The following is a 121,896-nucleotide window of genomic DNA, read 5'->3' on the forward strand; positions in this document are numbered from 1 at the left end:
GAGACTAGTCATGGACCATACACAGGCTTCCTTGCACCTACGTGTATGCACATCTGGCTCTTGACAGCCTCTTAATGGTTTGGCATGTATAATACATCCTTTTGGCATCTCCATGTGCATAGAGAATGTTTTCGATAAGTTGTCGTTTGCACAGGGAAATGTTTCGTTAGGGATTCAGAAAATGTGTAAATGGGCCCAGACAGACAGAGGGTGTGGCTGTAAAGACTTTCCTTCACATTGTGCATTTGGAAATGCTTTTACTTTAACTAGTAAACACAGTCCTGAGTTTTACTGCTGTTTCTCTACAATTTGATTTAACCAAAAATTTAAATGATCGTGCTCATTTAAGATTTTTTTCTAGCCACATTTCTTTCTCAAATATGATGTTTCCCCACTATTTTTCCAGTTTTTAAGCATGCCTTGGACAGATCTTAACCCAAATTTGTTGTTTCTGCAGTCTCCTTAGATGCTTGACAATATTTTGACCCTTCTCAAAGTCTTTACCACGTCCAGAGGATGTGTCTTTTGACATGGTTGTTTAAGAAATAAGAAGCTATTTCCTGCATCAGTTGGAGTAAAATAACTTTTTTTCCCAGCTGAAAGATAATTGCCCCAGCTGTAATGATCCATAATATTCATAATAGGATAATTACTGCAGATAATTACCTATTTTGCCTAGTTAAATCCAGGTGCCGACTGTTTTTTTTTTGTTGTTAATTTTTTTTTGGCCAGGGAGTATGTATATTGGATTTAACAAAGTTTTAAAATTTTCAATCAAATTTAGCTCTCAAGTACATTGTGCGTCATGTCTATTAGCAGTATCGACTTGTCAAGTCTGTGTAAAGTAATGCAAGATTTAGTGGATAAGTTCCCTCTCTGGCTTGTTTTATCTTTATTACATTTTGCTAACATTGTTCTGTCCTCTTATGTGTTTAGAGTTCTTCATCTTGGTAAGTCTGCCTCTATTTAATTTGAGAATGGTGAGGTTTCCACCCTCCAAAGACAAAGAGACAACAGCTGAATTTAGTCCAGATGGGTGAAGCGGATGTGTTCTGCTTCCTCCCAACCAGATAAACTGGACATTTGGTTAGCCTTGACCAACAGAAGTTGTATTTATGTCATCAACATTGCAGTTGGACAATAGAGCCATTCATAGCTGGAATTTTTTCCCTCATAAATGTCATTCGCACCTTCTGTAAATGTTCTTGATGACTCACATTTGTGGTATGTTACACTGATACAACTTTCTGACAATAATTTAATCTCAGCTGACATTAACGGAAAATTGAAGTAAATATTGCATATATTATTTTATTGTATTAATTTTTGAATTTCTCTTTTTGATGTTTGTGGTGTTTGTGTAGTGACCACACACAGATAGTCACACAAAAGAGGAATAAACAATGAATCGCTAATCATTCTGTCTACAAGGCTAAACATGTAGGGCTGGTGTTGGACTGCAAAGATTTAGAAACTGGAACCACAGTGAGTGTGGATTGGGTCCACTGCCATGGAAACTCAGGAAACATTTGTGGTACAAGGATCTTAAACCGTAATCCCACCTGGAGACACTTTAATCAGCACAGTGATTGATTTTCATGCTCTTCCACTTGTCTGAGCTTGCTCATGGGTTTGAAGCATTTTCCCTTTCTCTTAATCTGTTTATCCACTTGTCTTATTCTTTTGTGTTGTTTTATTACCTCTGGGAGCTTCAGTGTTTTTCCTAACAACATTCAGGCATTATGGATGATTTCTCCCTCACTGACTCTTACTCTTCCTTTACTCCTTTTTTCACACATTATCTTAATCTAGTTGTTTGTTAGTTGTCTGAAATGCTGAGCAGGCCTTGAAACTGGCCATTGAAGTACGGGTAAAAGATGGACAGAGAGGAAGTGAATAAGAGACCTTGAGAGAGAGAGAGAGAAAGAGAGAGAGGGAAGAGTCAGGGGTTGGTCTAAAAGCTTCAAAGAGCCTTGAGCACTGCTGGATTAAGGTCACTGTGGAGTTTCATAATGACAAGTCACAGCACAATGTCAGTTAGTATCACATTCATCTTCCCTCAACAGTTACTTTGGATCTAACCAATCACAGTTCTGGAAAGTCTGATTTAAAGTGGCGGCAGGGGGTTAGTGAGTCTACCCATTCTGATTGGCTGAGTTGTCCACCAGCAGTGCTCCCAAAAAAAGTGAAAAGAAACCCCTGCTAATCCCAGAATCCCTGCCAGTTTCTAGTGAATGATTCAATTTACCGCTCATTGTGTCACACTTGCTCTTGTGTGTGTGTGTGTGTGTGTGTGTGTGTGTGTGTGTGTGTGTGTGTGTGTGTGTGTGTGTGTGTGTGTGTGTGTGTGTGTTTGTTTGCTTTTCTCAGTCCACACTGTCTTCTAATAATAAAAAAAAAATCTGTTAGTGGTGTCACAGACAATAATCTTGTCAGACCATGCTCTGAGCTTTTCAGACTGAAAGACCTGGTGGCTGAGGAGCTCTGCGCTTCTTTGGAAATTGAAGTATATTGTCAAGTACACTCAAAATCCTGAACCCTTTGCTCAGTTTAATTTTAAACTTGTTTAATACTTTTTCCTGCACACTAATGACCATGCAGTCTTAGTCAAAAGTCAAGGTGTCAGTACAATATTCTTACAGCAATCACAGGCTTGTGTTATACAGTCGTGATTTTGCAGATGTGCGTGGATGCATACATACATACATACATACATACACACACACACACACACACACACACACACACACACACACACACACACACACACACACACACACACACACACACACAGTCCTATCCTGGACCAGATCAATGGTTCTTTAGTGACAGATTATGTATCCCGGTCCTACAAGGTGGCAGTGATTAAGCCATTGCTTAAAAAAACATCACTAGATCATGATGTATTATCAAATTATAGGCCAATATCCAACCTTCCTTTTATCTCTAAAGTTCTTGAGAAAGTGGTGGTGACTCAGTTACTGGAGCACCTGCAGAGGAACAGCCTGTTTGAGATGTGTCAGGCTGTTGCTTGTCTGGGGTTAAGCCCTGGGATTCTGGAAAGCGCCTTGAAACAATTTTGATCGTATAAGACGCTATATAAATAAAGATTGATTTCATACATACATACATACATACATACATACATACATACATACATACATACATACTGTACATTATAATAAGTAAAGTAAGGTGTAAGTTGAGTGGGTCAGCAGGGTAGGAGGTCAGTATGCAGCTCTGAAGGCGACGATACCTGTAAATGAATACAGAAGGGGTGGGAGAAGCAGAAAAACTACACAAGAATCAGCATAACTAGTCTACTTGATGAAGAGGAGGAGAGGAGAGGAGAGGAGAGGAGAGGAGAGGAGAGGAGAGGAGAGGAGAGGAGAGGAGAGGAGAGGAGAGGAGAGGAAACCATGACCCAGTGGGGTGACAGAGGCCTGTCAGGTGATCATGTTTCTGGACCCTAGCATAACAGCATAGCTAAGATGTTAACCTAATGATTAGACGACCCTCAAGTATGATAATTTGTCTGTCTAGGATAGTAACTGCAACTGCAGAATTAGTGACAATAAGCTTTTTCAAAGAGGAAGGTTTTAAGTCTGATTTTAAAAGTAGAGATGGAGTCAGCCTCCCGTACCTGGACAGGGAGCTGGTTCCACAGCAGGGTGGCCTAATAGCTAAATGCTCGGCCCCCCATTCTACTCCTAGAGACTCTGGGAACAAGTAGACCGGCATTCTGAGAGCGAAGTGGTCTATTGGGCTGTTAAGGTGTCACCAGCTCCTCCAGGTAGGATGGAGCTAGGCCTCTGAGTACCTTGTAGGTCAAAAGAAGGGTTTGAAAAATTATTCTAAATTTAACGGGCAGCCAATGAAGAGACGCCAGTACAGGAGTTATGTAATTTCTTTTGTCAATACCTGTCAGAACTCTGGCTGCAGCATTTTGGATCAACTGGAGGCTTCTTGAAGAGTTATTTGGACACCCTGATAATAAAGAATTACAATAGTCCAGCCTGGAAGTAACAAATGCATGGACTAACTTTTCAGCATCATGCTGCGTCAGTAGTTTCCTGATCTTTGCAATGTTTCTCAGGTGAAAAAAGACACTTTTAGAGACTATTTTAATGTGTGAGTTGAAGGACAGATTTTGATCAAAAGTTACTCCAAGATTCCTCACAGAGAGACTAGATGCTAATGAGATACCATCTAGAGTGATCATGTGATCTAATCTATCCCTGAGAGATTCAGGACCAAACACCATGACCTCAGTTTTTCCTGAGTTAAGGAGAAGGAAATTTGAAGACATCCAAGACTTTATGTCTTTTAAACAGGTCTGAAGCTTTACTAACTGCTCTGTCTCCTCTGGTTTCATGGATCGATATTGCTGAGTGTCATCAGCATAACAATGAAATTTATTCCATGCTGCCGAAATATGTTTCCTAAGGGAAGCATGTACAAGATGAAAAGGATTGGTCCAAGCACAGAACCATGTGGAACTCCATGGCGAACCCTACTGTATGAAGCGGGAATGCCAGGGACATTAGCAAACTGGTATCTATCAGATAAATACAATCTAAACCAGACTAATGCTGTCCCTTTAATCCCAATCACATGTTCCAGTCTCTGTAACAGGATGCTGTGAATCCAAGGACAGAGCGGCCCAAGAAATACAACAAACTGTCACACCTGAAACAGTCCAGCACATCACAGCAGGGTGCTAGATGCTAGCAGGCAAGGCGTATATGGAGTGTGTTATAAAATATCGCGAATTGCATTTTATGCTATAGCTATTTTAATAAAGGTAGAGTAGTTTCATGGATAATGCGAGAAGGATCAACTGGGGTAAACGGGGTAACTTTATGTGAGCGTGTTTGTGAAGAGAACAGATTAATAAAGTGTGACATCTGTTTGGGTTAGGGCTCTCAAGGCTGTGCACCTGTGCGTAGGCTGAGGGCTGCTTCGATATAGTCAAAATATGTGCAACGTTACTGAGCTGATGCAAACTATGTAACCATGGAAACGCCTTTTGCTGTGTCTTGTGCTGAGTTTAATAAAATAACCCAAAAAAAGAACCAACTACCTGTTGTTCATGGACTACCAGGGACTCCAGACCAAGATCATCAGAGTGATGAAAAAAGAGCAATATCCTGGTCCAAACACGAAAGGGCCCGAGATTCTCCAGGAAGTAGAATGTGCTCTGTCCTCAAAACCTCAGTGTTATTTGGTTGTAATCCAGTTTAGGTGAAGTATAAACATTTTTAATTCTCACGTAGAACTGTTGCCTAACTACTCAGTGATACAGTTTGTCCGCTTACCCAGTCTGAACTTATGAAGGCATGTTTCCCTTCAGGATCATTTTCCAGAGTCTTTCTTCATGTGCTCCTTGCACTGTCTTTATGGGGTTCAATCAATAAAAATCAATTGGGGGGGGGCTTTTAAGTACCTTGACCGGCACCATCAAATAGTGGCTCTTGTCTCAAAAGGCAGACAAAGGACAGGGAGAACATCAAATGTATATGTGTAACTGCAGACAATAAATGCAAATGCTTATTCAGAATGGAATCCTGTGAAATGCTGTGAGCCCAGCAGTAAATCAGTCACTGATGGTTCTTTACTCTCCTCCTTTTTCTTCTCATGAGGCCTCAGTCTCCAATTTATGCCGTCTTTCCTTATTTGACATCAGAAAAATCCTGTATTTCCTCTCCCAGCATGCCAGCCAGATGCTGGCATGAGCCATGGTGATCTCCTGCATTGACTATGTGTGTGGTGAAGCCCAATTAGATGGTTCAGAATGTGGCAATGCGTCTGGTCTTCAACCAAGCAAAGTTGGGAAATGTTACCCCACTGCTGATCAAACTCTGCTTCCTACCTGTAGCTGACCTGTAGTCATTTATGCGGACCGACAGACTTCAAGCTAGATCTGCTGCCCCTTGCATGAACATTCTTGTTCGAGTCTGTGCAAACCTTTGTCTGCATCATCCGGTAAAGCTGTCTGTACAGGCATGACAATTCAGACTTTTGTCATTCCTTGTCCCCCAATGGTGGAACGACCTCCCGAGCTCTGTCAGAGCAGGTGGGTGCAGGTGAGACTGGAAAACGTAGAATTGTTGTGATTGACAGCTCTCTTTCTATCAAGAGTGCTTTGTTTGTGTGTGTGTGTGTGTGTGTGTGTGTGTGTGTGTGTGTGTGTGTGTGTGCGTGTGTGTGTGTGTGTGTGTGTGTGTGTGTGATGAGCTGCAAGTGTCTGTGATTCCTGATAGATGATGTGACCAGGTTGCTCCCTGCTGATTGGTTGACTTTGCAGTTTAAACTCCAGCTGATGCCAGTTTTTTGCCCTCTGTTTCCACCCATCATCAACTGACACCAGTCTGTGTGTGTTTATTTACACCGTTGTATTTATAGTATCTTTTCTTTAATTCCATAGCAGTATCAGACGTGGGGAGAAGCCTTTTTTTGCTGTTTCCTCTTTTTTCCTTGTATATTTCAGTTTGGAGTTAGGGCAGCTTGATTGTCTTTGTTTTCTTCTTTGCTTTCTTAACAGGACAGATGGGGATTTTGGTTTAGTAGTTTTTTCTGTTATTTTGGCAGTGCTCTGCCTCACAGGCAAACTGCGAGGTGAACTCTTGAATTGGATGTTGCTGACCTTGGGAGCGGTAGGATTGAGAAACTTTAACATGCATGAGTCCGGCGCCCCGTGCCTGGCACATAACATAGCACATAACACTCTCTCGTCTCACAAAAAGCTCTTGAAGTCACAACTCTTCCAAGAGCCTTCTTGCAGCTCTTCTTTTTCTCCTCCTGTCTCTTCTCACCTCCTCTCTCCTTCTCTCATGTTTACATCCCTCTTCACTCTCTCCATAGCTCTGCACTCTTGGTTGGTAATTGCTCTTGTACTAGGTAGTTTAGAAATGTAAGGTAGTGTTTTATTCACAAAGGTCTCAATTCAATGGTGGCTTGATTGTGTCTCTTGCTGTAAGTCACTTTGGATGCATCTTGATGCTATCATTAAATGTAGATAAAAGATGCGTTTCCCCTTGCATTTTTAGATGATAGGATTTAAAAATAATTAAAACAGTTATTTTGAACTGTTGCTCATGTTCTTGTATTACTTAAGTTCACAGCAGCTGTGACTGGCTTCAAAATCAGTCCACCACAGGGCACTGGCAATGCCCTACACTCGCAATGCCCTGTGGTGGACCTGTTCTATTCCTACCTGTTGTGCAGTGACGGCTGGGTGCTGGGATAGACTACAGCACATTCCGTCATGTTGATTAGAGATGACTGGTATGGAAACAGGAAAAGAAATTGATGGATGGATGGATGGATGGATGATGGATGGATGGACAGCTGCTCTGTTAAAAAATATATTGCCCCAACTGTAAATCACAAAATGGATTTATTAAGATAATAAAAAGAGCTTGTTTGAAAGTTAAACTTTAATTAAATTTTGTTGTTTTAACCTTATCACACCAAAGCCTCAATATGGACTTACAATATGCTGTATCACTGTCTGAATAATGATGGAGCAGCACACAGCACAGAGAAATTAGTATGGATTTATATTAGCTAATAAACACAGGCTGGGTAATGGAATTGATTTATGGCTGCCTTAATGACACCACAGAACAGGAATCTCTGTTGGCTGCTCTGTTACATTAAATTATTGTATTGTTTCTGCTGTTAGACAGCTCTAGTAACATGCTCGGCTGAAGATGACTGATTATTGGGGTAGAAAGTGATAAACTACCAACAAGACAATGGAAAAAAACCAAAATGGTGACAGATAAGACACCACTTTCACTTTCCTTATTCTTTACCATTTTGACTTAAAAAATGTTTGTGTATCAATACACAGTATTTATATTCCTGCTAAAGTATAAATGATCCCTTGTAGCGGTCACTTGTATATCATAATTCACCATCATTGTTCATATCTGTTCCATTGCCATAGTCCTGTTGAGCATTTTGCTATGTATGAGTTCCTCATTCGCTCGCGCTATTTGCCGACAACTAAGTCGGGTAATTTGGCACGGCCCCTTTAACGGACCGTAGGAGTTGAGGGGCGGGGGTGTGGTTTTTCCCGCTCTGATTTGATTTTTTCTACTACTTGTTGTGGCTTCAATAAAAGGCACACACGATTGTGTGTCAATGGTAATCTAAGTTGTATTGCCTTTACTTTGCAAACGCAACACTGGTGACCCCGACTCTCGCTGGACGTATCATTCAGTGACTTTTATTTTCGACCATGGCGACGAATGCAGTTTCATTGAAGCTGCCGGAGTTTTGGGAGACTTCGGCGACTGCGTGGTTTGCTCAAGCGGAGGCACAGTTCGCGCTGCGAGAAATCACCGCAGATTAGACCAAATATTATTATGTGGTTTCTGCACTTGGGAGTGCTACGGCATCCAGAGTGGTAGGCATTCTTAAACAGCCACCGCCGGAGAACAAGTATGGCATTTTGAAGGCTCACCTCTTACGAACGTTCGAACTTTCCGACGCAGAAAGGGCTAGCCGCCTTTTCTCTTTGCAGGGGCTGGGTGATTCCAAGCCTTCCGAACTGATGGACAAAATGTTAGATCTTTTGGGTGAACACAAGCCCGATTTACTCTTCATCCAGCTTTTCCTGCGACTGCTGCCTCCCCAAGTGCGGGCTGCTTTGGCCAACACAGCAATCTCGGACTGCCGTGCGCTTGCTGCTGAGGCGGATAAATTCTTCCTTGCCTCCCAACCGACCTATGTGGCTGCGTTCCTCCCGGCTGGCGCAGACGGTCCTGTGGTTGACGCTCCCGCTTTCACAGCTGCCGCAGCGGCTCCTCGGCATCAACAGGTTTCTGGGCTGTGCTTTTTCCATGCACGGTTTGGGGTCAAAGCCAGGCGGTGCCGCCCTCCATGCAGTTTCACCGGCCCACCTCCACAGGGAAACGCCAGGGCCGGCGCTCAGCAGTAGCCATGAGCGTCGGCCGAACTGGCAGGCTGCTGTTCATCCAGGACTCTCTCTCTGGACGACGGTTCCTCTGTGACACAGGTGCTCAGAGGAGTGTCCTGCCAGCGTCGAAGTTGGACATGCTGTCAGAGTCCCATGGGCCCCCTATGGAAGCAGCGAACGGCAGCCCCATCCGCACGTATGGGGTGAGGTATGTGGAGTTGTGTTTTGGTGGACAGCGTTTTGGATGGAACTTTGTGACTGCCAAGGTGACTGTGCCACTGATTGGTGCAGACTTCCTCTGCGCTTTTGGACTTCTGGTCGATGTCAAAAATAGACGCCTTGTGGATGCAGTCACTTTCTGTTCGTATGAATGCACTCTTGGTGTTACAGACTCAGTCAGGCTTTCCAGCATGCTCCCCACTGCAGACATTTTCCTTCGCCTCCTCCCCGAGTTTCCTGCTCTGACTCAGCCCACGTTTTCATCTGCCACGGCCAAGCATGGTGTGGAACACCACATCGCCACCACAGGCGCCCCTGTGCACGCTCGGGCCAGGCGTCTGGACCCGGCCAAGCTCTCCATTGCTCGAGCGGAGTTCGAGACAATGGAACGCCTGGGCATCATTCGCCGCTCCAAGAGCCCTTGGGCATCACCTCTGCACATGGTGGAGAAGCCGGGTGGGGGTTGGCGGCCATGTGGCGATTACCGCAGGCTCAACGATGCCACCACCCCGGACCGTTACCCTGTCCCCCACATACAAGATTTTTCCGCGCATCTGGCTGGGAAAACGGTCTTTTCGAAGGTGGACCTTGTCCGCGGCTACCACCAGGTACCAGTCCACCCTGCCGATGTCCCCAAGACGGCGGTAATCACCCCGTTCGGCCTGTTTGAGTTTTTACGGATGCCTTTTGGTCTTAAAAGCGCAGCACAGACTTTTCAGCGCCTGATGGACTCCGTCCTACGCGACCTGCCATTCCTATTTGTGTACTTGGATGACATCCTCGTCGCAAGCACGTCTCAGGCTGAGCACGTGGCACACCTCAGGGCTCTTTTCCAGCGCCTCAGCCAGCATGGGCTCATCATAAACCCGGCGAAGTGCCAGTTTGGACTGTCTACCATCGACTTCCTGGGCCATCACGTGACACGGTACGGAGCAGTTCCCCTGCCGGAAAAGGTGGAGGCCATTGCGAGCTTTCCTCGTCCAGTCACGGTCAAGGCGCTCCAGGAGTTCCTGGGTATGGTGAATTTTTACCACCGTTTCCTCCCCCGGGCAGCGGACCTCATGCGGCCACTGTATGACTGTTTGAAAGGGGCGGTTCCCAAGCACATGGTTGACTGGTCCGACGTGCGACAGCGCGCATTCGAGAATGTTAAGGCTGCTCTGGCCAATGCTACACTGTTGGCACACCCATTGCCTGACGCGCCAATCTCAATCACCACGGATGCCTCGGATTACGCAGTGGGTGCGGTGCATGAACAATGGGTAGAAGGTGCTTGGCAACCCCTGGCCTTTTTTAGTAGGCAGCTACGACCCAATGAGCGGAAGTACAGCACGTTTGACCGTGAGCTCCTTGGCCTCTACCTGGCCATTCGCCATTTCCGTCCTCTGCTTGAGGGCAGGTCTTTCACTGCCTTTGTGGATCACAAGCCCCTCACCTTCGCGATGGCAAAGACGGCAGAACCATGGTCGGCTCGGCAGCAGAGGCACCTTTCCTACATCTCCGAGTTCACCACGGACATTAAACACCTGGCTGGTAAGACCAATGTCGTTGCGGACTGCCTCTCCCGGGCCGTCACGGGCGCTGTCCACGTGGGACTTGACTACGGACAGATGGCAGTGGACCAAACCACAGACAGTGATGTCCAAGCTCTAAAGTCTGCAGCCACAGGGCTACAGCTGCGCGAGGTTCCTTTTGGGAGCACTGGTGTCACGCTTCTCTGTGATGTCAGTACCGGTCAGCTACGCCCTGTTGTGCCCGCGGTTTGGAGGCGGCGTGTGTTTGATTCGGTCCACAACCTCTCCCATCCGGGGAGGAAGGCTTCTCAACGTCTTGTAGCTGCTAAATTTGTTTGGCATGGGCTCAGAAAGGACGTCAGGGATTGGGCTGCCATGTGCGTCACATGCCAGCGCTCAAAGGTACAGTGCCATGCTAGGGCCCCGCTGGCCCCATTTCCGGTGCCAGAGCGACGTTTTGACCATGTCCATGTGGACCTGGTTGGGCCTTTTCCCCCTTCCCGCGGCTGCACTTATCTCCTCACAATGGTGGACAGGACCACCCGCTGGCCGGAGGCGGTGCCCCTGCAGTCGGCCACCTCGGCCGAGGTGGCACGTGCATTTATTGGGACTTGGCTTGCCCGTTTCGGTCCCCCTGCTGACATCTCATCTGACCGTGGCTCGCAATTCACCTCTGAGCTCTGGACTTCTGTAGGGGAGAGCCTAGGGGTGAAACTGCATCACACAACGGCATACCACCCACAGGCCAACGGCATGTGTGAGCGGTTTCACCGCTCCATGAAGGCTGCTCTTCGGGCGTCTCTGAAGGACAGTAGCTGGGTGGACAGACTTCCTTGGGTCTTGTTGGGGCTGCGCACCGCCCCCAAAGATGACCTGCAGTGTTCCTCGGCGGAGATGGTGTATGGAGAGCCACTGCGGGTGCCAGGTGAGTTTGCCCCCAACACTACAGCGCCTTGGTCTGCGAGCGCACAGCGTGCAACACTCCTTGATGCTGCCAAGGTTTTTGCACCCATCCCTATTTCCCAGCATGGTTTGCCACCATCCCATGTCCCACCATCCTTGGAGAGGGCAGACTATGGGCCCGATTCACCAATATGTTCTTACGAATCTTCTTAGATTCTTTCTTAAGTTGTCCTTAAGAAGTTTTTTAAGAAAACCCTACGTCGGATTCATCAACGCGTTCGTAAGCCCCAGAATTGTTCGCAGCTGTGTTCTTAGATTGATGAATGCCATCTGTTCATAAGTTGAAAGCGCGTGCCAGGTGAGTCTAATTAACATACGATTAGCATAAGTCACCGCCCACTAATGCCCATAAAAGGAACTGCAGCAGGACCCTGTAGACAGAGCAAAAAGCAGCCAAATGCCCAAAGCGAAATGCCCAAAGCTTGCCTCTCCACGCCTGATTTCTGACGCCGTGTTGCACAATCAAGAAAGGATGGCTAACACGCTTGATAAAATTGCCTCAACCCTAATGACTATAGCCAACACGCTTAAAGAAATCAACGAGAATGTAAAAAAATAAGAATGTAAAAAAAAAATAAACGTGTAAAAGCTGTGCTCGGATTGTGACAATAATGCATTTTATTCACAAACGGGCAATTAATCGCGCTCGAACGTGAACCGCGTGCCTGCAGTCTGGCCCCATCATTGCGTCAGGACGCACAGCCTCACGGGGTTGTGGCTCTGTGTCCAAACACATCCAGCGCCCCTTTAACATGCCGATGGTGCGTTCAATGGTGGAGCGACTGCGCGCATGCATCTGATTGAATAAAACTCCTGTGGAGTCTGAGGGTTGGTCAGTGGTGTCAACAACCAGGGAGCCAGGGCATATCCTCGATCCCCTAATAAAATAAATCAAGATAAAATCAAATAAAAAGACAGTTTTGGCATGGTTTCCAATTTGGTTGATTAATGTTAAGTCATTGGCACATTTACGTAATTTTAAAATTCTCCGTAAATCACCAAAAATAGGAAATAAACATAAATAAATAAATATGACAGAATTATCATTGTAATATTGAATTTGATTGAACTGCACAAGAGAAGAAAACCCAACCATACCAACATGTCGGCACTGAAATGTGCGCAAGAGTACTCCTGAGTGTTCGTAGGATTTGTTCTTACCTACGAATAAATCCAGGATAAGAAGAAATTGGTGAATGCCACAATCTTCGTCAACTGTTCGTAAGTGGGACTTAAGAACAAATTTGTTCGTAAGAACGCTTCGTGAATCTGGCCCTATGTTTTTATCCGCCATGATGCTCATCGAGGCCCGCTGCAGCCACCTTATGATGGGCCTTTTCGTGTTTTGGAGAGCGGGGACAAGCATTTTCTGCTCGACGTGGGAGGCCGACCTGAACGCGTTACGATAGACCGCCTCAAGGCAGCTCACTTGGACCTTGGTCAGCCAGTTGCCACGGCCGTGCCCCCGCGGCGTGGACGCCCCCCCGCTCGGCCCAGTCCTCTGAGAGGAACACAGATCCCTGAAAGCTCTGTCAGTGCCACTGACCGCCCTGCGCGTCCTGTTTCCCCTGCTCCTCTAGCACCACCAATACCGCTTCGACGCACACGGTCTGGCCGGCCCGTTCGAGCCCCGACTCGTTGACTTTTCTTGCTTTTCGATGGTGAATTCTGGGGGGGCATGTGTAGCGGTCACTTGTATATCATAATTCACCATCATTGTTCATATCTGTTCCATTGCCATAGTCCTGTTGAGCATTTTGCTATGTATGAGTTCCTCATTCGCTCGCGCTATTTGCCGACAACTAAGTCGGGTAATTTGGCACGGCCCCTTTAACGGACCGTAGGAGTTGAGGGGCGGGGGTGTGGTTTTTCCCGCTCTGATTTGATTTTTTCTACTACTTGTTGTGGCTTCAATAAAAGGCACACACGATTGTGTGTCAATGGTAATCTAAGTTGTATTGCCTTTACTTTGCAAACGCAACACCCTCATTATATAAGAATTTTTTGTTTTTTGTTTTAAAAAAAAAAAACAGCAATTATAATGGCAAAGACATTTAGAAAATACATATATTGCAACCAGGAATCATCTAGACCTGATGGGTCTGGCTGTTTTTCTCTGTTTCGGGAGAGGATAACATTGGGCCAGATTCACGAAGCGTTCTTACGAACAAATTTGTTCTTAAGTCCCACTTACGAACGGTTTACGAAGATTGTGGCATTCACCAATTTCTTCTTATCCTGGATTTATTCGTAGGTAAGAACAAATCCTACGAACACTCAGGAGTACTCTTGCGCACATTTCAGTGCCGACATGTTGGCATGGTTGTGTTTTCTTTTGTGCAGTTCAATAAAATTCAATATTACAATGATAATTCTGTCATATTTATTTATTTATTTGTTTATTTCCTATTTTTGGTGATTTACGGAGAATTTTAAAATTACGTAAATGTGCCAATGACTTAACATTAATCAACCAAATTGGAAACCATGCCAAAACTGTCTTTCTATTTGATTGTATCTTGATTTATTTTATTAGGGGATCGAGGATATGCCCTGGCTCCCTGGTTGTTGACACCACTGACCAACCCTCAGACTCCACAGGAGTTTTATTCAATCAGATGCATGCGCGCAGTCGCTCCACCATTGAACGCACCATCGGCATGTTAAAGGGCCCCTGGATGTGTTTGGACACAGAGCCACAACCCCGTGAGGATGTGCGTCCTGACGCAATGATGGGGCCAGACTGCAGGCACGCGGTTCACGTTCGAGCGCGATTAATTGCCGGTTTGTGAATAAAATGCATTATTGTCACAATCCGAGCACAGCTTTTACACGTTTATTTTTTTTTACATTCTTCTTTTTTTACATTCTCGTTGATTTCTTTAAGCGTGTTGGCTATAGTCATCAGGGTTGAGGCAATTTTATCAAGCGTGTTAGCCATCCTTTCTTGATTGTTCAACACGGCGTCAGAAATCAGGCGTGGAGAGGCAAGCTTTGGGCATTTGGCTGCTTTTTGCTCTGTCTACAGGGTCCTGCTGCAGTTCCTTTTATGGGCATTAGTGGGCGGTGACTTATGCTAATCGTATGTTAATTAGATTCACCTGGCACGCGCTTTCAACTTACGAACAGATGGCATTCATCAATCTAAGAACACAGCTGCGAACAATTCTGGGGCTTACGAACGCGTTGATGAATCCGACGTAGGGTTTTCTTAAAAAACTTCTTAATGACAACTTAAGAAAGAATCTAAGAAGATTCTGAAGAACATATTGGTGAATCTGGCCCATTGTTCCTTGTAGCATATCATCTAGCGCAAATATCTCAAAATAGAGGAAAAAAGCCTTCGGTGCACCGAATTTTATGGTGTTGCACACAGATCACAAAAAGTCTGTGGTTAAAGGCAGATTTTTCAGAAGTTAATCCTGCATTCAGGTGGGATGAGCACTATGTGGGGAAAATTAAAAGCTCACTGTGTGACATTACTTTACGCTTGACACCACATAAACCTGTTGTAATTCCATTTTGAGCTTGAATTTAGCCTTTAAAATTGGAGCAGCTTAAAACATCTTCATGCTGAGAGTGCAAAGCTTAATCTGATTAACAAAAAGAGGAAAGAGATCACACATTAGACATTTGCTCTATTCTTATTCTCTTTCACCATTGTCTGTTTAAAGCCCAACACTAATTTTTGTTTCTGCCCTGAAAATAGCAGCCATTTCTATCAGTGTCTAGCTGAAGAAAAGACAGAATCAGTGGGAGATGCAGCCTCAGCATTTACCTCATTTTAACTTCCCCTTATTCAACATAACAACAGTGTGTGTGCACGTGTTTGTGTATGGGGAGGGGGCAGTCAATTTAGGGATAGAAAGAAAGAAAAGCAGAACAGAAAGGTCCAAAGAGAGTGGAGTCTGAAGGGGGACATGGCTAACAAGCTAGACACAAAGCAAAACAAGAGCTGGCAGAATTTGTATGTAAATTAAAGGGATTACTAAGTATCTAGGGTACATTTCAAATTTACTGTATAGACTTGAATACTTATCTATTTATTCTCGTCACTATCTATTATCTATCTCTTTTCAAAAAATATCACAACACTGAAAATTTATATAGGCTACAACCATTCTACTCATGACTCTCCATGCTTTTACTGGTTATTTAGGTGTTTGTTGTTTTGTTTTTGTTTTTAAAAAAGCACATAGTTTTGGAAGAAAAAGACAAAATGAGAAACAAAGGCAGGTTGGCTCACTTTTCTTTTCCACTTCCACAACAATAATTACAGACTGTTTATAAACATATCAAGAGTGCAACCGGAACTGGTATACCCCATCAGCTCCGGCACACCCATAACGAATTTAACTCCTCATTTCCTCACTGTGGGTCACATCAATGTCAAGGTTTAATGTAGTGCAATTTCTTTCTTTCCGCTAAAAGTCTATTTCATTTCTCTGCAAGGGTGATAACTACTGCAAACCCAAACCTTTTGGATGTGTCATGTAATGAAGAAATAAATAAACAAATAGATAAATGAGCTTGTTTGTAAAGGTTTGTCAGAAATGTTTTACAAGAACCTGTCCACCTCTTTCATAGATGTGACTTTTTGACAGCCAGAGGTCAGGTAGTTAATGCTAGTTGTAGTGACACTTAAAAACCTGAAAACTGGTTTTACAGGGCAAGGTCAGCTTCTGGAGACTTCTCCCCACAGTCACATGCACTGGAGCTTTTAAAAAGTGTGGTAAAAAGCTTGTTTTTAGTTGGGGGAGGCTCAAAACAAGGTGAAGCTTAAATTGTGCTGCTATTTTGTGTGACTACAAAAGGATGAAGGAAAACTCAAAGAAATATTCCATGATCACACAAGATTGACTTTTGTATATGTTTCAAAAACACTGTGAAATATAGACTCATAATGCTTTATATCCTTAAGAGGTATCCAAACCTGTGGGTGTAACCTTCAGTCAGGCATGAGCTTGTCTGTATTGTGTAACCAATCTTTAATCTTGGGGAAGGCTTCTGTGTTCTTCTGTCTTCTGGGTGGAAGCAGTAGATCTGAAAATATGTCAGTGTGGTTACCACTGAAACAAGAGCAACATCAAACTGCAAATCTCAAGGAGAAGGTGGAAAGATACTGAGCTCTTCAGCAGGGCCCAAAAGGTGGCGACTGACCTCTGTAGGGGACCAGCGCTCTGCAGAGGATGAAGAGAAACTGACACAAACATAAGGAAGAACACAATGTTACCAGTGTGTATTTCCAGTGTGTTGGCTTCTGTCCACTGTGAATAGAAGAGTCAACCACACGAAATATAATTTGACTGAAAAATATGTTGTTTAAAGGTAATGCAAAAATATACTCTCAAACTGTAGCAGCAACACAGCAACACAGTTAAACACACACACACACACACGCTCGCACACACATAGACACACGCGCCACTGACTTTGGCGCAGAAGGTTACCAGTTCGAATCCAGGCAGGCAGAGGCTGTGAGGAGAAGGCGAGAGGCTAAAATCATGGCGACACAGAGAGAAGTCAGCCTTCTAACAGTGCTAAGTAGAGGCGTGAATCTAAGGACAGAGCTGCCCAAGAAATATAACAAACTGTCCACAACTGAGGCACTGGAGACTGCTAATCAAAGGCTCACAGCCCTGGCTACCCAACTAAAGAGGTACACCAGAGAAGTAGAGGCAATGAGAATAAACAAGGTGTTCTCTACCAATCCAGCTAAGGTCTACTCTCAATGGCAGGGCAACAAGATGACAACAGACCCAGCCAGGGTTGAGACTGAACAATATTGGAAGAGTATCTGGGAGAAAGTGGCAACGCACAACACTAATGCCCAATGGCTGCATGACCTACAGGCAGAGCACAGTGAACTTCCAGAACAGGACCCAATAGTCATCACCTTAGCACTGGCTTAAGAAGCTGACTGCACTCAATGAACGCCTGGCAGCACAAATGAACCAGCTGCTAACATCAGGGAACCACCCAGAGTGGCTAACCCAGGGCCTTACACTTCTCATAATGAAGGACCCCCAGAAGGGCACAATACCATCCAACTACCATAACTTGTCTCAGCACCACATGGAAGCTCCTATCAGGCATCATAGCGGCTAAGATCAGCAGGCACATGGATCAATATATGAGCAGAGTGCAGAAAGGCATAGGCAGCAACACCAGAGGTGCCAAGCACCAGCTACTGGTCAACAGGGCAATCGCCCAGGACTGTAGGACTCGGCACACCAACCTGTGCCTGGATTGATTACAAGAAAGCCTATGACTCAATGCCGCACACAAGGATACTGGAGTGCCTAAAACTGTATAACATTAACAGGATACCAAGAGAGTTCATCCAAAACTCCATGAAGCTGTGGAACACGACTCTGGAGGCCAACTCAAAGCCAATTGCACGGGTGAGCATCAGATGCGGCATATATCAAGGAGATGCCCTGTCCCCCCTTGTGTTCTGGATAGGCCTAAACCCCCTCAGCCAGATCATCACCAAGAGTGTATATGGGTACCAGTTCCAAAGTATCACAACCATCAGCCACCTCCTCTACATGGATGACATCAAGCTGTATGCCAAGAACAAGCATGACATTGACTCCCTGATTCACCTCACTAGGATCTACAGCAAAGACATCGGGATATCATTTGGACTAGATAAATGTGGCCGAATGATATCTAGAAGAGGAAAGGTGATCACAACTGATGGGTTGAACTACCTGAAGGGAACATCACAGATGTGCAGGACAGTTACAAACACCTGGGGATCCCGCAGGCAAATGGTAACCATGAGGAGGCATCTAGGAGGTCAGCCACAGCCAAATACCTACAGAGGTTAAGACAGGTCCTGAAAAGTCAGCTGAGCATAAGGTAAGCATAAGATCCAGGCCATAAACACCTATGCCCTGCCAGTAATCAGATAGCCTACTGGCATAATACCCTGGCCACTGGAAGAGATACAAGCCACTGACATCAAGAAAAGGAAGCTCCTCACCTTGCATGGAGAGTTTCACCCTAAGTCTAGTGTCCTGAGGTTGTACACAAAGCGAAAGGAAGGGGGCCGTGGACTAGTAAGTGTCCGAACTACTGTCCAGGAGGAAACAACAAGCCTCCGAGAGTACATCAAGAAGATGGCCCGCACTGACCAGCTGCTGAATGAATGCTTCAGGCAACAAAAGCCCACTAAGGAGGAGGAAGAGCCTGAGGGGCAATCATGTAAGGATAAGCCCCTGCATAGTATGTACCACCAACAAACTGAGGAAGTGGCTGATATTGAGAAAACCTACCAGTGGCTGGGAAAGGCTGGACTGAAAGATGGCACAGAGACACTACTCCTGGCCGCACAAGAACAGGCCTTGAACACCAGAGCAATAGAGGCCAGGGTCTACCATACCTGACAAGACCCCAGGTGTAGGCTGTGTGGAGACACCCCTGAAGCAGTCCATCATATCAAAGCAGGGTACAAGATGTTGGCAGGCAAGGCATTCATGGAGCGGCATAACCAGGGAGCTGGCATAGTGTAGAGGAACATCTAGACTGAGTATGGACTGGAGGTCCCAGGGTCCAGGTGGGAGACACCCCCGAAAGTGCTGGAGAACAAGAAGGCCAAGATCCTGTGGGACTTCCAGATCCAGACTGACAAGATGGTGGTGGCCAATCAGCCTGACATAGTGATGACAGATAAAGACCAGAAGACAGTGGTGGTGATAGACGTAGCAATCCCAAGTGATAGCAACAGAAAGAAGGAACTCAAGAAGCTGGAGAAATACCAAAGACTGAAAGAGGAGATGAAGAGAATGTGGGGTATGAACGCAACAGTGGTCCCAGTAGTGATTGGGATACTAGGGGCATGAACGCAACAGTGGTCCCAGTAGTGATTGGGATACTAGGGGCAGTAACACCTAAGCTGAGTAGATGGTTCCAACAGATATCAGGAACCTGAAACTCCCGCCTGACTTGAAACTCGACAGCTAACAGAAAACAGAAAGGGAGAAGGAGAGGCCACACACTCGGGAAAACTCCTAACATCGTCATTCGATGACAAGGTTTTATGCTACAACAAATAGCAGGAGAAAAAAATAAACATACTTCAGTGTTGTGCACTGGTATAGTGTCCGCCCTGCTTTGAATAGTAAGTACTACTTAATTAACACAGAGTGTAGTTCAGCACCCCTGGGTTCAAATGCAGATCCTGGGGGTGTATTCATAGAAAGCAACAGATGTAAGAGAAAATTTTAAAAACAATAACTGTCCATATCTCCCAGCCTAGTGGAGTTCACATGAGTGTGTAGTATGGTGGGGAACTCCTCAATAACCCATATTACACCTCTTCATCTTACCTGCATGTCATTGAACACCCACTCACATCTTTTATGTTGCTACATTAATGGGACACATTTGGAAAACTACAGGATCATTAAACATAATCAAACAACATTACCTACAGCACATTTCCAAAGGACAATTTCAGTCCACATGCAGGGCTGAGAGTGCCAATACTGCCAAGACCATGTTACAGGAAAGCTGTAAACATGTTCATGTGTCCACCTCAAATTTCACTGTTGATGGAAGAATGTGGTTCAGTCGCACGCCATCTAGAAGCTTAGGTTAATGAAAAACTAAGCCTTTACAAAACATTTATACACAAGAGTAGATGATTAACAAGTGATTTAATAATTATTCATATAACATATTTTGAAAGTCATTAGTAGACTTGATTAGTAATGCACTGGTCTGCTGCAACTGTTATGTAGACATGATGTATGGATGCTTTATAATCCTCTGTTAATGACTGTTTTTCCTGGACCTATAGTTGAATAGCTTCCTGTTTCATGTGCCAATAACCACCTGCATCACATTTGGTTATAAAAGGAAAAATACATTTCTTTCCAGTGTGCTGATTTATAGCATAATGATGTCACCCATCTCACAAGATACATACCTCACAATTTAAATGTTTGGGTTTTTTTTTTGCTGCACGCCCAAAAACATTTGCTCACTCACTACCACTGACTCTGCAACATTAAACCCAGTGATAAATGAAGTAAAAGTCATCACTAGAAAAGCATATTCTACTTTGCATTTTGGCACCAGCTTGGTAAGCAGTAATTTCGTTTAGGGTGGAAGGAAAAAAAACTCAGTTTGGACCAAATCACCTATAACTATGTGTTTATTCCAGTCAAACGTGCCTGTCGTTGAGTCTGTGTTCGAGAGTAAGCCTCGAGGGAAGAATTTCTAATTGAGGCAGCAGATTATGGACTACGATTCTGTTTATAGAATCAAGGTGCTTGGAGAAAGAGGTCCAGGTTTGTCTTGTTAGTAGGATCTGGGATGGGCTATCAGTCAGGATGCACCAACAAGTCAAAAGGTTTTTATGTTTTTTTCACACCTAAGGTTGGGCAGGAGGCTTAAAGTTAGGATTACATGACAGTAAGGAGTTAATAGTCTTAAGGTTAAGCGATATCATTGTACAGAGCAGGAGTCTTAAGGCTGAGGTTTGTTTGATACAGTAGGTTACATAGATTAATGGGCTGCTTTATGATCAAAGCCACAGAATATCAGCAAGTCTTTTATGATTTTTTTGCTTATTTTTTTAAGTTTGAAATAAGTTTGAACCTACAGAAACCTTAATCCTGCAGGTTGCAACCGTACGCCATCACAATCAATTATGCAATACAAGCTGACGACTATTGGAACCATTTTGATGAATTGTTTGATTTTAAAGATCATTGTCTGATCAGTGCTGATCTTATATTATCAGATCCTCCAACTGCGGTTAACAAGAGGAAAGTTCAACTACTACTTTTCATTTAAACTTGAAAATTAAGCACTAACACAGATTTGGTCAGATGTTCCTCCTGTAGATCGGTATCAACAGTGGCTCTGTGCAGATAAGACTGCCAATGTGCTAAAAATTGACCCTACCAAGCTGGAGAAGTGATAACATTTGCTATATTTTTTTTTTAACCAATGAATTAACAAGTTCATGCTTTTATCCACTTAGTTAAAACTTTAGAATGCAATTTGGAAACCCTAACCTGCGTTATCTGTCTTTTGAGTGCAGCTGGATAAATGTGTTTGAACACTTGTATTACAGAACTCCAGCTGAGAGCAATTCATCTTTTAAAGAAACATGCAGCGCTCAAATTCATTTCATTCCAAACCACCAGCTGCATGACAAACAGTCTGTCAAACAGTGTCTTTTAGCCTCTGTAATATTTCATCTTTTACTGTTGGTCAAAATAATGTAATTCCAACTGTGTGTGACTTTCAATCTATACGTGATTGTTGTAAAATTAAGGACTGATAAATTAATTTATTTTTATTTTTGTCTATACCGTGAACATTGTAGGTAAGAGAAACTAGTTTCATTTCTAACACATTTTTCTTAATATAATCATAGTTAACGTCTTTCAGTTTTGCAAGCACACGGGGAATCGATTTATACCAACTGTGAAGTAAATTTATTGAAATAGCATATTCACTGTTGATCAATCGCAACAAAAGTTACCTGCGGAAAGAACAGGTAGAATTATTGGTTTCTAAACAGGACAAGCTGCTTTTTGTTGTACAGTTATCAATTCAGTTAGGGTCATTTATTGATTGTACCCCAATTGTTCTGTCCAGCAACAAAACAACAAAATCTGCACACGATCATACAGTAACAACAGCCTCTTGGAAAATGACAAAGTATACTCTCCTTTCCAACATTGTCTCCACCATCTGTTCAATAATAACAGGAGACTTAAGTACCAATAGCCTTCAAAAACGCAGCAGGAGGATTCTTTTAAAAAGTTCAGGTCAGTTTTTTAGATGCTTCCTGTCTTGATCCTTCCATCACTGAAGTGTCCACAGCTACAGTGAACCATGTTGACTGTTTCTCTCTCGGCTCTTAAAACTGTTGATGATCTGTTGATGCCTTTTTAATTAAATCAAGGATACAATTGGACATCATTTCACAGCTATCATTTTTAGCCATCTAGCTTCTGGTATTGTGCAATTTGATTTTTAAAGTTTTAACACAACCAATTAAAGAAATCTGAACACCTTAGTAGTCTGCACTACATATGAGCATGCATCACTATGGGATCCAAACTTCTAGATATTCTTGAGGTGTTCAAGCTGGCACTTTCAAGCATTTTGAGTGGTGTGGGGATTTAAGGAAACATTTTTGTGGTTTAAGCCTTATTCTTCAGAGAGAGGCTTTAGGGGCAGCTTTGGGGCCCTCCCATTTGTCCAGCTTTGCTCTCGGGTGGAGTTCCCGTGGGTTTCATGTTTAGGCCAACACTGTTATCCTTGTATATGTGTTCTCTCACAAACAAACAAACAAATAAACATGGCACCAGTTTCCATTTTTATGCAGTTTAAATTTACCTGAATGCCTTCCAAAGGACCGGTGGTTCTTCATTCAACAATAAAACCAGATTTGCCTGAAACATTTTAAACTTGACTAAAAATAAAACCGAGGTCATGGTACTGAGACCCAGCGCCATCTTTGGTGCCTCCGATTAGGACCTGGGTCATCTTGAACCCCCTGAAGCCACTAGTAACTGAGTTTGTCGTCTCTGTAACAAAAACTGTCAATTCTGGCTTTTTCCCAAGTTAAAAATTGTATTTTAATGAGTGTGTGGGTACATGCTTTTATCACAACTAGCTTGGACTGATGTCATGTGCTGTATCCTCATGATAGCAGCAATGAATTGCTGTCCTCTCTAGGGCACAACAATTTTAAAGATGGGCCTGTTGTTTTCCCCAAGACAACTACGGTAGTTATTTCAGAGCTATTACAGCATTGGCCAGGGCTCCTTTTCTCGCCAGTTGGTTCATATTGCTGCTCCACTTCTCCTCATAGGACAAGTAAGTGTGACCTTATCTCCCATCTTCTGGCCTCCCACCACTATCAATTAAAAGATTTCCTTTTTCTTTTTAATGCTTGAAGGTCCACCATCGATGCTTGTAGGTCCTAAAATAAGGCTAAAGAACAGGAGGGGCCATTCTTTTCACTCCGCAGCCACCAAACAGTGGAACACGTACAGTATGTTGCCAACTAGAATTAGCGAGTGTGTGTTGTTGAATCTCTGATTTTGTTATCTGATTGTATTTTATTTCCTTTTAATTTATTATATTTTTTATCGTACAGCCCTTTCATTGACCTTGGTTGTCTTTATTGGTGCTTTATAAGTAAAGAGGATTGGATATATGAGGTACAAATGAAAACAATAAGTCATATGGGGCAAGAATGAGCATTTTGAATGTGCAGAAGTGAAGAAGTCAATGCCTTTTATTTACACACTCACAAACACACACACACACATACTGTGTATATATATATATATATACACCTTAACAATTTAATACTTTTTTATACTCACTTAAATGTGTTAACAAATGTGTATTGCAGCAAACTGATCCCAGGTCATGTTTCTTTGTGACAGCATTGCACAAGCTGCCGCTGCCATGCACCATTTACCAAATTGAAGCTAGTAGACTGATGTGTTCCTTTTCTCTCTGAAAAACATGTATTCTATTCAGAACAGATCATGGCCACAGCCTGTTTCCATGGTATGACAACAGTAGGAGTCCGCATCCAGGATGAAACACCATAAAGCTGAGACAAAAACCATCCTTCAAAGCAGGTTGAAATATTTGTCATGACTTTTTGCAACAGCTTATAACTCTAACATATATAGATGTTACACTTGAAGAAGCTTTTTGTCTAAACCTATTCTAGCAGTGACCATGAGCCCATAGAAGTGAGTGTTTACCTGGAGTGTGTATATCATTCAGGGTCTGTTAAAGAAAAATAAGAATCGGAATTATTAGCCTTGTGTGGCGACACAAGGCATTTGAATTCGGTCCTACATCACACTCATAACCAAACACACAGGACAGCAATATTTATGGATAACATCTACAAAAAAATCAATGTCTACAAAAATGTAGTAGGAGTAGTGTAGTAGTGGATAAACATTCTCTGTCACTGTCAGTTCTGCCTCCATACAGATCTTCCAATCCTCATGCAGAAGCCCAGTATGCTGGTGTCTGTGGATGAAATCACTGCACTAATCCACTGAGTGTCTAGTTCCATTGCAGTGATCAAAACAATCGTGTGCTGGCCCATTGAAGACTATTGATGCTCTACTTCATCAGGTCTAATGACTGAGATAAGATGCTGATTCTGAAGAAACGAGTCTTGATTTCAGTGTGTTCCAGAGCGTCTTTTTTAAGTCAATGAAATGTGTGCATGACATTTTACCATTTATCTTATGATTATTTCAGCCATGTCAAACTCAGTCCTTGAGGGCCACAATCCTGCCGGGTTTTCTATCCCACTGAATGCATTTTCAGCCTGGTAGGACAGAAAACCCGGCAGGATCGTGGCCCTCGAGGACTGAGTTTGACACATGTGATTTAGTGGAAGCTCTTAAACAGTCTTACAAAAATAATGTCAAAACTAATGAGTTTCTTATTGTTGTTCCTGGGGCAATAATAATGAGGCTGCATTAAACACAAAAAGTGATTTATTTTTACCCATCCAGAGCAACACCATACCTTTAAAGTGTATAAAAATACTTCTGTGCTATTTAGAACCTTCTATATGCTTCAATAAGTTCATTAATAATTGACACAAGTTGTCTATCAGGTTTTTAGTTTTTAACTCTATTACTCCTAAATGTTTCTCTCCGCAAAACCTGCCTCCATTCTTTCTCCTCATTTAGGTATAGAGGGTCCTCTGGCATTAAACAAAGAAAATTGTCTTGTGTCGACAGAAAAGGAACAAGCAATGATCTTGCGTGATAAACAAGATTCCAGGGCAGATCCTTTTGTTGGCTACATTATTTAACATCTGGTCCATCTGGACATCTTGACATCCCCAAGTGAGAAGGGCAAAGTGACTGGACAGGAAGACATCTGGCCTGACATATTTGTGTGTCTTTGTTTTCCTGCCCTTGCAATGCTAACCAAAAAAGTGATGTAAAATGAACAAAACAGGAATTCATTCGCTTTAGATAAGCTCTCTAAAATACCACACATTCCTAAACTTTTTAAACTATTACAGTTTTACCGCAACATCCAAACCTGATTTCCAATATTCAATCAATCTACTTCTTTTGACTTTCAGTGGTCTAAAGTATCAAAAGCACTAAATGTAGATACACATTTCTGATTAAGAAAATCAACACCGAATTAATAGTAATCATTACATACGTACATATCACATTCATTGGGTTTGTGCATTTACGTGTGTGTGTGTGTGTGTTATGTCATGATTGTTTTGTAAATCTGTTATCATCACAGATGTTTCCTGATGAGCAATAGACAATTGAGTTTACCCAATATCGACTAAAATAAATCAAGGACACGCACAGACACGAGGCCAACCTTGAAGTGTCACACACACACACACACACACAAACGCACACTTGTGGTTTCCACATTACCCATGCTGGTGTAAGAACGAGGACTCAAAGCCACATTATCAAGTTCTAACCAAAACTACTGCCAGTCTCATTGATCGGCCCTCACTAACAATTTTTCCTCATTTCTTGTCCTTTATGTTGGAAAAAGATAACCTTTGAAGCAATACGACTTGGTTGTTTATACCTTAAATTGACATTTTATCATTACATTCATAAGTATTGATAAACTCCAAATATTGGGAGCATTTTTGGATCAGGAACAGTCCTGGTATGATCTTCTTTCAAAAGAGAATGATGGAGACAGTTGAGCTCTTAGAGTCAATAAATTAATCAGTTTTACTTTTTTCATTAATTTGTAAAATTTTCCTAAATTCTGGGGTTGGGCTGACCTCATGAAGTACTTAGTGTAGATTGATGAGGAATTTTTTTTTTTTTTTTTTTAATTTTATTTTGAGATGAGTCTTCACCATAAGAAATAGCAAAACGTTTAAGAGGGTCTTTCCTTACAAACTGTACTGTATACATAAATTACCCACAATACCAACATAAAGAAAAGGTTACACAGGCTGTGAGAGCTATGAGCTGCTGGGAATATGTGCAGTGCCAGTTGAGTTCATTTGAGTCTGTCACAGCTGCGGGCAATCATGCCCGTGAGCTGCCTCGCCCCGCACACCTGTTGTGCATCAGGACTCTAATGAGCACTCTTCTTAAACCCCGCTCCCTGCCAGATTGTTATTTGTTCCCGATGACTTTCCAGCGTATTCCTGTTTGCCTGCCTGCCTGCCTGGTTCTGACCTTGCCGGTTCCTGACCATTCTGTTTAGCCTGCTCCCCTGTAAACTCTGTCTGCCTTCTGCCCGATCTCGACCTTGCCTGTCCCCGACTATTCTGTTCTGCTCGCTCCCCGGAGAATCCTGTCTGTTGTCTGTGTCCGACAATAAAGCAGTGTTCAGCCAGACTCGTGTGTCGCATTTGGGTCTGGAACCCCGACCAGATCTGGGGGCGTAATGTCAGGAGCCGAGGTCCCCCTCAGGGCTGGCGCTAGACAGGACCGGCGACAGTCTGCTCCCAACTCCAGGATCTCCCCTGTCTCCAAGTTGAGTTGCGGGTTGTGACAGCGGATCCACGGGTAGCCCAAGACCACGGGGAAGAGCGTCCCCTCCAGGATGTGGACGCGTATCTCCTCCCGGTGATTGCCCTGAAGCAGCATAGTCACCGGGCCCGTCTGGTGATGGATGTTCCCCAGATGATGCCCGTCCAACGCTTGGGTTGGGATGGCGGATGCCAGTGGTTCGCGTCCAAGACCCAGCTGCCGAGCCACCTCTCCGCTGATCAGGCAGGCGTCAGCACCAGAATCAATGAGGGCAGCTAGGTCCTGTGGTCCCCCGGGAAGTAGGAAGCGAACTTGGAGGGAAAGGCGGGGTCGTTGAGGGGAAGCAGAAATAGGACTCACCAGTATTCCCCCATTACCGGTGAGTCTGGGCTTTTGCTGGACAGGTCGCCACGAAATGACCTTGCCCACCGCAGTAGAGGCACAAGTTGAACTGACGCCGCCGACTGCGCTCCTTCCCTGAGAGCGACGTGCGGCCAAGCTGCATGGGTTCCTCCTCTCTGAAAGATGCTGCAGGCTGAGGAGGAACTCCCGTCGAGAGCTCGCCTGCCTCCGCGAAGTGTCGCCGCGGAGCTCTCTACCACCAATGAGCCTGAACCCTCAGATCCACCCGGGTTGCTAAGTCAATGGCCCCATCCAGTGAGCTGGGGAAGTCGTAGGCCACCATTGCATCCTTAATGTGGGCTGCTAATCCGTGTAGAAAAGTATCCACTAGCACGGCAGGGCTCCACTGGCTCCGGCTGGCCAGGGTGCAGAAGTCAATTGAGTAATCTGACACGGACCTCTCTCCCTGGCGGAGCGCTAGCAGTCGACATCCTGCAGAGGACCGGGAGTTCCCCTGCCCGAACACCTTGCAGAGCTCGGCAGCAAACGCAGAGAAGGTGGAGCAAGCCTCCGATTGACGCTCCCACTCGGCCGTTCCCCAGAGCCATGCCCGTCCTGTGAGGTGTGTAATGGTGTATGCTACCTTGGCTGCCTCAGTAGCAAACATGCGGGGCTGCAGGGAAAACAGCAGGGAGCAATTCACCACGAAGGCGTCGCAGGACTCCGGATTACCCTTGTAGTGCTCGGGTTCGCCAACCTGAGGTTCGGGGCCCTGCTGCAGAATTACAGGAGCTGACGCAGGTACGGAAGAAGCGGGAGGCGCCGCTGGTTCCAGGCGCACTGACAATCGGCTGAGCAGATCGGAAAGCTCTGCGAGTGCCCACTCGTTCACCTCCGTGGTGCGTCCCGTCTCCCCTCCTCATGCTGCTGAATGATTTCCTCAATCCGTTCCAGTCGATCCAGCTGGGACAGGTTATGCGCTGGGTTCATTACTGGCCAGATCGTACTGTCAGGAACCAGATAAGAACCCAAATGCGACACACAAGTCTGGCTGAACACTGCTTTATTCTCGGACACAGACAACAGACAGGATTCTCCGGGGAGCGAGCAGAACAGAATAGTCGGGGACAGGCAAGATCGAGATCGGGCAGAAGTGCCAGTTTCATGCCCCATCAGTGTCCTTCCTCGGTTTCATCATTGTGCCGGGGAGCATCCAGATGGACCCCGGGAAGGTCTCGGCGGTTGCGGACTGGCCATGCCCCAAGTCCCGCAAGCAGCTACAGCGGTTCCTGGGGTTCGCTAATTTTTACCGGCGCTTCATTCGGAATTATAGCTCCGCTGCAGGATCACTCACGATGCTTACCAGCACCAAGACAGGGTTTGCGTGGACCCCAGAGGTGGACGCAGCATTCCGGGAGCTCAAGGGGCAGTTCGCCACTGCCCCCATCCTGCAACTGCCAGACCCTAGCCGCCAGTTCGTGGTCAAGGTGGACGCCTCCAACACGGGGGTGGGTGCGGTGCTGTCCCAGAGGGCTCAGGAGGACCAGAAGCTGCACCCATGCGCGTTCTTCTCCCGCCGCTTGACGCCAGCGGAAAGGAATTACGACGTGGGAAATCGGGAGCTGCTCGCCGTCAAGTTGGCCCTGGAGAAATGGCGGCACTGGCAGACCACCGCAACTTGGAATACATTTGAACAGCCAAGAGGCTGAACTCCCGGCAGGCTCGGTGGTCACTGTTTATCACCCAATTTAACTTTACCCTTTCCTGCCACCCAGGGTCCCGCAACAGCAAGGCAGACGCTCTCCCTTGACAGTTTGCGGGGAAGGAGGGACGAAGGCCTGGGGAGGACCCCGGAGAACATTCTTCCTTCCTCGTGCATCGTGGCAGCAGTAACCTGGGGGATCGAGGAGAGAGTCTGGAGGGCGGCTGCCAATCAACCTGGGCCCAGCGCCTGCCCCAACGACCGGCTCTTCGTGCCTGCCTCCCTCAGGGCTGAGGTCCTGGAGTGGGCCCATGCGTCTCGACTGGCTTGCCATCCTGGAGCACGTTGGACGGCGGGTCTGCTGAAGCAGAGGTTTTGGTGGCCTTCCCTGGGGGAGGATGTCCAGGAGTTCGACAACGCCTGCCCCGTTTGCAACCAGCAGAAACAACCACGCCGAGCACCTGCTGGGCTACGGCAACCTCTGCTGGTTCCTCGTCGACCCTGGACACACATCGCCATGGACTTCGTCACCGGGCTGCCCCAGTCTGCAGGGAATACTGTCATTCTGACCATCACCAACAGATTTAGTAAGATGGCTCACTTCGTGCCCCTGCCTAAGCTGCCGTCGGCAAAGGAGACGGCCCAACTTGTGATCCAGCACGTCTTTCGGCTTCACGGACTACGGATCGCCCGGCCCCACCTCCCCCGCTGCTAGTGGATGGGGGCCCAGCATACACCGTCAGTCAGCCCCTGTGCTCCAGACCCCGCAGGGGTCTCCAATACCTGGTCGACTGGGAGGGTTACGGACCTGAGGAGAGGTCCTGGCTACTGGCACGTCACATCCTGGACAAGGAGCTAATTCGTGATTTCCACGCCAGACACCCGGATCAGCCTTCACGACCCAGAAGAGTGGGTCGTGCCAGACTTTGAGGGCCGCACCAGAAGTGGAGGCGGAGGACGAGGACCGTGGGTTGGAGTCGTCAGGTTCGCAGGAATTCTGAACCCCCCTTCCCTTCCCAGGAGGGTGACCCTGGACTTTCTTTGGGGATGTCGGGAGACGCTCCCTGAGGGGGGCTCTGTCACAGCTGCGGGCAATCATGCCCGTGAGCCGCCTCACCTTGCACACCTGTTGTGCATCAGGACTCTAATGAGCACTCTTCTTAAACCCTGGAGGCACACCTGCTCTCTGCCAGATCGTTATTCGTTCCCGATGACTTTTCAGCGTATTCCTGTTTGCCTGCCTGCCCGATCTCGACCTTGCCTGTCCCCGACTATTCTGTTCTGCTCGCTCCCTGGAGAATCCTGTCTGTTGTCTGTGTCCGACAATAAAGCGGTGTTAGACTCGTGTGTCGCATTTGGGTTCTTATCTGGTTCCTGACAGTCAAAAACTAAAAAAAATAAAATCCTTTGACAAAGTTTAATGGTCAAAGGTATCATCTGATAGTTCAGATGGATACATCTGATCTGGAAAAGTTGTCATATTTCTTAATTGATCTTCCAGTCTATAAGTGGTACAAATATTAGTCTACAGTTTTCCAATTATGATTAAAATATGATGGCCTTATATCAATATCATAGCTGCCACAAGTTCACTCATGATTTAGCTTCTTAGATCACGGTTATTTATTCCCCGAGTAATGGCTTTGACATAATCTAGTCCTTGACAGCCCTCTGTTTATTATATTCAGTGGCTTCTCTCTAGTCCTTGGACCAGGTTATAATCATTGCTGGATACATGATCATTATCGTGGCTCAAAACCTGTTCCAACCATTCAGATAACTCTTAGAAACAGCCTGTGTGACATTGGGTTATGCGTAACTTTCTTTATTCTTGCAGGATCCCAACGTATTTATAGCAGTCCTAGACTGGTTTCAGCAGGAAAGACAGTGAAACGCAGAATCAGAATTAGCCTCAAGCAATCTTCTTCACAGTTCCATTAAGTACTTCATGAAGTGGCCTGTTAAAAAATGTATAGCTCAAAGCCCTTTAGTATCTATGTGTGCACCATTTAGTCATAAGCTTATAGTCAATCAGTACACGGACACTATTTTGGTTTTTTTTAGTCCCTCATGACTGCTCAACTACTAGCTGGTCCCTATCTGACAGTAACCCAGAGAACCACATAGGACTTGAGAATTAATCCTACATTAACACTGGGGGGAAAGTAAAACCTCATTGTATAGAAACAATTAAATTTTGGACAGAATTTTCATCCCAAAATATGTGTAATATAAACTCAGATTTATCAAATAAAGCTAAAATTAAATTAGGCCATTATACAAATTATACAAATTGGTTTATGTTTATCTAACTCAAACTAATATAATTGCAAACCAAACAGCATAAAATAATTTCAAATTTGCCTAGTTTTAGAAACATGCAAAATTATACTTATTTTCATGCAACATGGTAAGAAAGCTTTCTTTCTACATCGACTGCAAAGAAAGGTTTATATTTAAAATTACCAACACCATGTAAGAGGGTGAGAAAATTGGCTTAACACAAATAAGAGTTAAGGCAGTTAAGAGCGCCTGACTCACTATTATTGTCTGGGCAGGATGAGATTGAAAATAAGCCACCAAAAGAGCTCATAAGGAGAGTTGATTTTTCTCACTTTTGCAAATCTTTTCAGCTGTATCTTTGCATTCAGCTGTGAGAATTTATCCAAATTGTTTCTGCTCTTTTGGCAGAACTCAATATACTATGGCTTTTCTGCAAAACTTACCGTCTTTTCCCGACTATAAGGCGCACCTAAAACACTGAGATTTTCTCAAAAATCGACGGTGCGCCTTATAATTTGGCGCGCCTTGTGTGTGGACTGAGTTCCAAAATCTGCTGTGTGCCTTTGGTAGGTGCACTACGGTAAATGCTCCGGCAATCGATTAGCGGAACACCTATGCATAAGGACCCCCTAAAATGGCGCCGGTCAAGCGAAGCGAGTATGAGGCTTACTTTAAACTGCAGGCCATCGAATATGCGGCTGAAAATGGCAATCCAGCAATCTTAGTGTTTTCGCTTTATGAGGAGGCGGCATCTCTCCATACGCGCGAGAACAACTGTTGCGCAGCGGCTGCCCGCGGATTTCCAGGAGAGGGTGGCCATCTTCCGCACCTACTGCCGCGACAAGATAACCGCGCCCAGCCACATCACCAACATTGTTGAGATAAATCTCAGACATTTAACCTGGAGTTCTTCACACCAACTACAAATCCCAGAAGGCATTATTGAGCAGAGCAGGCGCTAATCACAAAGTGGGGACACCTGGAAGCTGCACTGGAGGCAGCACTTAAAAGGGTCTCACTCCACACTAAAAGGTACTCACTCTGGGAAAGAAGAGCACTGAGGAACGAAAGAGAAGACAATTGATAAAGAAGACTATTTCAACACAGGGTTCCTCCCAAAGACATCACTGGTATGAAAGAAACTTTGATTTGATGGAGATATTTGTGTTTGTTTGAATTGTTTGCTAAATTGTCTCCTTTTGGGTTAAAGGTTTTCAACCTAATCCTAATCCTGCTACTAATGCTACTGGCAATGCAAGCCAAACAATCTTGAAAATAAAATAAAGATTGAGGTGAAACGGAAGAGTTGATCTAGTGTCCTTTGGGGGTTTATGGAACCAGGCCATTTTCAAGTTGGGCAGGTGCTGAAAGGGAGATAACTTGACAAACATGGATGAGATCCCTCTGACTTTTAACATCCCTTTGACCCACACAGTGGAGAAAAAGGGACCAGCACGGTGGCGATACGCACAACGGGGCACGAGAAGTCGTCGTTCACCGTGGTTCTCGGCTGCCACGGAAACAGACCGAGCGCTGGATGACAGAAGGCGAACACTCCTTCACAAAGACTATGAGGCAGCGGCGGGCGAGTTATGCCACCATATGCGGGTGGATTGTAGACGCATGGACTATGATACCGTCTTCAGGTATTGTAAGAGCTTTCACACAATCAACGCTGAAGCGGAACCGGTCGGTGAGTCCGATTCAGATGATTAAGAAGAGGAATTCAGAATGTTGGACATTGAAATGGCGCAGCTGTTTAATTCAGATACAGAAGATGAAGACTTTGATGGTTTTGTGGCGGAAGAATGAATATTTTGTTCAATAAATGTGTCAAAGTCACTGTTTTACTTCCGTTCTCATTTTTTACTGTGTTTCAGCATGCGCCTAATAATACGGTGCACCTTTTTATGTATGTTTTAAATACAGAAATGGCACCCATAACTGAGACTGTGCCTTTAAATACAGTGAGCCTTATGGTCGTGAAAATACGGTAGTTCAAGAACATAACTTAATCTAGAACAGCATGATGACATTACTTATGTTCCTCAGAACTTTCAAGTACTTCTGTTGTGATACTTATACATCCATAACCCCATATTGTTTGACGGCTTCTGCATCCTCATGTCAGGATGTGCTCCCTTTTTATGTTAATGCCATCACACTGAAGCAGTTAATTATTCAAGACATAATTTATTCAAATGTGATAGTGATGCACTTTTTGTAACCAGTTTTAGCTGCAGAGAAGAATATCTCACCATATCAAAGTTAAAAACAATTACTATCCACCAAAGCAGGCGCAGTAAATAATTTTCTTAAGTCTTTCAGCGCTCTGTTTCTTTGTTCAGTTGTGACTATATTTGGCTAGCATCTGAGCTAGTGACTCTGAATCAGTTCAAGACAAAGTGCGAAGAAAGATTGTGCCACACATGTACAGGTTGCCCATTGAAATGAGAAAATTTGCTTTAATTTTAAGTAATTATTTTGTGAATTTAATAACTTATTTCTAACAACATATGTATAAGTGTTATGTGAATGTATCACATTTTTTATTGTGACTGGTAATTAAACATTCTAATGCTATTTAATGCATTTAAATCCCCAGCGTATCTTACTCTGCTGTTATTTCCTTTGTTCTATAATCTGAAGGTTTCGAATATCCGTAAATATCGTATGAACTGGATATCACAAGCACATGAAATTTACTTTAGTCCCCTTGACTAAAGTGCCAACGATGGCTACAGTGCTGCTGCAGGGGTCTAATGTTTAAACAGAATTTATTCACAGGATCTGAGGGTTTAGATTCCCTGGTCTAAGTAATTATTATTTAGCATAGAAAATAGAATAATAAAAAAAAAATGGCAGGGTTCCAACAGCTTGGCTTCGTCGGACCCCTGATGGAAAAAGGGCTTTGATAACACCAAGGTAGAGATAGATGCCCTCAGTCTGAAAAGGTTTTGATTTTGTCCATCAGTTTTATCATCATGGATAATTAGGACAATATGCATTCTTACACAGATCAGAAAAAACATTTTAATCACTGACATGAGAAGCACATTACACCAAGTATCTTTTAATCATAATAACTGCAAAATATATGTGACAACAAATGAACATTTGGCCTTAAAGGCGATGTGTGAGTGTGAGCTTGATGCTTCTCGTCGACAGAGGTCTGTATCTATCAAAAGTCCGGCAATTAGAAACACCGATGAACTGGTGATGGAATCATCAGTTCTTTGATGCTCATGGGGAGTGAAGGTTGGCCTGTGTGATCTACTCCAACATATGGAGCTCCGACTGCTATAGAAATTAATGATTGTACTGATAGAAAGGCATCAGAACACACAGCAAATCTCAACGTCTTTAATATGTGGCTATATAGCGGCAAACCAGTCAGGGTGCCCATGCTGACCACTGTCCAGCACCAAAAGCACCACTAATGGACATATGAGCACTAGAACTTTGGACCATAGAGCAATTGTAGAAGGTGGCCTGACCTGATGAATCACATTTTGCTTTATATCACCTAGATGGGACGTCACACTGGGAGACATTAATGTGACACTTTGAACACTGTTCTAGTGCGAAACCTCAACTCTGGTCATCTATGCAGATGTTACGATGACATGTAACATATGACACTGTGCACTTTTGGACTACATATACACTTTAATGATGAATAGGCCACACAGTTCACATGTGCATGTCAAAAATCTATAATTAATTGAATGTATGTTGTGTTGCATTGCTTAGTAAATGTGTGCAATTAGTAGATTAAGAAGTGTATCATTTATTCACCAGTCTTTTGTCCCTGGGGTGTGCAGGCCAAAGACTTCCAGAGGAAATGGGTGCCCTTTCTCCATCAAGGGCAGGGTGATGTCCCAACTGAATGTAGGTAAAGGCAGAGCACAACTCTGAATGAGTCTCTAGCTCATTGCAGGGCCCCATGTGAGCATTTATAGGTTTGGTACACTGCTCATGGGTAGCTCAGCAGTGCTATTTTTCTGGTTGTGGGTGTGTGCAGGTTAATGATTATACGCTATAAGTATGCACCACTTGGGTGTTGCTGTTCTGATAACTGTGTTGTTGGAGGAGATGGAGTATTAAAAAATCTACATCTGTGACATCCTTCAAACTTGTCTCCAGAGTATTTGTTGCTGGAACATCCAGCTGTAATTGTATTCATTCTCACATGTACTATCTAGCTAAGCGGTGTTGCAAACCCTTTCATAGAGGCAATATTCTCTGATGGCTCTGGCCACTTTCAGCAGCATTATGCTCCCTGACGCAAAGCTGAAATGGTTTAGGAATGTATGAGGAGCTCAATGAGTTTCAGGTGTTGACTTGGCCCCCAAATTATCCAAATCTCAGTCCTATCAAGCATCCATAAAGGCCCACCACACAAATTTCTGGATTTATTGGTGGAGTACAAGAGTTGTTCCTGTAGCGAAAGCAGCCTCAACACAGTATTAGGCAAGTGGTTATAATGCCTGACTGATGTGTGTAACATACAGTATATTAGTGTATGCTGTGTGAGGGTGCACAGTTGCTTCCTCTGGCTGAAAGTTTTGATCCGGTTTGATTTTGCAGCTTGTGTGCATTTTATTTTTTGATTATTTATATATTTTTTGGAATGTCACAACAACCCATTGACAAACCAAGGTTAAGGATTTACATTTTGATTATCCAAAAGCATAGTTGGAGCAGAACAGTTGAACCTTCTTTTCAAGTACTTTATATGTGGAGTTGGACATGGAATGAATGAATTGTGAAACCTGAAATTGAAATTCTGCCCATTTTGTCCCTTTTTGTCCATTTTTGAAGCCCTGTGTTACAATGATGCAAAGGAGAGTATTCTTAATATGGTGCAATGGTACAGCAACATTTTTGTCTGAAACCACCTCTGTTTTATAATGATAATTTTAAGGCTTCTAAATTTAAAAAATATTATGTTGGATGATGATGAGTTGATATTTCTCCATAACTTAATAGGTTATTTAAAGGCTTGCTTAAACTCTCTGACTTGTTCTCACAGAAGTTATAGTCATGTGTTTTCTCAGAGTTCCCTGGAGTGGCTTCAAGCTTGACAGTAATACTTCAAGTCAGTGAAATTTAACCTCTTATGACTATATTGAAAACTGCCTCTGAAGCTCACCCAGGGAGTGTTCTGCTCTCCTCTGACTCTAAGCCATGAAAGAAAATATGTCACTTTACTGAACCACTTCTGTTTTTATGAACGATTTATTAAGCTTGGTTTGGCAATGCAGCTTGTAATTTAGACTGCGAACAAGTAATAGAAAAACCATCTCCAGCTGAGACACAGGATGTTGAAACATCAATAGTCACATGGAGAAATCAATTCAGAAGACCAAAGGAAAGCAGATTTTCAGGTTTTGGATGGATTTCCAAACTAGCCATGCTGTTGGATGTTCTGGACTGGGTCACATGTCCTCCTTTGGCAACTTCCCTTATATGGAATCGAAAATCAATCAGCTCTCCCTGTTCTTTTCATCTCCTCTTTCACCATCTATATGCGTGCACTCTGAGCTCCCTTTTTGCCTCTTGAACACTCTCCAGTTTCATGCATTGTAGAGGAAAATGACAAAAAATTTAAATTTAGGAGTCCACAAGTCTTTATCTTTGAGAAAGTCAGCCAAGTTTGACATCTCAAGAACTGTGGTAGATAAATGTAGGTTATATCCAGTTGGGCTGCACCTATTTTTAAGGAAATGTTTTACTGACAAACAGTGAGCTACAGTATTTGATTGATGTAAAGAAAACAGCTAATTGGCTGTACTATATCTTTAATAAGCTTTGTCTAAGAGTTATGTTGCTTATCTACAAGTGGGCTTAATGGGACCAATGTTTTGTGGGAAAATCATTTAAACAGGAAGGATGAGTGAAAGGGTCCAGTTATAAAGACAAGCAGGCAGGATGTGGGTCACAGGAAAAGGAAATTTCTTGGTTCAAGGTGACTGACACCACATGGATCGCATACAAAAAGAAAGCTCTGTGGTAGACATCAATGTCATCATGGCCTGTAAACTTAATAATAAAGTATTAACAGTTATTCATCGGTTACATCTTACTGATATGCATTTATTACTTTTAAGAGGCTTATTTTGTTCCAATACTACAATTTAAAAATCATTCTGCCATCTTGCATGTAACTGTTGCTTCTTTTGAATAAGAGTCCCCAGCAGTGGTGATGAAGTATATACCTGCAGTCTGAAACCATCTTATCATATAATAATAATTATTACTTAAAAACAAACCAAAAATACTTGGCTTGGTCTCAAGTAAGCAGTGACTGAAAGCAGTCAACAAGCTCCTGTCTTGCAGTTCTGCACAGTAATTTAATGTTTTTTTCAAATCACAGAAAAACCTTTACAGTTTCAAAAGTTGGAAATTAAATTAGCAACTGACATTAACACACCTGCAGGTGAAAAGTAAGAATGATTAAAGCATAAACTGGCAATCTGGTGTTGAATAAGGGCTGTTATCACAGTGCAGACCTGTGTGCCGAATGGTAATTTTGCTGTATATCCTGCTGTGATGCAGCTTTCACAACCTGCAGAGAACAATAAACACATAACGAACTTGGCACTTTTCATGATTATTTTCTGATTAATAAGGCTATGGTTGGGTTAATGGTGCATTGGCACTGTTTTACATCAAAGGAGCTAACACATGGATTTTCTTTCATCTAGAATTTTTAGAGTGTTTCATAAAGAGTTGGGACAGACCAGATATTGAAAACTTGAACCCACCAAGAGACAAATCTCGGAATATTGTTGCCCTCTCTGGGCAGAAATTAAGCATCTATGTGGTCTGTCGACATACAAACAGTAGCATACACATCAGCTAGAACCCTATCTAGAACATCATGGGTGACCTGACATTGATGCTGACTACAGTAATATTGAATGAAATAGACATTTATTTTCTTAGATACTGTGAAAACCTATTCTGTAAATGACACCATGTCCCCATCTCAAAATTGTTGGATTTCTGGAAGTGAGATAAGGAACTGAGCTCCTCTCCTGGACAACGGCAACATTAAATTTAAGCAAGAATGGGGGGGAGATCTCACTCTAAACATGAGAGTCATTCTTTATCAGAAAAAGATGAAAACTTTGACATCCTCAAATGTTTTGTTGAGTGGACCATCCAAAAATATTCAGTTAATTGTCAGGAAATTCAAATATATTAATAGTAGTTAAAAAGTTGGATTCTCCCTGATGCAACTGTGACCAAGCACCATTCAAACGTCACTGTTTCAACAGAGCTTCACTCAGAAAAGGGAAACTTGAAGGAATTCCTGTGGTTTAATTGCTAAAGTGAGACAGTCACTTAAGAATGGAAAGACAAGGTAGAAGGAGGAAATGAGACAGCAGGAGGGCAAAGCAACCTTGGAGAGGAATGACAAGAGGAGAAATGACTGATTGAAGAAAGGTTGACAGAAAAGAGAAAGGAGGGTGGGGGGGTTAACATCAGGTCTGAATGGAGGATTAACCTCCCCCCCCCCGCAAACACACGAGATTTGGATTAAGGCTGTACACCTGAAAAAGCCACATTAAAACGAACTAATAATGATAACCAGTGGTCCCCATGCTCATTCCAATGGCTCCTCTTTGGCTCTCAGGATTTTCAGGAAGTCTCATTTCTAAATCTTCTCCTGACTCAGAGGATTTTTTTTTTGAATATTTTGTCCAGCTCCCTGTGAAACTCGTCAATATTATTTGGCAGATGGAGAAATGGTGGCACAAAGCCTTGTGTTTGGTGACAAGCTTGATTCGATTTTCATTATGTTTGTTGTCTTAAGAGAAATGCCCCTATGGCTGTTTGACAGAGCCAAAACCAGATTCTGAGGTGTTGTTTGGCGCTGCGGTGTGCCCAGAAACTGATGGTTAAAGCTCAAATATTGGACACCAACTGTGACAAGATTATCGGCCTGGATGTAAAGAAGTGTAATGCCAATAAAGTATGTTGAAAAAAATTTCCTGCTGTTGATGTAATAATGTGGCCAATTTTGTTCATCCTTTGATTGAAACTTACATATCAACAAAGTACCAAAATTTGATTGAGCCCATAATTCTTTGCCAAATCTAGAGTTTTTTTCTACCTATAGAATATGACATGTAGAAATATTTCCTGCTTTAACGAGCCTTCTGGGTGGAGCTGAGTCCGGAATTGACAGTGTGAAAGTCTTTCTGCGGGTTTCACCCCGGTCGTGGAACCGCAGATCACCTCTTTACCCTTGCTGGGGTGCTTGAGGGGAGTTGGGAGTTCGCCCAACCAGTCCACATGTGTTTTGTGGACTTGGAAAAGGCTTATGACCGGGTCCCCAGGAGCATCCTGTGGGGGGTGCTCCGGGAGTATGGGGTGGAAGGTCCCTTGATAAGGGCCGTCCAGTCCCTGTACCAAAGAAACAGGAGTTGTAAGTCGGACTCGTTCCCAGTGAGGGTTGGACTCCACCAGGGCTGCCCTTTGTCACCGGTTCTGTTCCTAACTTTTATGGACAGAATTTCTAGGCGCAGCCGGGGAGTGGAGGGTGTCGAGTTTGGTGGGCGGAAGATCTTGTCGCTGCTTTTTGCGGATGACGTAGTTCTTCTGGCGCCATCGAACAGGGACCTCTAACAAATGCTGGGACAGTTCGCGACCGAGTGTAAAGCGGCAGGGATGCGGATCAGCACCTCCAAGTCAGAGTCCATGGTCCTCGCTCGGAAAAAGGTAGAGTGCCTTCTCCAGGTTGGGGAGGAGGTCCTGCCCCAGGTGGAGGAGTTCAAGTATCTCGGGATGTTGTTCACGAGTGAGGGTAGGATGGAACGGGAGATCGACAGGCGGATCGGAGCGGCATCAGCAGTGATGCGGGCGCTTAACCGATCCGTCGTGGTGAAGAAGGAGCTGAGCCGGAAGGCAAAGCTCTTGATTTACCGGTCGAACTACGTCCCAGTCCTCATCTATGGCCATCAACGCTGGGTGATGACCGAAAGAACAAGATCGCGGATACAAGCAGCTGAAATGAGTTTCCTCCACAGGGTGGCCGGGCTCAGCCTTAGAGATAGGGTGAGAAGCTCGGACATCCGGGAGGGGCTCGGAGTAGAACCGCTGCTCCTCCACATTGAGAGGAGTCAGTTGGGCTGGCTCGGGCATCTGGCTAGGATGCCTTCTGGGCGCCTCCCTTTAGCGGTGTTCCGGACATGTCCCACCGGGAGGCGGCCTCGTGGCCGGCCCAGGACTAGGTGGAGAGATTACATCTCTCGTCTGGCTTGGGAGCAGCTGGGGGTTCCCCCGGAAGAGCTGATGGAAGTGGCCGGGGAGAGGGCATCCCCCCTGAAGCTGCTGCCCCCGCGACCCAGATCCGGATAAGCGACAGAAAACAAAATGAAACAAAAAACGAAACAAAGTCTTTCTGAATGCATTCTAATAAGCTTTACTCAGCTGAGTAATAACATCACAGCAAACTGATTATTCCAGGTATGTTTAAATATGACACTGACTCCTTTTAAGGTCTGACTGATATGAGTGTAGCTCTGTTGGGGGTGGGGGCGGTGGTTTATTTTCCTTTTATTTGCTAATGCACTGTAATCTAGCTTTATTCATGCCTCAATCATGGAAAGATTTCCTGAGGGTGGTGTGGTGAAAACCCATGCAACACCTGTCTACTTGCAAAGGAATATTGCTTCGATGTGGTAGCCAACAGTATTAAGAGACCTTTTAAGTCCATTGTTCCGTCTTGGGTGTTTTTCATACGCAAACTAGTTTTCTAATGGCAGTGACAGCATCTTAGCAGCAGTTATTTCAAGGGTTTGGTTTGTGTTCAGGTTTACTTTCATTCCTGATGTGTGAAGAGGTGCATAAATATGCATCAGCATTTGTTTTGACATAGGAGCCAGGAGGAAATGCCTGAAACAATCTAAAGTGGAACTCCAACTACTTCAGCTACTAGGGCTCACAAAACAACGATAAATTGCAAAATAACTCTTCATGGAGGATTCATCTATGATATGGTATGTCTGTCAACTCTTTACTGCTGAACTGTTTTAATTTTATTAAAGCTTTTATTCAACTTAATAGGTGGTTGGGAGCTCAGTCTGGGACCTTGGCTGAGAAGCGGAGGTTCCTTGGTCTGAGTGTATGAAAGGTAACCTGATAGTAGGGGAAGGTGCCAAAACACCTTCAGAGCACTGCCGAGGTACCCTTGAGCAAGGTACCCAACCCACAAATGCTCATATAGGGTCCTGTGATGAATTGGAAACTCATCAAGGGGTGGACCCTGCCTTCGCCCATATTTGCATCCTCCCCGTGACCCCATAATGGATAAAGTGGTGTGACAGCCCACTAGGTGGCCTCACGTCTGGGTCAATATTTGGAAATGGTGTTTTTGGCTGCGCTTGGTCTTGTGTTGTGTATGGGCTGCAGATGGAGCTATCTGGAGCTGTTTGGTGGCCACCACTCCAGGTGTGGCTCATTGACCTGATGAGCCAGGCGATGGCTTAAAACCACTGATCTGGTGATCGAGACGGAGGTCGGGCTGATCGGAGCGAGGGTCAGCTGCGGCCGTGCGCAATTGGAAACGCGTCAACTTGAGAGTGCCAGACTCACTGCTAAAGCATCGTTGGCTTCCACCCTTTGTTTGGAATCTCGTTAGACCTTTTTGCACCTTACATTTTCACCTTTATTCAATAAATACTCTTTTTGTTAAAATCTTTAAAACGTGTGTGGTCTCCCCTTTTATGTTGTGGTCATTCTGAGCCAAGTGGCCATGACAGTGGTCAAGAAGGCAGCTCAATTTAAAAAAAAAATCAATGTCTAAGGAATGATTTTTAACTTCCAAGCCTGAAAAAGGGAGCTGAAGATCTCTTATTACTTTTCATCTCTCTACTACTTGATAGAAAAGCTAACGGCTTATGGTTTCTCCTGAAACAAGTTCTTCCTTCCAAAGTGACATCATCATGAATTTGCATGTTGTGCCACAGTAACACCTAGCACATCCTCTGGTAATACATGTTTATACCTGAATGTCTGCCCCTGCATATTTGGTGAATATTAAGGATTTGAATATTAATTGACACATTCCTTTGTTCTACCTGTAGCTAGTTCAACTACCAACCCATTCCAAAGATATGTGACCTGTATGCCTTCACAAACCACCAGTGCTTGCAGATTTGGTAATTTATTCCATTTGCAAAAACTGAGCCACATTAGTAGAACATCTCAAAAATATATCCCGAGTGTATGTACAATATGCAAAACATGTCCTCTGTCAAGTAAATAATTATTTTCTGTTTTCAATAAAGTATTTCAATAATGTCAGGGTTTTTGGGTTGTGTCGGTCGTTGTCCTACAGGGGGTGGTGTGGGGCACAATTGGTAGCAGCTGGCACTGCTGGCAGGCGCACCTGTAGGCAATTTACATCGGGCTGCCTATTTAAGCAGGTTGCGCCTGCCTGTCAGTGCCAGGGTGTCTGTTTGTGTTGTGTGGGTGTTCTGTTAGTCTTGTCAATGTGTCTGTTGGTCTCGAGGCTGTCTGTTTGTCTTTTTCGTCATGTGCTGGTGTTCTGTGTCTCCTGGAGGGCCGCTCCAGCTTCGTGTCTCCTGGAGGGCCGCCCCTGTTCCCTGTTCCCTGCAGGGCCGCCCCTGTTCCCTGCACCCTGGAGGGCCACTCCAGCTTCGTGCCTCCTGAAGGGCCGCTCCAGCTTCGTGTCTCCTGGAGGGCCGTCCCTGTTCCCTGCACCCTCCGCAGTCCTGGAGGGCTGCCCTCGTGTTCCCCATGTGCTCCGCAGCCCTGGAGGGCTGCCCTCGTGTTCCTCAGGTGCTCCGCAGCCCTGGAGGGCCACCCTCGTGTTCCTCGTGTGCTCCGTGTTCCTCGTGTTCTTTGTGTGCTCCCTCCTCCCTGTAAATAAAGCTTATTTTACCACTGTGTCCTGGCCTGCGTTCGGGTCCTGATCACCCCGTCCGTGACAAATAAATAATGATATTCTGGGAGCTGATATTGGTTTACAACACTAGTTCCTTATGGACAAAGAGTAGTGTGTGATTTGAGAAAAATGTCAGAGCAGGAGGATGGCAGGAGCCATCTGTGACATTAGAGGGGGGTCTCTAATCTCTGGCTCTCAATCCCCCTCTCCACCTCCCTCCACAGATGCCACAGCAGAAAAGGACAGAGGAAACACTCAAATGGGAAGAAAAGGGGGGAGGGGTGTTAGAGTCCAGAAGAGAGGTTCTGATCGTTCAGAGAGGGGTTTTTATTGTATCTCATTTAACACAGCCTTGCTGATTTTACAGTCAGTTTAACTGGATTTAATCCGAGTTTGGCATAGAAAACTCGGTCAAGTGAACTGCAAGACTAAACACAAGATTGCAGACTTACTACTTACATCATCATACCTCATATTTTTTCATAAGTTCATGTTGATCATTTGGAAAGATTGTGTCACTGTATCCTCTCGCCATAATTTCTACAGCCTGAAGCATTAAGATCCAAATACAGCAGCAGTAGTAGTCGGGCCTTGACAGCCAGGATAAGCAGAATTCAATCATGCTCAGGCAAATGAGTTTTAATTTAAAATCTTCAAAAAGCAAAGTATTAGCCAAGGGCATTAGAAACGAGTTAGGGATTTCAAAGTAAAAGTACTGACTGACTGACTGACTCCCGTAGAATTCCATTCATGCGTTTCCACAGTGATGACTCTTTTCAGTTATTATAGAAACACATGTTTGGCCTTTGGTACCACAACAGCATCAGAGCCTTATTAAATTCCGGTCAGGTGCAGGGTGACAAAGCCAGGCCGTGTTGAGTTATTCAGAACAAACATGTTGATCACGGGTCACCATGATGTAGACCACAAGGAGTTTTATCCAGGACAAAGAAACAGCAATGTTTATCCCGACAGAAATATGACACCTGAAGAATTCTGCTTTAAAGTTCCTGGATATTAGCAAGTAGGAGAATTTAGAATTTGACTGCCACATGAAGACTTGAAAGAGACAACCTTACCCTGCATATTTTCTTTTATAGAGGATGAGATGATTTTTTTAAGGAATGTTGTATTTAGAGAAACAGCTCAAACGATCACTACACAGACAAATTTCTTAGCTCCTCCTCTCTGTTATCAGGGCCTAAAGCAGTCCTGCTCCCCAATCCCTGTGTGTGTGTGTGTGTGTGTGTGTGTGTGTGTGTGTGTGTGTGTGTGTGTGTGTATTTCTAATGTTGGCTCATCTTTGGATGTTTGTATTAACATTAAGTGCACAGCCATTGAGTAAAGTTTTGAAAATAAATTACTCCAAAGTGTTATTTTCCTTTATTAATCATTTAATCCTAGACATACAAACTGAGGAAAAACATAATTTTTCTTCAAAGAAAGGAAAATGAAAAGGTGGGTATTACAAAAAAGTGGGAAATACCAAATAAATAAAAGCATCTGCATGAAAAGTTGTGATTAAGTATGAATGAATTTACACATGTAAATGTCAATGTTGTCATGGAAACTCACATGTCAATTTGCAAACAAGGTTGTTCATCAGATTTGATGGATTCAGAACTTGGTGTCATATCTTCATTAACATTTAAAATGTCCATTCTTTTAATTAATAATTCCTAATGAAATTGAGAAAACTAAAGAAGTTTCTGGGCCAAGGCAGTAAAACACATTACCATCAGAATGTATAGCAGTATAGTTCTTTAAGTCTTTTCTCTTTACTCTTTTTGATTTGTCCCATCCTGTTTTTCAATATATTATATTTTGATCATGTTTCTACACTCGATTTATGAATGTGATTAAAATAATTAGTAAACTAAAAGGATTTATTTAAGTCCCTGCAGCCATGCACCTCATAAATATAGATGGATGACATGTTGGAATCCCTCCCTTTGCTCAGTCATCAGAATTTTTATGTATCTGTGTCATTCTGGTTACATCGGAGCTACTGAAGCAGATTGTGCCAAATAAAGGAGGAGCAAAAATGCCTTTTCAGTGTGCTGCACTCTCAAAATGCAGGCGTACTTGTACTTCTAGGGCCTTTTTAAAGTAGTTTGGGTGCTCAGCCTTCAGCTATTAGGCCCTGGTTCCTTGGAACCAGCACCCAGTCTGGAGCTGGGAGGCAGACACACTGAAACCTTCCTTTATGATAAGGCTAAATAAGTAAGGTCAGCACAGAAGTGCTCTGTTATGCTGCTATAGGCTCAGACTGCTGGCTGCTCCTATAATGCACATGCACCTCTCCTTCATTCTCCACCTCCTCTACACTACATAAAAGATCGAAAACTATCTTTTCTTTTTGTTTTAGTTTTCTCCCACTTATCCAGATCCGGGTCGCAGGGGCAGCAGCTTCAGGAGGAAGGCATTCTAGCCAGATGCCCGAGCCACCCCAACTGACTCCTCTCGATGTGGAGAAGCAGCGGTTCTACTCCGAGCTCCTCCCGGATATCCGAGCTTCTCACCTTATCTCTAAGGCTCATCCCAGCCACCCTGCGGAGGAAACTCATTTCAGCCGCTTGTATCTGCGATCTCGTTCTTTCGGTCATCACCCAACGTTGATGGCCGTAGGTGAGGATTGGGACGTAGTTCGACCGGTAAATCGAAAGCTTTGCCTTCCGGCTCAGCTCCTTCTTCACCACGACGGATCGGTTAAGCGCCCGCATCACTGCTGATGCCGCTCCAATCCGCCTGTCGATCTCATGTTCCATCCTACCCTCACTCATGAACAACATCCCGAGATACTTGAACTCCTCCACCTGGGGCAGGACCTCCTCCCCAACCCGGAGAAGGCACTCTACCTTTTTCCGAGCGAGGACCATGGACTCTGACTAAGTGTGCAGACAACACTTGTTTTAGCAGCTAATAGTTGCAACCTCACCTCTCTTCCACACTCACGATTGTAGGCCTTTCAAGTCTTGGCCTCAAAAGCGCCCATATCAGGGTAGACACAACTCATGAACAAGACCCCAAGATACAGAAACTGCTTCACTCGGGGTAGCAGTATGCATATACAATAACACATATGGATAGATAGACAGATAAAAGATATCAGCAGAGACACTGCAAATGCAACTTTTATTGGATAACAACACAAATCGCTGTGAAATTGTCTGGACATGTTTATACAGCCTGGGAAAGATTCAGAATGAAAAGCTAATTTTCCTGCTCAATTTTTCGCTTGGTCTTGGCCAGGCACTCTAAACAGCCCTGCCAGAGCTGACTGGCCAGCCAATATAGTGTAACTGATTTAAGGCGGATTAGAGATTCCTGCACTAAGCCTGAAAGAATCCTCTGAAATATTCAGATTGAATTTAAAGAAAAAAAAAGAAACAATAAAACCATTTTCAATGCATCTTATTTAGAATGTTCACATACTGAGATATTCATAGACTGAGGTGGGTGGGTGGGTGTCAGTCCCTTAACATGTGAGGGGATTATAAAATAATACAAACTTAACAGTGACACGAGTGAAAAATATTGACTTGCATTTCTATCTATTGATAGAGTGAGGGATCATCAGATGTCATGACTGTCTTTCCAAATCCAAATTTGGGTAATACACACACACACACACACACACAATTTTAATAGAAAGGTGTGAAGATTTATGATTAATTACTGCAAAAATTACAGTATTAAACCAGCATAGAGCTGGATAGCTATTATAATCATTTTGTCAGAAGAGTCTCTTTGTGAAATATAATAGTGAATCGTTTCACTTGTAGTTAACTGGTTATAATTGTGATGTAAATGAGAAAAAATAGAAAAAAAAAACTGTTTTTGGACTAAAAACTATTTATGATTACACATATGTTCGAATGACAGGGAGAATCAAGCACAACAGTTCTGTATGGGGTGTAAAATCAAAGTGATGTTCAACATAGCGTGGAGCCAATGCTCCAATTATGTTCTTACATTTAGCTCCCAAGGGCCGTTTTGTTTTTTTATTTGGTTACTTGCAACCAAATCGTTCTTTATCTTTTAAAGTGAAGTTCAGCAGAAAAAAAATTGCTAGAGCGGCAAACGTTGATTTTCAACACCTCACATCTGTGATTAAGAAATTTCTTCATATTCGAATATGATATCAAAAGTGGATTCAATGTGAAACATGATTAGCATAATCTTTTAAGAGCAGTGGCCTCTTAGCAATGCGCAGACATGTGGAGGAGTGACAAGGACAGCCAGAAAATAGAATCTTGCAACAGTATACATTAACATCACCAGTTCATAGTCCAACATCAACTTTCAAGAATTGTCTGAGGGCTGATGGCTGTATTAACGTCACAGGAGGACAGACATTCCCCAAGGAGATGAAATGAATGATGAACCACAACTGAAGAGCTTGTGCAGCCTCAAGTATCACCACACAGTGAACTGGATTACAAAGCCACCCGCTCTGCACATTAGAAATCAGGGTCACAAGTGTTGCAGCAATTTTAGACATTTCCTGTGAAGGTTGCTGGACAGTTGATTTTTCTTTGAATATTCTATAGGTCTTCATGGTGTTTGAAGAAAGATCACAAATAATACAGTGTTGATTTGTGTTATTCTTTATGAGTTTAGAGGAAATTCCACAATTGATTTAACAAATATTGGATTTGTCATGGCCCATTCTATCGGACTTGTTGCAGGTCAACTTGCAACAGTGGCATCCAAAAATGTAAATAATTACTTTTAATAACATAATCTGGTCTATTTGGTGGCTGCAATGAGTGAGTTTGGAAGTCTGGACTGTGCTAAAGTGATTTTACCAGCAGAAGCTGGTGTCTAGTGTAGTTTCCACATGAAGGCAGGCAGATAAAGCATGTGACAAATCAGACAGAGAATAAAAACCAAATAAACCCCAATGGAAATTTCAGTGTTATTGTCTGACAAAGACATGATTATTAACCTTGAAACTATGGAATTAAAAAAGGGCTGAATTGCAAAAAAGAAAAACAGATTCTTTTTCTTTAGAGCAGAGGTGTCAAACTCAAATACCCAGTGGGCCAAAATTCAAAACTGGGATAAAGTCACTGGCCAACATTGATATTCATTGAAAAAACTCCTCCAGCTATAACATGGAACCTTTTGGTATGGACCCAAACTAGTTTTGCTCAACAACTTAACCTGGAACAAGCAAAGCTTAAGAAATTAATATATAATTTATCATTGCACACATGCAAAATCGAAATTCAAATAAAAAAACACATCACTGGCATTCATTTCTTCTCTTTTAAATTTCAACATTAATCTTTTACCATTGTAGGTTAATGTAATGTAAATGTAATGCTTTTTCATCTCTTCTACTTTCTGGCACCTTTGAGTCATTTCCAGGTGTTGTCTTGGTGTTGCGTTTTATAGTGTAATCTGTTGTTGCTCTCCTTGTAATGCACATTAGCTCCACATACAAGACAGACAGGTCTGTCTTTTACATATCTAAACAGATATTCTGCCTCCTACCTGTTCTGTTATTTTCTGCCTTTCTTTTAATCATTTTTCAGAGGGGTACTGCCAGAATTAGCATTAGCATATAAGGTTGCTATGACTACTTCCTCTCTCTTGGTGGTTGGCAAGCCACATATTGATGCGTTACCACCACCAACTGATGTAGAGTGGATTTTCACACCAAAACACCAGCAGAGCATTCTGGTTTAAGCGATAATACTGGCGGGTCAGGCATTATTTTGTGAAAGTCACTACCCCGAATGTGTGCGTGTGCACACACACACACAAACAGGCATACACACAAGCACACACATAAAACATTGTTTAATTATGATGTCTGTAGATGTAGTAAGCCCAACAGAGTGACAATTAATAAAAAAGGGAGTGTTGTGGAGATATAACACAAGAAATACCGTGCGAACAAACCTGCGTGGCCAACATCCTGGCTCACTGACCCCCTTGATCTTATTGGCCGTGTGAATGCTTCAGTTTCATGAAATCTATTCATTGCACAGAGCACAATTCATGGCATCTTTTCAAAGACTGTGAGAAGTCCCAAACTCCCTAATGAAAAATTCTTGAGCCAGAACATGAGTGAAAACAAGAGTGTGCACACACTAGAGAGGAAGGGTCACATCCTGCGTGTTGAGCCAATTGTTAGTCCCATCTCAATGTTGGAAATGTTTCCTGAAGGTCTGATGTTGGTCTGGCTGACCGTCTTGATTTTATTTTTACTGAAGGATTTTAGTATGAGATGGGCTTTACAATAAATTCTCATAATTCAAATAAGCAGAGCTTTAGTCAAAAGTTTCCTGAATAATAAGCTATGAATTTTTGATGCTGTAATGTTTCCTAAACACATCTCAACCTTGATCACGGCTTGTCTATATTTTTTTTACATTATCTATTATTTTGCCTTTGAAAGCAGCAAAGGCTGACTCAAGAACAGCTCCACATTGAGGCCACAGGAAATATTTCAAGCTATACTCCTCATTGCTACATTGCATTCCAAAAAAAAAAAGCCCAATCTGAATCTTAACATGCATGGAAAAAGGCCACAAGTCACAGTTAGACTAGAAAACAAGAGAATGAATCAAGAGCTACAACCAAAGAAAAGACAGCAACGTGACTGGAAATGCAATGGCTATTGACTTTCCTGGGTATTATCCACAGGAAAACATTAACAGCTCAGATAAATGGGACTAAATGGGCCAATCGGAACATCTGTCTCACAGCAGCTGAATAATTAAGAAGTGATTGTTTCCATTATGAACTTTAAACATGTATTTGTACTTGCAAAATGATGGCACCTAGTGCACTCAAACACATGTTGTTGTTTGCTTGTTTGTTTTGTGTTTATTTGTGGGTAGTTAGGTAAACACACTTGGTAATTGCATTTTCCTTTGCTAAGAAATCTAAAAATTAGAGCACAAAAAAGACACAGGTATCAGACATTAAGTAGTTGAAGTTAGGTGAAGGAGAGGGACAACACAAAAACAATGACAGAGGAGGATAGCAAACAATCCAAACATGAAACTAAACCCAATCCTGAATAAAATAAATGGACTGCCATGACACAGGCTTCATCTTTAGGTCTCCATGGTGACTATGCAGCTCCATTCTGTCCAGCAGCTGCCAAAACTTGCTCACTTATCTACCAGTAAAGAAACACAGCAGCTAGGCCCCATCCCGGCTGCCCTGCACCTCTCCATTTTATAATTGATTCCAGGACTTTACTGATCACCCTTGGAACACTTCTTGCTCTGGTCCCATGTTAAATGACAGAGTTCTTGGTCTTTTCTGAGCTGGTCCGCAGCCCGGGACCCTCAGTAGGATCTTTCTAATTTTTTCTGAACTCAAGGTTAATTAAAGACTTAAGGTGATAAGGCTTTTACCTTCAGGGCCCCTCCACTTTACAATGATCAAGCTGCCAAGGTCAGTGAATTATTTTCAGACTGTTCTTTAATCCAATTTCTAGACTCAGGACTTTATGCCATTTTGATTGTGCTTTTTGGACCTTTTACATTTCTTGTTGTTGATTTATTATTGTTGGCTTGTTTCTTTACTGCCTAGTAGCTAGTTTTTGGATTTAGCTGTTGGTTTAGCTGCTTTAAAATCAGAGATTATTGGAAAATATATGGTTGTTGTTTTTAGTGGTTGTATTCAGCATGTCCCCTTCTGACAGGTGATGGTTTCATTGTGTGTAAAGCTCAGGGCGGTACCAGACAAAGTGTCATTGTTTGATGAGCTGGCAGTGAGAACGTGTCGGCCTGTCACAGCGCCACAGAGGTGTCCTTACACAACACTGTCAGGTGTTACTTTGACAGGGACTCGTGTTCAATGCCAGAGCCCTGAGCACCACCTACATGTCCCACTGAGGATTCACATGTTGTCTTCTAACTGTAACATGCAAGAAACATGTCATTGGACTGTAGCCGATGGGATTTCAGAAAAGCCTGCTGACAAAAGCTGGGAGAGGGTGGGCAACAGAATAATAGAATAGAGTTTGAGCGAACACTGCACTGTCACTGCCAGAATTTCTGAGACACTGTTAAGAAGGTATGAGGAAGAGGCCTCAACATCGTATTGTGTTGCCAAGAAAGTGACAGTCGGCTCGCATCACTATGGCTCCAACTACTGAGTAGGAGCCATTGTGATCAATGTGTTGTTGAGGTTTACCTTAATTTATAAGTTCAGATCTTCAGCTTCTTCTAACATTACAGCGTATTGATCTGCTGTCAGTTTCAACAGTTGTGCCACTATTCCCATTTCTCACAGCCCAACAGTGGCCAGAAATCTACGGTTGAGTTGAAGAAATTGGTTGAGTCAACAGCTCCATGACAGTGATGCATATTACAGCATCAATACTTGGTATCCATAAACTATGAAAGCATTTTCAATTCTGAACCTTACAAACCTGATTCAACAAGACTTGGACAATGGTAATATCTGACTCTTTATCCAGACTTTAGATTTCAGGGTGATGGAGGCCACTGTGAACTCTTCAGTGCAGCAGAAGAGTTTTTGGAATCTCCTCCTCCTCTGTGCCTGGATAAAATCCTCCCTCTGAGCTCTGGAACCAGTTCTTTAGACCTCACACTTTGGTTTTTACTCTGATATTGTTAGATGAGACCGTAGCTTGTGTGTATTTCTAAATCATTTCCTATTAATGGATTTTTGGTGGACGTGAAAAACGTGAAAAAGTTAAATGGCCTGAGAGCTTTCTGAGTGCAACATAAGACTTCCATGGAAAACCTATTCAATGTTGATGGTGGGATGTGATGCTTTTGTGAAGGAAAGTCCATTTTTGTGTTCCCTTGGAGACAAAACATCACCCTTTTCTTGGCTCCAAGCTTAACAATGTTCACATGGTAACTTATTTGTATCCACAACCTAGTATCTAATGGATTTTGTTTGCAGTTTGGCTTGAAGGAACTGGCAGTCAATAAGTCATTTTGTCCTCTGATTTCCATGCTCTGACTGCATTTGTCACATCATACTCCAAAAAAACAATGTAAGCACAGAACTCAGATCAAAAAGTACTTGTTTCAAATATCTGTTGACACAGAACATTTCACACATTAACATCCCACGTTGGTTACACTGGGGTTTGCTTCCATGGGCAGGAATTATGCTTACAATGAAAACACAAAACTCTGATGCTCTGTTCTGCTGAAAGTGCCTGGAAGTGTTGTGCAAAGTTACATACATACAGATGGGTGCTGTTATCTGCAGTTATTGGCAGCATGACAGTCCCTTCATTTTGAAATCTGTTTATAACAAGCTGATTGTATAAATCATTGATGGGATCAGTGACTCCATCCATCCATCCATCCATCCATCCACTACCGCTTATCCGGGGTCGGGTCGCGGGGGCAGCAGCCTAAGGAGAGAAGCCCAGACTTCCCTCTCCCCAGCTACCTCCTCCAGCTCATCCGGAGGGATCCCCAGGCGTTCCCAGGCCAGTCGAGAGACATAGTCTCTCCAACGTGTCCTGGGTCTCCCCGGGGGTCTCCTACCGGAGGGACATGCCCTGAACACCTCACCAGGGAGGCGTCCAGGGGGCATCCTGACTAGATGCCCAAGCCACCCCATCTGGCTCCTCTCAACGCGGAGGAGCAGCGACTCTACTCCAAGCTCCTCCCGGATGGCAGAGCTTCTCACCCTATCTCTAAGGGAGAGCCCAGCCACCCTACGGAGGAAGCTCATTTCAGCCGCTTGTACCCGTGATCTTGTTCTTTCGGTCATTACCCAAAGCTCATGACCATAGGTGAGGGTAGGAATGAAGATCGACCGGTAAATCGAGAGCTTCGCCTTTCGGCTCAGCTCTCTCTTCACCACAACGGACCGGTGCAGAGTCCGCATTACTGCGGATGCCGCACCGATCCGCCTGTCGATCTCCCGCTCCATTCTTCCCTCACTCGTGAACAAGACCCCGAGGTACTTAAACTCCTCCACTTGGGGCAGGATCTCCTCCTTGACCCGGAGAAGGCACTCCACCTTTTTCCGGTCGAGAACTATGGCCTCGGATTTGGAGGTGTTGATTTTCATCCCAGCCGCTTCACATGCGGCGGCGAACCGATCCAGTGATAGTTGGAGGTCACGGGCCGATGACGCCAACAGGACCACATCATCTGCAAAGAGCAGAGACCCGATCCTGAGGTCACCAAACCGGATCCCCTCTACACCATGACTGCACCTAGAAATTCTGTCCATAAAAATTATGAACAGAATCGGTGACAAAGGGCAGCCCTGGCGGAGACCAACCCTCACCGGAAACGAGTTCGACTTACTGCCAGCAATTCGGACCAAACTCTGGCACCGATCGTACAGGGAGCGGGCGGCCCGTATCAGCGGGCCCGACACCCCATACTCTCGGAGGACCCCCCACAGGACCCCCCGAGGGACACGGTCGAATGCCTTCTCCAAGTCCACAAAACACATGTGGACTGGTTGGGCAAACTCCCATGCACCCTCGAAGACCCTGCTGAGGGTGTAGAGCTGGTCCACTGTTCCACGCCCAGGACGAAAACCACATTGCTCCTCCTGAATCCGAGGTTCGACTATCCGGCGGACCCTCCTCTCCAGTACCCCTGAATAGACCTTACCAGGGAGGCTGAGGAGTGTGATCCTCCTATAGTTGGAACACACCCTCCGGTCCCCCTTCTTAAAAAGAGGGACTACCATCCCGGTCTGCCAATCCAGTGGCACCACCCCCGATGTCCACGCGATGTTGCAGAGTCGGCTCAACCACGACAGCCCTACAACATCTAGAGCCTTAAGGAACTCTGGGCGGATCTCATCCCCCCGCGGGGCCTTGCCACCGAGGAGTTTTTTGATTACCTCGGCAACTTCAGCCCCGGAGATATGAGAGCCCATCTCCAGGTCCCCAGGCCCTACTTCCTCACTGGAAGGCGTGTTGGTGGGATTGAGGAGGTCCTCGAAGTATTCCTTCCACCGATCCACAACATCCCGAGTTGAGGTCAGCAGCACACCATCACCACTATACACAGTGTTGACAGTGCACTGCTTCCCCCTCCTCAGACGCTGGATGGTGGTCCAGAACCATCAGTGACTCATTTGCTCAAAAATTATTAAAAAGGATTGGAGTAATTGTATACTTTGATAGATGTGGAACTGCACACTGACCTTAGGACAGTTTGAAGATCTGTCATTACAAATGATTATGCATTGTGCTGAAGGGGTTTTAGAAGTTCAGCATGAGTTTAAATTTAAGGCAAACGTTAAATTGCAGATCTGTCTTATTAACCTCAATTGCAGCTACCAAAGCCCAGAGAGTGGTACCAAAACACAAAATGTGTCTTCACTTTCTACTGATTTCAGGATTCCAAACATCTCATAAGCAATGAGTGAAGATGATTAGCTGTGAATGGTGAAGCAGAAGTGCCTCCATTATCCAGGAGGAGCCATTATTCTGAAAAAGGTCATTTGGTATGATTATTCAACACGGTGACAGCAAAACTTTATATTTCCTGGTATATTCCCTATTATGTTCCCTGGTCGAGCCACTGGTGGGCCGACGTCCGCATCACTTCCTGTGGAGACAAATGAGGGACAGCATGGAGTCCGGATGTAAAAAATACATTTTATAAAAGTAACAGAGCTGTCATTTTACAGTGGTGAACAACAGCAATTACTTGAATTTTTGTGCAGCATGAAGCAGAAAATCCACTTTCCCACCTATCTTCATCTCTTCCATTGTTTTTTTTTTTTCCGGCTCCCACTGTCGCCCCCTGCTGAACTTTAAACTCAACGCAAGTTTGAAGCGCCGGGATCTTCTTTAAAACTCCACCGATATTTGTACGGTATTTAGTTTGCAGTCGGGAAGAGAGAAAGGCGGCGAATTCCTTTAATTGACAATTTCACTGTGAAGTCCAACCAGCAGCGGTTCCAGTTTGTTGAAAAGAAACAGAACGGGGGTTACGATGGAGTGAGGGAGAGAGAAAGAGAGATTGCGTGTGTGTGTGTGTGTGTGTGTGTGTGTGTGTGTGTGTGTGTGTGTGTGTGTGTGTGTGTGTGTGTGTGTGTGTGTAAGAGAGAGAGGGAACGATAGCGTGAGAGAGAGAGGGAGAGCGCGCGCTAGGGGGACAGAGATCTGGCAGCAGTCCGTCTTTAGGGCTCCATCCTCGGTACGCCGCGGTAAGTGGTTCTGCTTTCTCCTCGTCGGTTTCAGTGTCATCAGAGCGGCTTTGGGTGGAAATTTTCCCCACAAATGTCAATGGGTATTTCCTCACCCCCGCATTTAAAAATTTCTGCTTAGATTTGTTGGTTTCTTGCGTGTGCTTTTGTACATGTACTTAAATGATGTGCTCAAATTGGAATCTGGTGCGGCGCGGCATGGTGGTCGCTGACGGCACATGGACCCACTTTCATCTCAAATGTGAGAAATAATGTGAGGTTTTTAACTAACTTTTATTCTATAAGGGATGCTTTTCTATTATCTATCACTAAGTAAAGGTGTTTCCTAGTTCGGTCTGAAAGTTCCAAGGTTCACTCACGCGTAAATTAGAACGCAAAACTTTGACGTAAATAATTACATATTAGCATAACTAAGTGTTTTGTCTTGTCCATTTAAATATTTATATTGTTTTTTTAAATAAAAGAATACACTGATCATTTATTTATTTCAATGTTGTAGATTTTATATTTTAATTATCTCTTAATTATCTTGTGACCGGGATTCTGAAGGAACATCACAGCCTTGCCGTCAAATATGGCAAATATGGCATTTATGAATCAGAGCTGTTCAAAGTGAAATGGTTTCATTTGATAAACCTTGAAACATCAACAGCATTGTACGGTTTTTCTTTGCCCCTGTTGTGATTTAATTTGGGGAGGGACAGAGAGATCTGAATCATGACGCTTCTTCTCTGTTTCTGCCTTTGACTCCATCTTAGACCCCCCACAGTTACATCTGAGACATCTGACACTTTATTCTGCTGATCTGGATGAGGATTCTTCTGTAAGATTGAGTTCATTTACGTGGATCCCATTAGAGGGCTTGATCGCTCACAAGAGTCAGCAAAACAGGCTAATCTTTGTGGGCTTTAATTTGGTTAAAGTCGGCAACATCTGGCCACTTGTGTAGCAACAGTTTTTTAATTAAATGCAAAACTAAATTGTATTTTAATCCTGTTTTGTACAATTGGTATTGAGTTGTGATGATGGATTTGTGATATACTGTAGCTTTGTGAGAATTAGCGGTTAAAGTAGTTTTCGTAGGTATTCATTTTTTATGTATGGTTCAGTATAATCTCATGTAACAAAATCCCTTCCATAACAGCAGCATTTGTAAAACTCTTCTGTTCTTGTTGCACTGACAATTAGAAATTGAAGAATTAAGTGAAGAGGCAATGTAGTTATCTTTTCTTGGCATGTTTCATCCACATTTTCACAATGAAATCTTCTTCATTTTAATGAAAATGCACCTGCAGTAAACTGGCTTTGTTCTAAATGATGATTTTAAGATGAAATCTTTCGTCCTTTTTAAAGCTGTGACACTTGTTTGCCCCTCAGTGGGTGGAGTGGTGTCTTTGTCTGGCTTGGTGATGGAAAATATTTGGCTTTTTGTGTCCCAGCACATGTTGAGCGCACTGTATTTCCGCCTGCTTTTGTGTTGATAGGTTTGATTTTTGTTGGAAAGTGTGAGGTATTTGTGAGGCATAGAAACAAACAAGAGTGTGAATTTATTGGTGTTTCTGGTTGTTGTGCTGCTCTCTAACTGATTCTTGAAAGTATGTTAGTTAAAATTTGAGAAGGGGCCTCAGATAAATGCTCATTTCTTCTGATGTGTTAATTGTTTTCATTAGTACATCGTCAAATATATTTTAATTATTTTAATCACAGCAAACCTCCCTTAACCACTAAAACATCAGGACCAAACCAGGACCACTTCTTTTCATAGCCTCAGCTAATTCAGACTAATTCTACCCACCCCCTATTGAGACCCATTGATTTATACCTTGAATGATTTGGGGATTTCCCAGCATGCCTGGCAAGATTCTAGAATCTATTGGCATATATCGTCCATGTTAGGAGGTGTGAGTCAGTCCTCACAGTCATTTCTCAGTGGCTCAGCTATGACTTTACAGCAGCCACTTAATTAACAACCATTCATCATTGAGATATCGGAAGTTTAACTCAACTTTTCACCTGATTAAAGGTTCCCATCTACTGATCCCAGTGCATGCGAATCCAAAACATTCTTCTGATTTTGGTCTGCCCTCCACGGTGTCTCCACTGGGGACAGAGGAAGAACTTCTAGATCATGGTTTCTACATGTATCAGTATATATCAGCGTGGCTAATTTCACTTCATCAACCACAATAAAGCACTTTGTTTCCTTGAGCTGAGCCTGCAGAAAAACACAGCCTCTGGGGGCATTCCAGGGTGGTCATAACCCTAAAGCCATGATCCTTTAACTGTCTTTAATCCAAAACTAATCAGAATGTGTGAATGGCAGGCTTTGTTGGGAATGGGAGCTGACAGAACTGTAGAACAGGGCCAGAACTTTTTAAAAGATTGCTTCCAAAAGAGGTTTTTCAGGTTTCACCCCTAACCATTGGCTTTTAGATTTTTGTCAGGGGCTCTTTGGTTCCAACAGCAAACCTTCTGTGACAACCAATCGAAACTCTATTGTTGCTCATAGAACCAAAACTTTTTTCTTAAGACCTTGATGGTTGTTTTTGTTGTTAGAAAACCTTTTTATGTCAACAGAAGAGTTCCTTCAGGAAATTATTATCAATCTTTTTTTCAAGTTTTTTAAATCTAGTTTCTTTATCAAAATTGTATGGAAATATTCTGTGATTTTTCTCTCCGGTAATTAAATGTCGCCCTCTGAAGAAATCTAAAAATATGTTCCATGTGCCAACTGGAAAGAAAAACCCACCAAACCCCTTTGTGGTTTAATTTAGCAGCTTTATTTTTAAGAGTACAGCATACACCAGGGCAAATAAACATTTCAACAAAAATCATTTTCAACAAAAGCTCTTTATCTAAAAGATGGCAAAAAAGAACCTTTTCAGGTAAATTCCTGTGCTCAGACTTTTTCCAGTTCACAATCAGTGAAAAATATTATTAAAAAGGAAAAGAATAAAAAACTTTCTCAATGATCGTAAAGATATAAATGTGGCTTTAATCAAGCACCAGGGAGATGTTTACAGACAACCCCAACACCAATAAAGTCAGCCACCTTTGCTCTTGCATTTGGTTCAATCGTGCAGCCTGTGGACATCTGAACAGTCCAGAGTTCTCAGACGGAACCTGGATCAAGAACAAGTCATTATTTGCACACAATTGCTGCAGAAAACAGGGTGCAATCAGAGAGAACAAGGTGTCGTTTGTCCTTCTCTTTGTTCAGGGTGAGAGCCTGACAGTCCCACCACACTGGGGGCAAAGGTTCTTTCTTTCCTTTGAAGAAGGGAGGAATGAAGACATAAAAGCATGTAATCCTCTGGATCACAGAGAAAAACTCAGAGCATTTATTTGACTGTGTCGTTCCAAATCAGGGCTTGGGAAAAACACCTACTGTGCTTATTAAGCTGGCAGAGCAGAGTTTGGGATGAAAATGCTGATTTTTTTTTTTATACAGTGTATGCAGAGGCAGCAGTTTCACTTAAACAAATAAGATCAGCACCTGTCAGCTTCAATGTAAAGATGCGACTTGTTCCAAATTTACTTAAACAAATGGAAATCCAGGCAACAATATATGTTATATCGAAGAACATTCAGAAAAATGAATGATATTCCCATTTATGTAATTTATACTGAACCAGTTCTGGGGTTGGAATTTTTCATTTAAACTATAATGGTTTGGGATTTACTTTGCTGCAAACTGGGATGAAAGACTTTGGGGATTATGTTCAGAATGCTTTATCAGCAAAAATGGAGCACAAAGAATTGATTGAAATAGAAGCCATCTAATCATCAATCTTTTTTGGCAAAGCTTTCCTTGTCTTTAGAACTGTTGGATTATGTTTAAATCATTAAATGTTTCCGCCTTCATAATCAGTTATTTGCAATTTGTATTTTCTTTCTTTAGTTTAGCTACTTTCTCTTGGTGTCTTGAAAACATCAACATTTTCCTTTTATTCAGAAGAGGAGTGCTTAGTGAGCTGTACTATATATATTGGCAGAAGCTTCCATTGTAACCAAGAATACAAGTATGGTTTATAGATGTTTCCACATGATGATAGACTACAGAATTTTAAAGTAACTCTTGGTGAAGTACCTGCAACTATTAGCCAAGTTATTGCGATGCGATGACGTGATGGTTAATCAGTGGAATGCTAAACTGCTAAAAGATCTCTGAGGTTCACACTGATATCTGTACGATGGGTCTTGGGAAATCATATAATCTACTCAGTCCTTGTTTTCTCGAGTGTGAGACTGTATTACAGTGAAACAAAACAGAAATGTCTCGCTGACACTGGGCACAGAGAAGTACAGGATGAGTTAATTTAGTTCTAGATAGACTTCACTTGCTGGTGTGGGAGTAAACACTGTTTTTTGACTATGATTGCTTCATTTAACAAGTCTAAACTAATAATTTTGCTTTGGATGCTGCTGGTCTGGGATGACTTGCTTTCTCTTTCAAGCTCAGTTTTAAAAATATATATATTATTCAGCATGTTTGATTTGTAGAAGCTGTGCAAACGAAGCCCTGAAACTTTACTGTGTGCTAATTGTGTTGACTTAGGAAACAGCCCTGACAATAGCCTTTGTATTCATGTGTGGTGGAGTGTGATAACACTCAGTCGGTCCAGGTGCATCATCAGCATCACTAATTTGATTAATGGAATGATTTCTATCACTTTTCAAGGCAAAGCACTTTCTGACCTGGGAAATTTACTGATGCAACCAGGTCTGCTTTTGTAACTCCTTCTCCAGGAATGTGAATAATTACCCAGGATGCCTTGAGCCAACCATACCAGTCAGCCTCCACCAGCGGTTCATATTGTAACTTTGGTTGACAGCAGATATCAAACAGGCAACTAGCACACGGAGGAGAAGCTGGGATCAACAAAGTAGCTTCGCTACCAAACTGCTGTTTATTCATGCACTTCAACATTTTTGGCTCAGCCGTACCTCCACTGAGGCCAAGATAACATTAGGATAATTCCCGAACTTCATCAAAGCCAGGAAAGTATCTTCTGTTTTGTCATCGCGTACATAATGTACTCCTAAATAGCAAACAGAAATATAAAATGTACCATTAACTTATACAATCAAGAGAAACAAATCACTAAAAATATGTTTCAAAGGATCTGAAAAAGTGATATGGCTTGAGGTCACCTGATTCCTTTCGGTCTTACATTTTTAGTCAGTAATTATATCATTGTTGTAAGCCTGAAACCAAACCATAATGTGTGTGTGCCAAAATATACAAATCAAATGCAATATTGAAACAAACCAAACACTTTCTAAATCATAATTACAGACACCAACAGCAATAAAACACCAGTTACCTTATTATTAGAGAATTATTCAAGAGTTGTTATGTTTTGCATCTTGACTAGTGGCACGGTAACTTTTTGGTTTACATTTAACAATTTTTTGGTTTATTAATCATGCACGGTTATCTATTCATTTTTCATTTTGTTTAATTGCGATTATTTGTCTTTTGACATGGTCAGTAAAAAAGTAAAAGTGTAGTTCACCTTTTGGCAGGAGTCTTTAGAAGAATTATTATAAATTGCTTGTTAATGTCCTCACATTCAGGCAGAAAGCAGACTTTAATTCAACTTCTGCCATAACAAGGTACAGAAAATCTGATATCTTCAATCAATTTTTTATTATTTTGTTAAATATTTTGCTCTTTTTCTTTAAATGCATCTAATAGTATAGCCAGCAAATCACAGGGAAGGGGACGATATTGTTAAAAGAGATATTTTGAAGTGGCTGATCGTGATAGTGTAGGATTATGAACTCCTGACTGTATGCAGACAGCCAAACATGATGGAATCAATCAAGTAGAAGACTGATGACTGCATGTTTACTGACATCAGGAGGGAAAAAATGCTCACTGGCGATCCCGCGTTAGCTGCCATCCTGCTTGTTTGGCTGAAAAACTTGTCGTCAGATTTTGTCTGTATTAATTGGATGGGTGAAGGAAGAGCAGGAGCATGACAGAGCCAGTGTGTTGGGATCTGAGAAACATAGCATGCTGGTGGTGCTTGCTGGGTTTTGTAGGGTGTTTGGGCAGTACAACAGGGTAAAGACATGAGTTTCTATTCATTTTCTGACATGTCTGAATGTCATAGAAGGTTTCAAGTGGCAGGCATGGAGCACCCAGATTACCATCCAAGACCAGATTAACAGCTTTCATCCCAAATTAGTAGCTGGTGAATAGATTGGGAAACAAATCACCGCAGGGAAGATGGGTTTAATTGATATTGAATGTTATCAGAAAATATTTTAGCTTTGTATCCCTAATGAGCATTGAAAACATCTTACATAATCATAGTTGACATTACACGAAATCTGGCTTCATATTAAGTGCCTTCACTTCCATTCAGCCCCGACTGAGTATGAATACTTCATATATATATATATGATATTCATATATATTGATGGAACATTTGGATTTGACACCAAAACAAGTGGCAGACTAGTTTGACGGTGTGATGAGGGGCTTCTGCTCATCAGACTCAACTGAACCACTTACAAAGAGGATTGAACCTGTGTAAGATTAAGAAAGAAGTACTTGGACTCCCTGTAGTGAAGAGGAGGTTTTATTTTCCAGAAGAGCCTGAAGAGGCAAAGTCAGGAAATTAAAGTAGATTACAGGATGATGCTATAAATGTTCATCTCAACGGGTGACTCTCCTCAAAACAAGCTGGCTTCCTTCTGAGTGTTTTCTCATTGTTCCACCACATCCTTAAACACTTACATGTAAACACGCTGGTTTACATGAGACCTTGTTTGCTCATTTGCATAGTAAAGACCTGGAGCATTCCAGAGCTGACTGACAACAGCTCCATCACTGCCACTGCGGGTCCTCCTGCTGTTTTCTGGGCTCTGTGGCTGCCATAAAACTTGATCTCTCATCATAAAACACAACAGTGAATGAAAGATATGTATATACACACACAAACACACACACACACACACACACAAAAACAAAGGTTCAGTGTGGTAGCTGTAAAATGAATTGGTGTATTTTCATGTTATCTGCAGGAGGTTGTTGGCCCTCTAAGGCTGGAACAATGGCAAATATAACAACAAATTGGAAAAACAAAAGACACATTGATATCATTTTAACAGCAGTACGTAGAGCAGCGTTGTAGAAATACTATCCATCCATCCATCCATCCATCCTCTACCGCTTATCCGGGGTCGGGTCGCGGGGGCAGCAGCCTAAGAAGAGAAGCCCAGACTTCCCTTTCCCCAGCTACTTCTTCCAGCTCATCCGGGGGGATCCCCAGGCGTTCCCAGGTGTTGCCGGGGGTCTCCTACCGGAGGGACATGCCCTGTACACCTCACCAGGGAGGCGCCCAGGGGGCATCCTAAGTAGGTGCCCAAGCCACCTCATCTGGCTCCTCTCAATGCGAAGGAGCAGTGGCTGTACTCCGAGCTCCTCCCGGATGGCAGAGCTTCTCACCCTATCTCTAAGGGAGAGCCCAGCCACCCTACGGAGGAAGCACATTTCGGCCGCTTGTACCCGTGATCTTGTTCTTTCGGTCATGACCCAAAGCTCATGACCATAGGTGAGGGTAGGAACGAAGATCGACCAGTAAATCGAGAGCTTCGCCTTTTGGCTCAGCTCTCTCTTCACCACTACGGATCCGCCTGTCAATCTCCTGCTCCATTCTTCCCTCACTCATGAACAAGACCCCGAGGTACTTGAACTCCTCCACTTGGGGTAGGATCTCCTCCTTGACCCTGAGAAAGCACTCCACCTTTTTCCGGTTGAGAACCATGGCCTCGGATTTGGAGGTGCTGATTTTCATCCCAGCCGCTTCACATGCGGCGGCGAACCGATCCAGTGATCGTTGGAGGTCACGGGCTGATGACGCCAACAGGACCACATCATCTGCAAAAAGCAGAGATCCGATCCTGAGGTCACCAAACCGGACCCCCTCAACACCATGACACCTAGAAATTCTGTCCATCGGTGACAAAGGGCAGCCCTGGCGGAGACCAACCCCCACCGGAAACGAGTGCGACTTACTGCCAGCAATGCGGACCAAACTCTGACACCGATCGTACAGGGAGCGGACGGCCCGTATCGGGGGCCCGGCACCCCATACTCTCGGAGAACCCCCCACAGGACCCCCCGAGGGACACGGTCGAATGCCTTCTCCAAGTCCACAAAACACATGTGGACTGGTTGGGAAAACTCTCATGCACCCTCGAAGACCCTGCTGAGTGTGTAGAGCTGGTCCACTGTTCCACTCCCAGGACGAAAACCACATTGTTCCTCCTGAATCCGAGGTTCGACGATCTGGCGGACCCTTCTCTCCAGTACCCCTGAATAGACCTTACCAAGGAGGCTGAGGGTTTTGATCCTCCTATAGTTGGAACACACCCTCCGGTCCCCCTTCTTAAAAAGAGGGACTACCATCCCGGTCTGCCAATCCAGTGGCACCACCCCCGATGTCCACGCGATGTTGCAGAGTCGGCTCAACCACGACAGCCCTACAACATCTAGAGCCTTAAGGAACTCTGGGCGGTTCTCATCCACCCCCGGGGCCTTGCCACCGAGGAGTTTTTTGACTACCTCGGCAACTTCAGCCCCGGAGATATGAGAGCCTGTCCTCAGGTCCCCAGGCTCTACTTCCTCACTGGAAGGCATGTTGGTGGGATTGAGGAAGTCCTCGAAGTATTCCTTCCACCGATCCACAACATCCCGAGTTGAGGTCAACAGCACACCATCACCACTATACAGTGTTGACAGTGCACTGCTTCCCCCTCCTCAGATGCCGGATGGTGGTCCAGAACCTTTTCAAGGCCGTCCGAAAGTGGCTTTCCATGGCCTCACCGAACTCTTCCCATGCCCGGGTTTTTGCCTCGGCAACAGCCGTAGCTGCACTCCGCTTGGCCTGCCGGTACCTATCTGCTTCCTCAGGAGTCCCACAGGCCAGTAAGGCCCGATACGACTCCTTCTTCAGCCTGACGGTATCCCTCACCGCTGGTGTCCACCAACGGGTTCGGGCATTGCCGCCACAACAGGCACCAACCACCTTGCGGCCACAGCACCGGTCAGCTGCCTCAACAATGGAGGCACGTAACATGGTCCACTCGGACTCAATGTCCCCCGCCTCCCCCGGGACATAGTCAAAGCTCTCCCGGAGATGTGAGTTGAAGCTCCTTCTGACAGGAGACTCTGCCAGGCGTTCCTAGCACACCCTCACAATACGTTTGGGTCTGCCGGGTCTGTCCGGCATCCTTCCCCACCATCGGATCCAACTCACCACCAGGTGGTGATCAGTTGACAGCTCCGCCCCTCTCTTCACCCGAGTGTCCAGAACATGCGGCCGCAGATCAGATGATACGACCACAAAGTCGATCATCGATCTGCGGCCTAAGGCGTCCTGGTGCCAAGTGCACATGTGGACGCCTTTATGCCTGAACAAGGTGTTTGTTATGGACAATCTGAGACGAGCACAGAAGTCCAATAACAAAACACCATTCGGGTTCAGATCAGGGGGGCCTTCCCAATTACACCTCTCCAGGTCACACTGTCGTTGCCAACGTGAGCATTGAAGTCACCCAGGAGGACGAGGGAGCCCCCAGAAGGAGCACTCTCCAGCACTCCCTCTAAGGACTCCAAAAAGGGTGGATACGCTGAACTGCTGTTTGGACCATAGGCACAAGCAACAGTCAGGATCCGTCCCCCCACCTGAAGGCGAAGGGAGGCTACCCTCTCATCCACCGGGGTAAACTCCAATATACAGGCACTAATCTGGGGAGCAACGAGAATTGCCACTCCTGCCCTCCGCCTCTCACCATCGGCAACTCCAGAGTGGTAGAGAGTCCAACCCCTCTCGAGAAGACTGGTTCTAGAGCCCTTGCTGTGCGACGAGGTGAGGCCAACTATGTCTAGTCAGAACTTCTCAACCTCGCGCACCAGCTCAGGCTCCTTTCCCACCAGAGAGGTGACATTCCATGTCCCTAGAGCCAGTTCATGCAGCTGGGGATCAGACCGCCAAGGTCCCTGCCTTCGGCCGCTACCCAACACACAATGCACCCGACCCCCTTGGCCCCTTCTGCAGGTGGTGAGCCCACGGGAAGGGGGTCCCATGTTGGCTCTTCTGGCTGTGCCCGGCCAGACTCCATGGGCAGAGGTCCGGCCACCAGGCGCTCGCCAACGTGCCCCACCCCCAGGCCTGGCTCCAGGAGGGGGCCCCGGGAACCCGCATCCGGGCAAGGGAAACTTGGCACCAATGTTGTTTATCATCATTAGGGGGTCATGGGCTATGCTTTGTCTGATCCCTCACCTAGGACCTGTTTGCCATGGGTGGCCATACCAGGGGCATAAAGCCCCAGACAAATGAGCTCCTAGGATCATTGGGACACGCAAACCCCTCCACCACGATAAGGTGGTAGCCCAGGAGGGGCGTAGAAATACTAATATGTACCAAATTTATCTAGACTACACATCAACAACTGTTGAAATTATAGCTGAACGCCGTCTTATTGATTCATGTTATATTTGTTTAACGTGATCAACAAGTTCAGGCTCTTGCTTCTGTAAAGTGTCTTAACATGATTGATTCTGTATTAAGATGCTTGTTAATATTGAGTCTAATAGCTGATCAACTTAACATTTTAAAAAGCAAAACTCCTTTTCCAAAATTGCTGCAATGATGGCCCAAAGTGTTGCGATACTTTGATATTAATTGTGATATTTCTCGTCTCTTAGTAGTCCCTCTGATTTTTTTTTCACTCCACTTACAGCTCAGTGTTCTTGCTGTTGTCTAATCAAAATCTTTTACAATGTGCCATGACATTTCAGTATTTTCAGAAGGATGTTTTTCTGAATAAAACAACTGCTGTGCCACCATCCGTGCTGCAGCTGTAGTTTCATGTGTATATCATTATCATCTTTTTGATGATATAGCTGAAAGTACAAGTCATAGTTATAAAACTGGACTTGCCGGACAAAATATAAGAAAAGGTAAGTTTCATTAAGATTAATAGATGCTCTCCCCCCAGATAATGTATCTACAAAGGAGATGATTGTGAACAGACAGCCTCCTCCTGCTCTCTGGAGTCTGCTGCTGTGTGATAAAAAAAACTATTCCTGATGTGTCAGGTCTCTCATCTTCCTCAGTCCTGCTGATGTGGCCTCTTTCCTCCTCAAGCCCTCACTGATGGTTACGTAACTGTGTAAATCCTAAAGAGCCATCTGCTACCAACAACATGCTCCCTCACTAATTGTTCTTGATGAACATGGCAACAGTCACAATACTGGAGAACACACACACACAAACACATACACACGCACAAAGCCTCAAATATCTCTATCTTCGTCATGCCTTTCATAGACATACTGCATTGCTCAGTCTCCTACCATAACCTAAACTATCCCAACTAACCCATTATCCTAAACTTAACTGAACCCAATTCTAATCTTGACCTTGAAAACATTTCTTAACCCTTAAACAGTTCTTCCAAGGTATCAGGACAAGTAAAATCTATCTATCTGTCCGCCCGCCCGTCCGTCCGTCTGTCCATCCATCCATCCATCCATCCATCCATCCATCCATCCATCCATCCAGAGCAGATTCCACTGGTGAGATTTCAGTTAATGCTTCATAATTAGGCCCATAGATTGGTTTAATACTCTTTTCCAAGTTCAGCACCAACAAATCCCGCTATCTGTTGCTAAATCCAAGCTGTGGATCACAACCAAACATTGCAGAAAAAGCAACAGTTTCTTCTGACTGATGCTGGGTCAGTTTGTGCCGAGGAGTTCTGCTGATTTGTATTGTGTAAACGCTACATTTTAGTTTCTATCAAAAAGTACAAAAAAGAACTAGAAATCTTTCTCTCATTTTCTCGCTCTAGCACACATGTGTGCACACGCAGACACACATGCACACACTCTTCAAAATCTATTATCTCCCCTTTGTTCAGATTAAAGCTGCTCAGGTTGTCAGGGGGATTAGGCTGGTTGGGACATTGTAATTGCTCAGAATGGGTCAACCACATCGTGCGCGCGTGCTTGTGTGTGTGTTATGGGGGTCAGGCATAAGGGTAAGGATTACACGACCTTGCCATGTACATGTCCTGTTGTTTGTTTTGTCAATTCCTGTCACCCGTTGCACTCCACTAAAAGCATTCTTGTAAAAGCACTCCAGCTGGATAATGCACAAGAACTTTAGATTAAAGGCTTCATGTAGTTTAGTTTAAATCTAAGATATTACAGAATTTAATATTCTTTCAAATTACAACACTGTACACAAATACATTTGTATGCAAGTAGTAGAGAAGGATGTTGAGGTTCTATTGATACTAATAGTTTTTCTATATGAAGTAGAGATGCTAAACACAGGAGATGTCAGGAGCATCCTCTCCTTACTTAAAGATAAGCCATCAGTGCCAGTTGACTGACTGTACTTACTAGCCCTGCTGGCACATTGTGAGTGAGAGCATCGACCAGTTCAGTGATTCCTAAAATGCAGAGTGACCCCCAAATATCGTTTTGTCCTTTATGTCTACATCCTGTGAATATAAATATTTTCACTCAGTAATTATTTTCTATATTATAATATTACTGTAGCTTTTTTCCGAAACTTGATGAGGGATTTGCCTCTTACTTCAAAAATTAAAACAAAATTATATCATTACATCCAGAAACATGTTCACCTGACAGGCCTCTGTCACCCCAACGGGTCATGACTGCCTCTCCTCTCCTCTCCTCTCCTCTCCTCTCCTCTCCTCTCCTCTCCTCTCCTCTCCTCTCCTCTCCTCCACCTGTCCTCCAACCTTCTCCTCCCTCTCTACCCAGCTGGCCATCTGCAGGATGGTCCCCCTACATGAGCCTGGTCCTGCTCACGGTTTCTTCCTGTTCAGGGAGAGTTTTTCCTTGCCACTGTTGCTTGTTGGTCGGTCAGGCCCTGGGATTCTGTAAAGCACCTAGAAACAATTTTGATTGTAACAGACACTATATAAATAAAGACTGATTGATTGATTGATTGATTACATATATAGTTGTATCATTTTATCATCATATCAATGTAACCAGTGTAATTAGTTAAATAATATAACAATAGTTAGGATTCTGGGCCAGTATTATTGCTTATTTGAACGGTGATAGACATAATCTGCATGTTTTTTGTTTTTTTTGTGCAGCATCTTTGTTCTCCTACAAAAATATCATGGGACCACATGGGTGAATCTAATATGGACCAGGAGGAGTTGCTGATCTTTGCTGCAGGGCTTGGGCAGCTCATTGTCATTGTTTTTGCTTTTTCTCCTTAGAACTAAAGTGTTGACTTGGAGCTCTTTGTTGTGTTTTGAAGCATCAGTGAGTAGGCTGGTGATAATAGCAGTCTTGATCACAGTTGGAGTTTTGAGACCAGAGAGAGTATAAACTGCAATGGCCCTAGATCTGTGTGTGTGTGTGTGTGTGTGTGTGTGTGTGTGTGTGTGTGCGTGCGTGCGTGCGTGCGTGTGTGTGCAAATGTGGATCTGTATTTACAGTACATTTTTACAAGGCTCCATAAAGCCTCACTTGGCAGAGAACCTTATTTTTATTCAGGGTCAGTGTTTACTTTTTGTTAATTCAAGTCTCTTATTCCCATACTTGTGCTCTTTCGACTGCTCATTCACACAACATGACACACACACACGCACACAGACAGTCAATAGCAGATCAATATGGCCATAAATAAATGGCAGTGGCAGTGGACATCATCCCCTGTTTGGATTGCGGAGCAGTGGAGGCTCACTTCTCATGGGGAGAGATGTAATGTGATGTAATTTGCCCTTTGGCAGCCATATTGTAGGTCATTGGTTCATGTGCAATGATAAATGTCAGCGGCTGAAAATATTTCAACATTTGACTTTGCCATCTTAACAAATATCCAGACTGAAGGTCCTTATTTCACAGAGACACATCTTCAAATGCAGCCTTGTTCTGTTTTATGTACCGTTTTGACTGTTTCTCTTTTTTCTAATTTACATCTAAGTGCAAAAAGGTGTGACATTAAATCCAGAGATCCTTCATTCTGAATATTTTAAAACATAACTGAATTAGGAAAACAACTGTGTGCTGATTCTGGACTGAAGTCAATTAATTACAGTGCTACTACTGTAGTGTCAGTGACTTAGAAGAGAGTGACTTATATGGGTCACAAAAAGGAAAAGTTGTTTTAAAAGTTTTCTATTTTTGTTGTGAAAAGTCTAAAGTCAAGGTGCAAGTTCACTTTCTCATTTATGGTTTATTCATAATGAGGCTTGATTCTGCCAAAGCTCGGGGACTGGACAGGATTTATGTGTGCGTGCGTGCGTGCGTGCGTGCGTGCGTGCGTGCGTGCGTGCGTGTGACTGTTGGGGGACTGGACAGGGAGTGGATGCTGTTGGCTGCTTTCAGATGACTGCTCTGGTCTGATGTGAAAGTGTAGCTTGTACTTGTCAGCCTCTGTCTCTCTCCCTTTTTCTCTCTTTCTCTCTCTCTCACACACACACATGCTGCTCTGCGGCTGAAATTGTCTTTTTCACCTCTAATTAGTCTTTTGGGAATTCTCTGGTCTGGGCGACTGTCTGCGGAGTGGTGCCTTGCACAGCAGGTGATGACAGGCACAGTGATTGCCATGTGAAGATCATGAACATTTGATGCAGAAGAGAGCTTCTGCAGGTAGTCTGTCTGCTACTCTGACTTACACACATCGATGAATCCTGAGTGCCTCCACCTGTCATACCATCTCATACGGGCTGTCTAATTGCAGTACTGTAAAAAGGTCGTCCACGGTAAACTGTACTGCTTCGGCCTCCGGTGTGTCCCACAGGCTCGCAAAGGTCTGATACACACCCATCTGAGTATTCTTGTTCTTGTATTTGCTGTGCACTTGTTTATCTTATTAGTTGATTTGAAAGATAAGGTTACTGCATGTCACCAGCTTAGCATTCACTTACTATCCACCGCAGAGTTTACGGGTTTAGTTATGAATGTGTGATTGATTCTACACAAATCAGACAAGAGGTTATTGTTACTACAACATGCTGTCCTTGCACGATCTCAGGGAAAATCGATGCGGGTCTTTCCAGCAGTTTGAAAGGATTTTTGCGGCATTTTCTCCTGGGTCAAATGACCATGCCAGTGACCTTGGAAATTTGTGTCTTGTCTTGCCTGCAAAATGAAGGGCATCCAGTGCCGTAAATGTACCTGGCTGTCACGTTTGGATATTGTCACTGGGCAGCCTTTCAACAACCTGTCATTGTTGAAGCTGCAGCGCTGTGAGAGCTGCTCATTCTGATCTAAAAATGATCAAAATTTTGGATGACTTTCATAAGGTTTTCCTGTTGAGCTCCCCCAAAAATGATCTCTGAAGGGCAGAATTTTTTTCTCTCCATGTTTTAGAATCAAATGTGTCACTACATGATTTTTAATGGATGAACATACGTGAATTTCATCATGTAGCTCAACGGCATCCCAACAATCGGGGAATACTGATATAAACTGCACATGTGCAAGAGTATATATGTACAACTTGTGTAACGATATAGCAAACTTCGTGTTATTATTACTGATAGCACGGTGGCAAGATCACAAGATACACTAGCTGCTCAACAAAGTGTGAAAAAAAAATGCTGACGTATGAGGGAGAGGCAAAAATATGCAACTCTCAGTGGGAGGTCGGACAATATGAAAATTCCCAAATGGCGAAAACCTTGCACATTAATGTGCAAGCGGTGTATGTTTCTCTGGTCCTGTCTGGTCCATTACCGCCACCTATTGGCTTGATTTGTATGACAACATGTTGGTGGTCTGCGGATATCAAAAAAACATCAAGTAAACAGGGCTTCTGTCTCTCTCTTTATGCACACACAAATACTTGCAGAGCTACATGCACATTTGAGAAAATAACATAATTAGCAAACTTTAGTCGCTTAAAAGTGTAAAAGTTGACAACATAAAAAAATCCAAGATATTTTCTCATATTTGTTTTATAAATTCAAATGTCTCAAATTATGCTTGATTATAAAATATCAATTGAAACCCAGCATTGCTTTATTTTGTCAACAGTGAGGAAATTGAAAGGGGCAAACTGAATTCTGAACAGAAGCCTGTATTCACTTGTGGTACAGACTGCTGTAAGACAGGCACAGTGATGCTTTAAGGAGTATTTTGGTAATTTGAGTCAAACTCTGAGGCTCATTAAAATAACTTTAAAAAACTATGTAAAACTTTTATGGGGCATTAAATATAATACTGCTGCAGAAAGACTTGAAAAGAAAAACCCCAAAAAACAGAGTGAAGGCACCCAGCTGGGAATCTCTCCATTTTATAACTTTTAATTCACAGCTTTTTGCAGAGCACTATTTCATTAGAATGAGCGGTAAGAAGAATAAGGTGGTAGAAATGAATGTAAAGGAGTCTTACTTTGAAATTAAAAGCTACACATGGTTGAAGTAAGATCCACTCTTTCCATAAGAGAAATGAAAAAGACTGAGCTGTATGTCCTGCAAGCAGAACATTTACCTGCAGAAATCTCTGTTGGACTCTTGAGCTGAAATCTTAATATGAACTGATGGACTGGTTCATCCTTCATCTTCCTCTGGAGGAGAAAATAACTATATAACAAGGGGTAAAGGATAGAAAGAGGAGTAGAAGAAACACATCACATATGCAGCTGCATCAGGTGTAGCACTGTTCATGATTATTTTACTGCAAACCCAATATACAGTATACATATACACATACATACATACATACATACATACATACATACATACATACACACACACACACACACACACACACACACACACACACACACATATATATATATAAGTCCAAACAAACATAGAAGTACAAAGGTGTGTGCGTGCGTGCGTGCGTCAGGAAAAGGAAAAGCTTCAAAATCCCTGAGTAGATTCTAGTTATTTGTTGCAGCCCAACCCTTATTAATAATACTTATAAGAAGGAATAATGATGAGTGGAAGTTGGATTTGGTCCACTGCTGCAGTTTTCTACGCAACAATGATGATGTGTTACTAATCGAAGTAAAAACTCTTTCTTTTCCAGTATTTATTCGCTGTAGTGAGAAAGTAGTAAAAAAAAAAATTATTATTATAGTAGTTTCAGAAATCAAGCTCACTATATTAGCATCGTATTTTCATTCATTTGAAATACAGACAATTCTAAAATGTTTTTTTTTCTCCTCTCCATTATTTCAGTTTACTGCCTTTTGGAAATGATGGTGATGTGGGACAGGACTGTTCTGGAGAAATGATTGTTCAGTGCACTTTTCAAAAAACATTTTCCTGGGTTACTAGTTACTATGGTGACAAGGCTTTTGGATATCTCATGGTTGTAGAATTCAAACCTTATACACTGGGAGGCAAGGAGATGGTTGCTTTAAAGGCTCAGTGGAGTGATGGTGGAGGCTGGGGATGAGAACAAAGAACATGGTAAAAAGCAAGTATTTAGCATTGTCTTCATGATGAGTAGGTCAGTCCTGTCACTGCGAAGAAAAGAGGTGTCACAGGATTAGGGAATAAAGAATATTCATGTTCTTTTTTTCTTAACATTTGAATCAGTCCTCTCTGATGTCACTAATGTTTCCGTTGCTGCAGCATTTTTGTCTTTTCGTGGCTCTCTTTCATGGCTTGGGTCTTTTAATTTCAAATTGTCATCTGGTAAGACTTTCTGCTGCTATTGCAGGCTGGTGGGTAGATAAAGTGTCTCCACGTGCTGTTTCTGTTACACAAGGTTAACATTTACTTTTGTTTTTCTTTTACAGCTTCAAAAATCTAAAGGACTACAGCTGACAGAATTATCTGCCCATTTGGGTGGTACAATTTGAAACGAGAGAATACTGGTGACATTTGCATCCCTCACTCCCTTCAGGCAAAATGAGGACTATCATTCTGGCCATATTCTGTGTTCTCTGTCTGGGCCTATCTCTGGATGCTTTGTCACTGAATGGACAGAGGACATGGAGAGCTAACAGAAAGGAAGCTGCAGCAGCACCCAGGGGAGAGAAGCTGCTCAAAAGAGTGAGACGAGGTTGGATGTGGAACCAGTTTTTCCTGCAAGAGGAGTATACAGGCAGCGACTACCAGTACATTGGCAAGGTAGGACCTGCACTCCAAATATGTGTTGCATACCTCCTGCAGACCCCTGTGACGTAGACTTAAGTTAGACTTAGACTAATTTATGTAAATCCTACAACTTGAATCTCTTCACAGATTGAAATTAGAATACCGGTACTATGTTTGTTTGTCTCCTCACAACTTTGTATGCAAGTTGTAGGAGCAATCTCAAAAACTTACCCAGGCACAGTTGCATGATATGACTGTAATGTATGCATCAGTTTTCCCTCAACTTTTGGGTTCCTGATTTTGGCTCACAAATATATATAAAGTCTTATCTTATTCAATCCTGATTTGAGATATATCAATTTGGATCAGTTAGTCAAATGAAATAATAAAATATAGGATGTATTTATTTTCCATCTCAAACATTTCACTGTCTATAGCAGGCCTGACCAACCCGCGGCTCCTGAGCCGCATGCGGCTCTTTGCCTGGTTTCATGCGGCTCTAACGTTCATACTGAAGTTTGGGTTTGTGTTTTTTTAATGTGCGTGTTCGCTTCGCTTGAGTTCAATACGGTCTTTTGCCAAAAGCGCATGCGCGTTAGATGAAAATACCGCAAAGTTTCTCAGTAGAGACAAGATCTTTTGAGTAAACAATTAGTGTCAAGTTCGCCTTCAAAATGGCAGGGAAAAAATGCACAGCCAAACGAGAAAACCTGCATGAAAGCTTCGTGACTCGGTTCCGTGATCTACAACTGAAAAGGCCACAAATTGCATTCCTCGTTGCCCCTTTTAATGTGGAGCCGCACTGTTTGAAAGCCCTGCTAGTCACAGATGAGGCTGCAGCTGAGTTGGAGATTATCGATCTTTGCGAGGAGAACCAACTGAAACGTGCTTTAAGGGAAGGGGCCATTGAGTTCTGGCAAAGTGTGCCAATGGAAAATACCCCAATGTCAAATGTGCTGCGCTTAAGATACTGTCAATATTTGGGTCAACATACGTCAGCGAGTCTGTTTTTTACCCTAAAACACGTGAAACCAAAGCATCGATCTGTTCTGACTGACACCCATGTGAAAGAATTGCTTTGCGTGGCAACAACTGAATACAAGCCAGATTTAAAGAAGATTGTTCAAAGCAAGGAATACCAGAAGTCCCACTAAGCAACATGCATAGTAAGAGAAAAAATTATTAATTATTTAATATTATAATTATTATATTTTTGTTTGTGGACTTAGTTGAATTGAGAGTTTGTGTGTGAGAGACAGTGCACACAATGTTCATTGTTGAAAATGACTGGCCCGTGGTCTGTGGAAGTCAAATTCTGTCATTATCATGTTGGTGTTTGCCATTTACAATAAATCTGGCTAAGCAGAGGTCTGTGTGTGTGAGGAAGGGATGAGGTGATGTTCATGTGTGCCCATGTGTATGATGTGGCTCGTTGCGGTAACACAGTAAAAAATCTCTTAGGCTCTTAGGCTCTGACTGGTTGGCCACCCCTGGTCTATAGAAATCTCATGATAAAACCCCCAAAACTTTTGATTTACCAGACGATTGGTGAATTAATTAGTAACTAGAATGAGATGAAAGATGCATCTGTGGGTTGTCTTCGTCTTCATGCAGTCCACAGTCTGACTGCACAAGCTGGACTTTTCCACCTTTTATGCAAACAAAGAAGCAAGATGGAGTCTGCATTCTTCTCCTTCTTTACCTGTTACATTGTGCTTAGGGGCAACAATATAGTTTGGAGACAGATTAGCAAAGAGGAGCCTGTTTTGATTCCAATACCAGGAAGCATATATATATAACAAAAAAAGACAAGATTAATGCCATCCTGTGTCCATGTTGTCAACTCCAGCTTTCAGTCTGGAAATCACCTCAGTTGTGTTTAAAGAAAATCTAATCCAGGAAGCGATATGGTGCATTTATGGCCTGTTCGCAGCCCAAGCCCAAGTCTGCAAGAGCGATTCATCAGTCAAAAGCCAAGCAGACATGAAGACATGTCACTGTCCTGACAGTCATGGGAGCTTATCTCACAGCCTCATGTCCCCTGTCTTTGAATGACACATTGCTATGACATAGTGATTTATGATGCCATTTAGTTGATTCCATAACTACAACCATTGTTTACATAGTGGGAACAGCTTTGATGTTTATTACAGACTCCCTCTGTTATAAAGTGAGAATAGGATGCTTATCGTAAATTCCAAGTATTATTTGATGTCTTTAGGGCGGCAATGTGTCTGCAGCTGTATAAAGGTCAAAGCTTTATATGACAAACTCATCCTGAACACACATATCGGTGTGATCACAGCAGAACACATGGAAGTTGTGTGTGTGCGTGCGTGCGTGCACAGGCCTCAAATCGTCCATCTTTATTTAAACTGTGACTTCACGATGAAGGTGGAAATCACTAGGTGTTCATTGAAGGGGTTTCCATGGAAGCATGCCAATCACAACGAAAAAGAGAGATGCTGTAACTGAAATATGGGTTGTGTAAGATGCTGCTCATAATGCGTCAGAGTGTTAGGTGCACCGCACACCGGTGCAGATGTTTGAAAACCTCAATAAGAAGGAAGAGTGTTTCTGTATGGAAAGAGTGTTGTGAGAAGCCATCTGGTGGAGATGCTGTAGAAGAGGCAGCAATCTGGGACACATAAGGACTCTAGGAAGCAAAGTCTACTGCGGAAATAGACTGTGGTGAAATGTCTGCAGGCTTCGTCAGCTTGTGTTAGGTGAAAGCTACAGAGGTGTTGCAGCCCTGCAAGACTGACAGATCAAATCAGACCCAACTCTGCTGGGGAGAAAAGGCGGGGAGGATCAAAACGACGGGGGAGGGAGAGACTGAGGGCAAAGTGAAGAATCAAATAAAGTGTTGTTTCTTTTTTCTGATGTAAAGAGATGATGTTGTCTAACCACTTTAGTTTGTGAAAATAAACAGACATTTGTTTTATCCATCAGCATAACAAGGTGTTACTAATTCCACCAAATGCATTTCTGTGGTGAGTGTGTGTGCATGTGTATGAGGACGTATCAGCAGAAGTGCCCCTGAGGTTGAAGCTTGTTGCAGTCTTTTGAAAACTGCTGCTTCTGTCAAAGGGCTTAATTACCCCCCAGCCTCATTATAGTGCAGAATTTTGTTTAGAGTGGTTTGCTTCTTCCCAAATTTATCTATCATCCACTGCAACACCAATGGCACACAGAGACTCACGCTTTATTAAAATCATTACTCTACACAACACTGCAGTATTTATGAGGAACACATGCTTGTAATACTCTATTAACATTTCGTTTTAATGGAAGGGGTTTTTTTGGACCACTGTTGCTGTCCACCCTCTTTCTGTGAAAGGGAATTCACAAACACACAAAAGGTGTACCATTTAAGTTCTCGGCTCATCTCTTGCACAAATCTTGTTGTTGTTGTGACTTCTTGAGAATGTGGGCAAGGACACACAAAAAACCTTTAACCTTTAACCTTTATTAAAATTCAGAAAATATGGGGACTTTTCTATTCAGATTTTTCAGAAAAGAAAATTAAGTAACTAAACTCTCACTAACTGCATTCATTAAATGTATAAACGATTTTTTTTTTATTCCTCATGGAGGCAGCTCTCACTGCCTAAAATCTGTAAAAATGTATATTACCCTTAGTGGAGTCCTTTTATCGGTGATAGCTAATAGATGCTGTTGTCATTGACAATTTTGCTTGTATTGATGAAAGGATGTTGCCTTTATTGATTGCTAAAGAGAACAGATGCAGTTTTGATGTACGGCGTGAAGCAATAAGCATGGCACTAGAGTGGAGGCTACTAAAACGTGACATGTGTACCTGAACAGATGAAACTGCAAAATATTTTCTGTTGAATACTTAAAAGGTGCCTCTGCAGGAACTCATGTCCACATGGACATAATGGCTCCTCATATGTTTGTCATCAGACTCACAAGACATGTCGATGCATAAATGCTCATTGCAGATTCAGCGTTTAGTTAGTTACTCTGCAGCCGAAACTCCTGCATGTTTTGTACTCAAAAAACTGAGATTGTGCGACTTTCTTTGTCCGATAAAAGACTCCATTTTAAGATGAATATGAGCTACACTGGCCCTGATGGCCCCTGCAGTGACATAAACTTGGTTCTCAGAACTTTTATCAGGTTTATGTGACCCCTGATTTTGAGCTACGCAATCACAGCCACTCAGCTTTGCCCTTTCAGGTGTTAACACGTGCTTGTATGATTTCTGTAACAGACTGCAAAGATGTCTGTTGGACAACCACCAAACTTGTCTCTTTTCTGATAAACCCATGACTTCTGGAAGGTGTGCTGCTGGAGATGGTGTTAGATTTTGTCCTGTGGCGGGGAAACAGGAAGTGCTGATTGTTTTCATATCTACAGAAATTTCCACAGGTTGCTAGGTTTCCATCTGAAATCTTGAATACACTGCTGAGCTCTGTTATCTGCTGAAACTGTCAGTGGTTCTAAAGTTGTTACTGGAATACATTATTCTGAAATATAATCAAAGCTGGATATAGAACAGCTTTAGTTTCAGAAATGTAAACGGTTTCTATGATATATATCAATAGGTAAAAAACACAATATGAGATGTGTGGCAGATTTTTCATACGACTAAATATTAAATAGGTGGCCTAACAAGTCTCATAGCCTATAATTTCAAGAAGCTTCTTCCACCAGCACTGTGTTAAGCAACAAAATGGAAAAGGCTTCTTGGTCTTCCTCTTTCTGTCTCTCTCACACACGCACACACACACACACACACATACACACACACACACACACGCACGCATAATATATAATCAAGTATTCACCCAAGTACCTGCCCTCAAGGAGTAAACCAGGGATGAAGGGAAGAAAGGTGAACAACAAGCCAGTTTAGGTCAAGAGATGCAGACAAAGACGAGAGACGAGAAGGAGTGCTGCCGGGTTCTTGCTGCACGTGTTGGAGTAAAAGCGGCCGATCTCACAGCAGATCCAATAGATGGTTACTCCTTCAGGAACAGTACAAACTGTGTCTTATTTCCAAGTGCAGTTTCTCTGAAGTTTTTTTTTTTTGTCAGTTGTCAAATCTGTCATTTGAGGTCCTTTTGATTCATCTTGTGTAAGGATGTTATCTTCATGGTGACCACATCATCCTGTTTTCATTCAACCAGGCATCGCTTCTTTTGCTGTAAATATATATGGTAGTATATGACCTGAAGTTTAAAGTTGCTTGAGGCTGTCTACTGACCAAGAAGACTGCTTTTAAACCACTGTAACTAGCAATAGCTGGATATAGGATCCAACACGTTTGATGTATATCAGACTGATTATGATCAAGCATACAGATGTGTATTAAGATTTCTGTTTAAAAGAAGTAATGGTAAAATTTTTGTCCCATGTTGTGTTTTATCCATGTCCCAGTACTATTTTATTTCTTTTTCAACCTTGCGTTTTTCAAAATATGCCCAAGAATAAAGTGACCCTAATACTATTATTATAAATTAATATGTACCCAATAATTTAACACAATATAAATAGTTAATGGAAATTGGGTTGAGCATTTTAGCATTCATTATTGATATTTGCAGAGGAAACAAATGTACTTACATCTGTGTGTATTTGCATCATGTGTAATACAGTGACAATGACAGAAACCTGAATCAGCAAAAACAAAAGTACAAGGAAAAAGTACAGCTGATAATTTTCTGTGAATAGTTTATTTTTAGAGGATATTAATGAGGAACTCTTGCGTTTGTGTCCATCTGCAGCTCCAGTCTGATCAGGACCATGGCAACGGCTTGGTCAAGTACGTTCTGTCTGGTGAAGGAGCTGGCACCATATTTGTTATTGATGAGAATAATGGTGATCTGCATGCCACCCGCCGCCTGGATCGGGAAGAGAAGGCTTTTTATATCCTGAAAGCAACAGTGGTCAACAAGAGGACGGGACAGAAGCTGGAGCCAGAGACAGAGTTCATCATCAAGCTCCATGACATCAACGACAATGAGCCTCACTTCAGTCAGGAGGTTTACACGGGCACTGTGCCAGAGAGGTCCGACATCGGTGAGGAAACGTCTTTGTTGCTCATTTGGATGAGAAACTAGCACTTGCGAATATTGTTCAGTGACAATTATGTCAACTTGTATCTCAGGAACATCAGTCATCCAAGTGACTGCCACGGACGCCGATGATGGGATGTACGGCAACAGCGCAAAACTGGTCTACAGCATCAGTCAGGGACACCCTTACTTCTCTGTTGACCCAAACACAGGTAAATTCCACAATTATTTCTGCCTTTCATAAATCAAAGTCCCTATAAATACATATACATACATATGTCCACTAATGCAGATGCCTCACTATATCAAAAAATGTTCTTCAATAATAGGAGCATGTAAACAAGGCCATTTTCTGTGATCTCCAAGGGATGACATTGATGCACAGCATGAAAAAAATTATGATATACAGAGAAAAGATTCATTCTTAGTTGGAACATTTCACATGAAGAAGTACAGTATGTATTGGAGGCACAAGAGATATTCTCCCACCTTAAATTTAAAAAAATGTTCATTTTCATATGCAGTTTACTATTAGCCTACTTATGCTTACTGCTGTGCACATTTAGCATTAAGTTCAGTTCACACACACACACACACACACACACACACACACACACACACACACACACACACACACACACACAGTTCCCTTTAAATCAGAATGACATTTTGGGAAATGTCAGGGTTTAAACAGAACAGACCACAGGCCTTCATCTTTATACAGTACACACAGAGTGTCAGGGACCAGATAAGAACCCAAATGCGACACACGAGTTTGGCTGAACACCGCTTTATTGTCGGACACAGACAACAGACAGGATTCACCCGGGAGCGAGCAGAACAGAATAGTCGGGGACAGGCAAGGTCGAGATCGGGCAGAAGGCAGACAGAGTTTACCAGGGAGCAGGAAAAACAGAATGGTCAGGAACAGGCAAGGTCGGAACCGGGCAGGCAGGCAAACAGGAATACGATGGAAAGTCATTGGGAACGAATAACGATCTGGCAGAGAGCAGGTGTGTCTCCGGGGTTTAAGATGAGCGCTCATTAGAGTCCTGATGTACAACAGGTGTGCAGGGCGAAGCGGCTCACGGGCATGACTGCCCGCAGCTGTGACACAGAGATGAAAGTTGACATCGGCCTTTACGTCAAACTTTCAAACTGATGTATGACTATCCTCCAAAATGGCATACCATGTCTTCAATAGCGCAAAACCAAAGCACTGGGTTTTCCTATTGTTGCGTTGACATGATCGACAGCTTGTGGGACAAATACAAGCTGCACTCAAGCAGTGGCTCCCATTAAATTTGGATTAGACTTTCACATTCTGCTTTGCACTTACCTGAAACGGCTCGCACCCCTGCATTTTCATTAGACATTTTTATCTTTGTGCAAACATCAGAATTTAAACAGAGTGACTCGTTGGTGTCTCTGGTGGCAGGATTTGGGTGTTCTTTGTTCTCTATATCCCATTAATCCATAACAATCTGGGAAGAGGTGGTAATGAAAAGTAAATACACTTATACGCTCTGCGCTGTATTGTTCATGCCACACTAAGAAACATTGCTTTGAAAGCTGCTACAGTAAAACTCAGCCAGGACAGCAGCTCAAATGGGCTACTGTCGAAACTTTTGTAGCTCTTCTGCAGAGATATTTAGCTGACCATTTACATAATCTGCACATGCAGATAATGTCACTCTCTGCTTATGTGTTTGTCTGTCTGCTGTGAATAAGAAAAGTCAGGGCTATGAGTCAGTAAAGAGGCAGAGACGGATGATTTCCTCTTCTGCTGTCACTGCATGTATGGAAAAGAACAAGTAGTTTCAAGCAAAGGTCAAGTCTGACATTAATGTGAGGAAAATTTGTTTAACACATTGGAAAAGCCTGATAGTTCAACAGCAGCGTGTTGTGATGTCAACATTGGCACATTTGTTTCCTAGTATTTGACAGGCAAACGTAACAAACTGCATCATGTCCTGTTTTCTTCTGTCACATTTAAGGTATTTTTTTGTTTTCTTTCCTTTTTCCTTTCAATAGTAGTTTACACAAAAAGTGTGAAGTCAGATAAGTCGCTTTAAGTCAGGATCTGCTTATTTTGTAGGTCAAAGGAGAAAATTACCTTTAAGCTTCGACTCAGTTTTTTTGGTAGTGAAGTTTGAAGTTCAAACTAAAACTTTCAACTGCATGAAAGAGCAACATCAGACATGTCAAGATCCCAGCATGTAAATCTGTGATCGTCCGAGTCATTAACATTTGATTTTGTTGTACAATGAAACAAATGTATGACTATATTAATAACAATGAGCAAGAACAAAATTACCTTTTCATAAAATCCAAACGTTACTTCTACAACCTGTTTTGTCTGATGAAGAACAACAATCAAAAGAGTGGTGGCATCTGTTTTGACAGGCGTTATCCGGACAGCTTTGGGTCCTGGTGACATGGACCGGGAGCAGAGAGAAAATTACCAGGTGGTGATCGAAGCAAAAGACATGGCAGGGCAGAGAGGGGGCCTGACTGGGACCACCATGGTCAACATCACCCTGACAGATGTGAATGACAACCCTCCACGCTTCACTCAAAGTAAGATAACAGCAGTCAGGCCACATACAAAGGCTGAAACACACACACATTGACTTCAGAGGCAGAAGAAAGCAGTTTAATTATCAACAGAAGATGTTTCTCCAGTGCCCCACACTTGTATTTTCCTTATCTTAAAAAATAATATTGCTGCACTGTGTTCAGTATCAATATTGAAATTTTTTGTGGCTGATTTTTTGCAGTATCAGTGTCAATCAATTCAGTTTGTTTTATAAGGCTGTTATTAACATTAATTCCATTCAGCAATCATCTGGCATTAAACCTTTATCGTGTATTTGTTATTTTATAAATCTACATTGAAAAAGCAGTTTGTTTAAATTGCTTTCCCCGTATATTCCATGTAGCAAAGATTACTTTCAAGTCCTCAGATGCTGCTGCTTCTGCTGCTGCTGCTCTGCACCAAATAACACAGTATACTGTAGAAATGGAGCGCAGGGCAGGGAAAGCCGGAACATTGTAAACAGGCAGGCGAACACAGAGGAGATTTCAGTGGAGGGCATGTTTGCACATATCAAGGAATGACACATGATGTAGAAAATTTCTGCATCACCTTTGATTCCACAGTAATGTTGCAGCCCTGCTGGTCCTGCTAATTAGTGTTGAAACATGAGCACTCATGCTACAGCCTTTATTGATGAGATGACTGAGCACAGAGGGATGGCTGTTTTTTTTACACTTGCTGGCTGCCTTATTACTTATGCAAGCAGCTCTCCTAATCAGTCCTTTTACTGATTGAGGTTTGTGGCAGCTGTCGTCAGTGCAGTGACTCCTGTCCGTTCAAGTGCAGGTGAAATCAGCACACCCCCAATCATCATCATCATCATCATCATCGTACAGAAAAACATATTTATCCCGAATTATTCCAGATGAGCACTAACAAGGAAAGCACACCTCCTTGATTAACTTGTAGAGGTTAGTGCCACACAGTGAACTACTGCCTTCAGTTAACAGTTAGACCATAGTTGCAGTAGCAGTGTGATAAATTTCAAACCTAGAAACCAGATAGAAACTGACAGAAACCACAGTTTTAAATTTGAATGTAACTAGCACAAGCAGCGAATGAACATTGAATAGGTTGATTATATTTGGACAAGTAAATGTCATAACTTGGTAGAGAGGCTCTTTCTGACCGTTTGGAAGAGGTTACCACAGCACTCAAGATTTCGGCCACCGCACGGTCCCCATTCTGCCAGAATGAATGCGTAAACTGCTGGGAAAGATGGAGAGAAACAGACAGCGAAGCATCCAAGCAGAATTTGGTCATTTTGAATGTTTAAGACCTTGCAGTGTCCAGCAGTCTGGTGGTAGCAGGATGTAACTCTGTGGCCAGAATGAGGTCTGAACGAGCCCCAACACACAGAGATGCTGCATGATGCTTTGCTGAAATGTAATTTTAGCACTCTTGACTGAGTGTCACAAGCAGCCCTCAGCGCAGATGCTGTACCAGTCTGAATGAGCTGTTTTTGTTTATCAGAACAGAAAGATTGAAATGTAAAAGTCACTTACAGTACCTTGATGTTATCCCTGTGCTGATTTGATCGCTCTTCTTTGTGCTGTCCTCATTATGTTCTTCATCATCGAAAGATCAGTATAGTTCCTGGAAGTTTTGTCTTTCCGTGATCACAAAAACATGTGGGTCTCCTACTCAGCACAGATAGCTTTAGTCTTAACACTGGATTTTATCCTGCTGGAAAATGTATTTTCTATATTAAAATAAAGTCAAATGATTATTGCCACCACGTGGAGCCATAAAACGTGGGACTTAAAGTAGCAGCTGCTGATAGCAGTACTGTAATAATTTTAATAATTTGAGGCTGTGCTATCATAGAGAAGACATATCTTTGACTTCAGCCCTTGTAAAACCATCCTTTTCCAAAGAAAAATTGTACATTCTATCTTCAAAGAGAATCAAGCCAAGTAGTGTAAATTCCTACAATTTTTTTAATTATTGAAACCTAATTAATCCTGAAATTGGAGGAACACTCTCTGTGTAAACATGTGGGATTTGCACCTCAAATTCTTAAAAGACTCTTCTGTAATCAAAGAGACGCAAGGGAAAAATCAACAGTAGTAAACCTCCAAAAGCAACAGATAACTGTTAAAAACTATATTATTAATAATCATTACAAAAATCATGACAACAATAATTATTGTTGAAAGTAGTGATGTTATCTGGTTATATATGTAAACATGTTAACTAAACTGTCATCATGTAAGCACGGAGGCTTAAAAATGGGTTAAGCTGCGAGAAAAAGCACCTCAAACCTGCACGATGGAGTTGAACCATGGTTGGCACCATCCAGTAGCTTGCCCATACAGTATACTCGTTAACGAGCATTTGTTGTTATATGCCTGTGTGCGCTTGTGTCTGCAACTCCATTTGTGTGTGTGTGTGTGTGTGTGTGTGTGTTCACTCTCGCATTTCCAGAGCAGTCTTTCTAGTGTTTCTGTGAAAAGACAAACATTTCTGTCTTCAGACTTTCTTAATCACCTTCAAATTGGTCCAAGGTGGAAACTGAAGCGAAAAGTATAAATACATAACAACAACAGTCAGGCATGGTGTGTTTGGCATTTAGCTACTTTTGTAGCATGTTCATGTTATGAAAGATGGACAAATATTGAAAGTAGAGCATGACCACATCCTTACTAGTACATTCTTAATTGTAACATTTGTCTTTAAGATGTATGTGCTATATATCAGAAATCACACAGGGTGAATGTTGTCTGAATGTTGTTCTTAAAAAGAACTAATCAGGTGAACAATCGTCACTGTGTTGATGGACGAGTGGATGGATGGGCCCGTGGACAAGGCTGAAAGTTGTCATCTGCACCAGTTATCGCCCCCATTTTTAAGTAATTCTGCAGGGTGTCTTTCGAGATAAGGAAATATTGTGATAGTGTATTTTCAGTATAGTTTTAGTAACTTCAAAGACTTGAAAAGATCAGGTTTTTTTTTACCGATCAACTGGGGTTTTCTCTGCTGAAGGATTGGGTCTGAGGTAGTGGTGCAGTGAGGCCTGCATAGCAACTGCAGTCACGCACAGAGAGGCATTCCACAAGATGACATTTCAAAAAAATATTTACTCCACCATTATGAGTATAAATTGGTAGTGTGCAGACGCTCTCGTACCATGACTCCTGACATGAGGTTCACTAGTTTTTGTCACAGTTACTCTTGTTCCTCAGTTGGTAAAAGCCGAGATCTGAATGCAGGCGCAGTTGATGCCTTTGTGACATCTGACTATCAGCAGTGTTTTGGCTGTTTAGGCTCAGTGAGTAATTCTTTGCTCCATTGGCTTCAGTCAGATCAGTCATTCCACTCATCCACTTCATTCCTCACTCACTTTCTCACAGTCACTCACTTCTTCTGGCACTCTGATTTCAATTCTTCAGCTGTTGTTGTTGTTTTTCCTCATCTTCTCCATCTCAGCCTCCTTTAATCACAGCCGCGACATCAGTATTAGTATGTCGTTCCTCCTCTCCACCCAGCCTCAACACCCAGTCATTTACTCTTTGCTACTCTAATGCTGGGATGCTGAGCAGATTGCATGTGGCATCATTAATCTCTTTAAATCCCCACATGAAGTGCACAGACACATCCATTTATTTATGTGACCAATTCTTTTCGCGTTGCAGGTAAATCATCAACTGGTAAAATGAAACAGGCAAATTAGAAGGCCACCTATCTGAAAATGCCAGTTTGGAGTTAATTGGATGTATGGACTTGTATGTTAAAAAAAAAAAAAAAACCTGCTTTCAGATTTAAATTAAATTACATATATCTTGTGATGATTCTACTAATGTGTCTGCTGCAATTACGTGCTCCCTGGTCCTGTTGACATTTAATTTCTCCTCATCTTGAGATTTAGTTTAGTTCCTCAAAGCCAGGAGGCAACACAATCTCCTGCAGGAAAGTGAGTAGAGATCACAGACACTCCCCAACATTTGAGTCAGTGGTATTTTCTCATGGATGTATGTCCCCTGGTCTTTTCTTAAAATCTTAGCTGTCATTTTAAAAAAAAAAACATCCTTTGAAAGTTTTAAGTAATTTTTTGTGCTGTGGTATCACTATAGTTAGTATCATTTACAAGATTTGAAACGGTATTTGGCAGAATACAATCAGAATAAAATACATTGTGTTTTGTTACAGCTTCTCAATTCAAATGAACTTTGTTGATATAGGATCTTTTTAAAACATTATTTCTAGGTGCAAAAAATGATGACTGCATTAAACTGTGTTAAACTTTAATGGGAAGAAACTGAGCAGGACAAGGCTCATATTGGGGGGAAGCCTCCTGCTGATGAATGGGTGGATGAAGGAGAAAGATGAGGACAGATAAGGAGAGGAGAGGAGAGGAGAGGAGAGGAGAGGAGAGGAGAGGAGAGGAGGAAGCCTCTGTATTCTTCAGAGGCCCCCACCCCCCATTCTACTGATATTGTTTCTGGGAAGCACAAGTAAACCAGCATTCTGAGAGAAGAGTAGTCTAATGGGATGAACTGGTGCTAAGAGCCTCTCCAGATATAATGGAGCTTGGCCTCTGAGGACCTTGTAGGTACTGTTTCTGCACTATGATGAAATGACTGAAATAGATTTTTTTCTCTGCAGGTGGTCACCACCACCTTCTCAAGATCTATAGAGATGAAGGGATAGTCATTGGCTAACAATTTAACTGATATATGTGGATCAAGTGATATTTTTTAATGCAATGGTCAGCTTCCTGTTCCTCCAGAAAAAATAATCTGGCCTTGAACGGACCTGCCAATCAAGGGAAAAATATCCCTCACTAAGATCATTGAGATGGGCTCTAAGAGACATGTGGTAGATGTGGATCTACGAATTAGAAAAGACTTCACCAAAATTTCTGTGAGTTCTGGTGAGTTTAAGGGCCTGATTCTTTTTCCTCTAATAGTTAAAATTTCATTCGTGATGGCTCTCATGATGTCTCAAGTAATAAAATTAGTGAAGGTTGTTCTTGTTTTCCTAAATTAGAAAAGAATAAAAGGCAGTTCTGCCTTATGGAGGGTCTTTCTTACAAGCTATCAGACTGTCCCTCCAGGCTGGATGGTAACCTTTTATTTTGGAAGAAAACCACTTTCTTTCCAATCTGCCTTTTTTTGCTTGAGGGTTCTAATCTGTGAATTATAACAAGGAGCAAATGGCCTCTAGTTTTCTATTGTTATCAGAGTGATTCACAGTCAGGCTGGTGGACCTTCAGCAGGTTTCAGTTTATAATCATGGTACAAACACTTGGTGGTCTCGGGGTTGACACAGGGGTCACTTCCTTAAATTTAGCTACAGCATAACTGTGAACTGCACCAGGATGAACCTCAATTATGATTTCTTATCAAAGAATGATCTGAGAGCAGCGGGTTCAGAGGGGACGCTGACAGTGAGGTTGTGATTTATTTTTTGGAAGTATCCATCTGACTGGAATGTGATGAATCCCTGCTTAAATCTATCATTTTCAACATTTACAGGTTGAGAAAAAAATCTGTCGTGAGCATCACGTAAGACCAAAAGTTTGAGGACTCAAACAGAAACTGGAAATAAGTTCTTTAGCACCACCATTTCCAGGAAATGATGTATGGCGAGTGATAAAAGTCACCAAATTTCTTCCTCTGCGAATGTGCTGAAAGCATGGAACTGATCATGCAGCTTCTTCTCTTAGCTTCTTTTTATTTGCTACATTTTCCAAATTATCAAAATATAAACAAACTGAGTCTCATTAAAATTAAATAAGCATATTTGCAAAGGTTAACTAGAGTAACATGTGGAACGTTGCAAGCGTGTTCCACCAATCGAGTTTCAGCATTGTTGGGGTTTCACAAGCAAAACTGCAGATGTATATAGAGGGTGGACATTTGGTTAATAAATTCAGTTTAAGAATCTGCAGCAGCAAATTAAAATGATATCTGACAACAACTTTGGAGTTAATTGAGGAGATCAGTGCAACATTCACACTTTTTTCTACAAATTCTAGAAATGGCCTGCCTTTGTGTCTTTCATCATTTTCCACCTAATCTCAGATTGCTGAGGAAGGAGAAAACTGCAGTTTCCATGTCATCCCTGCAAAAGGCAGCTTTATCACCTGTACAGGAGAACAAAAGGATGTATCAAATCCCGAGGCTTTGTTCATGATAGTCTGACAGATGCACATCATCACAATGCCCGGCTTCTTTTCTAATGCTTTCTTTCGTCTTGCTGCCTGTTTAACATGCTTTCTGAAGTTAAAGCCTTTAGAACTCTCCCATTTCTACATTTACAATTGATACTTCCATCATCTCTAAAGGTAAACTCCCTCCATCTTTTGGTCTTTTTGTCAACACCAGTGGTCAATCCATTTGCTTCGAGATATTAGTCACACCATCAGACTGTATTTTCAAAAGACTGCACAAAGTCAATTTGTTTGTCAGTTCTCAGCAGCTCAGGTGATGTTCCGGCTTTGTGCATCTTTTAATCCCAGTGAAGGTCTCACAGGTCTACATTTGACAGGAAACACAAAGAGGATTAAACAGACTAAAACCAGGCCTAAAGGGACAATTCTAAGAGACTTTTTGAGCGATTACTTGAGACGAATCCCTGTGCTGGGCAAATGACGAGGTAGTGGGTTACTGACACTAAAAGACAGGATCATTCAATTACTCAACTGCATGAAAGAAAAACTTCATGTTTTATATTTTTGTGTTTGGTGTCTGTACATCATAGCACACATACACGAGCATTAGTGTAATCTGCCCTAGAATTTTTATGTTGACTCAGAAGGGAAGTGAGAAAGTCATGTATTATACCGCAGAATGGGGTGCATTTCTAAAAGTGAAATGCTTCACTTGTTCTCGTTTACATTTAACATCTTTGTACCGCTTAAGTCAACACTCTTAAAATGGGAAACACAACCGTGAGGTTTGACAAAACGCAGAGAGCGAATATCCTCACCTTGAGTGCTCTGCCATGACTTAAGAAATAAAGTTGATATGATAATCTGCTGTTACATAAACATGTTTATGGAACATTACATTTGCTTCTTTATGATACTGTACTATATACTACACCACTGGATAATTCCAAAGTAAGATTGTGTTAAAGACATGACTGGCCCACAGTTGTTGGGAATTCTGGTTTGTGTCTGTCTTTGGCCTGCAGGGTGTGGTGTTGAGAACAATTGGGTGCAGCTGGCACTGCAGGCGGGCGCACCTGTAGGCAATTTACATCTTGCTGCCTATTTAAGCAGGTTGTGCCTGGCTGTTTGTGTGGGGAGTGTGTTCGGTTGTCTAGTGTGGGTGTTGGTTCGGGTTCCCTGGTGTTGGTTCGGGTTCCCTGGTGTTGGTTCGGGTTCCCTGGTGTTGGTTCGGGTTCCCTGGTGTTGGTTCGGGTTCCCTGGTGTTGGTAGGGTGTCTGTTCGTGGTAAAACTGTTTGGTCGCTTCCCCTGTCGTGTGTTGGTGCTCTGCGTCTCCTGGAGGGCCGCTCCTGTCCCCAAGCTTCTGGTTTTTCTGGAGGGCCGCTCCTGTTCCTGTTCCTGGTCTCCTGGAGGACCGCTCCTGCTCCCCTTGCAGCCTAGGACGACTGCCTCTGCCTTCAGTGTCTCGGGGCACGCTCGTGTGGTGCCTGTGTCGCGCCGGACTCCCAAGTCCTCGCCGGTCCTGGATGACTGCTGCGGGTTGAGGACTCACCGGTGTTCCGAGTTCCCCGCAGTCCAGGGGGACTGCGTCTGGTTGGGGACTCGCCAATGGACCTGTGAGGGGCAGACGCTGCCTCCTAATCGCCGGCAGTCCAAGAGGACTGTCTTGTCGCCAGTGCCTCGGGGCATGTTCGTGTGGTGAGCGTGTCGCCTCCCAAGTCCTCACAGTGACCCCCCTCAAATGATGTCATGGTGCTAATGGAAGTCCGGTTCATCTGACCACCCTGTTGTAGCTGTAACAGTGGTGATTTCTCTGAAAGAATAAGAGTAGCCAGCTTCCCCTAAAATGTCACAAATTTAATGGTCTAATATGTACTGACACGCTAACATTTCTCCGACTACAAATGTGTTGGGACACTGTCATCTTGAAGATTAAATTTGTTCAGAATCAGCTACTTATCACATGTCAACTGATTCATTTTGAAACCTCTCGTGCATTCCTGTAGCACTGATGCATTTATCCATTGAAGCTTAGCAGGACTGCACAGAACAGCTTTTTTCATTGCCTTGAAACACAATGATCATTGGGAAAATGGCACAATTAACCCCCGGATACTCAGCATCTTTAGGGCAGCAGTGGGCTGACCTCGGCCAGCCTGGATGCTGGGCCACCACGCATGGAGTTTTGGTCGAATGGCTGAATCCCTTTTGGATTGTCAGTGATTCTGTACAATACGCAAATTAACCCTCTGTTCTCGTAAGCCAAGAGACAAACTGCGTTTATTTGTATTTGCTGGGGAATTTATTCCACTACTTATAATTTTAAAATTTCCGTTATTGATAATACTGTGTTTTACCAGCAACACAGGATGAAGACTGTTTAAGCTTTTTTTTATTGTTTGAAACTCCAGCAGCCTTTGACAGTGGACTTTCTTCCATATTGCACTGCGCCTGCTGCAATCTGACCAAAATTGGGATTAGCCACAAAGCAGTTCATCTGAGAGCTTTGCTGCTTTTGACAACTCAAAAAAATTGCAGTTCCACACAGCAGCCAAAAGAAACTAAGACATCTGCATACATTACCTGCCTACATTACACCGTGCTGTGACTCAGCCGTATATATTTTTGCATTTTCCAGGCATTTATCAGTTCAGAGTTCCTGAGTCATCCAAATCTGGCACCCCAGTGGGGCGAATTAGAGCCGCTGACAAGGATGTCGGGAAGAATGCTGAAATGTATTTCACCATCGTCAGTGGAGACGGCTTGGATACATTTGATATCTTCACTGACAAAGCAACCCAGGAGGGAGTCATCACTGTCAGCAAGGTAAGACTGGGAATGCGGAGCAGTTTAATGACTATATTAAGAATCTTAATTGCTTTTGCGTGACTTCATGACTGTTGAAAATTACATTCACATGCAATAATATTTTTACACTATTGAAGCCAGAAATGTGAATTCATTTCAATATGCAATGTATTTTTATTTTTTTACATTACTGACAGATTCAAGCAATTTTACTCAATTAAAACTGAGGAAAATACTCTTTAAAATGTCACTTCTGCTGAAATGCTATTCCTGGAGAGGAATAATCACCCCCACAATTATTTCCATTCAAAATAGAATCATGCACAGTTGTTTGGTGCCTGTGTATGTTCAGAACATGGTTAATCAGCGTACTGAAGGTCGCTTGTTGACTTTAAACATCTGACATTTAGTTTGAGTTTCTGACTGTCGAAGTGAGCGTGAACACCATGGTGAGATGGAGGGAGCTGCCTGAGACCATCGGAGGGAAGAATAGAGCAATTTGAGTCTGGTCAGAGATTTAAAAAGATCTCAAACAAATTTCAAATCAGCCATTCTGCCATCCAGGAAGAAGGCAATTCAACACAACTGCCCACATTTCCAGGTCTGGATGTCCAGGCAAGTCAGCCCAAGAGCAGACCTCAAGATGCTAAGGGAAGTCTCTAAAACCTCTAAAATTTCATCCAGCAAGCTCTTGCAACTGCTGATGTAGACATGCTTCTATAATCACAAAGAGAAATTTAAACTGTTATGGGAGGATTTTGAGGAAACTCTTGGATAAACATGGAGACCAGACTGACGTTTGACAATTTGGACACCAGAACAAAGGACATGCTGGACCTCAGACAATTTATGCCTCTTGGATGCGGTAGCATCAGATACCCTGGACCCTGCAACACGACAATGATCGAAGACATACCAGTGAAACTATCAAGGACTCTCCTCAAAATGGTGGTAGATGTGAAATGATACACATTTCTGGTTGATATTTTTTGTTCAATAAATGCCTGTGCAGATTCTCATTCATCCACGTCATAGTTATCCAAAGTTTAATTGAACATCCAAAGATGGATTTAAGTGATCTTTGAGTAAACCAATGTTGATTTTTGGTGTTTAGCCACAAATAAATGACTTCTTCTCAGAGATACCTATAAATCACATAAGACATAGATGTGGGAACTTTTCTTAGTCAAGAACTAAATATTTAATGAATTTTGGGGTTTGCCAGCATTGTGATTTCATGTTGCAAAAGTCTGCCAGACTCTGTTCCTCTGACCACCATCGCCAACCACTTTTAAAAGATATAAGAATAATTGCATGCATGTGATGTATCATAACATAAAAAGAACTTTTGGAATATTTTCTTGCTGCATGAAAGTTCTCACATGTTGGTTAAATGAGTTCCAAAGCAGTGAATCAGCAGATCCCACAGTCAGCTCATTAGGACCCTGCCTGTGTAGTCTATTTTGCTCATACTGTTAAATATGCAAAGCCTGAGCATGCTTGACAGATGAAAGCATCCAAATTAAACTTATTCATCTCCACCTCAAAACCCCAAGTCCTTGCCTTTTCAGCAGGCAAGCACAGCACAGTGCAGTGCTGCACCTTTTTAATACCCCTGGTGTTATTAGAAATTAATTGTGAGTCCTTGCTCTATGAATATTTACTGATGTACAATCAATTTTTTTTTCTTAGAAATTATTTTGTTCATAGTCACATTATGCAAGCCTTGGAAAATATTTTGTTTTGTCAGCATAATGCACGCCGAGCACAATATCTACACATATTAAAGCGGCAAGGCTGTTTTCATATTTTCATTTTATCTTTACCGTCAAATTGAGCCATATGTTCCATATATCTTTTTGTAGGTTTTCACATCCAAAAAATACATTTCAAGGATGATACAAGCAGCAGTAATAGTAATATCATGTGTAATAATTTTGTCTTTATCTCAACAGCCTTTAGATTATGAGAAAAAACCTTCATACACAGTCGAGATCCAAGTCCAGAACACCCAGATTGACCCACGCTTCATGTCGGCTGGCTCCAAAGATATGGCCACAGTTCGCATTGCAGTGGAGGATGAGGACGAGCCACCGCTGTTTGACAAAGATAGTTATCTGATGGAAGTGAAGGAGGATGCTGCTGTGGGCACAGCTTTAGGATCAGTCAGCGCAATCGACCCCGATGGAGCACGCAGCATTGTCAAGTAAGGCAAAGACCTCTACTGTATACAAGCACCTTTTATAGCTGTGTCTTTTTAATAAAATAACATGTAGAATCTATTCGGAGGTTTCCTCTCCCCACACACTTTTATTTGCTACAGAATCTCTGGCCAGAAGCACTAAAAAATGGTGAAATGCTGAGTGAATACAGACAGACACCAATACGTCTGCATACAATAGAGACTACCACACATTTCTCATTATAAAATCATATGCTTTTGTCTGTTTATAATCATGCCCACTCTTTTTTTTTTTTTTTTTTTTTTTCTTTTTTTTTTTTTTTAATCAACCACTGACATTAAAAGACAACACGTTTGGTGATCAATGCATGAGAGTTGCTGTGTATAAAAGAAGAGTGTACCTTCGGGCCGGGGAATAAATCCCACTGCCTCACTGCAATACTCTTTATATTGATACTTGGCATTAGGAGAGCTTGAGCTCTGCTGTTCTGCTGCTGGTAACTGTCCATTACTCTAACGGTGTCACCATGCCCTGGGAATTTTTTGATGTTTACAAAATGAAGCCCCGAAACCCTGCTGTATTGCCCTGTGATTTAACAAGCATTGATCAGAAGCCTCACAAGTGTTACACTAATTTGAAGTCTTCCGGACATTAAAGCATAGTAAAAGTTTATTGAAAAGCTCACAAATGTAGAAATCAAGGGACTGCAGATGCAGACGGGCAGAATAGACCATGCATCAGTGGGGAACTACAGACAATGGGGCAATTGACACCCTGAAAGGAGATCTAGGTTTCAATTAAAAGTGCCATGCTTTTAAAAATAATTAACTATCTCTTTCACACACACATGCAAACATATGCACAGTTTTTATTGTGCATGTGAATGTATTGTCACATTTGTTGTGTCAGTGAATTATTTTAAAGCTGAGCGTGCTCCAATTTTGATTGTGTATGCGTTAACGAGGTCCCGTTTGGTTTCGGATGACCATATTTCTATGTGGGGGGGAAAAAGTAAATCTGGATACGCATAATTAAAAGCTGTTTGATGTTATATTTAAGTAGTGAAGCCAGCAGATGCAAACATGTTCGTTTACAGAAGGAGATGCAGCGTTGACAGGCGGGAGAAAAGGCCAGAAGCAAGACGCATCACAGTTCCATTATCTGGGAAGTGCATTGAAGCTCTGAATAGCTGCATTCAGCAGTGACTAGTTCAAAAACAGAGAGCTCAGTGAATAGTCTGCTGACAGTGGAAGAGCTTTTCAGTAGATGGAATGTTTGCAACTTACTACGCAAAATGAAATGTGAGGAAAAGAGATCGCTGCAGCATCATTAGATTATAATCATGGCAAAATCGAAATGAATTTTGATTCCTGCATTGTTTTTAAATTTCCTTGATGTGTTCATACATGTGTGTTTGTATGAAGATGATTTTGACCAAATTTAGGTCAAATTATGTCCAATTTTGATTTTGCCATGATTTGATCTATTGATGCTCTTTTGCTCTAATTTCATTTGTTGTAGCATGTTGCAAACATCCCATCCACTTGAAAAGCTCTTCCACTATCAGCAGACTCTCTCTGTTTTTGAACTAGTTGCTGCTGAATGCAGCTATTCAGAGATTCACAGCACTTCACAGATAATGGAATCGCGATGCCTCTTGCTTCTGGCTTTTTCTGCCTGTCAAAGTTGCATCTCCTTCCATAAAGAACATGATTGCATCTGCAGACAGGCAGGCCTCACCCAAATATAACATACAAAGCACAAGTGAATAAATTGCAGTCGTGCTTGTATTCTGTTTGCATGTCCCCATTTAATCATATTTGCTGGGGAAAAAGGTAAATGTAGTTGATCCAATCCACCAACTCACAGTATCCTTGCTCCCTCTCATCTTCATTGCAGGTACGCTATCGACCGCCGCACTGACATGGACCACCTGTTTAATGTCCATCCAGAGAACGGCTCCGTGTTCCTACTCAAAAGCCTCGACAGAGAGGAGGCTGCATGGCACAATATTTCAGTGATTGCCATTGAACTACGTAAGTCTGTGGGGGGGGGCTGTTTGCAGAAAAATGTATACAGCAAAAGGCAATGCACAGAACTCTGGAAGAAATATATTTGAATGGTTATTTCTGCCTTTGAAAGTGACATTTAGCCCAGGTTCAGGCTAATTTCACCTCATCCAACCCAGCTGCAGTCTTAACTGTATGATGCTCAAATGAATATCCCTCTTTGGTTTGATTTGAATCAGTCATTTATGTTTTCTAAAACAACCCACTTTTTTTAATGATTGCACAATATCAGTTTTTTTTTCATCCCGCTGCAACATTTACAGAAGTCCTTGACCAGAATTTAAGTATCATTTTGGTTTTCCATCTTGAAATGAATTGATGGCCTTGATGTTTTGTTTGTTGTGGACAGACATGAATGTCATTTCAAACACAAAATCCTGCAGCTATAAATTCCTGCATATTTGTGCTCGGAGGTTACAGAAGGAGTTTTAAGCAGTTGAAAAATGAAGTCACCAGAAAAGACATGTTAAAAGGTTAAAACTAGAGAAAGGAGACTGCATTGCATAGAAACTTATTAAAATTATTTGATGTTTTTACTTATTTTCTTCTCAACAGCCAGGTATTTTTAGCTATGTTAGGAGAGTAGAATTTGAGTTGCTTAGAAAGTGATTTTGACTGTTTGGAAGTGATTATATTTTTCCAGCCACCTGAACACCTCCTGAGGAAATAACACCACAGGTCTTGAAAATGATTTGTGTTCACTCCTCTCATTTCACCTGTGGTATTTATGTGTCACTGCAAAATGCAGCTTGTTACCAAAAGATATGGAGGCTCACACCTCTTTCCACACAAGTACATGAACAATCAAATCAGTGTGATGTGGTGGAAGTTCACCAGTAAGCAGGGCAGTTTGGCTGATGGTGGCTGATTATATGAACATATTTTTCAACATTATTTTGTTCAAGAATGAGGTTCAAAAGGGGAGCAGCATCCCATCAGCAGTTCAGAAGGAATGGTGTATTTCCTGTTTTGATCTTTTTTTGGTTTGTTTCATGAAATTTCCTCCTTTATTGTAGTGCCTTAAATGTGCCACAGTGTGCGAGGGGTTTGCTGAATAGGGTGAGGCTGATTTCTCTGTGTTTGATCTGCAGATAATTCTCGCCAGAGCAGCCATGTTTCTGTCTTCATCCATCTGCTGGACGTCAATGACAACGCTCCCACATTCGCAACTGTGTACGAAACCTTTGTCTGTGAGAGGACAAAAGCTGGCCAGGTAGCTGTCTGTTTGTCTGTCTGGTTCTCTGTCTGTTAGTCACTTAGAACACTGCTAGATACCAAAAATACCCTGTGGTCAACAAACACAAGCAGCCATGCAGACAGGGTGTAAGTCCATCATTGAAAGGTCAGACTATCAGTGAGCACACATGAAATGTGGCTGATAATCTGACTTTGCCTTGGAAACCTGAGGTGCAGCGGGGTTATTGCAAAAGCAGGAAGTCAGTGTTCCGGACAGTAGGAAGTCCAGTTAACCTCGAGGTGTGTTTACAGTGTGTTTGTTTGAAGTCAGGGGTTCTGGTTTTTCACATGTTTGCAGAACTTTCAAATGAAATGAAGATAACTAAAACAGGCTATCTCTCTCATGTCTGAACCCACTATGTTAACATTGCCCTGAAGCGTCTGTTTGCTTTTTTACCTACAGCACGTAAACATTCACACAGCTCAGTGGTATTTCCCATCTTTAACATGCATCTACGGGACTTTTATAATTCAAAGCAATGCACACATTTGCTGCAATCTTCTCTTCTGCCCTGTCCTCACTCTGTTGGTTCCTGTGCTACAGCTGACGGACGTGTGTGTGTGTGTGTGGGGAGGGGGGGTGATAAAGAGCAGCTCTTCCACACAACTGTAGGAGCTACAACTTTAATTCAAAACTCAGAGGGTTTAGCTTTAGTTAGCATGGAGATCAATCCAGGGACCTTTGAACTCACACTTAGCATATACAGCAGCATATAGAAATATCAAATAAAGAAAAATCTCGGCTATTTCCATGTCGTCGTTAGGACAGTCTCTGAAACCGAAGACCATAGCTGAATTTCTAATGGTTAATGTTTGGCTTTCTTTCAATCTTCACTTCAATCAATCAGTCAATTTTTATTTATATTAAAATTACCCTTTAACAGGAAGAAACCTTGAGCAGTACCAGGCTCATGTAGGGGGACCCGCCTGCTGATGGCCGGCTGGGTAGAGAGAGAAGAGGAGAAGGGGGAGGACGACAGGGAGAGGAGAGAATAGGCAGAGGTCATGGAAATACATTATAACAAAGTGCTGGTGTAGGAGTTGAGTGGATCAGCGGGGTCTGAGGTCAGAAGGTCAGCATACAGCTATGAAGGCAGCAATACCTATCGATGGATACAAAGAAAGGGGGGGGGGGGGGGGGGGGAAGCAGAAAAACTACACAAGAAATAACATCACTGATCTACTCGGTGAGGAGGAGAGGAGAGGAGACCATGACCCAGTGAGGTGACAGAGGCCTGTCAGGTGATCATGTTTCTGGACCCCAGCAGCCTCGGTCTATAGCAGCATAACTAAGGTGTTAACCTAATAATTAGACGACCCTCTAAATATGATAATTAGTCTGTCTAGGATAATAACTGGAGCTACAAAATTACTGAAAATAAGCTTTTTCAAAGAGGAAGGTTTTAAGTCTAATCTTAAAAGGAGAGATGGAGTCAGCCTGGAGCCGGGCCCCCCATTCTATCTTTAGAGACTCTGGGGACCACAAGTAAACCAGCGGTCTACTGGGATTAAAAGATGTCACTAACTCCTCCGGCTAGGATGGAGCGAGTAGTGGAGTATAGTGTGATCTATGTTGTCAATACCTGTCAGAACTCTAGCTGTGGCATTTTGGATCACCTGGAGGCTTCTTAAAGAGTCGTTTGGACACCCTGATGATAAAGAATTACAATAGGCTGGAAGTAACAAATGCATGGACTAACTTTTTTACTACTGTATCAGTAGTTTCCTGATCTTTGTGATATTTACTTACTGATTTTGATGTCCTCAAGGGAATCACCCCCCCCCCCCCCCCCCCCCCCCCCCCAAAAATGGTGTTAACATGTAGGACATAGTATCCCTTATGTTGCTGTGTTCCGTGTGTTTTATGTTTTTATTTTCACATCATACCTGTGCATCCTTCTCCTGACCCTGTTCCCTTTAAATCTGTCTCCTGTTGCCATTCTTGTATGAAAAGCAGTGATTGTGCCATACAGTATATGAACCACTCCTCCTCCATTCACGGGACCTCCTGCATGACCTCCATGCATCTAAAGTGGAAAAAAACCCAGAGGCGGAGACCAAACACAGGTGTGAAAGCACCCCAAAACACTGCTGCTGCTGCCACTTTTCCCCAGCATGGCTGTGAATTTTCAAGCAGCTTATTTGTGAATTTGTGAATCATAGGGACCATTAGAGCAGGATAAAATAAGCTGCTAATCCCCATGAATGAATAGAAGCGGAGCTCTCCTCTTTTTTTAAATAGAATAAATGACAGTCACGTCATGTTTGTTGTCACACAGCCAAAGTGCAAATAAAAGTATCGACATGCCGATAAACAGTTTTTAATTATGTCCCCTTCTAGTCTGTTAATTGATTTTTGCTGTCCAATGTGACACAGCAACTTTTTGTGTCATGTTCATTGGCTGTGAATTTGAAGAGTTCACAGTGTTTAATGCAATAATTGTTGAAACCGCACTCAGCTGTGACACCACATAATACGATGTACTGCATAGGATCCAGCTAATGTGATTAAAACACACTCATGCACTTTTCTGCTGCTCTGAAGCAGATTGCTTTTGCTCCTGGAGGCCACTTGATCTCTTCCTTTGTTGTGCCTGACAAGATAATCTGTTAAGAGCTTTCACACTTGAGGAATTATAAATAAGATTTTACACACATGCAGGGATCTTTCATCTACTGTCGTTCAACAATTAATCTGCCTATGTAATCACAGGAAGAATAGGTTAAATATAACTCAGTATGCTGATGTTATGAAGGCTAACGCATAACATCATCCTGACATTCATCACATTTGCACTGTTGATCATCAGCTTTCCTCACTTAAATGCCTCTTCTGCCTCCCACTTGCATGTGCATATGCCTATACTATCTGGTTTGCCTCAGATTCAATTGAACCAGAGTTGTAAATAGGTGGTTTTAAAGATTGGGATAGAATTGGGTTTAATTTTGAATCATACCCGTAAGTCGCCTAGCCCCACACACCTGTTGTGCATCAGGACTCTAATGAGCACTCTTCTTAAACCCCGGAGGCACACCTGCTCCCTGCCAGATCGTTATTTGTTCCCGATGACTTTCCAGCGTATTCCTGTTTGCCTGCCTGCCCGGTTCCGACCTTGCCTGTTCCTGACCATTCTGTTTAGCCTGCTCCCCTGTAAATTCTGTCTGGCTTCTGCCCGATCTCGACCTTGCCTGTCCACGACTATTCTGTTCTGCTCGCTCCCCGGAGAATCCTGTCTGTATGTGTCCGACAATAAAGCGGTGTTCAGCCAGACTCGTGTGTCCCATTTGGGTTCTTATCTGGTTCCTGACAGATCAGTGTTGATGTGTAGTTTCGGAGTAATGTGTGTTTGTGTAGGAGAGAGGAAATGGGGTGGGGGACATGGAGATTATTATTAATACATGATTATATAAACTCATTCACATCATTGTGACATGGTGCACACATTCAACTGTTTTTTGTTTTATTTCAACTTTATCAGTGTTTTAGTCGCATCAATAATAAAATGAAAAGCTCATTGCTCACCATTGTTTAACTTCATGTACAGTGAGTGTGTGTTTGGTTTCACAGTGGTTTAAAACTTCTGAGGAATGGACTGAGGAGAGGAAGAGCAGGATTAGATTAATAGAGTTCATCTGAGAGACTGATGAACCGAGTGGAGTGGTTAAAAATTTATCTATAAATTGTGCCAAAAAGGTTAACATACATTTAAATTTTCTTAGACATATCAAAATTTATTGCCTACCAAAGATAACATTTTAATACCCTTTTTATAAAGTTCTTTTTTTTAATATAATTTGCGGTGTGTTTGACAGAGGATCCAGACAGTGAGTGCAGTTGATGCTGATGAGCCATCTGCTGGACACAAATTCTTCTTCAGCCTGGCTCCTGAGGGAACTTACCGCAGCAACTTCACCATTCGGGACAATGGAGGTAGAAAAAAAAAAAGGTTTAATGTAAAGCTGGGAAAGTCTTTCTGGGCTTCTTCTGAGACCATCCCACCTTTTGAGGTTTTACTTTATATACCTTATAATGTTGTGGTTTCATCCTAAATCACAAGAGTAAATCCACAAGAATCCATTTATATTTCTCCACATTTAGCAAGTTCAGCCAAGGCTTACTCAGTAATCTTAGATGAGTAAGCTCTAATCAGCACCTTTATGTCTTTTTCTTGACCACTATATCCCTTTTGGAGTCATGGGGAGGTTGCCGGAGCCTAATCCAGCTGCATGTGGGTGAAGGCGGGGTGGCCCCCTAAATGATAGGGGCTATTTGAGCATTTCTTGGATTGGTACATTGTTCAAGGGTACCTCAGTGGGTACTCTGGGTATATCCTGGCACCTCCCTCACTATTAGAAGTCTTCCTTTGTCTGCACTGGGGCTTGAACCATGATCCCTCTGCTTCTCAGCCTAGTCCTTTACAGACTGAGATACTGCAACCCCCAACCTGTTTATACAGATATTTATTTGTGCCTTCGCTGCCCGGTAAAGAACCTAACATGAACTTTTCCTCTCAGATAGCACCGCCAGCATCCTCACACGCCGCGCCAGCTATAGTCGTCTCCAGCAAAGCATGTATCTGGTTCCTGTGGTGATCACCGATGGGGATTTTCCCATGCAGAGCAGTACTGGTACCCTCACAGTGAGAGTGTGCACCTGTGACCGTGAAGGCAACATGGAACTGTGTAACGCTCAGCCTCTGAGCAGCGCTCCTGGCCTCAGTACTGGAGCGCTTATTGCTATTCTCCTGTGTGCCATCATACTGCTGAGTAAGTAATCAGCTGTGGGGCTTTGCATGAACCCATGTCTGACTTAAAACACTAATAAGTATTTCAGCTGATAAAAAAACAGCCTGTTTCTGCGAAGTCCTGTAAGTGAAACCATTTGGTTTAAAATTTCATCTGTTGCTGCTGTCGCTGCTGCCGGTCACAATCAGACCTCTGGTTAAAGGAACTGCATATCAGCTGCACCACATCCCAAACCATCTGCTTATTCATGCGGCGGTCACAGTTTGTTGGGCTGCTGGGGAAATCAATACATATTTATGGATCTGGAAATGCCGCCATGGCAGATTTTAGCAGTCACATACTGGTAACACAGAGAGGAGATGCTGGTGAGACAAAGGTAATTTATATGCATCAACATTTATGGAGGCTCATAAATGGACAGGATCATGACATTCCAGCTCAGAATCATTTCACAGTGGATATAGACATAAAAGGTGACAGCACAGGGTGCGGCAGCGGCAGGCATAGGTATGTTTATTAGGTGTGAACGATGGACCTAATCACTCAGTGGAGAACTTGCTGCTATTTGACAGCTGTCAGTCACTGTAAACTGCAACTTTAGTCTGCGGGGAAGTTCTACTTGCTGGGAATTACAGTCGCTGTCATTTTCGTTAAAGGTCATCTATTTTTCACATACAGGCACATCTATTCTTATAAAATCAGACAGCACACAGGCACCAAATTACGGGAAAAAATTCATGTTTGTTTTGAAAAGCATGTACTTCACCATCATATAACTAGCTGCATTATGCGTTTTAATGTTCTTTGTCTATATAAAACCTCTGTCCTGTTTAGTATGCAGTTAGTATTTGCCCTCCTCTCGCTATCTGATGTTCCCTGAAACTTGTCGCAGTACACATCCTGCTGCCTCTTGTAGCTTCTCCATGCTGTGTTTTGTGCCGCATTATCAGCCATTTCACCTTCGATTCCGCCTCTCCTCTTTCCTCCAGCCACTCTGCTGCAACTTGATTTAAATTCAAACTGGCCTGTGTGAGCTTAGCCAATCAAATTTTCTGCATGATTACTCCTGGATATCCGAGGCTGCTGTCTGTTCTGTCTGCCTGTAACCATTTTGTGCAGAACGTAACTTTTTCACACTGTTTCATAGAATACATTTTCATTTGCATTTAGAGATCCATATGTTGGCCTGAATCCAGATTAAATATAGTCCTTAAAACAAAAGTGCGTTCTGAGTTAGTATACTGTGTAGTTCTTCAGCTTGCTAGGACAACATTTTGACATTTAAACTATCCCTCCATAATATTTTAACTATAGCCTCTTTGCAGGGTCTACCATTGATCAAACTGAGGAGCTGATAATAGAGAACTTATTTATTTTGGAATATGTTAAAATAATACAATAGCAAAAATTAAAAATATCAATGTAGCAAAACGGCAGCAAGCTTTTTGCTGCTGAGTTTTTATTTTCCAAAAGAGAGAAGGATGAAGTCAAAAACTTTTCTGGTCCTGCTACCTTTTTTGAATTATTTAAAACAAATTTTGCAAATCCAACTTTTTCAAGTTGAAATGACCCAGTAGGCTCTACAGGGACTTCTCTCATATTTTACTCATCTCACTTGAAACTCTCACAATGAGGTCAACAACAAAAAAAAATTGTGATGCGTGTCATGAAGACAGAAATTTATCTTGAACCAAATATTCCATCGATATTAAAAAAGAAAGTTTCTTAGAGAAGGAGTATCTGGCTGCGAGGCAGATGTAGTCAGACAGAGGTGGTTGGCTCAATGCTCTGCAGTTTAAATGTTTTTAAGCAGGGTATTGAACACTGCGCTCCTTTCGAATGTATTTTTGATGTATGAATGTGCACTTAACTGGTCTAAAGTGGGCTTGAAAAGCTCTATATTGATTCATTTCATTTGATACTTCTAAAGTCATCTAATCACTCTTTTTTCCCATTCCTTGCAGTGATCGTGGTTCTGTTTACAGCTCTGAAACGTCAAAGGAAGCAGGAGCCTCTCATAATCTCAAAGGAAGATGTTCGGGACAACGTGGTGAGCTACAACGATGAGGGTGGAGGCGAGGAAGACACCCAGGCCTTTGACATCGGCGCTCTGCGTCACCCACAGTCTACTGCCATACTGGAAGAGTCCACCAAGCAGAGGCGAGACATCATCCCTACGGACACGCTGCTGTATGCGCCATACCGCCAACATGGGTCCTGCTCCTCGGGATTGTTAATGCCTCCTGTTGGTGTTCCATCACGGGACAATGGGGACGTTTGTGAATTCATTAATCAGAGGGTTTTGGACAATGACTGTAATCCAACAGCACCTCCTTATGACTCACTGGCCACTTATGCGTATGAAGGTGCCGGTTCCGTGGCTGAGTCTCTCAGCTCTCTAGGCTCAATGTCCTCTGAGGCTGACCAGGACTACCAGTACTTGAGTGACTGGGGACCCCGCTTCAGAAAACTAGCTGATCTGTATGGAGCTGAGGACAGTGATTTCTCCTAAGACTTGTTTTGAGGAGTGTTTCTGCCACAGCATCAGTCCGCTGCTCACACTCAGCGTCTCTGCTTGAGGAATCAAGATTGAATGGTTAAACCTCATATTTACGAGCCCAACACTTAATTGTTTAACTGCCTTTGCAAATTATCACTGAGTCAAATGGAAACTTCAACCCAATTGACAGTTTTAAGGGATAAAAATCATGGATGTAGATATGTAAAATAACCAGCAATCTGGAGGAACATGTCAATCTTGATTTCCATCATTCTGAACTTCTATGTCAGGACAGACATTTTAAATCAAAATTTAGACAGTGTTTTATTTATGCTCTTAGATTGATTCCTAAATGTTAGGTGTTCCATCAAAAGAGTTAGGAACAAGCTCAGTCAACATGACACCACATACCTCTGATGTGAGGAGTTTTCTCTGCTTGTTTTGTCTAAGTGCCCTTCTGCTGCCCTTCAAGACGAAGTGTGGTTACCTATAGGTTAGCTGACAAAGGAGGGAGTCTTTCTAGAAGAAGTTTATAAAAGAATCTTTGCCTGAGAATTGCCTTCTGTTGGCCATATAGGAAAATAGGACTGAATGCACTGATTTCCTTTTTTTAATTTTTTTGGTGCTGCACACTAAACCGTCACAAACATTGCTTGAATTTTTATGAAACCTATTTTGTGATTAATGTTGGAATGAGACAAATGAGTCATGTGAAGGAAAGCTGAACAAAATGTGCTACAAGCTTGTCTTAGCCTACGAATTGGAAAATAATCAGTTAAAATGATACATGTCCAGGGTGACTGCATTCATTGACCTTGGTACTATATTGGAATATTTTAGATTTTCCAAATTTCACAATCAGCATCAAATGACAACATAATAAATTGAAGTACTTCAAATGTTCAACTCAGGACTACAATGCCACCAATAAAATCTATAGGCACATCACCCTTGAGATTTTTATTGTCGAAACTATAAAAAATAAATCTAATGTAATATTCCAGGTTGGTCAAAACTGCTTTGTCCAAAGATTAGAAATTTAATCCTGGTATTATTGTTCATTGATTTTTAAGAATAGTCTTAGATACCAGATTCAACCACTGCAAAACTCTCAGATTGACTTTATTTTGATGGCGCTCCCCTTTAAGCCTGGAACCAGACTGGACCACTTTGATCAATTTCATTCCCTGTTGTTTGCTCTCATTAGACAAATTGTACAGACAGACATTTCTCCAGATTATTTTCTTTTACAGCTCGACTGCTTTCATGACCTGATTTTGAGTTTCACTGTTTCTGCTTTTCTTTTGTCAACATTTTAGCCTCTCCAAATGTTTCTGCAGAACAGTATCCTGATACAGAACAGTCTATTGCTTATTCACTCTTTCATTCGTTTCGCTGCATCTACTGTTGTGTTGTACATGGAGCAATGAGGTTTTCTTGTTAAATGTTGTATTTAAGTCACGCTGCCGCATGTTTTTTATTTGCTTCAGTGTCACAGCCTTTTCTGAAGCTTTGGATCACTGTGCTATGTTCAGAATAACAGTTGCCAATGGAGAGCTGAAACTTTTAAAGTCAAAAGTGATCAAATGCTGTTTTTTTATTCTTTGGACTTGGTGTTTGTTTTTGTCTCTTTTGGCAGTTAAAACAGCATTTTCTTTTCATTTTTCCATTTGTATTGTGTGGCCACCATCCATTTTGAACGCTTTCGAAATTCCACATTTCCACATGTGTTTCTTTTTCGAAATTCATCATTTTGTACCAAATATTTATAAGCATTCAAAGTCCCGGGTTGAAAAAAGTGAAAATACCGTCCAACTTTATTGTTTCTTAATGTGATTTTGGATGTGTGAATCTCTCCGTATATGATGTTTTATCAAGTTGTTTAATTTTATCAAATAAACCTTTACAGTTAAGTTGTTTATTTGTTTGTCTTTACTCTGCCAGACTCCGATTCCAAGAAACCTATTTGCTCTCTCCCTAATGGTTATTTCCTATGGATGTTCAATAATTTATGTTAGTAACTGACAGATCATCTTCTGCAAATGCAAGGACATTTTCCTCATGAGGCTTTTTATCTAAAAACTAGGCTAAAACAGGAAGCTGCCAGATTCCTGGACCTATATACCCATATTCTGGTCTGGTTTCTTCCCACCATCCTGACACACACCCATTAGATTAAATTGTTCTAGGTTGCCTCTTGATGTGAGTGAGTGAGTGAATGATGTCAATGCCCTGTAATATACTTAAAATGAGTGAAGGGACAAATGACAGCAGTTGCATGGATGGATGGATGGATGGACTATGTTTTAGCCATACACACATCGCATTTGTCCTTTTGTGCTGTGCTGTGCTGTGCCATGCTGTGTCATGTTGTGTTGTGTTGTACAGCCAGTGTTGTTTTCACACTGAGGCATACATTGGCCTTCAGTTTTAATTAACTGCATTTTTTCTTTTTCTGTAATGGTTAACTATTTCCAGCAGGTTTCAAGCTTTATTCATTTTTTTCATTCAATTTTTTTCAACTCAGTACATCTTGTATCTGATGGCACAAGGTGGTAATAAAAAAAATCATTTAAACTTTTGACTATGTGTTTCAACAATGCTAACCCTTTCACTCAGGAGGCCTGTATATAAATGCTGCTCAGCATCGGTATGACACAAACAAGGTTGGGTTTTTTTCATTGCTGATAACATGCTTGGCGTGCATCACGTATCTCCATTAGTGCTTCTTATTTTTTCCTTCACCGTTAATCTTTGATGGGACTGCCGTGTAAGGAGATAAAAAATGCCAGTCAAATTTACCAAACTAGCCCCCCCACCAACACTGCAAAACACACATAATTCAGACAGTACTTTTGAGAAATACAAACATGCAGTGATTCACTCAGAAACATGACATGACATATACAAACACACCTTACACTGACTTCTGTGACAGTTCAGGCCAAACATGGTGTAAACAGCGACATAACGTGCTGAGTGATCACATTTGGATTGAAGTGAATTTTGGACCAAGAGACTAGAAACTGACTTGAGGTTAAAGTTCTTCACAGGTGCTTTAACTGGCATCCTCTTCTGAACTTGAGGAACTACAGAATTATGTTATGAATGTAAATCCAAGTATTCCCAACATATAAATACAGTTAACACATTACACAGACACGGGCAGGGGTTGCAATTCTCGTTGCTCCCCAGCTCAGTGCCTGTATATTGGAGTTTACCCCGGTGGATGAGAGGGTAGCCTCCCTTCGCCTTCAGGTGGGGGGACAGATCCTGACTGTTGTTTGTGCCTATGGCCCAAACAGCAGTTCAGCGTATCCACCCTTTTTGGAGTCCTTAGAGGGAGTGCTGGAGAGTGCTCCTTCTGGGGACTCCCTCGTCCTCCTGGGTGACTTCAATGCTCACGTTGGCAATGACAGTGTGACCTGGAGAGGTGTGAAAACCCCCCTGATCTGAACTCGAGTGGAGTTTTGTTATTGGACTTCTGTGCTCATCTCAGATTGTCCATAACAAACACCTTGTTATAAAGGCGTCCACATGTGCACTTGGCACCAGGACGCCTTAGGCCGCAGATCGATGATCAACTTTGTAGTTGTGTCAACGGATTTGCGGCCGCATGTTCTGGACACTCAGGTGAAGAGGGTGCGGAGCTGTCAACTGATCACCTGGTGGTGAGTTGGCTCCGATGGTGGGGAAGGATGCCGGACAGACCCGATGTGACCCAAATGTGTTGTGAGGGTCTGCTGGGAACGCCTGGCAGAGTCTCCTGTCAGAAGGAGCTTCAACTCACACCTCTGGGAGAGCTTTAAACATGTCCTGGGGGAGGTGGGGGACATTGAGTCCGAGTGGACCATGTTCCGTGCCTCCATTGTTGAGGCGGCTGACCGGTGTTGTGGCCGCAAGGTGGTTGGTGCCTGTCGTGGCGGCAATGCCCGACAGGCTGAAGAAGGAGTCGTATCGGGCCTTACTGGCCTGTGGGACTCCTGAGGCAGCAGATAGGTACCGGCAGGCCAAGTGGAGTGCAGCTACGGCTGTTGCCGAGGCAAAGACACGGGCATGGGAAAAGTTCGGTGAGGCCATGGAGAACGACTTTCGGACGGCCTCAAAAAGGTTCTGGAACACCATCAGGTGTTTGAGGAAGGGGAAGCAGTGCACTGTCAACACTGTGTATAGTGGTGATGATGTGCTGCTGACCTCAACTCGGGATGTTGTGGATCGGTGGAAGGAATACTTTGAGGACCTCCTCAATCCCACCAACACGCCTTCCAGTGAGGAAGTATGGCCTGGGGACCTGAGAATAGGCTCTCATATCTCCGGGGCTTTCGAGGTAGTCAAAAAACTCCTCGGCGGCAAGGCCCCGGGGGTGGATGAGATCCGCCCAGAGTTCCTTAAGGCTCTGGATGTTGTAGGGCAGTCGTGGTTGACTCGAATCTGCAACATCTCGTGGACATCGGGGGCGGTGCCACTGGATTGGCAGACCGGGGTGGTAGTCCCTCTTTTTAAGAAGGGGGACCGGAGGGTGTGTTCCAACTATAGGGGGATCACACTCCTCAGCCTCCCTGGTAAGGTCTATTAAGGGGTACTGGAGAGGAGGGTCCGCCAGATAGTCGAACCTCGGATTCAGGAGGAGCAATGTGTTTTCGTCCTGGGCGTGGAACAGTGGACCAGCTCTACACCCTCAGCAGGGTCTTCGAGGGTGCATGGGAGTTTGCCCAACCAGTCCACATGTGTTTTGTGGACTTGGAGAAGGCATTCGACCGTGTCACTCAGTGGGTACTGTGGGGGGTCCTCCGAGAGTATGGGGTGTCGGGCCCGCTGATACGGGCCGTCCGCTCCCTGTACGATCGGTGTCAGAGTTTGGTCCGCATTGCTGGCAGTAAGTCGAACTCGTTTCCGGTGAGGGTTGGTCTCTGCCAGGGCTGCCCTTTGTCACCGATTCTGTTCATAATTTTTATGGACAGAATTTCTAGGTGCAGTCATGGTGTTGAGGGGGTCCAGTTTGGTGACCTCAGGATCGGATCTCTGCTTTTTGCAGATGATGTGGTCCTGTTGGCGTCATCGGCCCGTGACCTCCAACTATCACTGGATCGGTTTGCCGCCGCATGTGAAGCGGCTGGGATGAAAATCAGCACCTCCAAATCCGAGGCCATGGTTCTCAACCGGAAAAAGGTGGAGTGCCTTCTCCGTGTCAAGGAGGAGATCCTGCCCCAAGTGGAGGAGTTCAAGTACCTCAGGGTCTTGTTCACGAGTGAGGGAAGAATGGAGCAGGAGATCGACAGGCAGATCGGTGCGGCATCCGCAGTAATGAGAGATTCTCAATTTACCGGTCGATCTTCGTTCCTACCCTCACCTATGGTCATGAGCTTTGGGTAATGACCGAAAGAACAAGATCACAGGTACAAGCCGCCGAAATGAGCTTCCTCCGTACGGTGGCTGGGCTCTCCCTTAGAGATAGGGTGAGAACCTCTGCCATCCGAAAGGAGCTCGGAATAGAGCCGCTGCTCCTCCGCGTTGAGAGGAGCCAGATGAGGTGGCTTGGGCATCTAGTTAGGATGCCCCCTGGGCGCCTCCCTGGTGAGGTGTTCAGGGCATGTCCCTCTGGTAGGAGACCCCCGGGAAAACCCAGGACACGTTGGAGAGACTATGTCTCTCGACTGTTCTGGGTACGCCTGGGGATCCCTCCCTTGTCCTGTGAGACAAGCAGCATTGGCAAACCCTCCCCTAGCATGTGAATATGTATGTGTACATGGGCATATACGTGGGTCTATATTAGTGTCTATATTGTCCTTCATATGACCCGTGACCAGCCACTGGAAGAACTTTGTGACTTTTGGGGTGAGAGCCACTGGTCAAGTCATTCAGATTCACCTCAGAGAATCTATTATATCATAATTCTGTTTTTTAGGTGGTTTACATTTTTGTGTGTTTAAAAACTTATGTGTAGCATCCTTTTAGCATTTGTTACTTTATATGATGCTCCAGTAACTTACTTGGCCTTGACTGATATTTTGTTTTTGAGCAGTGAGCAGAGCCTGTGACGACGCATGAAAAGAACATAAAATTCCACAGCTGCAAGCACCTCGGTGCACTCTCACATAGACTGCGTTCCACTCTGGTTGAGCAGGGCCTTTGATGCCTCAATTAAAATATTCATATTCTCGTTCTCTCATCTGAACAATCTTTATTTCACTCTCACTGGACAAATAGAAAATTCCACACACAAGAAAACTGAAATTATTTGAAACTGATCACTGTTTTTATCTTGCAAAATATATATATATATATATATATGGCGTTAGCAGGGGACCAGTTTCTCCTGTATCTCCTGTAAGATAAGAAAAACCTGAGAGATAGAACTAAAAAGAGGCACAACAAGCTTCAAATAAAAGTGGTCAAATTAGGTCTTAATTCCTCGTGACCCAAACAGCAGACCTCACAGATGGACAGACAGACAGGTATTTAGCTGATAAAAATTTAGAGGTTGTTAACATATAGAAGAGGAGCAGGAAAGCAATTATAAACTGCAGGATCAGAGAGATGCTGCAGTAAAACCAAATGTTATCCAATCAATGATGTGAATATTTAACATTTGATTATTCAAAAATTTTAACTGTATACCTACTAATTAATTACAAGTTGTTAAATGATATTTTCCAATGATTAAAAGATGATTCCCCGCTCTAATTATTCTACCCATCAAACATATACAGGATTATATATTCTAATTAAAGTCATCCATCTTCCTCCATATTCATGAGGAGAATGCTGGAAAAACGTGTTGTGAATGATTAAGGTCACTTTTCTGAACACAGCTTATCTATTGCTGAACATTAGATTCAACCACATGCTGTCAGGCTGCTTCTGCCAACATTCCTGCTAACCTTGTTAAATCTCTTTACCAGCTTTACATTCAGATCCATCATGATCTAAATAAGAGTTGTAAACTCAGGCAACAGTAAAACAGTAAAATAAAATATGGGAAATTATGTAAGAGAAACTTTACTGTTTTGTGATATAGTTTATGTGTGTATTGGGTGCCAAATGTAAAAACTTACGCTTGTCACGGCTACTTTTCTCAGATTTAGCTAAATATGATGACTAATTTCCTCAAATTTAGCTAAATGTGACAAAGTCTAAAAGTAAATGTGAAATGTAAATCTAGATATTACATGTAAATATTGAATGTGATTGTTGAATTTAAATTTAAATGTTAAACCAAACTCTACTGCCTCATAAAATTTTGCTACTGCTACCTTGGGAGCATATCCTAGCTGCCAGCAACACAGAGTACACAATTTATTATTTAATTATCCGGTCTTCATGTAGGCAAGGCCAAAGCCAACATGCAACCTAACTCAAGCTACATATTACCTCTTACTGCATGCGTTTAACCATTTGAGATGCACTGAGCAAAAATGTATGATCATAAAAGTGATGAACTGTAGGTGTGTAGAACACAGTAGCACATTTTGATAAGTAGCAGTAATCAACAGAACACCAGAGCTTTGAGTCAGGATGAGTGATTTGAGATCGGTTCCACGAGGTGGTCCTTTGGAATACATTGTGTTATTATATTTATTATGGTTATTCCTGAAATGTCAAACTGTTGTGACTGGTTGATAATTTTGGTTAATGGGTACATTCCATTAATATTTTGCTCTATTACTGTCACAGCTGTGGGCAATCATGCCCGTGAGTCACACCTGTTGTGCATCTGGACACTAATGAGCCCCTTTCTTAAACCCTGCACACCTGCTCCCTGCCCGATCGTTATTCGTGTTCCGATGACTTTCCATCGTATTCCTGTTTGCCTGCCTGCCCGGTTCCGACCTTGCCTGTTCCAGACCATTCTGTTGTTCCTGCTCCCCGGTAAACCCTGTCTGCCTTCTGCCCAATCTCGACCTTGCCTGTCCCCGACTATTCTGTTCTGCTCGCTCCCCGGTGAATCCTGTCTGTTGTCTGTGTCTGACAATAAAGCGGTGTTCAGCCAAACTCCTGTGTCGCATTTGGGTTCTCATATGGTTTGTGACAATTACTCATCACAGCCCATCATGTTAAAAATCACAATTCACAGATTACCATTTAATCACACTCCTTACATATTGGAGTGTAAAGCAGAGATTTTCACTCATCAGAAACCTCTTGCGGTATTCACAGTCCCATCTGAGGGCTGAACGGAGTTTAGGAGCGAGACAAGGAAGAGCAGAACAGAATGGAGTGTCAGGTGCTGTGAAAGTGCTCTTAAAAAGAAGATTGAGGAATTGTGTGTGTGTGTGTGTGTGTGTGTGTGTGTGTGTGTGTGTGTGTGTGTGTGTGTCTTGGAAAAGGCACAGCTAAACTTTTTAATGGATTCTGGTAAAAATGCCAAGAGAGCAGGTCTTTGAAGGGGTTTGACAGTTTCTTTTTGTGTGTGAAATTGTGAAGTGGAGTGTGAAACAGCAGAGCCAAAGTGCATCTGTTAGCTCAGAGGAAGAAGGTCTGTGTGACTCTGTCAGCTGTTATATTTTTATTGTTCCTTCGACTATGCAGATTAAGTTAATTTCATATTCATATCTTTCACTGTTGAACTACAGTTGTTTTAACAAATGACCACGTTTTAATCCAAACTAACATTTGTAGCATGTTTGCGGGTCTTCTGTCTTCAGCAGCTGAGTTGTACCTCCAGGTAATGAAGCCTGATGTGCATGTCGGCCCTCGTGCCAACAAGAAGATTTAAAGTCCACACAGGAAACCCATTTTTCTCTTGACCTTCTCACAGACAGTTAATTTTATCAATTAGATACAATTTAACTGTTGGAATAATCTGCTTAACCTCTCATGGACAAATTCAGAAATTAGTCAAAAGCTGAATTCTTTGTTTGAATATAATTGAGCCACTGAAAAGAATATGAAGTAAATTCAGTAGAATCCTGCATATTATTTCAGAGTACAGTATGTCAAAGACTGCGTTTTGGAGCTAAAATGTGTGTGTGAAGAGAAATTTGTATTTTTTTTTTAAAAACCCATTAAACTAAGGGTTATATGTACTGCACTAGCAATTCAAATGGAAGTTGAGCAACGTGATGTAGGCTGGAACAAATGATAGCTTCAAGCTGTTTGATTTACACTTTGGCACTTTGGCAAGGGTTAGTGAATAGCAGAATCCTACGCCTCACGCCTGTTGAGAAAAATGCAGCAGGAGGATAAGATGAACATTAATTTCAGCAGACTGGAAGGGATCGCACATCTTGACAATAAGATTCTGCTCAATAGCAACCCTACGAAAGAAAAGTTTGGAATCTTGCACCACTCTCTCCTTGGAGCCTATCCAAACTGTCACTTCTTATCGTCAAGCAACAATCAAAATTTTAAAAAAATAAAAGAAATTCCCACCATTTTGTATTTTATATTATAGGTACCTCCTCTCATTTTCAGAGACAATCCCAGTGATTAGCCAAGCAAGCCACTGTGGACCACAGTTGGACTCCACAGGAGGTCTCTTCTTACTGTGATCATCAAACTGTATGACCCTCCCCTGATCTATACAAAATCCTGTTAGTCCTGTTACTTAGGTGCCACCTTATCTCTGTATTGGTTCAGCTATGCAGCAATGCTGATGCTGCAGCATCTGTAAAGTGGGGGCTGAGAGAGAAGGAAAAACCGGTAAATGTATGTTCTGCCCCTCACTTATGGCCATGATCTGTAGATAGGGACAGATAAAATAAATATAGGCAGCTGAAGGCTGGCTGGGCTTATAGACAGGGAAAGGATTTCAGATAGCTGGAAGGCACTTAACCCTCTGTTTTAAGAGGAACTAGCTGAGGTGGTTCAGGCATTTGGTCAGGGTTCCTCCCAGATGTTTTTGATGTCTATGAGGCAGATGTACAGTATATACATACCACTGTTAAAAACTGCCACCACTTTGCTCGGAATACAGAAAAAGAAATAAAAATTTGCTGATCTCTAATCTGAAAAGGAATGGAACAGGATAGCTGACAGCTGACAAAGTAGGATGATTTTGTTTTTATCTTTATTCCCTGGTAGAATGCCATCATTTTTACTTGATCAATAATCCATTTTTAGTCCAGCTATATTATCTTTTTATTATCAGTGCACTATCAAAGGCAAAACCTCTCTGATGTAAAAAGACGGGTAAACATTCTGACTGTATTCAAATAAAATCAGGATTTTAGTCTCCACAGACTGATTTGGATGCAGCAAAGAAAGATCTGAGGTTTGTGATGGAGGAGAAGAGCTATTTTTGCCAAAAAGCCATGGAAACACATGTGGTGCTTTATTTAGCAGCACAGTCTTTGTGTTTGATACATTGCAGAGAAGGTAGATTAAAATGTATCGTTTCAAAAAACGTTTAATCAGTGGAACTTTTTGGAAGGTGGCAGAAAACATTTGAAGCTTTGATTAAAAAAAACAAAAAAGAACATTCAATATGATCGTGGTAGGTTGATGGTCTTTGGCTGCTTCAGGATCAAGAATGGATCCATGAACCAGAGTTCCTCTGAGGGACAATGTCTGCTCATCTCTTTGTGACCATAAACTCAAGCACATTTGGATTCTGCAAAAGGATGATCTGGTACAGACAAGTCCACCCCTAAATGTGAAAATGCTAAATTAATCAATTAATTAATCAAAATAAAGTTTGTGGAGCCCAAAAAAATTCTGACTGAGTATCTGTTGCATGACCTTCAGTGCGTCAGAATCCCTCTATAGTGGCTTGAAACAATTCTGCAAAGAAGACTGGGCCAAAATTACTCTTTCTTCCTTCTGATGGATTTTGAGTGAAAAATACAGCAATAAATCTCCCTTCAGTCAGCTGATAAACACTAAAGCATTTCAGAGCAGGTGAAATGTGTGACAGGTGCGATTAGGACCCAAAAGCAGCACTCTGGAAAAATGGACCGTGATAATGACTTTTATTAGCACACGGGCAAACAGGAACGAAGGCAGACAAGGAAACACAGGAAATAGTCCGTTCTTCAGGCTCAGGGGCCGCACAAAGTCTATGGGTTGCAGGCTCAGGGGCGAGCAGCAGCGAAGTCGGGGCCGGGTGGAGAAGTCAAAACCAGGTGAGCAGACAGGAACCAGAAACGCTGAGGCAGAAGTCATGGTCAGGGGCAGAAAGCAGGTAGGTTGCCCAGGGAACAGGCAAGGCAGGCAGAACAAAGACAGGCAGGGTCAATAACAGGTAATCCAGCAGGGAAATAACACTGGAAAGTCTTGCATCAAAGCAGAAGAACAATCTGGCAAAGACTGAGAGTGCAGGGGAGGCTTATAAACAGGGCTGATTGAGAATAAGCTGCAGCTGTGCTTGCAGGTGAGTGGAGTTGAGCTGAAGGGGTGGGAGTGGCTGGCAGGTAGAGTGGAGCAGAGGCAGGGAGAGTGGAAAATTACTGGGGCAGAGGGACAGGAGGGAACTGGGGAAATGGGGCTGTGACAAAATGTCTTCTACTTAGCCAAAACTGCACTAAAATAAAAACAAGACTAAATGTCTCACACTATTTTGTCTTTATTTCCAATATTATAACTGATAGGAAAATGTAAAAAATAATAAATCAAAATATGTAAAACTGTGCAACTGCATCCTTTGTAAAACACACATTATAACTTCATTTCATTGTGATGAAGAGGTGACGCTATTGATTTAAATGAATTAAAATGAAGCTCCTAACAAGGAAGGAGACCCAGGAGGAGGAGGAGAATGCTCAGTATACATATTGATAGCTTGAATTTGTTTGTACATAAATGCTATTTTTAAGGATCAATCAATGTAAAGTGCACAGCTCTCTGAACATTAGAGACATATAGCGGCAACTAATAGTGGCTGAGAGACTTTCCAGAAGATGACACGCACTGTGTGTGTGTGTGTGTGTGTGTGTGTGTGTGCGTGTGTGCGCGTGCGTGTGTGTGTGTGTCTCTCTCTCTCTCCCTTGTTTCCCTGAATTCTTCAGACCTCCCTACAGTCCCTGTGCTATGCTGTTAAATTATAGATAGCAGCTGCTGCTGGCTGTTCCAACTCTCTCTGCAACAGTGCATCAGCACAAGCATTAGACCTCTCACTCCCTCCCAGAGAGCTGCAGGGTGCTGAAGGGAGAGGATATATGCATTATACTCAGGGCAAATATCTTGCTTCCAGATTTGCCAGTGTTTGTATACATTTTCAAAACATTACATTAAAAAGCATTAAATAAAAGATTTTTAAAATTTTCACAGCTTGTGAGCCACACCTCCGGTCTGATGTTGGTTCATGGTTCGGAATCAAGGCCTAAAAGTTTAGTCTTGGCTTCATCAGGCCAGAGAATCTCCAGATTGCTCCAGGTGCCTTTTACTGGAGACAGACTTTGTTGGTCATATAACAGTTCTTAAGTCTTTTGAGAATTTTTTTTTAATAGAGCACTACTTTGATTTTTTTTTTTTTTTCAACATTAATAACACATTAAATGTACTTATGTCTTAGTACCATATTTTCCGGACTATAAGTCGCACTTTTTTTCATAGTTTGTAAGGGGGTGCGACTTGTACTCCGGAGCGACTTAAATAAATACATTATTACAGAATTTCCCATGTTCCTTATTTTCACACTGACAACCACAAAAGGGCGCTCTAGGTGTGTGTACCTGAGGAACGAGTTCCTTTAGTGACGCAGAAGAAGAAGCGATGCTTCTTCTATGGAGTTAGACTTGATTGTTCGGTAAACTTGCTCGGATGTTCTTTATGCTATAGTTATCTGAATAACTGTTAATATCTTACGTTAACAAAGCAGACACATACTCAGTTCGATGTGGGTCATGTAGCTGAATTTGTTAAGTTAGCATACCGTAACCCTATTGCTAATCCATGCTAATTGCCTTTCAAGATGAAATGTATGTTCTTGGTCTCGGATTTTATCAAATAAATTTTCCCCCAAAATGCGACTTATAGTCCAGTGTGACTTACATATCTATTTTTCTTCTTTATTATGCATTTTTTGGCTAGTGCGACTTAAACTCTGGAGCGACATATAGTCCAGAAAATACGGTATCCACAAAATATTTCCAGTGCATCTGAAATTTTAATAAATTTCGGTAGTTTCTGTTGTGAAATATCACGAATTCCATTTTATGTTATTGATTTTAATAAAAGTAGGGTAGTTTCGTAGGTAATGCGAGAGGGATTAAAATGTGGCTATGTGTGAGCATATTTAGTTAGAAGATCAAAAGAAGAAGGTGTAATATCTGCTTAGGTTAGGCCAGTCACGCCTGGGCGCCTTTGAGTATGCTGAGAACCGCTTCAAGGTAGTCAAAGAAGCCTTGGCACCCACATGGCTGTGGACATGTGTGATCTGGTATCGTGGTAAAAATGTGTAGTCAACACATGAGCAACGTGACTCAGCAAGCATAAACTTGCCCCTGCCTGTGTGAGAAAATGTAACTAATGCAGACTATGTAACTAAGATACGCTTCCTGCTATGTAACCTTGCCTGTATTGTAATAAAAGGAGACAATGCTGGGAAAGAGAGTGAGTCTCCGGGACAGCACGACAGCAGACGTGTCTGTAATGGAGTGGGACTCCCCTTGGCCAAGGAACTTTGACGTCTGGTCTCAAGTTGTGGTGAACTTCGGTCCTGCGCCTGTCTGAGTACACTTCTGGGATCTTCAACACCATCCTCAGAGACATTTTGAAGCAATCTCCAAAACTTCCACCAGACACTATGCTGATTCAGTATGTGGATGATCTGTTAATAGCATCCACCTCGAGCAGCATGCGCATCAGCCACACTCACACTTCTCCACTACCTGAGCCAGGCAGGGTTCTTGATCAAAAAATCAAAAGTTAGTCAGGAGAAGGGTCACCTTCCTGGGTAACTTGATATCAGGGCGAGGCAGAGAGCTGACGTCCATACAGAGACAAACCATTCTCCATCACAAAAGACCCATACGGTCCAGGACATGATGGCTTTCCTGGGCCTCATCAACTTCTCCAGACATTTTCTTCCTGACTATGCGGGCCACACTGCTCCACTCCGGGCTTTGATGAAGGAACAGGGTGTGGGGAATCTTCAGTCACACCTAAAGTGGACACCTGAGGCTCAGGCTGCTTTTAATGACATTAGACAACTATTGGCCAATGCGGCAGCACTAAATAAACCAAACTACGCCACACCATTTTTCTTGGATGTAGCTGATAAACAAACTACAGCAGCAGCCTGCCTTTATCAGCAATAAGAGGGGGAAAGAATGGTATTAGGTTATTACAGCATCATTCTAGACCCAATTGAGCAGAAACCATGTAGGGATTGCGAGCAGGATTTGCAGTTGTGATGAGAGAAGGTGAGAGCTTTATCAAGGTGGTCTCGGGGAAAGTTGAGCCAGCATCAGCACAGAAAGCAGAGTTGGTGGCGTTGCAAAAGGCACTGGCAGTGGCACCAGGTAAACCTGTAAATATTTATACTGATTCTGCTTTTGGTTATTTTGTTGTACATAGAGATCTGGGTTCATGGAGGAGAAACGGATGGCGAACAGTAACAGGGGTCCCACCTAAACACGAGGAAATCGTCAAGCAGATAGATGAGAATTTGTGGATCCCCTCTGAATTGGCAATAATTAAAGTGGCGGCACACAGGAGTGATGGGACCATTCACTCCAAGGGAAATGCGGTTGCAGATAAAGCTGCAAAAGAGGCAGCGGGACTGGATCTGATGGGGATGTACATAGTGAAGACAGTGGAAAAGGAATAAATGGAGGACTTAAGACCCCATACACTCGAAGAGTGGGGGCACGCGCAAGTGCAAGCAGAATGGGCAGAACAACAACAATGGGAGGAGCACGGAGCCACAGTAGAAGAAATAGGGACAGAGGAGAAAGGTCAGTGTCCACTGTGGAAAGGCCCCAAGGGACAGCTGGTGGTCCCGGACAAATTCCTCACCCAAATGTGTGAAGAAGCCCATGGTCCAGCGCATGTGGGGGTGGACACCATGAAAAGACTTTGTGTAAATATGTGGCATCCAAATCTGCACAAAATGATTGAACAAATTAGAATGAAGTGTGACATTTGCAACCAGTTTAATCCAAAATCCACTTTTAGGACTGAGAAGGGGGCCTTCCCAGTAAGGGCCCCAGGAGCAGAAATAATTATGGATTTTACTGATATGGGAGACCGGGCAAGTTGGCAAGCGCTACTTATTGGTCATAGTAGACGCCTGCTCTAGATGGCCCGAGACGTATCCTAGTGCTATGGAGAATGCAGCAGCAGTAAAGAAAGCATTGGTGAACCATTTCATACCAACACACGGGTTCCCTAGAACAATCCGACAATGGATCTCATTTTAAGAACAAACACCTGAGAGAAGTAGAGACTGCAATGGGAATCAAACACAAATTTGGCACGGTTTACCACCCTCAATCACAAGGGAAGGTGGAACGAATGAACACAAACATCAAGACCAAATTGGCTAAAATCATGAAGGAAACGAGACTAAACTGGGTGGAGGCGCTCCCGTTGGCCCTCATGGCAATTAGACACACTGTAAACAGGTCCAATGGGTTTACACCGTTTGAACTCCACCATGGAAGGCCCTTCCCAAGACCAGGACACCCCATGACTGAAGGAGCGGTGGTACACCCCAAGGTAATGTTTAAAATACTTAACTACAAGTGTTCAAGCTTTTCTCTCCAGATCCCACCAGAACCACAGGAGAGACCCAACCTCACAGGGGAGGAGTTCCTGCTATTGAAGGTCCTTAAGAGGAAGTGGCAGGAACCAAGGTGGATGGGCCCACATCGAGTGATAGCGTGCACTGACACAGCGGTCCGGTTTGAAGGAAGGGGTGACACCTGGTACCACCTCTCTCAGTGTGCCAAGGTACCGAAAACCGCAGACGTGAAAGGGAGCAACAAGGGGTAGTTTCATAGGTAATGCGAGAGGGATTAAAATGTGGCTATGTGTGAGCATATTTAGTAAGAAGGACAAAAGAAGAATTTGTAATATCTGCTTAGGTTAGGCCAGTTACGCCTGGGCGCCTGTGAGTATGCTGAGAACCGCTTCAAGGTAGTTAAAGAAGCCTTGGCACCAACATGGCCGTGGACATGTGTGATATGGTATCGTGGTAAGAATGTGTAGTCAACACATGAGCAACGTGACTCAGCAAGCATAAACTCGCCCCCGCCTGTGTGAGAAAATGTAACTAATGCAGACTATGCAACTAAGATACGCTTCCTGCTATGTAACCTTGCCTGTATTGTAATAAAAGGACACAATGCTGGGGGAGAGAGTGAGTCTCCGGGACAGCACGACAGCAGACGTGTCTGTAACGGAGTGGGACTCCCCTCGGCCAAGGAACTTTGACGTCTGGTCTCAAATTGTGGTGAACTTCGGTCCTGCGCCTGTCTGAGTACACTTCTGAGGATTTCAAGGTCAATATCACAATCAAAACATATTTTATTGAAGAAAAAAAAGAAGACAGATCATAAAATAATGTGGGATGAACATAATGATGTCATCCCATCATCTTCACTTAACATCCATATTGACAAACAGCTACATACCAAAAGTGAAACCAAGTGTAGCTCTTGGGGCTTATTTGTGGATTGCACTGAATCTTGACTCTGGGTGTCAGATTGATAAATGAATGTGGTGCTGATAAGATTTGCACTTTCAGAATGTCTTTTTCCATAAATTGACCAGCATAAACAGCCAAAGCTCCCTGCTACAGACTGTGACTCTTGAAAGTCACCTGTGGCTCAAGTCCATTTACCTGAAAGTGATGTCGCCGCACGTGGCGACGGCGCTCTGACTGGTCTGAAGCCACTGAATGCGTCAGAAGTGAGAACTTTATTTGCCTGGCAACAAAACTAATTTATATAAAAACACTTTCTAAACAATTAGACAAAGATTCAGCATGTTGCATGTCAGAGATATTAAAAGGTTAACAATTATGCTCTTTCCTTGAGTAGTTTTGGTCTTCAACCCAAAAAAACTTGGCAGCATCCAACACTCAACAAATTGCGCTGTTCATAGCTCGGGCGCATTCTACTTACAGGTCTGTACCTCGTAAACTTTGTCCCCAATCATAACTTCAAAAATATGCGTTGCTGCTAATGACCTGGGCTGTTATGTGTTCATCAGTATTGGACTCTATTTCTAGAAAAGGCAAATATCAAATGCTGTCCCATGTGTGCTTGTTCTGTTTGCAGTCCCCTTGTAGCTCAGCCCCCTGAGGTCGGTGACGTCCTGTTGTGTGACAAAGCCCACTGCTCTTTGATCCACTGGCTAAACATGTTCACACATCCAATGTGTTGTGTTCACAGCGACTGTGGTGAAGCCACATAGAAAATTGGCTTTGATCAGCCAGGCCTAAAAAGGTTCAGAAGTGGGGAAATGGCCCAAAAAAAAAACTACCGGTCTCCTCCAGGCAGTCAGCCAGCTTTTATTGATTTATGGCATTATCTTTTGTGCTTCGCTTGACTAAATTGCTAAAACTAAATCTGACAGACTTGGACACATGCAAGCACCCTGCCCCCCCCAACACAACCGCATACACAATAAATGTCATTGTGCACGCTCAAAATGTGCACGTGAATCCACCCACTCACGTTACTGTTGTTGTGCCAGACTTGTGTGGGCTCCGTGCCTCCTGCAGCCCTCTCTGCATCCTCAGGCACCTTAGGTTCAGCCCTCTCACTGCTGCAGCCATTCAACCACTGATAACATAAACCAACCATTCTGTTCTGGATTGTTTTGTTTTTTAGTAGTGTTTCACATTTTGGACTCCAGTTCTTTAATAATTACATTTATTGATTTTGTTTTTTTTAATATAAATTATCCTGCTTCATTATCAATCAAGGGTCCTGGACACTGTGTGCTGTAGCAGCAGCCAGGTTCAGAGTATTACTGCCGAGGGTTACTGCGGTGAATTTGTGGAATCGCTCAGGGTTGCTGGGGCAGTTAAAGCAAGAGGGCTGTGATGTAGATAGATTTGTGAAGGTCTTATTTAAGCATAGGGGGAGAAAAATGA

The 121,896-nt window shown here is 42.9% G+C and overlaps 1 protein-coding gene across 2 annotated transcripts; it reads left to right on the forward strand.

Annotated features, from left to right (window-relative positions):
• Positions 1 to 55,378: 55,378 nt before the first annotated feature.
• LOC101070706 (cadherin-6-like) lies at positions 55,379 to 105,823 on the forward strand. Of its 2 annotated transcripts, none has more exons than XM_003975525.3 (12): positions 55,379 to 55,531; positions 73,309 to 73,642; positions 79,363 to 79,657; positions 79,746 to 79,865; positions 82,060 to 82,233; positions 91,007 to 91,194; positions 93,132 to 93,382; positions 95,259 to 95,395; positions 96,520 to 96,641; positions 100,478 to 100,595; positions 101,180 to 101,431; positions 103,375 to 105,823. In XM_003975525.3, exons 2-12 carry the CDS (start codon positions 73,421 to 73,423, stop codon positions 103,920 to 103,922), a joined length of 2,427 nt encoding a protein of 808 aa, XP_003975574.1. In that variant the 5' UTR covers positions 55,379 to 55,531; positions 73,309 to 73,420; the 3' UTR covers positions 103,923 to 105,823. The 2 variants fall into 2 exon arrangements, with proteins under 2 accessions (XP_003975574.1, XP_011614655.1); XM_011616353.2 differs by lacking the exon at positions 55,379 to 55,531 and adding an exon at positions 55,757 to 55,772.
• Positions 105,824 to 121,896: the final 16,073 nt, after the last annotated feature.

This window comes from Takifugu rubripes, chromosome 22 (genome assembly GCF_901000725.2).
Source record: "Takifugu rubripes chromosome 22, fTakRub1.2, whole genome shotgun sequence".
NCBI classification, from domain to species: domain Eukaryota; kingdom Metazoa; phylum Chordata; class Actinopteri; order Tetraodontiformes; family Tetraodontidae; genus Takifugu; species Takifugu rubripes.

Excerpts from the sequence above, each read along its gene's own strand:
- LOC101070706 (XM_003975525.3), top strand. The coding sequence starts at position 73,421 with ATGAGGACTATCATTCTGGCCATATTCTGTGTTCTCTGTCTGGGCCTA. Across the intron at positions 96,642-100,477 it reads AGAGGACAAAAGCTGGCCAG|AGGATCCAGACAGTGAGTGC; the intron begins GTAGCTGTCTGT and ends TGTGTTTGACAG. Across the intron at positions 101,432-103,374 it reads GTGTGCCATCATACTGCTGA|TGATCGTGGTTCTGTTTACA; the intron begins GTAAGTAATCAG and ends CATTCCTTGCAG.